We start from the raw sequence: 131,449 nt of genomic DNA, 5'->3' as shown, positions 1-131,449 counted from the left end.
TCGGCATCCGGATCACCTTTCCTGAGAAGCCCCAGGCAAAGGGGAATTAGGCAGCCAGCGAGTACCTCCTGTGGGAGGCAGAGCCTAGGACCCCCGAGCTGCCCTGAAGCTGCAGGGGGAGCATAGAGCTCCAGCCCCTGCCTGGGGTGAGGCGCCTTGGGCCCCAGGAGGCTCTGACCTGGCTGCCTGCTTTCTGAAGGGTCTCAATCCCCCCGCACCCCAGGGGTCACCAGCCAGAACCGGAACCCTCTCAGTTTCCACCCCCACCCTGCCCCCCGAGCCTGCCCAGGGCCGCCCGGCCCTGCCGCAGCACTCTGTTCTGCCCTGGTGCTCAGCCCCACCTCTGCCTCGCAGACACCCTGCTGCAAACACAGTCTCTCTAACACTGTGGCTGGTGAGCACGAAGATGCCCTTCCCGCTCAAGGTGAGAGCCGGGGCACCGTCTGCCCTGAGGAGTCCAGGGCTGTCCCAAGGGCCTGGCACTGCTCGCCTAGCTGAGGAAGGCAGCGATGGCCACCACCTCCAGGATGGCCTCCAGGCTGTGGAGCACCAGGAGTGGAGCGCCGAGGGCTGTGTCTGCTCGCAGCACCAGGGTCTGCCAGAGCAGGAAGTAGGCAGACAGCAGGGCGCCACCCATGGTGAGGACCAGGCTGGCGGCCAGCGGCACCTCAGCCTCCATCAGGTTGCCCGTGGCACCTGGAAAGCAGAACAGATGTGATAGGCGGGCAGGGCCTTCCAGACACGGGCACCCGGGAGGGCCCCGGTGGCATGGCTGTGAGACCAGCGCCAGCTTCTGACTGCCATGTGATGTCTGAAGGCGTCAGGGAGTGATCCTGAGTGACCATCAGAGGGGACGGGAGTGCCCACATGAGGCCCTCCTGAGTGACCTTCATGGGGGACGGAGTGCCCCTCTTCACTGAGGCCCTGCTCTGGGTCTCCAGGTCAGCAGTGTGGAGGGGAGAGGGAGTCTGGATCTCTGAAAGTGATCCCAACTGTTTTCTGACAGCTTTCCCTAATTCCACGTGAAATGAGAGGATTTTCTTTAAAATTTCCAAAAATGTTTTACTCTGTGTTGCCATTCTGGAAGGTGTCACACACACTTACCAGAAGACAAAGCAGCGGCACATCTCATAAACCAGCGGGCAGGCACAGAAGATGCCCTGGGGCCCCAGGAGTGAGGGGCGCCTGGGGACAGGGCAGGGGCAGAGGCCGTGTGTCACCCACCCCCTCCTGCGTGACACGCTGGGGGGCCCCCGGCTGTGCCCGCTGTTCTGTCTGCCGTTCCAACAGCAGGAGGGGAACACACAGCGTGACCTCATTTAAGAGACGTGCTTGAGTCTGTGTGCCTACAACTGGGAGTGGGGAGGCCTGGGCCTGGCGGTGAGCTGTGAAGCAGGGAGGGGGCAAAGTTCTATCAGGGCTTCTGCACCGTGGGAGCCTCAGGACGTGAACTGTGACATACAGTGACAAGTTTAAAGGTTCCATGTAAAGCTAGCAACGCTGTTATCTCAAGTACCACATGGTTTTCAGTCAACTCACCGAAGTATAACCGAATTGCTTCCAGAATCCCCATCAGAAAGAGCAGAGTCAGGTCGAGGACCAGGTAACTGTGAGGATAAGTGAAAACCTGACCTGGAGACAAACCAGCAACAGAGCGGAGCTCTCGTTACAGGTGCGAGGGCGCCCACACCTTCGCGCTGCCTTTTCCCGCATGACTTACTTTTATACACGAGAAGCAGGAGCGTAGCTAGGAAATACAGGGCATAGTACGTTCCACTCAGGCAGAGCAGCATCTGCAGCGGGAGCGACGAGAGCTGGCCAGAGGTTAAGGACTCTCAGGCCCGGCAGACAGCCCTGGCGGGGCACCCGCCCCAGGGAGGCCAACAGAGGAGGCCCTGAGGCGGGCAGGTCCAGCCCAGGCCCCTGCGGGTGGCCATGGAGACCTGACCAGCGTCTCTTCCAGGCTTCCAGTGCCAGGACTCCTGTGTCACCTCGCCTGGCAGGGCCCCTGGGGGATCGGGGGCGGGGCTGGGCTTCCCTCCCAGGACATCCTCGCCTGAGGACCCAGCACACCTCTGGTGACTGCAGGCTGGAAGCGGTAGGTCGGCTTCCAGGTGCATCACCCTGACCTGGGTCCCAGTTACAAGACTGAAAGCAGAAAGTGACTTTTCCTCATTTTGTTCAAAGAAAATGTCTTTCTTTTAGGGGAAGGGGGTGGGGGTGGGGGAAACAGTTAAATTTTTTGCCCAGAGCTTTACTCAGCTCTGAACACTTGTCATTTCTCTAAGTGTTCCAGGCGAGGGTTTTCATTTTCCTGTGCCTCCTGGGTGGGAGTCAGGCAGCTGCCCCCCAGCGCAGGGCTGAGCAGGAGGCACGGTGGAGGAGGTCTGTCAACTCTCTCCACCTGGCAGGGGACGCCCCTCCCACTCAGAACTGACCGGACAGGTGGGGGTGGGGCTTAAAGGAGCAAAAAGCAGGAGCCAGGAGCCAACTGCAGGTGCTGTGGGTGGAGGCCTGGGTCCTGGGCTGACAGAGGGCCAGAGGACCGAGCAGCAGGATACCACCATGTTGGAAGCTCTCCCTGGAAGAGAAGGAACCAGTCAGGGAGGCCCCAAGTCTTGGCCTGTTCTGTTGTCGAGGATCACTGGCCCACAGAGAGGATCCTTTCCAACACCTCTGCACCTGTCATCCCTCCAAGGAGGATCTGACCACCTGCTGTGCTGAACCTGAGGCTGGGAGACAGGGCGTCCTGACGAGGTGAAGCCCGGACCCACGCCCGAGGCTAAAGGCCAGGACGGTGGGATCTGCTCCATCGCCAGGGGAAGAGCCAGACGTGCCGCTTTCTTGTCTCCTGTGGCTTCTGCACACTGGCCACGCGAGTGCACATGAAGACCTTTTCTGATTCAGGTTACAGTCTTTGTCGTTGATAAGAAACATTTGCTTTCCTCTAGAATTTTATTCATAAAATTAAATCTCTTCCTAAATAAGAATTTCCTAAGCCAGCAATCCAGGATCTTTCCACCCTCTCCCACTACACAGCAGTTATGCATTCTTCCTGCATCGTGAGACGACAGTGGAACTCAGAATTTGCCAGCAGCAGGTGGGATGGTGCTTTCTCCCACGCCACATCCTCCTTAGTCCCAAGCAGGCAAGAGAGAAACCTTTGGTCTGAGTGAGCTCTGGGGGGAATGTCAAAGGGTTAGACCCTGCTTCCCGGGCAGATCCAAGGTCCTCCAGGGAGTCTCACTTGGGGAAGAGGTCTTAAGTGGTCGGAACAGGACATGAGTGACGGAGAGGCAGCAGGTGCTGAGTGCAGGGAGCGAAGGTGGGTGCCAGCACCATCATTAATAAAACCCACATGGCCATATGGAAAGAGCTGGCTCTATGCCAGATGAGTTCTTTTCCAAGTGGGGGTAAGCTACGCTGCCTCACTACCTGTGGCCATTTGGGTGGACTTCCCGCTAATCAGGAGTTTCCTCTCTTCTGACCCTTCTCTTGACAGTGTGCTGCAGAACTTCAGATCTGCCGGCTGCCCATTGTTACAGACTGAGATGGTGGGCCTCAGGGAAAATATGCTGTAGAAAAAAACGTCAGCGATATAGGATTTAAACAGTTAACGTCAAGGGTAGCTACAATCAAATACGGTGTTCCAAAGATTTCGGGCCTACAGAAAAAGGCTCATTCTTACCAAAGAGAGCCGGGGCTTTTAGGACTTAGCATTTTTGTCAATGATCTACTGCAATAACAATGCGGCTGTGAACAGGTGTCCATGTTAGTCACTCAGTCGTGTCCGACTCTTTGTGACCCCATGGACTGTAGCCCGCCAGGCTCCTCTGTCCACAGGCCTCTCCAGACAAGAGTAGTGGAGTGGGTTGTTATTCCCTTCTTCAGGGTATCTTCCCGACCCAGGGATCGAACCCGCGGCGAGTGCAGGCGGAGTCTTTACAGTCTGAGCCACTAGTGTGTCAGAAGTTAGATGCAGAAGCAAAGAGAACAAACGTCTTCCCTGTGGTGACACAGGAAGGGTGTGAAGGGACCCTGCCCTGGTGTGAACGCGATTTTCACCGCGTGAGAACGCGCAAACCTCAGACCGTCGGCCCGGCACCTGTCCGCGCTTTGGAACTCCGAGGCCGGGAAGCCCGGCGGGCGCTCAGAGTGCGGACAGCGCCGCCGGCAGGCTCGGCGCTCCAGACCCCCGGGGCCGGACGGCGGTGTGGAAACGGCTCTTCCCTTGGGCCGAGCGCCCCGGCCGCCCGGACTTTGCATGGGCCCCCGCGCAGGGCGCCGCCGGGCCGGGCTGAGCCGAGCCGAACCGGGGAGCCCCCGCCTCCCGGCCTCACACGAGGCCGTCCCGCTCGCTCCCGGCCAAGAAGCACAGGGGCGCCCGTCTGGGTCGAGAGGCGCCGCGCGTCGCCCGGGGGAGCCGGGACCGCACGGCCGCGGGCTTGGGAAGTGCTCTGCGGGCGGCGGTTTCACCTTGTGAACACACTAAGTCCACTGGTTAATAACATGCGCGAGGTGTCCCCGCACCAGGAAGAACCGAACCAAGCGGACCGCTCTCCCGGGGCGCCCTCCGGGACCTCCCGTCCCCTGCCCTTCAGGCGCCGCCGGCCGCTCACCTCGCCGCGGAGACGCCATCTTGTCCCCGGGCCCCGCCCCGCTCCTGCCCGCCCCGCCCGCCGAGTCCGCCGCGATCCCGGCAGCCTCTCGGCGCGGGACTCGAACGGAATCCCTTCGGCCATTTTCGCTTCTGCTCCCGAAGGGTCTCGACGGCGCCGCGTTTCGGGACTTGATTCCGAACCGTCGCCGAGGCCCGATTAGCCCGTCCGACAGCGCTCGGGCACTTTCGGCCAGGAGGAGGAGGAGAGCCGAGACGCGAGAGGATCCCGGCTCGGGAGCGTTCGGCTCCTCTCGGCTCCTCCTCGGGCGGGCTCGGCTCCCGAGGCGGGCGGAGCCGGTGGCGCAAGAGTCTCCAGGCGGGGCAGCGCCGCGTCGGAGGCCGGCGGAGTCGGCCTCACAGTAGGTGCCCTTGCCGGCTGGGGACACGCCGGCTCGGCCTCCTGAGCGCAGAGGAGGTCTGGCGTGGAGCCGCTCGGAAACCCTCGGGCGGCCTCGGACCAATTCGGCCTGACTCGGCTCCACATTTCGGCCCACTTCGGCCCACGTCGGCCCTCGTCGTTTCTGGACTGCAAGCCTCGGCTCGGCTCGACCGGGCCTCTTCGTGCCGGTTCGGCTCCTGTTCGGGTGGCGCCGGCTCGGCTCGGCAGCCGGCCTCGGGCGGCCTCGGCTCGGCTCGGTTCAGCTCGGCTCGGTTCGGGCGACCCTCCTCTGGAGGGCTCGGCTCGGCTCGGCCCGACTCGGGCGGCCTCCTCGGGCGGCGCGCTTCGGGCTCCGTCCCGGCCTTCGGGCGGCCCCGGCCGGAGCCTTCGGGCGGGCTCGGCGGAGTCCGGATGGAGGACTCGGACTCGGCCGCCAAGCAGCTGGGCCTGGCCGAGGCGGCGGCGGTGGCGGCCGCGGCCGCTGTGGCGGCGGCGGCCGCGGCCGCGGCGGGAGGCGAGGCGGAGGAGCCGGTGCTCAGCAGGGACGAGGACTCGGAGGAGGACGGGGACTCGGAGTCGGAGCGCGAGACGCGGCGGGTGACGGCCGTGGCGGTGATGGCCGCCGAGCCCGGGCACATGGACATGGGCGCCGAGGCCCTACCCGGCCCCGACGAGGCCGCCGCGGCCGCCGCCTTCGCAGGCAAGTGCCGGCCGCCCGCGGTTCGCGCCCACCTGCCCGCACCTGCCGCGCGCCCGCCCCGCGCTCTCGTCCCCCGCTCACACCTGCCCTGCCTCCGCCCAGCGCACCCGCGCACGCACGTCGTGTGCCCGGTGGTCCCTGCACACCTACCCCGGGGAGCGCCCCGGCCCTGTCCTGCCGCACACTTGCTCCCTGAACGCCTTTCCCTCCTTTCAGGATTGCGTTCCTTCTGGAACCTTCTCAGCACCTGCTTCTTGCCCTGCCCGTTCTCCCCTCCTTATGTCCTGGTTGCTGGTTACACGGGGGTCAGACCCAGGTCCTGTCCTGGAGGAGCGCGGGGATGGGCGTGTCTGGTCATCTAGAATTCTGCTGGCCGGGTCCAGATGGGACTCGAGCCCTGGGGAGTGAGGTGCGCTCAGCCAGGGCGGGCCCGCAAGCGTTGGGGGCAGTGGCTCTGGAGGCCATGACCCTGTTCCTCAGTCCCCGCTCTGGCCTGTCCCCATGGCCCCCCGCCCTGCCCCCCGTTTCCCTGATGGGTCTTCCCTTCCACGTTTTTGTTGCTGATGAACAGAACATGCTCATTCTCAAGGTTCCTGAGCCACCTCCCCAAGCGCCCTTTAGAGGTTGTGCCTCCCTGGGACACCATCCCGATGGAGATAGAGACTCCCAAGTGATGGTCCCTCCCACACGAGGCTCCCGGTTGGCCCACTGAGCCAGGCGCTGGAACCCCTGGGGAGTGTCCTGAGGCTCTCCTTCCAGAAGGAACTTCGTGGGTTTCAGAACTGGACAGCGGCCTCCGCATCCAGGTGCTCCTGCGTTTATCTGGGCTGGAGGCGCTGGTGGGGCCAGCTCCCCTGCTGCCCGCCTTGCCTCTGGTCTGTCTGTGCTGTGGTCTTTTGGGATTCTCGCAGAAGCATGGGGAGAAGGATTTGTGGCCCTTAAATAAGGGTTCCATTTTTGTTGCTAAACTGGTTTAACGTTGAGATCTTGAATAGTTAGGTTTTTCTTCAGGTTTATGTTATTTTTGCGCACATTTTTCTGAAGGCAGAAAAGAAATATGATGCTGTTTGTCCTATCATCAGAGAAATGTATTGACATCAGATTTTTTTTAAAATTTTTTATTTTTTACTTTGCTGGGTCTTTATTGCTGTTTGGGCTTTGCTGCTGCTTCACTGCCGCTGGTTGTGAGTGGAGGCTGCTGTCTAGCTGTGGTGCACAGGTTTCTCACTGCAGCAGCTTCTCTTGTTGCAGAGCTCGGCTCTAGGGTGTGAGGGCTTCAGTAGTTACACCTCCTGGGCTCTAGAGCACAGGCCCGGTAGTTGTGGTGCTTGGGCTTACTTGTCCTGCCGCATGGGGGATCTTCCCAGACCAGGGATCAAACCCATGTCTCCTGCATTGACAGGTGGATTCTTTACCACTGAGCCACCTGGGAAGCCCCAATGTCAGGTGTTTTTTTTTTTTCTTGCAAAGTTTTATAGTTGTGTTTTTTGAGTGTGTTAAAACTTGTTTTTTGTGAGTTGCTGAGGTCAGGTGACTCCTGGGTTTCGGTAGCTCAACAGGACACTCTGCTGGGCTGAGGCTGCCTCCTCTGGGCTGCAGGCCAGGTGTGTAGACCTGAGCAGGGGCTCAGGCCCCTTAGCCCCAGGCTCCCTGGGAAACGGTGGAGAAGACACACGGGGGACAGGGATTTTCAGAGCAGTTCAGTGAGTGCAGGTGGACAGGTTGTGTGGGACCCTCTGTCAATCTGAGCACCTCCGCCAGGAACAGCCCCACCTAGGCTCGGAGTGGGGCGAGCATTGATGGGGGGGCTGTCAGGGCAGCCAGCCAGGTGTGAGCGGCGGTGGGGTGCAGGGAGGTGGGGTGTGCAGGCTGCTGGGAGGGGCCAGGCTCCATGTTGGGGGCGGGGGGCACCAGCAGGTCTGATGGGTTTCAGGAAGAAGAGATCAGTGGCAGGTCGAGGTGATGGAGGAGGAGGGAGGACTAGACCTCAGCCAGAACCGTGCTGACCCTGGTCTGGGAGGGTTTCCACAACAGGGGAGGGGACTCTGGGATCTGAGAAGCTCCTTCTGGGTGTTTGGTTTGTTTTTTTTTTCCTAGGAGGAAGCAAGAGGCCACGGCAGTTTGGCAGAGCTGTGGCTGGCTCAGTGGGTCTTCACTGTGCGTGGCAGGCTCTGCGGGGGTGGAGAGGTAGCCTCATGTCCTTGGAAGGACCAGGTCGATCAGACTGTGGTCTAGAAACATTGGTCGGGCATTTCATGCCCAGGGTTAGGCCTCCCTTGGCAGTTCAGGGACCTGCCGTGGCAACTGCCCGCCACCCCGTCCCCTGGTGGCCTCTGGCTCTGGCTAGGTGCTGAGTCAGGCTCCTGTGTTGCAGAGGTGACCACCGTGACAGTAGCTAATGTGGGTGCCTCGGCGGACAACGTCTTCACCACGTCTGTGGCCAATGCCGCCTCGCTCTCGGGCCACGTGCTGGTAAGACACGGGGGCGACTCTGGCCCGAGGAGGGCAGCCCATTCCCCGGGGACCCTGAGCCTGCCCTCCACCGAGCGCCCGGGGGGAAGCGGGGAGCACACCTGGACTGTGTACACCTGAAAGCAGAGTTGTCACTGGGACAGTGACGGACAGAGAGCTCGCTCCTGAGCGTGAGGGCGGCAGGACGGTGAGGGCCACGGGGATGCAGGTTTAAGAATGCGGGTTTATATGCTCTGCTGCCTGGAGACACCAGCCGGCAGCCAGGCAGCAGCTCCGCGCCTCGGGCGTGTCCAACCCAACAGCAGGCTCTCTGGTCCAGAAGGCTGGGGAGTTAGGGCACCCCGAGTCCATGCAGAGACCCTGCAGGTCTCTGAGGACAGGAAGGCCCGGAATCTGGTGTGACCTTCCTGGACGCAGACAGTGAGAGGGCAGCTCAAGTGTCTGTGCGTCCCACCTGCCTCAATAGAAAGACCCTTTGTGGCTCTCGGACCAGCACAAAACGTTCTGCTTTTCTGCTCCAGAGTCGCACAAGTCCAGCGATTCACACTCACGCAGGGCTGACGCCCTTACTGAGGCAGAGACCCTGCAGGTCTGTGAGAGCAGGCCAGTGTGTGTGTGTGCGCCCATGGGTGAGGGCCCTCAACCCCGCAGTCGACTCCTCACCTCCTCTGCTGTGAAGGCAATGTTTTCAGAGAGGAGCGAAGGTTTCTGGGTCGCCGTTTCCGTCTCAGCGTGGTAGCAGGAGCGCATCCCAGACCTTGGTGTGCGGGGTGCGCCTGGGTCCCTAGTCCACTGCAAGGCTGTCTGGGCGAGGCTGTGAGGTGTGCCTGGGGGCAGTCGGGGTGGGCTCAGCTTCTGCATGGGCAGAATGGGGCATCTCGCTGTCCCTGGGGAGGCAGTTGAGGTCACAGCAGCATACAGGCCCCGGGGAGGCTTGTGGGCAGTGTGGGTTGGGAGGCCCCATCTCTGGGTGGGACTTGGGGCATGAGAAGGGGTCCCGTACCAAGTGGATCTTGGCTCCTGTACCAATGGAGCTGGCCTCTTGGAGACCGTCCCTTGAGACCTGTAACCTCGTGAGAGCTTCCGGGGCAGAAGGGCAGGCCTTTCCTGGGCCAGAAGCGTGTTTATCCCTCAACTTGGACACACCATGTGAGCGTCTGCTTGGGGTCACACAGACCTCGCCTCTGGTTGGTCTTGGCTCGGCGTCTGGAAGGGGTCCCCCCCGGGGGCGGTGTCAGCTGGAACCTGTCCGGGGGACCACAGCCTGGTTCAGAGGGGTGCCACGGCTGTCCCTGAGACGGTGGGTGTTCTGTCCTGCAGTCAGGCAGGACAGCCCTGCAGATCGGGGACAGCCTGAACCCCGAGAAGGCCACGCTCATCGTCGTGCACACAGATGGCAGCATCGTGGAGACCGCCGGGCTGAAGGCGCCCGCAGCCCCTCTCACCCCAGGTACTGCCTGCCCGCCCGCCCGCTCCGGGCCTCTGGGGCCAAGCGCCCCCTAGGCCGCTGGAGTTATTCCTGGGTGAGCTTCTGTGTTTTGTGGGAACTCGAATATCAAATACTGTTTAAGTAGAAAATGTTCCAGGCAGTGAGAGTTGCCCAGAGTTGTGGGGGGCAGGGTGCTGAGCTGAGGAGGACCCGTGAGCTTCCGTGAGGTCCAGGCTACGCTCAGGGTCTCTCACGCTCACGGCGCTTTCTTTGCTCAAGGTCCTCAGTCCCCTCCGACTCCGCTGGCTCCCGGCCAGGAGAAGGGGGGCACCAAGTACAACTGGGACCCGTCGGTCTACGACAGCGAGCTGCCCGTGCGCTGCCGCAACATCAGCGGGACCCTGTACAAGAGCAGGCTCGGCTCAGGTGGGCGGGGCCGGGCCCGGGGGGGGGGGGGGGGGGGGGGGGGGGGGGGGGGGGGGGGGGGGGGGGGGGGCGGGAAGAAGGGGGCGGGCCCCGGTGGGCAGGAGGCGGGCCCAGGGGGATGTGGGTGGGCCCAGGTGGGCGGGGGATGGGCCTGAGCGCGGTAGACCTAGGTGGGTGAGGGGTGGACCCAGGTAAGTGAGGGGTGGACCCAGCTGGGTTGGGCTCAGACCACTGCTTCTCCTTTGAGGGTGGCCTTCTTTCTGCAGCTGGGGTCAAGGAAGGCTGTAACGGCATAGACTAGTTAAGCAAATGGGCACTTTTAGGAGGCGGTAGGGCTGGCCCTTGTTTCCTGAGGTCTTGGGTCCACTTGGTGTCCGGTCGGCAGGAAGCTCTGCAAGTGGGCAAGGTCATCAGCTCCATGAGGGAGGTGGTCGAGCGCATGGTGCCCAGGGCAGCAGGTGGACGCTGGGCAGGTGGTCAGACACAATGCCTGCTGGTGTGGGTTCACGGCAGGGTGCCAAGGGGCAGCTGGCCTGGCGTGAGCAGGAACCACAGCAGGTGGCCTGTCTTTTCAGGAGGCCGGGGTCGCTGTATCAAGCAGGGGGAGAACTGGTACAGCCCCACCGAGTTTGAAGCCATGGCAGGAAGGGCCAGCAGCAAAGACTGGAAGAGGAGCATCCGCTATGCAGGGCGGCCCCTGCAGTGCCTCATCCAGGTACCCCAGCATGCGCCTTCCCACCACCCACCGCCTGCCACCTACCTCCCACGCTGTCGGCTATGGGGCTCTCAAGGCCCGCAGGCCAGAGTCAGACAGACAGGGTTTGAGTCCTCCACTCACTTGCTGTGTGACCTGGGGCAAGTTGCTTAACCTTTTGTTTGCTGATGTTTCAAATGGGATGTTAAGGACATTTGCATGGTACCTTGTGCAAGGATGAGGAATGGATGAGGCAACATAGCTTCTGTTTGAGTGAGTGCACATGAATTTATTTATTAACGGGAGAAAATCAAACGGAAGTTTAATAACGTATGTGGGGGAGAGACACAGTAAGACTGAGTAACTCTGTTCGTGACTTTGAAAGACACCAACCGTGTCTCTCCTCGAGCTTATCCAAAGGGATAGGCTCCCCACTCCTGTTTCCAGTTTAGCTCTTGGGGTTGGCAGAGACGTCACGCCCATACTCCCTGGATGGGAGAGGTGGATGACATGTGCAGAGAAGTTCTGGAAATGATGGGTTCCATCCTCACAGGGGGTCAGGGTGGAGCTGGTTGGAACCTGGGCCTGTCATCTCACTTATGGGCCACCCTCTCCCGTGTCGCGATGTCTGATACCCTGTCCCGTGTCGCGGTGTCTCTGGTACCCTCTCCCGTGTTGCAGTGTCTCACACCCTGTCCCGTGTCACGGTGTCTCACACCCTGCCCCGTGTCACGGTGTCTCTGATACCCTGCCCCGTGTCACGGTGTCTCACACCCTGTCCCGTGTTGCGGTGTCTCTGATACCCTGTCCCGTGTCGCGGTGTCTCACACCCTGTCCCGAGTCGCGGTGTCTCTGATACCCTGTCCCGTGTCGTGGTGTCTCTGATACCCTGCCCCGTGTCGTGGTGTCTCTGAACCCTGTCCCGTGTCGCGGTGTCTCACACCCTGTCCCGTGTCGCGGTGTCTCTGATACCCTGTCCCGTGTCGCAGTGTCTCTGATACCCTGTCCCGTGTCGTGGTGTCTCACACCCTCTCCCGTGTCGCGGTGTCTCTGATACCCTCTCCCGTGTCACGGTGTCTCTGGTACCCTCTCCCGTGTCGCGGTGTCTCTGGTACCTTCTCCGGTGTCACGATGTCTCAGATACCCTCTCCCGTGTTGCGGTGTCTCTGGTACCCTCTCCCGTGTCGTGGTGTCTCTGGTACCCTCTCCTGTGTTGCAGTGTCTCACACCCTCTCCCGTGTTGCGGTGTCTCTGATACCCTCTCCCATGTCACGGTGTCTCACACCTTCTTCCGTGTCGCGGTGTCTTCCAATCCCCAGGATGGGATCCTGAACCCTCACGCAGCCTCCTGCACCTGTGCCGCCTGCTGTGATGACATGACCCTGGTGAGTGCCCCCGGTCCCGTCAGCTCCTCTCTGGCTGCTTCCCCCTTAGTTTCCCCTCAGACTCTGTCGTTTGGATATTGCTCTGATGGCTGAGGCCTCAGTGGGCCCTAGGACTGCTCGGAGAGCCTGAAGGGAACTTTCTTAGATAAAATAAACCTCCGTGATGTCACAGTCTCGGCCCCCGTTTTCTAATGGTGATGACAACGTGCTAGTTTACGTTTTGCATTTTTGACATCATTTTGTAAAAAAGGCTACACTGAACTGATTAGTGTAGAGCACACTTAATGCCTTTAAAGTCTTCCCTCACCCTGACCCCTGACCGTTTAAAGGCGGGCCTCTTCACCGGCTCTGACCTTGCTGAGTGGCTCTCAGTGTGACGCCACTTTGTGATGTGTGAGCCACCAGCTTTGTTTCGGTCTTTCTGTTGTTGAGTGTGATTTTTAAATGTCTCAGAATTAACTGAAAACCTGCTTCATGAGGTTTCCTCTTAAGAAAACATAAAAGTTTTTTTTTTTTTTGTAGTACTTTTAAAAAATGTATTTACTTTTGGTTGCCCTGGGTCTTCGTTGCTGTGCGGGCTTTCTCCAGCTGCAGTGGGTGGTGGCTTCTCGCTGTGGAGCAGGGCTCTGGGACACGCAGTCTTCCGCAGTCGCAGTGCACGGGCTTAGGAGTTGTAGCACATGGGCTTAGTTGCTCCGCGGCTTGTGGAATCTTCCCAGACCAAGGATCAAACCCGTGTCCCCTGAATTGGCAGGCAGGTTCTCATTCACTGTCCCACCAGGGAAGTCCTCCTTTTTAAAGTTCGATTGCTCATCTGGTTAACTATTAGCAGCCGTGGAAGAAAGCACAATTGGAGAGACGTTCTTGACTGGGAAAACCAAATATTCTGAAGCTGTCTAGTTTGTACACAGATTACACGTGATTCTAATAGAATGTTGTTCAGTCACTAAGTCTTGTTCAACTCTCTGTGACCCCGTGGACTGCAGCACACCAGGCTTCCCCGTCCTTTACTGTTTCTCAGAGTTTCCTCAAACTCATGTCCAGTGAGTTGGTGATGCCATCCGACCATCTCATCCTCTGTTACCCCTTCTCCTCCCGCCCTCAATCTTTCCCAGCATCAGGGTCTTTTCCAGAGAGTCAGCTCTTGGCATCAGGTGGCCGAAGAATTACCCAGCAGGATATCTGTGTGAGAATAAAATGCTTTTAAAATTTTCTTGGGGGGACCAGCAGGTATGTTCTTGAAGGTCTTGCAGGGGTCAAAGGAGCAGAGCAGGAGGTTTGCCCCATCAGAAAGCGTGGAACACACAGCAGGGTTGTCTGTGGTCTCTGCAAATGCCGGAACCCTGAGGTGTCACCTGCGGGGTGGAACCTAGATGCTGAAAGCTAGAAGCTGCCAGAAGAGAACTCAGGGACGCTTTGGACCCGTGGGGTGGGAGCCTCTATGTGGGGAAGGTGTTCTTCTCCCCAGAGGGGTCTACAGGTTTGACATGGCTCCCTTCACAGTCCTGGCAGGATTTTAAGGATTCTAAGGTTTGTATGGAAAGGCAGAGGAAATGGGATTATGGCATGGCTTTGAGGATGAAGACTAAGGCTGGAGGGATCACAGCTCAGGACCCCCAGACTTGTCGAGTGGTGTCCTTGGGAGAGAGTGTGTGGTTTTGCGGAGGGGGGCCCATCAATCTAGAGGCAGACCAGCCACCCACACTCGGATCCACAAGGTGTGGGGACAGTTGGACACTGTAGGCATAGAAGTGACCCTTGACCTAGACATCATACTTTATATACAAATGAATTAAAAGTGGATTCTAGAGTCAGATTTGTTGAAAACAAAATTAAAGTTTTTAGAAGAAAATCTTTGTGATCTCAGGTTAGACTTGGGATTTCTTAGACATGGAACCAAAGGTGCAATCCATGAAATAAAATCTCGTATGTCTCCTTCATCAAATGGACACATTTTGGCTTCCACGTCAGGAATGGTGGTCTGCAGAGCCCCATGGACCAACTCCCCAGAGACATAATCCTCATTGGCAAAACAATGGAAAAAACCTGCTTAAGATGTCTGAAAGCTGTCCTAGGGGCATACAGTAAAAAATATTTTTATTCAGGAGAATCTTGTGAGTCTGGTGTGTGAGCCAGGGCCTGTTCCCTCCCCGTGTGCCTGTTTGGCTGAGGGGAAGCTCCGTTCCAGGCCCCTGGCCCCATCGTCCGGCCCTGCTCGCCCGTACCCAACGCAATGCAGGTCCCCGTGGCGGAGGCAGCGATAGGACCAAGGAGTTAGGCTGATGGCCGTGAGTGCTGCCCAGGCCCCGCGTGGGGCGGTGTGTGGGGCGGGTGCCAGCTAAATGACTGCCTGGGGCATTTCCTCTAGGTGTGTCCTAAAAGCCCCCAGTACAGAGCCCAGGTGCCTGGATCCCACAGCATGGCCGTTTGCAGAGGGTAGCGCAGTCGGCTGGAAACCGCAGAGCCAGCAGCTGGTGCAGCAGCTTGACTGCTGCTGGCCGGAGGGGCCGCAGGGGACGGCTTGTGCAGGCCTGCAGCCGGGGAGCCTGGGGGGGAGCAGCCATCTGCACTGTGGCTCAGTACAGCGCCCAGGAAATCAACAGAAATCACGAGACATGTAAAGGAACGGGGATGTGTGAGCCCCACAGAAGAACAGCAGCAGGCAGTAGACACTTCCCATTGCAGCAGCTGGTGGGGCTTCCAGGCAGGCTCTGTGTCTGCAGAGTGGAAGCATTCTCAGCAGGGGTCTCGGTCTCCGTCTCAGTCTGCGGGGCCGGGGCCGGGGCGGGCACCATGGCCTGGGTACCATAGCTGGGCACCACGCCCGGGGCAGCTGCAGTACACGTGGGCTTTCTCACAGCTGTGGAGGCGGCAGCCCAGGTCCGAGTGCCGGCTTGCTCCTGGCAGGGTCTCCTCTTGGCCTGCAGGCTTTCACTCATGTGGCAGTTAGGGGGTCTTTCTGGTGTCTCCTCCTGCAGGGACACTAATCCCACCAGGTTAGGGCCCCACCCTCCTTACTCCTAATGCAGCCACACTGCTGGTTGGGACCTCACAGTTCAGCCCAGAAGGTGTGACAACAACGTCTCATCACGTGGAGAAAATCACAGAAGGGAGGAGCCCAGCGGAAATCCTGGGGTTGAGAAGAAAGTCCACACTTGGGTCCACAACACATGCGAAAGGGCAGCAGAAGGGCCAGTGAGCCCATGGGGTCTCGGGCACAAGCCGGGAGGCTCCCTAACCTTCCCCTTGTCCTGCCTTCCTGCCCCACTGAGGGCCTCTGCTCCTGCGTGTCTGGGTCTGTGGGGCGCCCCCTGCTCTCGTGGGCCCCTCTCCCTTTTGCTTTGGTCCCCGTTTGTTTTCTGTCTTCTGGGAATTCCTAAAAAATCTGGTGTGGATGATGCTCACTGTTTGCAGCACTGCTACTCACTCATTCTCCCTGAAAGCACCTCTTTTGTTACTTCGAGGCACTGGGGTGAAGGGAGCTGAGCTCGGCGTGTCCCTGGGCAGGGCGTCCATCAGGACAGAGTCTGGGGCAGTTCCCTCTCTCACTCTGACCCCCACCCCCTAGAGCGGCCCTGTTAGGCTCTTCGTGCCCTACAAGAGGCGCAAGAAGGAGAGTGAGCTGCCGGCCACGCCTGTCAAGAAGGATGCGCCCAAGAACATCACCCTGCTCCCCGCCACTGCCGCCACCACCTGTGAGTGTCCGTGGGGCCGCTGCCACCGCGCATGCTCTGAGCACATCCTGCCCACGCGTGTGGCCAAGGGCTTTGGGTCTAAAACGGCACAGCTCCTGCTCCCAGAGGCCCCTTGGCCTCCTGGGTCCCTGCCTCTCCTCTGCAGCGGCTTCATGCCAAGCCCGGGGGTCTGGGTCTTGGTAGCCCCCTGCCCTCAGAGGCTACGTACACCCCAGGCGGGTAGACGAGGCTGGTAGGAGTTGAGGGAGGAGCCCCTGCTCCTGAAACCTCGAGACGGTGTCAGGGACCGGGGAGACCCAAAGGAAGGGAAGGTCTGGGGGCTGACGGGTCCTCAGAGACTGTCCACGACCCAGCTCCTGAGGCGGTGGGCAAGGTGACCCGGGTCCTCGGGGGCTGGTTGGCCCTGAGGACACGGAGCTCCGAGATGCTGGGAGGCGGGGCTGCTGTTTCTCTTCAGCTTTGATGAGACTGTTTTCCTTAGGGTACACGCGTGTGTGTGTTTAGGATCCAACAGCGGGAGCTGCCTCTGGGGGGGTGGGCCTTGCCCTCACTGGCGCCAGGCGCTGCCCTGCGGAGATGGACTGGGGGCCCCCAGGCGCTGATGCGCACCCCACGCCACCCCCGCCCCATCGCTGGGTTTCTGGCTTGGCGCAGTGACGGCTGCCCTGCCCTTGCAGTCACCGTGACCCCCTCAGGACAGATCACTACCTCGGGCGCGCTGACCTTTGACCGGGCGTCCACTGTGGAGGCCACCGCTGTCATCTCGGAGAGTCCAGCCCAGGGCGACGTCTTTGCGGGGGCCACAGGCAAGTTGTCTCAGCCCTGGAGCCTTGGCCCCGAGAGGCTCCCCCTTCACCGGCAGGAGCCACGGAGACCCTGAAGGAGGGGGTGGGGGCTGGGGGCGTGGCTGGTGGTGGCAGGACCAGGACCTGAAAATCCAAGGCCGCTTGGGGACTGTAGAGAGAGCCAGCGGGCAGAGGTGCCCTGTGCATCTGTAAACTCTGAGGCGACGTCAGGGAGTGAAAGGAGCAGCAGAAGCCCACCCAGTCCTGTGCAGTTCTGGTTCCATCTGGGTCCCCGGCATTGTCATCGGTTCTGTTCTGTCTGGGTCCCCAGCATGGTCGTCAGTTCTGGTTTGGGTTCCGTCTGGGCCCCCCGCGCGGTCGTCGGTTCTGGTTCTGGTTCCGTCTGGGCCCCCCGCGCGGTCGTCAGTTCTGGTTCCATCTGGGCCCCCGCGCGGTCATCAGTTCTGGTTCCGTCTGGGCCCCCCGCGCGGTCGTCAGTTCTGGTTCCTTCGGGGCCCCCGCGCGGTCGTCAGTTCTGGTTCCGTCGGGGCCCCCCGCGCGGTCGTCAGTTCTGGGTCTGGTTCCGTCTGGGCCCCCGCGCGGTCGTCAGTTCTGGTTCCATCTGGGCCCCCGCGCGGTCGTCAGTTCTGGTTCCGTCTGGGCCCCTGCGCGGTCGTCAGTTCTGGTTCTGGTTCCGTCGGGGCCCCTGCGCGGTCGTCAGTTCTGGTTCCGTCGGGGCCCCCGCGCGGTCGTCAGTTCTGGTTTGGGTTCCGTCTGGGCCCCTGCGCGGTCGTCAGTTCTGGTTCTGGTTCCGTCTGGGCCCCCGCGCGGTCGTCAGTTCTGGTTCCGTCGGGGCCCCCGCGCGGTCGTCAGTTCTGGTTTGGGTTCCGTCTGGGCCCCCGCGCGGTCGTCAGTTCTGGGTCTGGTTCCGTCGGGGCCCCCGCGCGGTCGTCAGTTCTGGTTTGGGTTCCGTCTGGGCCCCCCGCGCGGTCGTCGGTTCTGGTTCTGGTTCCGTCTGGGCCCCCCGCGCGGTCGTCGGTTCTGGTTCTGGTTCTGTCTGGGCCCCCCGCGCGGTCGTCGGTTCTGGTTCTGGTTCCATCTGGGCCCCCCGCGCAGTCGTCCCGACAGTCCACTTCCTCCACGTGTGGGCTCGAGGGCTGCCTGGCTGGACGCGCAGCAGCGGGGTCACAGGTGTGGTGCCCCTCTCCGCACAGTGCAGGAAGCGGGCGTGCAGCCCCCGTGCAGGGTCAGCCACCCGGAGCCCCACTACCCCGGTTATCAGGACAGCTGCCAGATCGCACCGTTCCCCGAGGCCGCACTGCCAACATCTCATCCCAAAATAGGTGAGTGAAGGAAGCCCGCTCCCGAGGTCGGGGGAGGCAGTCCTGTGTTTGTAGACTGGAAGCTGCTGCCCGATTCCGGGTGGGGCAAGGCTGCTCACCTGGTGCCCTGTGCCCTGCAGAGCCTAGAATCCGGGCAGCCTCTACCTGCGATCCTGCTTTGGGTCAGTGTCTGAGGACACTTGTCCCACCAGCTTCAGGTGTGAGAGTGTGCGTGTTTGTGACTCGCTGGCCTGAAGCTTGACAGGACATCCCTGTGTGTGTGTGTCTCTGATTGTCAGTACTTGCCTCCCCCAACACATCTCCTAAAGCCCAGCCCCAGCCCCAGGAGAGCCCCAGCGGGCTGCGGCCAGCCTCGGGGGTGTCCACCCATGTCTCTGCACTCCTGCCTACTTGCTCCTTACTGGTTCCAGTGTGGACTCATGGCTTCCTGTTTTCTTCAGGGCGGTGCAGCCTGTTCCTGGGGTGATTGTGTTGGGGTGTGTCCTGCTCTAGCCTGCGGGGCCCCTGAGAGCAGCTGCTGCCCCCTCTGTCTGCCCTGTCACACTGCCTGTCCCCTCATGTCCAGCGCAGCGAGGGCTGGAGGCTCGTCTCAGGGTCCTGTCTTTCTAGGCCCCTGCCCTCCCGGGGGGCGGGGTTCACAGCTGAGGTCTGGCCACTCTGTGGGTCTGGCTCCTGACTGCTGACCGTGCATCTCATGTAGCTCTTGTCTAGTGGTTACACCTGGGGTCTGGAAACGGGCCTTGGTGGGGCATTTGCACCAAGGACTCAGCCGGTGCTCCCGTCAGGGCGTTTCCTTGGAGGAGGCAGACATGCACAGCACAGCCTGGGTGCGCACATCTCCCCCGGGGCATCTCTGCCCAGGCCTCTCAGGACAGAGGTGGGCAGGCCTCTTGCATCCAAAGTGTGAGTCTCCACATCGTGTCCAGAGTCAGCGTTGCCCCAGGTTCCCTTTCCATCCCTGTGATTTCTTCTGTAGCTGAGAGGAACCTGCCCCCTGCCAGCCTTGATCTGTGCCCCAACACCCCCGTGCCCACAGAAGGCCCTGAAGGTTTCTGTGTGAGCAGAAACGAAACCAGGAGGCTTCAGCTCCTGCTTGCAGTTGGCACGCCGTCCGTGGTCGGGTAGCTGTAGCCACAGTAGGGCTTGGAGGGGGAGCCGGGGTGTGACGGCATCTCTGCACCTGCCGCATCTCAGGTCCCCTCGAGGCCTGCGCTCTGCACCAGACTCGATGAGAACACTGAGGTCCCTCGGAGCCAGGCGACCTGTTGACTCCTTGCTCTGTTTTGCTTCCCTCGGGCTAGTGCTGACGTCCCTGCCAGCCCTGGCGGCGCCGCCCTCCACCCCCACCAAAGCCGTCTCCCCCGCGGTGGTCAGCGGACTGGAAGTGTCGGAGCAGCGGAGCTGGCTGTACCTGGAAGAGATGGTCAACTCCCTGCTCAGCACCGCGCAGCAACTGAAGACGCTGTTTGAACAGGCCAAGCAGGCCAGCTCCTACCGGGAGGCCGCCGCGGCCCAGGCCAGAGCCCAGGCGGACGCCGAAAGGAAGGAGGTACTGTCCGCGCCGTGGGTCTGCGCCTGCCTGCAGCGCCCGCCCGCCTTCCCGGGCAGGGGCGCTGGCATTGCACACACAAGTGAAGCTTCTCTGCTGGCGAGGGCAGGCGTCCCCCTCAGGCGTTCGGTTCTCACACACGTTCCACCTGTGGCAGACGGCGCACGTCCAGTTAGGCAGCCTCCCCGGGGAAGCGTCTCCTGTGACACAGTCACGGGATGGAGCAGCATCCTTGCTGTGCTCTCGGGGCAGCGGGCGGGCCGGCTGTGCGTCGTCCGGCATCTGCTCCTCCAGGAGGCCAGCTCTGCACCTGCGTCTTGCCCCAGAGGTGCTGTCGTGGGTACTTCACGTCCCACATTCAGGGTCTGGAAGCTTTGGGCCCAGAGCGCTTCCTGCAGCACAAGGGCCCTAAGCCCCCAGCAACCCTGCAGCCCTCATGGGGGCGGCTGCTTGGTGCCCGGAGCCCTCTCGAGGGGCTGGGGCCGGCTGAGAGCGGGCAGCAGGGGGTGTTCCTGGTTGCAGTAGCTGTGGACGGTTATTTGTAAACGAGCCATGTTGTTTTTTTCTCACCAAATCTATATAAAAAAATTTTTCATTTTAGCACTACTTTTTGTAGACAAGAGGAAAGAAGGTTTTATCGGAGTATTAATTATGTTTTTGTTTTGCCGAGACTTGCAGAATCTGGAGGGGGGGTTGTGGGGACTGTCATAGCCAGGAGGCAGTGGACTGAAAACCCGCCTGCGTCTTTTGGAGGCTCCTCTGTTCCGATTAGTCCCGAGGGCCACTTAGCGCGGTCGCCTCTTCCCCTGCTTCACGGACCATCTTCACCGTTGCCTCTCTGAGGTCTCAGCTGATTCTGACCTTCCGGTTGTCTCAGGATCTGCTGTGTTCACTCTTCCCCTTGCACCTGGGGATGCCCTGCTCCTGCTAGTTCCAGGCACTTTGATTCCAGGCAGGAGCTCTGAGATCTGCTGGGTTCTGTCTGCTCACCTGGGAAGTGCTGGACTTGGTCCTCCAAAGCAGTTGAGCTGGCTGCTCTCCCAGCCGTCGTGCAGGGGTCTGTCTCGGTTTCTGTTGCTGGACGTGTCTGTAGGCCTGGTCTGGAGGACAGGGGTGGCCTTGCTGCTGCTCTCACGTGGGGGTTGCAGGCTCTCCTGGAGGGCGTGGGGGCACCGTGGGCCCAGCTGTCTCGCCCATTGTTTCTGCTGGCTCAGCCCCGTGCTGGCTCCCTGGGGACGGCCAGAGCCTGTGGCCACCGTGCACCGGCCCGTCTGCTTTCCTCTTTTCCGGCCATCTGCAGCTCCAGCCTCAGCCTGCTGCCCACACCCTTCCCTCCCCCAACCCCAGGTTCAGCATCCTCCCCCCACCCCCCGCCAATTCCTGCCCCACCTGCCAGGGCCTCCCCCAACCAGGCCCCCTCCATTCCTGCCTGCTCTCCTCGCTTTCCAGACCTCAGATCGTTGCCTCCTGGCTCCGTGGTGACTGTTTGGAGGGTCAGCCTGCAGGCTGCTCTGGTGACCTGAATGACAGCTGCTCCTTTTTCTCTTTGGTTTGGGAGGCTGTGTGCCTGAGCCACGATGGTCTCGTGCTGCTCAGAGACCAACTTTTTAATCATTTAATATTTGCATATTTCACATTTATAAGCATTTTACTACTTTTCTTTTTTAAATATTTATTTGTATCTGGTTTTGCATTATAACCAGTCTTACTCTTTTTTTTTTCAGTCTTAGTTATTTTCGTGTGTTCATATGTTCACATATTTATGATCTTATACTTTAGAAAAATCCCTAACATGCATAATGAAAGCGTCTTCTTTTTCTTGCTGAGATGCGGTGCACAGGCTGCAGGATTCACCCTTTAAGGCACACAGTCCAGCAGCTTGTTCACACTCATTCAGCCGTCCCCATCGATTCCAGGCCTCTTCACCTCCAGGGAAACCCTGGACCTGTGAGCACCACCACCACCCACCCCCAGGTCCCCACTGCACTTGCCTGCTTTCTCTCTCTGACTGCCTGTTCCCACCCACCCAGACCCCACTGCACTCACCCGCTTTCTCTCTCTGACTCTGCCTGTTCCCACCTACCCAGACCCCACTGCACTCACCCGCTTTCTCTGACTTTGCCTCTTCCCACCCACCCAGATCCCACTACACTCACCCGCTTTCTCTGACTTTGCCTCTTCCCACCCACCCCAGACCCCACTACACTCACCCGCTTCCTGTCTGGCTTTGCCTGTTCTGCGCGTTTCTTGGAAACGGGAATCACACAGGATGTGGTCTTTTGTGTCTGACTTCTTTGCCTGAGCAGAGTGTTTCCACGATGCATCCACACTGTAACCTGGATCAGTATTTCACTCCTTTTTATGACTAAATACCAGTCGCCACATCACTTTTTCGCTCTGCCATCAGTGGACGTTCTCAGCGTTTCTACTTCTGGCCATGGTGAACGTGCTCTGACATTCGTGCACAGCTGTCTGTATGGATGTGTGTTGTCACTTCTCTAGGGTGTGAAGCTGGGAGCCAAGCCACTGGGTCCCATGGTGGCTCCAGATTCACTCTCTAAGGAGCTGCCAGCCTGTGTGCCCCTGTGGTTGCCTGTCCAGTGCCCACCATCGTGTCTGCCATCCCCCTGCTGAGCCTGGAGGGTGTGGGGGAGACCCTGGTCCTTGCTTAGAGCCCAGGGCCGGGAGTGCGGGTGTGGGGAGGCCGCCCTGAGCCCCCACCCCAGCAGCCAGACCAGCTGGGCAGTGGGCAGGCGGCTCGGGCTGCTGACTGCACAGAACCCGGAACCTCATCCCAGGAGGGAAGTGCAAAAGGAAGCGGTTTAACTTTCGGTTTTACATTTTTCATAGATTTTCGTGGACTTTCTTTCACAGAATAAAACTACAAGTAAATTCTGTGAAAATTCTCTGAGGACAGATGGACGGAAAGAGAAAGTCTAGGTTAGGATGCAACACGGGGCCCCACCTGCTTGGGTCGTGCGGGTACTTTCAGGGCCCTGTGCTGGCTCAGCTGCCTGGGTTTTGTTTCTCAGATAGGACCAGCCCACAGTCACAGCCGGGCTCATCCACACGAAGGGTCCAGAAGCTGAATTCCTGCTGTGCAGACCTCCTGACATGTGTGTCTGGCGGGTCAGCCAGGAGCGTCTGGCACGGCAGGGTTGCTCAGGTCCCCACCCGTGAAAGGCTGGGCTGTGCATTTTGTTTGTAATTTCATGTATTTCTAAGAAAGAAATGCGATATGAAATGCCCTTATACTTGACAGTGCTGTTTGGTGGAAGACGCTCAGCCTTTAGTGAGAGGCTTGAGCCTTCTCCACCGGGACATCATCACATGTCCATATCCTGAGCCCTGACACCGGCGGGGGCTCACAGGCAGGCCCGTCCTCTCTCGGGAGCCGGTGGTGTGACGTGTCCTCACATGGCTGTCCTGTAAGCTGGACACACGGCCAGGGGAAACAGGCGTCCTGGGTTCCGGCATCACATAGGTGGAGCTGGTGTCCTCGTGTGTGTGAGTGTTGGTGGCTCCAGGCTCCTCAGCTGACCTGGTTCCATTTCCTGCAGATGTCAGTTGACCACCCTCCACACCTAGTGTGTTCACCTTTGTAACTGCTGATGCATCTGAGCCATGGCCCCTGCTGACCATGATGCCTGGGCACTGGGTCTTGGGAACCAGACTCCTTGGGGAGCCTTCGCCAGGATCATCTGGGGACTGAGGGGTCATGACTTGACTCATGCAAGTGAGGCACCCAAAACGTGTCCCTGAAGCATGTGGCAGCAGTGAGGAGTGACCTTCAGGGTCTGGGTGGCAAGGAGCCGGAAGGCTGGGGGTGGAGGGGGCACGGGTCTGTCGTGGAGGGGCTTCTGGACAACTGACGGTCCCCCCACTCTGGATCACATGCACAAGGCAGGCATCCCCACCCCCGATCACACAGAGAGAGGACCCCCCACAGATCACATGGAGAGAGACCCCCCACCCTGGATCACACGGAGAGAGCCCCTGCCCTGGATTACACAGAGAGAGGAACCCCCCCACACAGATCACACAGAGAGAGACCCCCTGCCCCAGATCACATGGAGAGAGACCCCCGAACCGGATTACACAGAGAGAGGGACCCCCCCACAGATCACACGGAGAGAGCCCCCCCACCCCCGATCACACAGAGAGAGGACCCCCCCCCCACAGATCACATGGAGAGAGACCCCCCCCCCAGGATCACACGGAGAGAGCCCCCGCCCTGGATTACACAGAGAGAGGAACCCCCCTACACAGATCACATGGAAAGAGACCCCCTGCCCTGGATCACATGGAGAGAGAACCCCCTGCCCCGGATCACATGGAGAGAGACCCCCCCGCCCTGGATTACACAGAGAGAGGGACCCCCCCCACAGATCACATGGAGAGAGACCCCCTGCCCCGGATTACACAGAGAGAGGAACCTCCCGCCCCATGGATCACATGGAGAGAGGTGGCCCCAGAGGAACTGTTGCTGTAGACCTTGTTGGGAGGCATCCACAGCGTGCTCCTCAGCTCTGAGGGTCGTGTGTGGTGGGGAGCAGAGAGTCCATGGAGGGGCCCCACGTGAAGACCCAGGCGCTTGCCTCCCAGGGAGGGAACCAGGGCTACCTTCTTGGATGTTTTATGTGGAATTTCTTAGAAAATCAAATTTTAGCCCAACTGAACTATCAGAGATGTTTAGTCAGTTTTAACCATGGGGCATTTGTGTTGTGTGTGTATAATTAGCTCAGCAGAGATTAAACAGGGCAGAAGACCAGACGCCCTTCCCATCAAGGGCGCCATGTCCAGCAGAAGCCAGCCATGTGGCTGCAGGGCGCTGGGCCTGTGCTGTGGTCCGTGTCCATGTCCCTGGCTCCTTCTCAGGCCTTCGCTGGTCACCCGCCTTCCCGTCAAGAGGCAAGTGTGGTCAGAAGAGCCGCTGTGCTGAGGGCTCCGGCCAGCGCCACGGGCACACAGCAGACGCTGTTCTCAGTGCTGGCGGAAGCCCGGTGCCCGTGGGTCAGCAGCGCTGTCTCTTGTGGCTGCCCGGGGGGAGGCTCCCGCGTTTCTCTCTTCTCAGGGCCTTATCTCACCCCAGGGTCCAGCTGTGAAGTGCAGCAGTCCCCCTTTTCCTCACTGGGCACGCTGGGGGCGGGGGCTCCTCCTGGACAGGGCTGGTGTGGGGGTGTTTCCAGAACCCTCCCCTGCAGATTGTCTCTGGTCCCTTTATTTGTGTCTGGGTGGACTCAGGGGGCCCGTGTTATGTGCTTTGCTCAGGTTGTTGCATCTTCGGCGGCTGGAACTCTCTCAGTGTCTCCCAAGTCCCTTACCTGCCCCTCTGAACTCCTTCCTCCTCTCTAGGACTAGAAGACCCCCCAGGCCCACACTGGGGGCTCCCTGCCCCAGCCCTGTTGTTGTTTAGTCACTCAGTCATGTCCAACTCTTTGCGACCCCATGGACTGCAGCGCACCAGGCTCTTCTGTCTACTGTCTCCGGGAGTTTGCTCACACTCCTGTTGGTTGAATCAGTGATGCCATCCAGCCCCAGGCCTGGAATCAGCTGTGGAGAATGAATGGTCTTAGGAACCAAGATCTGGGCCTTGCTGGCTGGCAGCGTGGAGCCGTGTGGGTCCTGGCAGGCGTGCGCAGACCCTGCCCCGGGCGCTCTCTGCCCTCCGCCTCCACCTGCATGTGTGCTAATGTGCCTGACTCGGATTCCGAGCTTCTGCTTATTTCAGGTTAAGAAATCGTTTTCCCAAAGGGATGTGTTGGGAAGGCCCAAGGGGTTGGAAATACTTTCTGTACAAAAGTGGCACGTGCACCACAAGGTTCATCACGACGCAGGCCTTTGTGGTGAGAGGCGTTTACTCAGTGCCTGCTCTTGTCCAAGGACAGCCCTGGTGCTGGGAGCACAGCCAGGGTGGGCCCAGGTGCTGGTGGGGGTCGTGGTGCGGCATGAAGGCCGCTTCCCTGAGATGAGAGACAGGAGGGTCCTTGGGGTCCCAGACCTTGCAGGCGGCTGCTGGGGGCTCTGCAGGACCTCTGCTCCCCCCCAAATCTCTGTGTGGCCACAGACTTCATGCTGCTTCTTTTGTCCTGGAAAGGAGAGGCAGGGACGAGCCAGCTTACTGCCTCTCTGATGCAGGAGTTTCCTGAAGGAGTGGGGGTGGCAGGTTATAGGTGGAAAGGTCAGCATTGTGGTCAGCAGACAAGGAAGTTGAATCCAGAACAGGAACCAAGACACAGGATGCTGTTTTTGCCAACACAGTCCCCCACCGGTCGGAGCAGGGGCCTGGCCTGCAGCGTGCTGGGGTCCTGGCTGCCTGCCACCATGGGTCACAGCTGCACACACTGGCCCGGCCCCGTCACCCCCTTGCACCGACCCCTACCGCCCCTCCCCGCTTTAGAAGGAGCAGTGTCACGCTTTGTGGGGAAAGCACACAGAAGGCCCACTTCACGGAGCCCAGCTGGTGGGCTGGGGACGCCTGGGATGCAGGACGAGGGGCACCCAGGCTGTTAGTGGGGGCCCAGCCGGGGGCCTTCCAGGGCCTGGCACTCGGGCTGGCCCTGAACACCTGAGAATGTTGGCCCTCCCAGTTTGCTTTCTGCATGCTGGGTGGAAATGAAATCCCTGCAGTTTGGAGCGAGGTTGGCCTGTATGTGATCCAGCCCCCTGCCTCCTGCTCAGAGTCTGTAAGGTGAGGGCAGGAGATGCGGGTCGGTCTGGTCCCGGTCACCTGCCCCCCTTCTGTCTCTCTGGGCGGTGTGCCCACCACTGATACCCTGTCCTCTTGCAGCAGTCCTGTGTGAACTGTGGCCGCGAGGCCCTGAGCGAGTGCACCGGCTGCCACAAGGTCAACTACTGCTCCACCTTCTGCCAGCGCAAGGTAGGCCCCGCCCCGCCCCACCATCTGCCAGTGTGAGATAGGTCCCGCCCCGCCCCACCCTGCCCCGCCTGCCAGTGCTGAGGTAGGCCCCGCCCCACCCCCTCATCTGCCAGTGCGAGGTTGGCCCCGCCCCCGTCCCCCCATCTGCCAGCACAAGGTAGGCCCCGCCCCGCCCCGCCTGCCAGTGCTGAGGTAGGCCCCGCCCCCACCCCCTCTCATCTACCAGTGCGAGGTAGGCCCCGCCCCGCCCCCCCATCTGCCAGTGTGAGATAGGTCCCGCCCCGCCCCACCCTGCCCCGCCTGCCAGTGCTGAGGTAGGCCCCGCCCCACCCCCTCATCTGCCAGTGCTGAGGTAGGCCCCGCCCCCACCCCTCCCATCTGCCAGTGCGAGGTTGGCCCCGCCCCCGTCCCCCCATCTGCCAGCACTAGGTAGGCCCCGCCCCGCCTGCCAGTGCTAGGTAGGCCCCGCCCCCGCCCTGTCTGCTAGTGCGAGGAAGGCCCGCGACCCTCCTGTGTCCCCAGGCCCCAGCAGGGCCCCCAGGCAGCCTCCTGTGCCATGGGCTGTGGCAGTGGAAGCCGCTGCTCACCCGCGGCCCAGACCTCACCGCGGTCAGCATCCCCAGCCTGGCCGCCTGGGCACAGAGCCCGGCTGTTGGTGCGGTTGCACTTCTGCTTCCACCCCCTGGCCTTTGACCCTGAGGAGGCTGGAGGGAGTAGCACTTGCCGGTTTTCTGGCCCTCACTCAAGAGTGCGAGGCCGAGCAGAGGGCTGGGGGCCTGTGGGGTTCACCTCTCCTGGAAATTTTTCACAATGAGAGAAGGTAACGTGATGGGTGGACAAGTGGTGGCATATGCTGTCCTTTGCGTTGCCTGGGCTGCCTGGGACCTGGAGCTGCGTGGGTGGACACAGCCTCTGCGGTGCCCACAGATCCCGTCCTTAGACGCCCTCCAGCGAGAGGTGGGCAGGGATGACCCCACGACCAGGGTGTGTGGGACCTTCCTCCTCTGCATCTCAGGGCTGCAGGGGGTGCTGAGGAGGTCAGCACAGCGTGGAAAGCATGTCCATGGCTCCCAGCTTGCGCCTGGGCCCTGCCTGTGTGTCGGGCTGGACACTTGGGGAAGAGACCCACGTGTTTGCTTCTCCCTGGTCTCACCAGTGGGCTGGGCACTGAGGACAGGGTGCCTGCTTGACTGCTGTGCTTGGGTCACTGTGGGGAGCTTGGACTGCCAGGAGGAGCCAGCTTGTGATCCCAGAGGGCAGCTGACTGCTGGCGTCCCTGACTTTGAACCATCCCAGAAAGATTCGTGGGTTTATTTCTTGATGCAGTCATTTTAGCCAGTTACCATCTTGACTAAAAGCATCTGCACTCTTATTGAATTGGGCACTTAAGTTTTGGGTACAACCTTGTAGACGAAGACGCCATTGCTTCCATTGACTGTGTTAGATTTGTCCTCTTTCAACATGCTGTCCTGATAAAGGCATAGGCTTTGGCTTTATTTGCAAAAATCAATGTACAGTGAATTTCAAAAACCCTGATTCTCACGTGCAGTCAAAAATGAACACTCGCCAAGACCCGCAGGTCCCTGTGATAAACGGTGGTGCCGGCAGTGAGGCTCCAGCCCGCCCTCTGCAGTGAGGCTTCCAGCCGGCCCTCTGCAGTAAGGCTCCATCCACCCTTTGTGCTCCCCAGAGACCTGGGGGTGCTTGCTGTTGCTTCCCTTCCTAGAGTGGGACCGGCAATGACCTGTTCCACTTTTAGGTGCAGACTATTTTTTTCCAAATCCCGTTTGAGTGTGTGTGTGTGTGTGTGTGTGTGTTATACCTTCACTGAAGGAGGTAGAATTTACATACCATAAAATCCACTAATTTTAAGTGCACAATTCAACGATTTATAGTAAGTTTGCAGTTGTGAAAACATCACAACTCAGTTTTAGGACCTCCCATCACCCCCAAAAGCTCCCTCAGGCCGATGCCCCCGGGCACTGGAGACCAGGAGCCTCTTCCTCGTCGCTTCCCCCTCTGCACGCTTGCTGTGACAGGAGTCGTGCCGCCTGTGGTCTCCTGTATCCGGCTCCCCCGACCAGCGTACTTTCAGGTCCACCCCGTGGGGCCCAGGCATTGTGCCTGGTGTGGCTGGACCTCGCCTGTTCTCCAGCCGTCAGCCGACGGACGTCTGGACGGACCCCCTGTGTGAGTGTTGGTGGACACTCACGAGGGGCTCCCCGGAGGGCAGCTGCTTGTCTGGGCTACATTCACATGTACACTTGGGCAGACCTGTGTGTGACTGTTGGGAAACTCAGCTTGGCCAGCAGTGCAAGTCCGCCCCATCCACAGCGCTCGCTCCTGCCCTCTGGTTGTAGCCCTGCTGCCACTGGGCGTGCAGCACCGTCAGTGGGTTTAGTTTGCGTCTCCCTGATGACCGATGATGTGGAGCAACTTTTTGTGTGCTTTTTGGGTAGTTGAATATCCTTTGGGCAGCAATGTCTATTCAAATCTTTTGCCCATTTTTAAATGGGATTGTTCTCCTTATCAAGTGTGGAGACGTCTCTGTGCAGTCTGGATACAAATTTGAAGCCCAGCTTTTAAAAATTTTTTATTTTCATTCTTTTTTATTTTTGGCCATGCCATGCAGCTTATGGGATCTTAGTTCCCCAACCAGGGATTGAACCCATGTCCCCTGCAGTGGAAGTGTGGAGTCCTAATCACTAAATGGCCAGGGAAGTCCCAAGAAGCCCAGTTTATTAAAAATGTTTTTAATGGAGATCACACTGTTGGTGTAGCATCTCAGAAATTTTGCCTGACTCAAGGTCAGGGAAATCTATTTTTTCCTGAAACATTTATAATTTTAAGTCTTTTGAATTTTTATTTTAATTTATTATTATTTTGGGGGCTGCACCACATGCACAGCTTACTGCATCTCAGTCCCCCAACCAGGGTCGAACCCTGGGCATGGCAGCGAAGGTGCCAGATCCTAACCTCTGCGCCATTGGGAACTCCCTGTAGTTCTTGTGTTAAGATTTATGATCCATCTTGAGCTAATTTTTATGTATAGTGTGAAACATTGTGGACTTGAGCCCAACACACATTGTTTTACGTACTATATAGATTTACATAGTCAGGTAATTTTCAAATTAAAAATTTATTTCAGTCTGAAAACAGCAAATGCTGAAGATGTGGAGAAAATGGAACCCTCCCGCACTGTTGGTGGGAATGTAAATTGGTGTAGCACAATGCAAAACAGTATGAGGTTTCCTTAATTTGATAAAATTAGAGTTACTGTATGATCCAGCAATCCTGGACATATATCCAGACAAAATTCTAATTTGAAAAGATAGATGTACCCCAGTGATCACAGCAGCAGTATCTATAATAGCCAAGACATGGAAGCAAGCTAAGTGTCCATCTGCAGAGGAATGGATAAAGAAGTCGTGGTGCATGTACACAATGGAATATTACTCAGCCATAAACAAGAGTGGGATCATGCCATTTGCAGCAACATGGACAAACGCAGAGCTTATCAGGCTAAGTGAAGTAAATCAGACAGAGGAAGACAAGTATCATATCACTCATGAGGGATCCAGAAAGTGATACAAGTGAACTTGTTTACGAAACAGAAACAGACTCACAGGCACAGAGAACAGACATGTGGTTGCCAAGGAGGGTGGGGCAAGGGGGGGGCGCAGTGAAAACCAGGATGGAGAAGAAACAAGCTCCTGTCGCGTATCACAGGGACTATATTCAATACCCTGTGGTAGATAATAATGGAAAAGAACATGTAAAAGAAAAGACACGTGTTTAACAATCACTTTGCCATACAGCAGAAATTAACATTGTAAATCAACTATACTTCACAAAATTTCGTTTATTCTTTCGATACACAGGCAGACCTTGGTTTTTTTTTTTTCTTTTAAGACCTTGCTTTTTTACACCTCTCAGATAACTGTGTTTTTACAAATGAGAGGTCTGTGGCCTCCATGCACTGTCAGGCGATGGTCAGCATTTTCAGGAGTAGAGTGTTTTTTGAGTTCGGTCCATGGACACTGAACAGACCACAGTGCAGCGTAAACGTAGCCCAAACAAGCCGGGACGGCTGAGCCCGTGCAGCTGGCTCTGCTGTGACATTCGCTTTATTCTGGAGGTGAACCTGTGCTATCTCCCAGGTATGCCTGTAATGATTTGAAATTTCACCTTTTTATTGTAAAAATAAGGCACACTTATTGTAGAAAATACGGAAGCAGAGGACAGCGCAGAGACAGGCAGCTAGAGCCCGCTCCCGGGGTCGCCCCAGCCTCTGCTCCTCCGCGTGTGTGATGCTCTTTCGTGTCTTATGCTTCACTGAACCCTAACCTCTCGTGTGTTCGGGGTCTACGTCTCCACTAACCACACCCTGTCAGGCCTCCAGAGCCTGTGACCGGGGGCGGCATCTCCTACTCTGACGGCAGGTGTGGGCCGTCTTCCCCGACCTCCTGGGGGCCACGGTCACCCAGCCCCTCTGTGGACACGCTGAGTGGTCTCACTTGGGCAATTATAAATAACACGGCGGGAAGCAATATCAGATACAAGTATTTCTTTGCAGGTGTGATTATGTTTCCTTGATCCCAGGGAGGAAGCCGCCAGATCAGAGTGTGGACGTGTTTCCAGGGTCATCCAGGCTGTCTCTGAGCGGGTTCCTTAAATAGGGGGGTCGAGGCTGGGCGCCCCCTGCCCGGGAATGCTGGCTCTCAGCACATGAAGGACTGCGGCCTCGGGTGGGCAATCACTCTCGGAACCGTGACTCAGTCTGTCCTTCCTTGCAGGACTGGAAGGACCACCAGCACATGTGTGGTCAGTCTGCAACTGTCACTGTCCAGGGGGACGACGTCCACGTCGGCGAGGGCGTGATCGAGAAGGTCACCGTGTGAGGGCTCGTGGGGCCTCTGTGGCCAGGAAGGACCCTGGAGGACAGGGGACTCTGAGGACAAGGAGGAACTTGCTGGCCAAGTTAGGAGTGGACGTTGGGCGACCGGTGCCCTTGGCAGCATGCTCCTGCTGCCAAGCTCCGGGTGGCGGGCACTGGCCTCTCCGTGGCTGCTGGTGGACACGGCCTGAGCCCCCGATGCTCGTGGTGCTTTTTTTAATCCCTTGGATCATGAGCGTCCAGTCTTCCCTACGGGTGTGTCGTGTTCTGTAACACACGTGTACATATATGTGTCTTGTCAATAAAGTTGACACCCCTGTCCCACCTGGACAGGCGACTCCAGCCCTGACCTCCCGTGGAGCTGTTCTTCCTGCAGCTCAGAAGCTTGAATGAATGGAAGGGCCCTGCCCGGCAGAGGTCCCAGAGCCGCCAGCCGGGAAGACCACACCCCACTGTCCAGGCTCAGGGGTGATGAGGTGCCCTGGCCTGTCGCCCTCCTCTGCAAGAGTGCGCTGGGCCGCTGGGGACCTGCCCAGCACGGCTCCTGCCCCAGCCCAGCTGTCCCACCCAGCAAGGCGGCAGCCTGGGCCTGGTGGGTTCCCAAGCCTGGCCCATCTGTGCCCAGCGCCAGTTCCGGGGGAGCCCTGGGTCTGCGGTGCCCCGCCTTCTCTTCACTGAGGAGGTGGAGGCTCTGCCCCAGTCACAGACTCTGACCCCGACGCTTGCCCCCTGCACGGTTCTGCCACGTTCATCTCCCGGCTCCTGCTTCCAGAAGGTTCTCAGTCCATCGCACATGGCCTCTGGGGATGCCGCTGGCTCCGAGTGAGCCCAGGGGCTGGCTGGAGGCCCAAGGGAGGAGGCTGTGCGCCCAGGAGCCCCAGGGCCTGTCCCCACGCCCAGCCTGGCTGCAGGGGAGGGCCCTGCCCCCAGAAGTTTCTGCCAGCGCTCTGCTCGGCCTGTACAGACTAAGTGGGCTTATTCGGGTTTTATTCAGCTGGTCTTCACACCTCCACCGCCTCAGGGAAGGCCAGGCCCGGCCTCCTGGGGTTTGCAGAGCTTAAGAGGGCTGGGGAGGCATGTCAGTCTCGGCAGAACGGGCTGGAGATGGCTGTACCCCTGGAAGGAGTCACCCCAAACATGAAAAGGCTAAAGCGGTGACTGAAGCAGGCATGAAGCCCACAGGCAAAGGGTGCCGGGTCCTTTCCTGGTGTCCGGCTCCGGCCAGGGGCCCCCTGCAAGCAGTGCAGAGATCTCTGGACCAGACCCTGCAGGGAGGCCATCCTGGGCAAGGGTCTCCTGGGATAGGGGCAGCTTCTCCTCAGGACGGAAGCCTGGGGACCATGTGTTTTGGGGGCACTTTCCAAAATGTATGCTTTCTAAGCCTGTGAAGCTGGCTCTGGGTCACGCTGGACGTCAGGAGGTTTCCAGAAGTTGTCCGGGCGCCAAGCATGGGTTACACCCTCAGTTCTGTGTCAGCGCTTCCAACGGCATCGCCTTCTGACCGCATCTCCTGCCAGACGCAGCCCCCAGGGACAGGGCAGGGTCGGCTTCTGTCAGCGCAGCACAGTGGCCTCAGGGTGCTGGTCCTCTGCTGAGGTGCGGAGACGCGTGGCATCAGTGGGCCTGCCCAGTGCTGGGACCCTCGAGGCACCTGGTGGGCCCCCGGGTCGGCCAGACTCCGGCATCTGCACCTGTCCCCGCCGGCCCACCTGTCCGCCGTTTCCTCCATGCCCCTCCCCTGCCCAGCTTGCCCTCCATTTCCAGCTTGTCCCTCCCTGGCCCACCATGTCCCTTCCCCCTGCCTTGTCCCCCTCTTCCAGCCTGTCCCCTTCTTGGAGTCTGCACACAGGACCAGTGGGGACAGCCCAGGGATAGCAGCAGGCTCTAGCGCATCCACGTCCCCACCCCCACGAGAGGGGCACTTACTGGCCTGGCCTGTCAGGGCCACGGTCACCCCGTCCCCAGCACAGGAGAGGAGATGGGGCGTGGCCTCTCTCCACGCAGACCCTGGGGGGTGGGCAGAGCAGCTGGTGTCCACACTGAGTGTGGCTGCTGTCGGCGGAGATCCTCTTGGCAGCAGCAGAAACTAGCTCCGACCACCGGAAGTGACCACAGAAGGCCCAACAGGTACACGGCAGAGATGGGCTTCAGGGCACAGGTGTGGCATGTGGACCTGCGGGACGTGGAGCCACGGCAGGGCCGGCGGCCACAATCAGGGCCCCTGCTCCAGTCCTGACCCTGACTCTGACCCTGACCTTGCCCTCAGCCCAATGGGTCCCTCCCTGGTCTTCACTTCAAGTCTGAGGTTCTCAGAGGGATCACCAGCCCAGCTCTGGAGCAGGTATCCTGCCCAGGCTCGGTTGTACCATCTGGGGCCCTTTCTGGGTATTTGGGCTCCTCCCTGGGTTTGGAGGACTCTCCCTGGGCATTGGGGCTCCCCCTGGGTTTGGGAGACCCTCCCTGGGCACTGGGGCTCCTCCCTGGAAGAGATCCAGGGTACGTGCTGTGGCCGTCCTCTTGCTTCAAAGGGGAGGAGCTGCTGGAGGCTGGAGCAGCCACCAGGGCCAGAGTCCCGCCCAGGGCCCCTCTCCCTCCGTGACTGCCCATGTGGTGCAGGCACACAGCATCCTGTATAGGCTCCCCATCCCTCAGTGCTCAGCTCCCTGAGAGCAAGTCTCTCCCAGGGTGATATGGACAGGCTGGTCCTGCAGGTGGTCAGGGGAGGCTACTTGGAGGAGGTGGCAGCTGAGCCCTTGAGAAGGAAAGGGTGCTCACCCACAGAGGGAACGGGTGGCCCCTCTTTCCATGGAACAGCTTAACATCCTGAGGTTGGGCCTGATGCTGTCACCTCACAGCCCACAGGAGCTCCTTCCAGAGAAGGACTTGGCACCCAATTGTGGCCAGCTCAGTGGTCAGGGTCCCTGACCAGAGCGCTCAGCCACAGCACTGGGGAGCGGCGCGGCATCCACGGCCAGGGACTGAGAGGGCCCAGGTGAAGTCCAGGAGGGGCTGCCTCAGGTTACGGGGGGTCATGCCGTGGCGGGGGGTGGGTAGCTAGCTGCTCTCGCCCTGGGCCTGGCCACCTGGGCAGAGGATGGCTGAGCGCCTTGCAGGTGCGTGCTTGGCCCTCCCTGAGCCCACCCAGACCCCTGGCCCCTCTCCTGGGCTTCAGGCCTCGGTGGGCAGGCCCGGAGCTGCATTCTGATTTTGAGGGGGCTGCCAAAGTGGGGGCAGGGCCGCTGGACGGGCCACCAGGACAGGGGAGGAGGCCGCTGGCCCGGGAGCAGAGTCGGGTGGGGGTGCGTGGGGGAGGGCAGCTCTCAGAGGAGGGTGTGAACCCAGGCAGCCTTCCCAGGTCACGGGCACCCCTGTTCCCAGGCATGCACCTCCGTGTCGTCCCACTGCCCAGCCCAGGGCTCAACCAGGACCTTCCTCGAAGGAAGGAAAGGGTTAACTGACCAGATGGGGGCCAGTGGGGGTGCCTCCTCCTGGCCCCCCCAAAGCCTTCCCAGCAGGTGACCCGGGATCTGTTTAATTACTCCTACAAAGCCCCAGGCCAGGCGGTCGCGGCCAGGGGAGGCCGCGCGGGCGCTCTGTCAGCAGCAGAGGCGCAGAGCCTTGCGAAAGACGGTGCGGAACTCGGCGTTGAAGATGGTATAGATGACGGGGTTGAGGGCGCTGTTGACGTATCCCAGCCAGGTGACCGCGCTGACCAGCTGCGGGGACACGGCGCACGCGGGACACAGCGCCCGCGTGATGTGCACCACGAAGAAGGGCGTCCAGCAGAGCAGGAAGGCCCCTGGGGGCGGGGCGGGGCGGGGCGGGGCGGGGTCACTGCCACGCCCCCCGGCCTGCGCACCGCCCGCTCCCCTCCGCCGCGCCCCCCGGGGACGGTACTCACCGACCACCACCGGCAGGACCCTCATAGCTTTGCGCTCCCGGCCTGTGATCTTGGCACGTCTCCTCCGGCGGGCCTGAGGCGGCGGTTCGGCCGCAATGGGGTCCGGGGGCGCGACGGCGTCCGGGGCGGGGGTGGCGTCGGGGGTCGGGCAGACATCGGGGGCGGGGGCGGCGTCGGCGGCCGGGCTGGCGTCCGGGGCGGGCGGGCCGGGGCCGCTGGGTCGGCGGGGCGCACGGCCGTGCAGCTTGGCGCGGCGGGCTGCCTCCCAGCGCCGCAGGCCGCGGAACGTGGCCCAGTACAGCAGCAGCATGAGCGGGCAGGGCAGGAAGAAGGAGCACACGGACGAGTAGACCACGTAGTCGCGGTCTTCCAGGCGGCACACGGAGGGGTCGCGGCCGCGCGCGTCGTTGAGGCCGAACAGCACGGGCGCCGCCACCGCCGCCGACAGCAGCCACGTGGCGCCGATGAGCAGCAGCTGCCGGCCGCCGCGGCTCTGGCGGTTGTAGCGCAGGGGCACGGCCACGGCCACGAACCTGCGGGGAGCGCGGTGAGGGCGGCGGGGCGGGGCGGCCCGACGGGGCGCGGCCACGGCCACGAACCCGCGCGGAGGGCGGCGGGGCGGGGCGGGGCGGGGCGGCCACGGCCACGAACCTGCGGGGAGCGCGGTGAGGGCAGCGGGACGGGGCGGCCCGACGGGGCGCGGCCACGGCCACGAACCCGCGCGGAGGGCGGCGGGGCGGGGCGGGGCGGGGCGGCCACGGCCACGAACCTGCGGGGAGCGCGGTGAGGGCGGCGGGACGGGGCGGCCTACCTGTCCACGCTGATGGCGCACAGGTTGAATATGGAGGCCGTGCACAGCATGACGTCCATGGCCATGAGCGCGTCGCAGAGGCCGGGGCTCAGCAGCCACACGCCGCCCTGCACCTGAGCGTGGGGAGGGGCCGCAGCAACATTAGTCGCGGGAAGTTGACCTTCCCCCGCCCCGCCCCCCAGATGTCTTCCTGACCCCCGCTATTGCGGGCAGCGAGGGAGCTGAATATCAGCGGAGCCAATGCAGGAAAGCCCCGGGGAAGCTGGGCGGTCCTCCCCTCCCCTCAGGCCAGAGCCCAGAGACCTCCCATCCTTCCCGTTAGAACTGGGAAACGCCTGCGGGTTGGAGGGAGGTCTTGGGGGCGTAGGCAAGGGCGGGCTGTGACCCCTGATGCTGTGGGGCTCAGCGTGCGCGGGGCCACTCCCTGCAGGTGGGGACCTTGATGCCCTAGAGTGTGAGCCCAGCACCCATCCCCCTCTCCAGCAGACGCGCAGTTGGCCTGTCTGCTGAAACTCTGTCTCTGGGACGCTGGAAAGGTCATCCCACTCTCGTCCCCGCACGCTTGAAGTGAGGGCGAAGGTAGCACCCACATCGTTGTTAGGAAGTACCAGCCTCGGCCCTGTGCCCAGCGCCCCCATCAAGGGCAAAGGAGCAGACAGCCGCCCCTTCTAAATCCCCTCCTGCTGATTTGGGACGATTAGGAGCTTAAGAGCCGTCACTGTGACGTCTGTCTACAGCTCTGGTGGGGGGGCAGTAGGTCATGCCCGTCCCTGTCCTGCTGGCCTCTGCCCAGCGCTGCCTGGACTCACCGTCCACCTTAGAAAACCATGCCTCCCCTCCCCCCACAGCCCGGGACACCGCGTCCCCAACTCAGCCTAAGCAGCTTTTCTCTGCCCAAACTACAGAGTGGACATGGCTGGCACCAAGGGGGACCCACCCGAGGGCCAGACCTGACCTGGGTGTGGCGGTTCTGGGACCCAGGTTGTGGCAAAGGCCCTTCCCCGGCCCGGGTGGGGGGCGGCGTCCCCTTCCTCCAGCCAGGCTCACTGTCCTGCACCTCCCGGAAGCTAAGGGTCCCTCCTGTTGTGAGCCGCTCGGCGCAGGAGTGAGGGTGTCCTGCCCGGGTCGTGCTCATGTGTGAGCACGTGTGGTTCTGTGTGGCTGTGGCCTCGTGGGGTGACCTCTGTGTCTCTGCCCCAGGGGAGCCGGTGTGGGGTAAGCCTGCCTCTGCCAGTCTATCCAGCTGGCTCCCCCTGGGGGACTGGAACCCAGCGGAGGGGGCTGGGTGGGGGGCTGGACTGCCAAAGCCGCCTGTTATTGGGGTCTGTGCTTGAAGGACAGAAGCATCTCTTGGGTAACAGAGAAGGCGAAGCGGAGAGAGGGACAGAGTGGGAGGGCGGACGGACCGCAGAGCGGACAGACGGACAGCGGGATGGAGAAAGGGAGAGAGGTTCAGCGGGGACCCGGCTGCGGTCGTCCTGGGAACCGCACAGCGCCCAGCTCCAGGATCCTGAGAAGCCAAGCGGCGGGATCGGGCTCGGTCCTCCGTGTGGCCGGGACAGGGGACCCGGAGCGGGTGAGGGTGCGCATGCGGGGGCGACGCGGGCTCACCTCGGAGTAGACGAAGAGAGGCAGCACCAGCAGCGCGAGGAGCAGGTCGGCGGCCGCCAGACTCACGATGAAGTAGTTGGTGGGCGTCTGCAGAGCCCGCTCGGCCGCCACGCTCATGCACACGAGCGAGTTCCCCGCGAGCACCGCCCCGATGAGCAGCACGCCCCCCACCAGCGCCGCCGTCGCCCCGGGGCCCCCGGCGCCGATGCCCGTGCCGGGCGCGCGCCCAGCCAGCAGCCCGTCAGCGTCTGCGGCGCTGCGGTTCCCCATGGCGCCCGGCCCGCGCGCCCCGCCGGGCGCTCAGCACCGCGGACAGTCCCGGCCGCGCGCTGGAGCCCCGCCCCTGGGCCCGCCCAGCCCTGCCTTAGTCCCGCCCCGGTCGCCCGGCTCCGCGGACCCCAGGGCAGTCCAAGCTGCACCCAGTTTTGGCCCATTTTGGACTTCGCCCCTAGAGCCGGGCAGATGGACAAACGCCACGGCCCAGCGCCGGCCCAGTGAAGGGATGTGACTGGCATGGGCGGGCCCAGCATCGCTCTCTGCCACGCAGGGCTGCGGGACGACGCGCGGGTCTGAGCCCAGAGAAACCCACGGGAAGAAAGGGCGGCCCGACCATCCCTCGAGAGTTGCGGGCACCCACGCCAGCGCCACCAAGTCCGGCCTCAGAGACCCCCGCGACCCTGCATGGGTCCAGGCTGGGCGTCCCCCTCCGGAGATGCTTCTTCAGACCCCCAAGGCGGAAGTGGAGCCACTCCTCACTCCATCCGGGTGGAGCCGCGTGGGGGGCATCCTTTCCAGGCTGCTTCCACCAGACGCTGGCACACCCCAGCCCAGGCCCCCCCCCCCCCCCCCCGTCCCTCCATGCGCACTCCTCTCTCTACACCCCAACCCGACCTGGCCTCTCTGGCCCCTTCATGTCCCCCTGCAATGATTGCAGACCCCAGCCTGGGTCCCTGCACCCAACTCCCCAGAGCAGCCTCTCCACCAGCCTGGACCACACTCAGTCACTCTCCAATCCACAGTCACTGCCTGACCCTTCCTCCTCCCCGAGGTGGGCAACCCTGATCCTGGCTCCATCACCCTGAGCAAGCTGTGTGCCCCTTTGAGCCTGGAAAATGAGCTCACCCCACAAAGCCTGGAGGTGGTAACAGGAGCCAAGGCCACGAGAAGGCCACCCAGAGCTTAGCTGTCTCCAGAGTTCTACGTGCTCATTAGACACATCTTACCTGAGTCACGTCCTTCTCACAGAGAAAAGAAGCCCGAAAGGAGAACCCTCTCAACCTGCATGCCCCACACACGAGCTCCCTGTGTGTGTGAAACAGAAGACAAAGGCCCTGAAGAGACGTACCTTGATGATACTCACAAGGGGCAGAGTCACAGGAGACCTGATGAAGGAAATGCGTGTGCAGGACGTGGTGTAGATGGGCACCTGGGTCCACATCGCATTCAACACCTCAGTCCCGTTCATGTGGATCAGGGACAGGCAGACTCCTGTCCCTCCTGAAGCCTTCAGCAAGAGAACTCACAATACTAGTGACTTTTCTCACAAGACGAAAGTACAAGGCAGGTCTGGCTCTGTGATCTCGGGTTGGGTGCCAAGCAGTGAGGCCAGCCCAGCCTCTGCGTTGAGTCTCCCTCCTTGTCCTCAGACATCTGCCACCGTTAAGGGTGAAAAGGCAGCCCAGGGACTTCCCTTGGTGGTCCAGTGGTTAAGCATCTGGCTTCCAGTGCAGGGAGGCAGGTTTGATCCCTGGTCGGGGAACTAGATCCCATGTGCCTCATGGAAACTAAGCCCACGAGCCGCAATGAGAGATCCCGCAAGCCCCAACTAAGATCTGTCACAGCCAAATAAAGAAAGAAATAAAACAGGCATGTGATGCTAAAAAACTGGAAATCTGCATACAAAGAAAATATATTTTTTTAAAAAAGAGTGAAAAGGTAGCCCAGACTGGGGAAAGAATGTAATATAGAAGCAATATGTGGTGTGTATGTGTGCTTAGTCACTCAGTCACGTCTGACTCTTTGTGACCCCAGGGACTGTAGCCCACCAGGCTCCTCTGTCCATGGGATTCTCCAGGCTAGAATACTGGAGTGGGTTGCCATACCCTCCTCCAGGGGGTCTTCCCAACCTAGGGATTGAACCCAGGTCTCCCACATTGCAGGTGGATTCTTTACCGTCTGAGCCACCTGGGAAGCCCAAGAATACTGGAGTGGGTAGCCTATCCCTTCAAAGGGTGCAGATCTGCAATGTGTAAGGATACCTGTCAAATCAACAAGAAAAGAAAGACAACCCATTTTAACAAAGGCAGATGTCTTGAACAGGCACTTTACACGAGAGGGTATCCTAACCCTAACCATGTTCAGTAGGCAAATAAGCACCTGAGAAAGTGCTCAGAGTCCTTAACCTTCGGGACATGACAATCAAAACCACAATGTGGGGCTTCCCTGGGGGCCCAGTGGTTAAGACTCCATGCTCCCACTGCAGGGGGCACAGGTTCAATCACTGGTTGAGGAGCTAAGACCCTACATGCTGTGTGTGTGTGTGTGTGTGTGTGTGTGTGTGTGTGTGTGTGTGTGTGTGTGTGTGTGAGTTGCTCAGTCATGTCCGACTCTTGGTGACCCCATGCAACCCCATAGACTGTAGCCCCCCAAGCTGCTCTGTTCATGGGATTTCCTAGGCAAGAATACTGGAGTGCAGCACAGCAAAAAAAAAAAAAAAAAAAAAATCACGACATGTCTTGCAGACAAAAATGGGGGGAAATGTCAGATGTGTAATTTGAAAATATTTCCTCCCAGACTGTAGAGGAATACTGTCTCTTCATTCTCCTAACAGTGTATTTTAGTTATTTTTTTATGTGTAAAGTATGAACTGATGTGATTAATTGATTAATTTTTCTTGCCTGTGGATGTCTAGTTATCCCAGCACGACTTGTTGAAAAGACTTTCTCTCCATGGAATTGCCTTTGAACTTTTGTCCATAAGCACTTGACCATATTTCTGTGGGGCTGTTTCTTAACTCTCTACTCAGTTTCATTGTCCACATATCTTTCAACAATAGTATAGTCTTGATTACTGTGATTTTATAGTAAGTCATGAAATCGTGCAGTGTGGGTCCTCTAAATTTTTTCCTTCACATAATTGTCTTGACTATTTTAGTTCCTTTGTCTGTATGTATAAATTTTATTTTTAAAATATTTATTTATTTACTTGGCTGTACCTGGTCTTAGTTGTGGCATATGGGATCTAGTTCCCTAACCAAGGATGGAACCCGACCCCCTGCGTGGGAGTTCGGAGTCTCAGCCAGTAGACCACCAGGGATGTCCTTGTGTGTATGCATTTTAGAATCAGCTTGTCCATATCTACAAAAAAGCCCTGCTGGGAATTTGATTGGGGGAAATTGACATCTGAATAATATTGTCTTCGAATTCATGAATATAGTACATCTCTCCATTTATTTAGATAGTCTTTGATTTCTTTCATCAGTAATTCTATGAAATTGTGCCTTTGAAGAGCATCTCCCTGAAGTCATAAGGCATCTTTCATGTGCTTCTTGGTCATTTGTACAACTTCTTTGGAAACCATTGCAAATCCAAGGCCATGAAGATTTGTCGCTGTATTTCCTTCTAAGAGTTTTATTTTATTTTTTTGTAAGACTTTTTTTTTCCTTCCCTTTTCTGTTATGCGTGTGGCTTGTGGGATCTTATTTCCTCGATTAAGACTGGACTTGGGACCTTGGCAACGAGAGCACAGAGTCCTAATTACTGGACCACCAGGGAATTTCCAGTTTTATAGTTTTAGATTAAATAATTTAGATCTTGACTCATTTTGAGTTAATTTTTGTATATGGTGTGAGGTAAGGGTTCAGCTTCATAGGTTTGCATGTGGATGTTCAGTTATTCCAATGCCATTGAAGAAACTCTTCTTCGCCCATTAAATAGTCCTGACGTCTTCACTGAAAACCAATTGATGGGACTTCTCCAGTCACACAGTGGATAAGACTCCATACGCGCAAGGCAGCAGGCCTGGGTTTGATCCCCATTTCGGGAACTAGACCCCACGAGCTCCAACTAAGAGCTCAAGTGTTGCAGCTAAAGATTCTGTGTGCCACAACTGAGGCCTGGCACAGTCAATACTTTTTTTATTTAAAATAAATTGATAGCAGATGTGTGGGTTTATATCTGAGCTGTCAACTCCGTCCCACTGATCTTTATGTCTGTCTATAACACCAGTAGCATACTGTTTTGATTTCTGTAGCTTTGTAGCAAGTTTTTGAATCAGCCACTGTGCCAACTTTGTCTTTCTTTTTCAAGAACGTTTTGGTTACTTGGATTTCCTTGCAATTCCATACAAATTTTAGAGTTGGATTTTCCATTTATTAAAAAAAAAGTCATTGGGGTTTCAGTAGGGAGCATATTGAATCTGAAGATCATTGCTGAGCAAAGGCATCTTAACAATATTAGGTCTTCCAACCCATGAACATTAGATTGACTTATTATGCCTTCTTTAATCTCTTCCAGGAATGGTTTTTGCTTTTCAGTGTACAAGTCTTTTACCTTCTTAGTTAAAATTTATTACTAAGAATTTTATTCTTTTTGATGCTATTGCAAATGAATTACTTACAATTTTTTTACTTATTTATTTATGGCTGCACTGGGTCGTTGTTGCTGCATGAGGGTCTCCAGTCGCCACGAGCAGGGGCTACTCTCTAGCTGTGGTGCGTGGGCTTCTCATTGCAGTGGCTGCTCTTTGTTGCAGAGCATGGGCTCCCGGTTGTGCATGAGCTTCAGTAGTTGCAGCACTTGGGCTTAGCTGCCCTGAGGCATGTGGAATCCTTCTGGACCAGGAGATTGAACCCATGTCCCCCGCATTGACAGGCAGACTCTTAACCACTGGACCATCAGGGACATCCCGTGAATTACTCCCTTAATTTCATTTTTGAATTGCCCATTGATACTGTGTCGAGGTATAACTCATTCTTATATTTCAAGCTTATATACTTAAACTTTGCTGAATTTGTTTATTAGTTCTAACAGGTTTGGGGGTTTGTGTTTTTTCCCGTGTTCTCTGTGTATAAGATCATGCTATCTGCAAATAGAAAGAGTTTTACTTTTTTCTTTAATCTGGCTGTGCCAGGTCTTAGCCGTGGCATGTGGGACCTAGTTCCCCGGCCAGACCTGAACCTGGGCCCCCTGCACTGGGGCTTGGTTGTCCTTGCACCACAAGGGATGTCCTCCTTTCCAATTTTGGAAGTCTTTTAATTTCTTTTTCTTGCCTAATTGCTCTTGCTAGAACTTCCAGGAAATGTGGAATAGAAGCAACAAAGGTGGGTACCCTTGTCCTTTTCCTGAGCTCAAGGGAAAGTTTTCAGTCCCTCCTCATTGAATATGATGTCAGTTCTGTGTTTCTCATATAAGGCCTTAATCATGTTAAGGAAATATCTTTCTGTCCCTAGTTTATTATCTAGTCTTTTTATCATGAAAGTGTGTTGATTTAATCAAATGCATTTTTCTGCATCCATTGAGATGATTAAATGTATTTCTCCATTCTATTAATGTGATGTATTACACTGATTGAGTTTTCTCTGTTGAATCACCCTTGCATTCCTGGGATAAATCTCCATTTGGTCCTAGTGTATAATCCTTTAAAAAGTGCTGCTAGATTTGGTTTGATCATATTTTGTGGAAGAGTTTTGTAATTCTAAAATTGATCCAACAATTTGATGCAGTTTTCATTAATCTCCTAATAGTCTTTTTGTAAACCTTGACAAGTAGATCCTAGAATTTATATGGAAATTCAGAAGATCAAAGCACCAAAGAATTGTTGGTTTTGAACTGTGGTATTGGAGAAGACTCTTGAGAGTTCCTTGGACTGAAAGGAGATCAAACCAGTCAAACCTGAAGGAAATCAGTTCTGAATAGTCATTGGAAGGACTGATGCTGAAGCTCCAATACTTTGGCCACCTGACTCGAAGAACTGACTCATTGGAAAAGACCCTGATGCTGGGAAAGATTGAAGGCAGGAGGAGAAGGGGACGACAGAGGATGAGATGGTTGGATGGCATCACCGACTCGATGAACCTGAGTTTGAGCAAGCTCCAGGAGTTGGTGATAGACAGGGAGGCTTGGTGTGCTGCAATTCATGCAGTCTCCCATCCAAGTACTAACCAGGCCCGACCCTGCTTAGCTTCCAAGATCAGACAAGATCAGGCACGTTCAGGATGGCATGGCCCAAGACAGTTCCTTCAGTCTCAAAGAGTCGGACGTGACTGAGTGATTGAACTGATCTCAGAAGGCCAAAAATAGCTAAGACACTCTTGAAGAAAAGCAAGGTCAATGAATTTGATCAGTCAGATATGAAGACTTATAAAACTACTGTAATTATGATAGTAAATTAACGGGGGTACTGTAGCTAAGATAGTAGGCAGGGTGACAGTCGGGCGGGTGGCATGCATGGAGAGTGTGGACACAGATCTAAGTGCATAGAGACGGTTGGTCCACAGCAGCAACAACACTGGAAGCAACAACCTAGTAGAAAAAACAAAACTTCAGTACTTCACACCACGCACAGCATAAATCTCAGATCTGCATCTGAAATGTAAAATAATGATGCTTTGGGAGGTAATATATGGGGGCATCTCCCATATAGTATGTTAATTACTCAGGAGACAAGACATAGGAAAACATTGTAAGTTTCCTCATGTTAACGTGCAGAACGTTGTCCCCTGTGCTCACCAGTCCTAAACTATTCACAACCTTTTCTCAGTCCCTATCAGTTTCCTGCTTTAAAAGACCCTTCTTACAGCAACTGCACCCTGTAACAACCTCTCCCTGACACCCCTTGGACTGTTCCCAGGCCCTGCCCTTCCTGGCTCAGGTTTAATAATTCAGATAACTCAGCTTGGTTGATCAGCCAGACTCCCTGACGATCTCTGTCGGGTAGCTGACAATTCAGAGTTGTTACCTTTTTGAGATACATACTGAAATCCTCATAGGTGAGCTGATCCAAGCTCTGAGATCTGCTCCAAAATTAAGTTGAAAAAATGGAGAAAGTCAGTAGGGGTAGGTAAGAGTGGTTGTAAATTGTTGAAGCTGAGTAATGGTACCTGGGAGTTTGTCTACTTTTTTATGTCTTTAATTCTCTATAAGGAGCAAAGTGATTTCTCTTTTTCTGCTCTGTAAAAGGGGACGTTCATTAAAGCCACAGAAAGGTTACACCCTATTACACGACTTAGCGACTAAACAGAACAAGTTCGGGCCCCAAGTTCATATCCTGAAGCACTCAGCCAAAGGTAGTCTAAGGCACACTGGCTTCTGCAGTTCTGTGAGAGAAGAGGTCACAGATCTGGAAGGATGAATTCTTTCCAGTGCCCCCCCTGTAACACTCTGAATGTAGAGCGAAGAGTAGACACAATTAAACTTGACATTTAAATCTTAGTAGTAGTAGTGTTAGTCGCTCAGTTGTGTCTTGACTCTTCACAACCCCATGGACTGAAGCCTGCCAGGCTCCTCAGTCTATGGAATTCTCCAGGCAAGAATACTGGAGTGAGTTGCCATTTCCTTCTCCAGAGGATCTTCTCAACCCAGGGATTGAACCTGGATCTCCCACACTGTAGGCAGATTCTGTCCTGTCTGAGTCACCACGGAAGCCCATTTAAATCTAAGTTAAAACCCCCCAAAAAAGAATATTTTTGGTGATTTAGTATTCAGAGAATACAACTGTGTCACAGTGAGATACATTCTTAGGCCTTGAATACGTTCTCTCCTATGTTCTACTGTGAAAAAATAAAGCTGCTTTTTCTTCCTCACAATCTTGGACCCTGGGGATTCCCTGGTGGACCAGTATGCAGGACTCTGCGTTCTCACTGCCGAGGGCCTGGGTTTGATCCCTGGTCAGGGAACTAAGATCCAACCCTGCCAAAAAAAAAAAGAATCCTGGACCCTGAAACTGGCCATTATTAGGATCCCCCACACAGAATGATGTCTGATCTGAGGCTTTGAATAAGCTATTCACACAACCTGACTGTTTTATGTGTGCCAAGGACCCAGCCGGGCTTGACATCCCGGGAAACCTTGGGGCTCTCCCTGGAATCTGTGGGTCCCACGTGATGTTTTGTCATGTAGCTTGTGTTGCAAAGTAGGGTCCAAACCAGGCCAGGCCTGAGCCGCGCATTGCTTGCATCTCCAGTTCCCATCAGAGGCTGGCCCACATTATCTGCTGCATTTCAGCATGAAATGCTGAGCCGGCCACACGTGGGTGTGGAGGACACCGGCCAGCAGCAGGCACAGCGGGAATGGCTGTGCAGACGCGATGGGGGCATCTGGTTACAAATTCCTCTACGACTGGCACCCGCAGGCCTGCCTGCCCCTCCTTGCCTCAGCCCTGCCCGGCTCTGCCATTTGGGCCTCACCTCACCCTGTCTGTCCTTCTGTACTAGTGACCGCTTGGGACCTGGAGCCGCTGTGATCAGAGTAGAGTAGGACAGCAGACTTGCCCTAAGCTACTGCCCACTAAGCTACTGTTGTTCAGTTGCTAAGTCATATAACAGAGTGGACCCTTTCTGTGGGCAGCAGGAGGCAAGCGATGGGCTTGTTCTGTATCCCCGATTATGGTGGTAGTCACTCGATCCAGACCTAAGTCATAATTCATCTTTTACTGTATGTTAATTTTTTAGAAGTCAATATGCCTGCATGCTGATTTTTTTCTTTTTTTAAGATAGGAAGATCCTGCCTATGAAGATCTGCCTGGTCACTTAAGTGTTTGAGGTGCTAAAAAATCTGAATGAGTACTCAGGGTTTTGAGTATTCTCATGAATGTAATTAATTGGTCAATGCTGCTAAAGTTTAGGGGTTGTAATCTGCCAAATTTGTGCAAGAAGAGGCCACAGCAATTGTTCAAAAATACAAATACAGAAAACAATGAGATACCACGACCCATGCCCCGGTGGAAATGCAAAACTGGTGCAGCCACTTTGTAAGACTATTTGGTGGCTTTCTGCAAAGCCAAACATACTCTTAACATGCAATCCAGCAATCACGGTCCTTGATGTTCACCTAAAGGAGTTGAAAACTTACATCCACACAAAAACCTGCACGTGGATGTTTACAGCAGCTTTCCTCATAATTGCCAAAATCAGAAAGCAACCAAAGCAACTCAAGATGTCCTTTAGTAGGTGAGTGTATCAGACAATGGAATATTATTCAGCACTAAAAAGAAATGAGCTGTCAGCCCATGAAAAGACATGGAGGAAACTTAAATTTGTATAAGTGAAAGAAGCCAATGAGAAAAGGCCACACACTGTATGACTCCAACCATATGACATTCCTGAAAAGGTAAAACTACAGACAGTAAAAAGGTGAGGTGCTGGGGACAGAGGGATGAACAGGCAGGTGGCATGAAGGGGATTTTTAGGGCAGGAAAGCTCTGTGAGGTAGAATCCACACTAGCGGATTCGTGTTATTACACATTTGTCAAAGCCCATAGAATATGTAACACCAAAATGATTAGTAACAGAAAATCCCAGATGTAGTTAACAATAATGTACAATATTGGTTCATCATTTGTAACAAATGTCGCAAATGAATGCCTGGTGCTGGGGAGCCTGTGTGTGTGTGTGTGTGTGTGTGTGTGTGTGTGAACTCATACTTTCAGCTCGATTTTTCTGTAAACCTAAAACTGTTCTAAAAAACAGTCTGCAAGCTACTATAAATGCACATGAAGTTTAACACAAGAGCTGCTGGTTTACAACTCCACTGATTCGATTTGCAGTTTCTGTGTACGGATTTCAGAAGTGCTGGTTGTAGAAGGGCCGAGGCAGGCTCTGGTCTCCCGCCTGGAGAAACGCACAGGAAGGCCCAGGCGCCCCAGGCCCTAGTCTCTCGCGGCCGCAGTGCCCACCCCCAACCGGCCTGCCGCTCCCCGCGCCCTGCCGCGTCCCAAGACTGGGGAAAGGTTACTCGGTCCGCGGCTTCGGGTGGCCTCGGCATGGGTCCCCTCCAGGCCCTCTGGACAGCCTCATCGGCCCTCCGCTGGCGCCTCTAAACTTCGCACAGGCCGTTCTCCCGCAGGTTCCGCCCCTCGCCCCCACAGGGGTCCCCCGGTCCCTGGGCGCCCGATCCCCGCCGGCCTGCCGAGGGGCGCCAAAGCGGCGCTAGGGGCGGGCGGGCTGCCGGGGCGACAGCTGGGGGGGCGGCCCTGACCTTCCCGCGCGATCGATGGGGCGCGGCTCTGGCGGCGCGGAGCCGGGGCGGCGCTGACCCCCGCCCGCCCGCCCGCCTCGCTCCCGCTCCGGGCGCCGCTATAAAGGGGCCTGGGCCTCGCGGCAGCTCATCCCTGCCCGGCGCACACCATGGCCACACTGGTCCTGCTGCTGCTGCTGCCGCCGCTGCTGCTCGGGGGCTGCGCCGCGCGCCCCGCGCCGCCCAGGTGAGCCTGCGGCCCCGGGGCCTGCTCCCACCCCCACACCCCATCCTGCCCCTGCCCGGCCCTGACCACCCGCGGCCGCCCTCCCGTCCCCTCCGCAGGGCCCCGCGACACTCGGACGGGACGTTCACGAGCGAGCTCAGCCGCCTAAGGGACAGCGCGCGACTGCAGCGGCTGCTGCAGGGCCTGGTGGGGAAGCGCAGGTGAGGGGCGGGGCCTGGTGGAGAAAACACAGGTGAGGGGCGGGGCCTGGTGGAGAAAACACAGGTGAGGGGCGGGGCCTGGTGGAGAAAACACAGGTGAGGGGCGGGGCCTGGAGGGGAAAGGCGGGCGCGGGGCTGGGCCTGGAGGAAAAACGCGGGTGAGGGGCGGGGCCTGGAGGGGGAAGGCGGGTGAGGAGCGGGGCCTGGTGGGGAGCGCCGGTGAGGGACTGGCGGGGGACAAGCAACGCGGTGGGGGAGCGCCCCGACTCCAGACTAACCCTGACTTGTGGGGGGCAGCGAGCAGGACGCAGAGAACGGCACAGCCTGGACCAAGTCTGCGGAGGGCCCGCTCTGCCTGCTGTGGTCGGACGCGCCCACCCTGCAGGCTTGGTGAGCAGTAGCGCTCCCCCCATCCCTCCTCCAGCGACTCCCTCCCTGAGGCGCCCTGGGTCTCGGGCACAACCGCGGTCCAGGAGCCTGGGAAGGGGATGCTGCGGCGCTGGTGACCAGAGAGGCCTGCTGTCCCCAGGCGGGCGTGGGCTCCCGCGCCAAGCCCCCAACCCTTAACCCGGCTGTCTCTGCAGGGCGCCCCTGAGGCCCCCCGAGGATCAAGCCTGGTCTTTCCAGCTGCCTCTTGCACTGAAGGCAGGCGTCATGGTGTCCAAGCCAGCCGTCCCGACTGCTGAGGGGACCCGATGAGGCCCTGAGGAAGAAGGACCCTCCAGCGGGGCCTGGACAGAGGAGGGGGTGGGAGGAGGGGGAGGGGTTGCATTTGGCACCAATAAAGGAGGAATTCAGACCCTAGCCCCGTGAACTCTCTCTGTGCACTGCGGTCTGGTAACCTCAAAGCTCCTGTGGGGCGCGGCTGTCCAGGGAAGGAGGATCCTGTCTCTGGAGTCTAGGGCCGTGGCCACGCCCAGCTGTCCTTTAAACCTGGGAAGCCAGCGAGGAGCTTCATCTGCCCACTTCCTGATCTGCTGCCCATCCCCTGGGCTCCCTGGAAGCTGGCTGCACCACTGTCATCCACACAGTAAACATTCAGAGACCGTGGGGGACTCACATGTCCCCCAGCTCCTTTCCCAGGGAGGGGGGCAGTGGTGAGGGGGCAAGGGTGTTGTTCTTCAGTCGCTCAGTCGTGTCTGACTCTCTGAGACCCCATGGACTGCAGCACACCAACCAGGCTCCCTTGTCCATCACCAACTCCTGGAGCTTGCTCAAACTCATGTCCATTGAGTCGGTGATGCCATTCAACCATCTCATCCTCTGTCTTCCCCTTCCCCTCCCGCCTTCAATCTTTCCCAGCATCAGGGTCTTTTCCAATGAGTCAGCTCTTCGCATTAGGTGGCCAAAGGATTGGAGTTTCAGCTTCAGCATCAGTCCTTCCAATTAATATTCAGGGTTGATTTCCTTTAGGATTAACTGGTTTGACCTTCTTGCAGTCCAAGCGACTCTCAAGAGACTTCAATACCACAGTTCAAAGGCACCAATTCTTCGGCACTCAGCCTTTTTTATTGTCCAACTCTCAGCTGGACATGAAAAACCATAGCTTTGACTATATGGACCTTTGTAGGCAAAGTAACATCTCTGTTTTTTAATATGCTGTCTAGGTTTGTCATAGCTTTTCTTCCAAGGAGCAAGCGTCTTAATTTCATGGCTGCAGTCATTGTCCAGAGTGATTTTCGAGCCCAGGAAAATAAAGTCTCTCTTTTTTCCCATTGTTTCCCCATCTATTTGCCAGGAAGTGATGGGACCAAATAAGGAGGGTAACAATATATAATCTTGATGTACTCCTTTCCCAATTTTGAACCAGTCCATTGTTCCATGTCTGGTTCTAACTTGCTTTTTGACCTGCATACAGGTTTGGCAGGAGGCAGGTAAGGTGGTCTGGTATTCCCATCTCTTTAAGAATTTTTCCACAGTCTACTGTGATCTGCACAGTCAAAGGCTTTGGTGTAGTCAATAAAGCAGAAGTAGATATTTTTCTGGAATTCTCTTGCTTTTCCTATGATCCAATGGATGTTGGCAATTTGATCTCTGGTTCTTCCGCCTTTTCTAAATCCAGCTTGGACATCTGGATGTTCTCAGTTCACGTATTCTTGAAGCCTAGCAAGGGGCAAGGACGGGGCAGGGAGGCTTAGCTGAGCAGGAAGAAGTGACAGGCAGGAGCCATTGCCCAGGAGGCCACTCCCCAGTAGGAGGACCTGAGCATGATCTCAGCCCCGCAGCCCAGCCTGCTGTCTGGCCGAGCGCCTTGACCACCCAGGGCCTGTGGGGCAGGGCCGGTGATGACACCCCAAGAAGTGCTGGGGTTGCAGGAGGCCTTGGAGGACCAGGGGTGCAGGCAGGGCTGTTTCGGGAAGGTGTTTTAGGCCAGGAGGTGGGGAAGACTCCACCCCACACTGTATCACAGCAGGCCCTTCTCCCCTTCTGGACCCCACCCTTTGGTGTCTCCCACCTACCAAGCTTAGGTGGCCAAGGAAATGGAGGCAGAATGCTTGGGGACCTGGGCTAAGGTTCCTCACCAGGATGCCCCTCTTTTGGCACCCAGGGTGTACCCCCAGAGCTGCCAGCTGCCCCTGGAACACTGCCATCTCTGTCACTGTGGGCTCACCCAGCCTTGCCTGGAGGAAGCCAGCTTGTTTCTGGGACTGGCAGGGGAGTCCCTGGGACATGAATAACCTTCCCCTTCCAGACCTAGAGGGTTGAGTAGGGGAGAGGAGGTGGGCCTGGACCTCACGGGGCTGACTACTGGCTCTGTCCTGTGATGGTTCTGGCAGAGGAGCCCAGCAGAGGGACATCCCACATGCGGGGGACACAGTGAGCACAGAAGCCAGTCCCCCCCGGCCCCCCAGTCCAGGCCCCGGTTCCCACTCCCCCTGCCCAGCTGTGAGCTCCTCTGTCTCAGGGTCTGTGGGGCGAGAGCCGTCAGCCCCTGCACATGGCCTGGATCTGGTCTCCCCCTCTTGGCGGTCAGAGGGGCCTGGCTGGCGGCCTACGGGGGCCCCCTTGGTGGAGGCCAGGCCTGTGGCCTGGCGGTTGTAAAGGACCATAAAGTGGGGCGGCGCCTGGCGGGGGCGAAGGTCACCCGGGAGGAGACTGCGCCAGGCAGCACCGGGCGGCTCAGTGGGTCCTGGACAGCAGACAGGCTCGGACCCTCCACGGCCGCCCGCCGCCACCGCCCAGATGGGGACGTGGGTCCTGCTGCTCCCGCTGCTGTTTGCAGCTGCGGCCCAGGCCCAGGGTACAGGTGTGGAGGGGACAGGGGGCGCTGGGCGGGGCGCGGGGCCCTGGGCGGGGCGCCGGGGGGCTGGCCAGTGGGCGGGGGGCGGGCCAGCGGGCAGGGGGCTAGGCGGGGCGCGGGGGTCTGACCAGCAGGCAGGGGCCTGGGCGGGGCACGGGGGGCTGACCAGCGGGCAGGGGGCTGGGCGGGGCGCCAGGGGCTGGCTAGAGGGCAGGGGGCTGGGCGGGGCGCAGGGGGCTGGCAGCACCGACCCTTCCTCCCCAACGTCCAGTCTGCTCCGTGAACAAGACGTCCCTCACAGTCAAGGAGAACACGAACCCCGGGGAGCCCCTCCTGGACATCTACGTCCCCGAGGGCCAGCAGGTGACCCTTGGACCCTCGTCCACCCTTTTTGCGTTTCGGATCCAGGGGAATCAGCTGTTTCTCAACGTGACCCCGGACTATGAGGTGCGGACAGCGGACCCAGGTTGGCCGTGCCCGTGGGGGCGGCAGGGACGCCCTGTGGGACCCACCTGGGCACTGACACTCCTCCCCAGAGAGGGGCTCTCTGGGCATCTCTGGGTCTCAGTTTGCCCAGGGGCCTTCGGGCCCCCAGGCTTTGCTGAAGGCCTGGTCTCTGGGGCGGGCCCCTCAGGGAGTGAAGCTGCTGGGCCCTGATGCCCACTGGACGAAGGGCAGGGGACAGGACCCCGAGCCAGCACCTGCCGTGCTCCGTCTCCTCAGCTGGGAGATGGGGACAGTCAGCGGGGCCAGCCGGTCAGGTGAGTCCCATGCCCACCCCCTCACAGGCGAACACAATGCTGCTGGCTCACCTGGAGTGCAGGAGCGGGGACGCCGTGGTGAGTGCACCCCCAGACCCCTCCCACCACCCCTGACGTCAGAGAGCCCTGGCCTGAACCTCTGTGCTCCACCCTGCCTGGCCTCGGTCACTCCCTGCTGACCCCGCCCGGTGGCGTGTGTTCAGATGTCACCTCTGTGCCAGCAAGGCCACACTGCCTCCAACGGACTGTGCCTCGAGCTCCCAACCCTAGCCCAGTGGGTCCCCCAAGCCCACCGGAGAGGCACCCCGCCCGCCAGCTCCATCCTCCCCTCCCCCGTCCCTCCCCAGCAAATCTGCTGCCTCTGCCTCAGGCCAGGTCCTGCGCACCCCGGGCGTCCACCTGGGGCCCTGTCAGCAGCATCTTCCAGCCGGTCCTTGACTCCCCCCGTGGCCCCACCGAGCCCAGGGTGCCGCAGGAGAAGGAGTCTTTCCTGTAAAGGGATCCCGAGCGGGGTCCCCGCCTCCCGAATGAAGCGAATCAAGGCAGAACGGTGCCCGCCCCCAGCCGGCTCCCTGGATAGACACGTCCTCGGAGAGGCGCCCACCCTTGCGCTCCCTCCCCCGAAGCAGCTGGCTCTTCGGTTTTCCCTGAGTCCCGTGGGTGCCCGCAGCCGACATCACAGCGCACCACGGAGACCTCAGGATGAGCCTCTAAAAGATAAGGCTGCTTCTTAACGGCTCCGCTCCCACGGTGATGCTGTCACCCCAGGGAAGGCAGGGACCCCTCAGCAGTATGACACCCCGCGTCCCCACTCCCCTGGGGCCAGAGGCGTCTGTGACAGTTTCTTGCCTGAATCGAGTCACCAGCAAGGCCCACCTAGAGCAGCTGCTGAGGTTGCTCCCGCGTCCCTTTCACTCTTCGGGTTTCCTGATTTCCCCTGTTTCATGTTTGAAGAAATTTGATTGTTTTGCCATTTTCCTCCTTTTGGGGCTTTGCTGGTCGCACCCCACAAGGCCTGTGTTATTTTTCTCCAGGTCATCCACACCTCTGTCTGTACTTTTTATTTATTTTTAATCTTTATTTTTATTTATTTACCTGCACCTGGTCTTAGTTGTGGCACACGGGGTCTTTAGCTGCCGCATGTGGGATCTATTAACAGTTCCCTGAAAGAAAAGAAAGTGAAAGTCGCATCTGACTCTCTGTGACCCCGTGGACTATATAGTCCATGGAATTCTCCAGGCCAGAATACTGGAGTGGGCAGCCTTTCCCTTCTCCAGGGGATCTGCCCAACCCAGGGATCGAACGCAGGTCTCCCGCATTGTGGGCGGATTCTTTACCAGCTGAGCCACAAGGGACTGGGGATCAAACCCGGGCCCCCTGTGTTGGGAGCTCGGAGTCTCAGTCACTGGACTACTGGGGAAGTCCCACACTTCTGTGCTTTTAAAATCACTTTCTGTTCCCTGTCTGTAGCACCTGGAGCAGGAGCCCCAGGTGGAGAGCTGTCTGGGGTGCACCCCAGCATCCGGAATGAGCTCACCCGGCCTGGCCGGGGACCTTCTCCCTCCCCCAGGTGACTCAGCTGAAGGTGTTTGTGTCCGTGCTGGATGTCAATGACAACCCGCCCAGGTTCCCCTATGAGACCAAGGTCTGGGAAGTGCCTGAGGTGAGCGGGAGGGGGCGGTGGCCGGTACCATCTGGGGCATCTGGAGGCCAGGGTCTCAGCCTGGGGGTCAGGGTGATGGGGCATCTGGAGGCCGGGGTCTGAGCCTGGGGGTCAGGGTCACGGCCAGACCAGCCCATCCGTCCCCCAGGACACTCGGGTGAACACCACCGTCATCTCAGAGACAGAATTGGAGGCCCAGGACCAGGACAAAGACTATGTCCTTTTCTACACCCTCCAAGAGGTCACCCTGGTCAGTGCTCCCAGCTCCCTGCTCTGGGCACCGCTCCCCCCCCACCCCGGTGCATCCTCCCCGGCTGAGTCCCCTACCTCCCTAGGGTGCCAGCAGCTTCTTCTCCCTGGTGGGTGTGAACCGACCAGCACTGCGGCTGGACCGGTCACTGGACTTGGAGAGGTGGCCGAACATGACCTTCCGGCTGCTGGCCCGGGTGAGCAGGCCACTCCCGCCCACGGCCCTGCTCGCGGCCTCAGCCCCCAGCGCCGGGGCCTGACCGCAGGGCGGGGCTGTTGCAGGACACACAGAATGAGACCACGGAGCCCAGCCACACAGCCACAGCCACCTTGGTCCTGGAGGTGCAGCCCGTCGACCTGCGGCCCCCCTGGTTCCTGCCCTGCAGCTACTCGGATGCTTTTGTCTGCATCCATGCCCAGTACCGTGGGGCTGTGCCCACCGGCCATAGACTGGTACCGGGGGACCCCAAGGAGCAGGGTGGCAGGGGCGCGGGGCCTGGCTGCCGGGGGCCGGAGTGCTTGTCATTTTCAAGGAAGAGTGAACATTCTTTCATAAACCAATCTTGCCCCAGGCCATGGTGGCCAGGGCCTCTGAAATGCCAGTGAGGGAACTGGGTCCAGTTGTCCTCAGGGCACAGCCAGATAGCCCCCTGGGACCCCGCGAGTGGCAGTGGGCTGGGGGAGGATGCTGGGGAGGCTTGGGGGCCATTGAGGCGCCGGAGGGCAGCGGGGCCTGGCACGGCCACCAGGTGCACCCTCCCGTCCATGAGTGCTGCCTCTTGAGACAGACATGCATGTTCAGATTGATCCAGTGTCTCTGGGCAAACTGACTCATTAGCACCAGATCCAAGGAGCTGCGGTGGAGGGTCGTGCCGGACGCCTGGGCTGTGTCCCTGGCTGCCCACGGGTAGCGACCCCCGGCCGCCTGGAGGGGCGTAGGGATGCCAAGCAGAGGCCACAGCACCAGCCCCAAGGGGTCCTCGCCCCTCCCTATTCCCACAGCCAGGCCCCCTCATCCTGCATCCTGGGCCCGTCTATGCTGTGGACGGGGACCGGGGCATCGACCAGCCCATCAAGTACAGCATCATCAGTGGTGAGTGGGCAGCAGCCCCCAACTTCCCTCTCCAGGGAACATCTTGAGCCCATCCCTACGTGGGCAGACCTCAGGCCTCCAGAGGGGACCCAGGCCAAACACTCCCTCCGTCCTCTCAGGAAACGAGGACAGCACGTTCTCCATCAGTGCCGACTCGGGCAACCTCACCATGACCAAGAGCATCCCCAACGCCAAGACCTTCCTTCTGGTGGTCAAGGTTTGTGCCCGCACGAGGCCCTGCTCGGGCCCACAGCTATAGGACACGCTGTTCAAGGACTAGCTGGTCACTGTTGTCTCCCAAACCCCCAGGGCGAGCAGGCTGATAACACCCGATACTCCGTGACCCAGGTCACGGTGGAGGCCCGGAACGCCAACGGGAGCGTGCCCCACTTCACCCAGAGCCTGTATCGTGGCACTGTGGGGCTTGGCTCCGGGGTGGGCGTGGTCATCAAGGATGCAGCTGACCCCTCCCAGCCGCTGAGGATCCGGGCCCAGGACCCTGAATTCCCAGTAGGCACCGCCTGTTCCTTTGGTCTGCCTGGCCTCCTGCTGGCGGCGGGGGGCGGGGGGTGGGCGCGGATGGAGCAGTTTGCGGAGCAGCCTGGGCCCAGGACTAACTGGGGCCACATCTAGGACCTCAACTCAGCCATCACGTATCAAATCACCAACAACTCCAACTTCCGAATGGAAGGAGAAGTGGTCCTGACTGCTGCCTCACTGGAGCAAGCCGGGGTCTTCTATGCCGAGGTGAGAGGTGGGCAGCGGTCTCCGAGGGCCAGGGGTTCAATTGGAGCCCAGGAGGGACAAACCCCGTTCCTGTCCAGGTCAAGGCCAATAACACAGTGACTTCAGGCACAGCTGCCACAGTCGTGGAGATTCAGGTCTCAGAACAGGAGCCCTCTCCCACAGGTGAGCCTCCCAAGGACCCCAGGTTGGCAGGGGGAGGGCTCCTTTTTGGGGGCAGTGGCGAGTCCGAGCCCTGTCCCTGGCCCCAGGCCCCCCAGGCCCCCCCACGTCCCCAGAGACGGCAGGAACTACCAGACCCTCGAGCAGCACCACTTCGGAAGTCCCCCGGCCCCCTGAGCCCTCTCAGGGGTCCTCCACGACCAGCTCTGGAGGAGACGCGGGCCCGCAGCCCTCCCCAGGCACCACTCTGGGGCCACCGGCCGCCTCCACGCCTGCGGGGCCCCCCAGTGGGGGAGCCAGCCCCACCCCCCCCGCAGCCTCACCCAGCGGGGGCTCAGCAACCAGACCCTCAAGCGGCCCCACTTCAGAAGCCCCCCAGCCCCCTGAGCCCTCTCAGGGGTCCTCCACGACCAGCTCTGGGGGGGACACTGGCCCACACCCCTCTTCAGGCACTACTCTGGGGCCACCGGCCTCCTCCACGCCTGGGGGGCCCCCCAGTGGGGGAACCAGCTCCCCCCCCACCTCAGCCTCACCCAGCGGGGGCTCAGCACAGACCTCAAAACCAGGAACCTCTCCACCGACGTCCCCTGGGTCCAGCAGGAGCACCTGGACTCCAGGTAGCACCCCCATTACCCTTGAGTCACCCTTATGCTCCCTGACTCATGACTGGGTCATCACCGTGGGGCACAGTTGACCCCAGGTCAGCCCAGCATGACTATGAAACCCCAAGGGAGGTCTGTTCCGGTCTGGGGGAGAGACAGGTCCTAAGGGTGCCAGGAGTTAAACTGGAGAAGGTGTGGGGGTTGGGGCAGAGCCCAGATTCGGGGTTCAGTGACCCCCAGTTCCCAGGGTCATTCAGTCCACGGGCCCCGTGCCGCCCACATCTCCTTGCTGGAATAGTGGCTCCCTTAGCCTCCCACTTGGAACTGGCGGGCACTGACGCCCCCCTCCCCACCCTCTCCAGCAGCTGGGCCTATTGGGCTCCCTGTGGGGGATCAGTGTACCCACCCCTGGGAACCTCAGCCCTTGGTGCCAGGCCTGGCCTGCCCTCAGGGTGTCCTGAGCTTCCCGCAGTTCAGCCTGGGACTGCTTGGGGTGTGAGAGTAAGTGGGAAGCAGTCACATTGCCCGCAGGGACATCTGAAACAACCCGAACAGAAGGCAGGCCAGATGGAGGCCAGGCTGGGGACCGACGCTTCTCGGAGGGAGAGATGGCGGTACTGGGTGGAGTGCTGGGTGCAGCGCTCCTCTTGGCTCTGATCGCCCTCACGGTCCTCGTCTACAAGCACTACGGCCACCGACTCATATGCAGCTCTGGCCGAGTGCTGGTGAGGCTCTGGGCATAGGGGCAGGAGCTGGAGGGCCAGGAGAGGGGGGTGCAGAGTCGCAACTGGAGACGCGACAGAGAGCAGCTGGAGACGGCGGGGTGGTGGAGAGGGGCAGGATGGAGAGCTGGGCAGCGTGAGGCAGGGGTCAGCGTGGGAGACGGAGGGAGGCCGGTGGTCAGCGTGGGAGATGGGGCGCAGAGGCGAGGAGAGCGGGGTGGGGACGCCACAAAGACTGGGGAGCAGGGTGGAGGGGCAGAGCGCCCGTCCCCCAGTGTCGGGGGGCAAGGTGGCCAAGCCCAGCTGGCAGCTGGCTGACTGCCGGCTCCTGCCCACCCCTAGGAGCCGCAGCCTCAAGGCTTTGACAACCAGGCTTTCCTCAACGACTCCGACGACGCCAACTGGGCGCCGGCGCCTAGCCCTTCACCCAGCCACGCCCAGCCGGCGCCCCCGGAGCCCAAGCCGCCCAGCCCTGAGACCCCGCGTCGGGTCCCAGAGGCCCCTGCGACGGCCGCGGACGGGGGCAGCCCGGCGGCCGTGAGGTCCATCCTGACAAAGGAGCGGCGGCCTGAGGGCGGCTACAAGGCCGTGTGGTTCGGAGAGGACATCGGCGCGGAGGCTGACGTGGTGGTTCTCAACACGCCCGCCTCGGAAGCCGGCGGCGCTGGCGACTCTGGCAGCGAGGGCAGCGGCGACGAGGCTGCGGATGCCCAAGACGCGCCTGGTACCGACTCCATTCACTTCTAACGCCGCCTCCCCCCAGAGTCTGGACCCCGAGAGTCGACTTGGTGGCTGTCCCCACACTCCACCGCGCAGAATAAAACATTTTCGGCTCTGCGGGGACGCGTGGCGTCTGCTGGCCGCCAGGGGCGCTGTGGGAGCCGCGAGGGGCGGGCGGGTCCCGGCACTGCTCTGAGCGCCAGGCGCCGGTTCCCGGAAACCACATGCTGCGCGAGGGGCTTCCCAGGCTTGGTGCCAGCTGGTGGCCAGGAAGTTCCTCTCCTGGTCTGACCACGGCCGACTCGACATGGAGATTCTTCGTCTGGGGGAGGCTGAGAAGCCACCTGACCAGAAGCCCCCTCAAGGACTCGTGTGGGAGGGCGTGGGCTCCAGGACCATCCGGAGGGTCACACTGCGGCACCTGTGGCCACAGTGAGGGCAGTAAACGCTCTGGGGCGCCCGCGGAGGCACCTGGTCCAGGTGGCTGGACCGATTGGCGGTGGGGGGTGTGGCTCAGAACGACGGTGGCCACGAGCCTAGGGTGGCACGTGGAGCTGGTGCGTGCACAGAACAGAGGCTATGGACGGACGGAACCCAGAGTCACGGAGTTGGGGCCCGAATCCCCTGACTGGTTTCCTCGGGGCGGCCCTCAGGCAAGACTTCCGCCCCCCGACCACTACCGTTCCTTCCGGGTCGCCGGTGTTTTTCCATCCCTTTCCAAGTATTTTAATCTCGGCAGTATTTGAGTATTCTTTGTGTGTGTGTGTGTGTATTCTTGCCTGAGTGTCACCGGATAAGAATCCAAAGAGCGCGGCCGCAGCCCCTCCCACGCGCCCATCACCCGCTCTTCCGCTCTGCGATGCGACAGGTTTTGTTTCTGGAACCCCCGCCTTATCCCACGGCCTCTCCCGGGACGCTGGTTGCTGGCCCCAGCCCCCGCTGCGCTGGGTGAGCGAGGGGAGCAGCTGGGCCGCACCGGGGCTGAGTCCAGGGTCGCCGGGACCCCCCGTGCCGCCTCCCGCCGCAGCGGAAGAGCACGACCTGCGCACCTGCGCTCGGCCCGGCCCCCGGCGCACGTGACTCCCTCCACGGTCCCTGGAGCCCCGCCCCTTCCCGGCCCCGCCCCGGCCCGCCACTATAAAGGTGCTCGCTCGCGAGCCCCAGGGGAGCAATCTCCCCACGGGTGACTCCTGAGCCAGGTACTGGGAGACCCAACTCGGGAAGAACCCGAGTGAAGGCCTCGTCGGACTCCGGGGTCTATTCCCGGAGCAGTGACCGGAGGTAGGCCGGAGGCACAGGTCCGGGACGCGCTTCGCGGAGCAGTGACCAGGAGGGGGCGGGCTGCACGGATGACGGCGCGGGGCCCGGGTCCGGGACTCGGGGACCTGGACGGGGAGGTGGCGGTGACGCGCGGGGCGTGGCGGGTTAGGTTTCGTTTTTCCGCAACGCCGGGTTTCGTTTTCCTGCGGCCGTTCCCGTCACGCCCCCGTAGGGTCCAGCTCGGACGCCGGCTCAAAACCTGTGACGCCTCGTGCGCGCGCCGGCCACATCCAGCGCGGTCTTGGCCAGGACTCACCTCCGCAACCCTGTGACGCGAAGCCCGCTTCTGCGACCTCTAACACCCGGGACTACCTGTGGAGACTCACAGACAACCCTCCTCTCTCCTGCGCCAACCCTCAACCGCCCCGCGACCCCAGCCCTCTGCGCGGAGGGCGTGCCGCTCTCTCCAGGCCTAGCCTTTGCGGAGGGACCAATGGCCGAGGCTCCAGACCGGTGAGCCCGCCTGCCTGCCCCGTGCCGGCCCCACGCCCCCGGCGGCCCCCGTGCGCCCTGACACCTGGCTGCTCCGCCCGCAGGGGAACCCCGCGCGTGCTCTTTGGAGACTGGCTTCTGCGCGAGGTCAGCAGCGGCCGCTATGAGGGGCTACGGTGGCTGGACGCAGCCCGAACGCGCTTCCGCGTACCCTGGAAGCATTTCGCGCGGAAGGACCTGGGTGAGGCCGATTCGCGCATCTTTAAGGTGAGACCCCAGCTCGGCCCGGGAAGGGGAGGGCCGGCCCCGGTCCGCATGTCCAGGCCACGTGCTCCACACTCTGTCTTTCTCAGGCCTGGGCCGTGGCCCGTGGCCGGTGGCCGCCCCGCAGCGGTGGAAGCGCCCTGCCGATCCCTGAGAGTGCTCTGCGGGCCTCCTGGAAAACCAACTTCCGCTGCGCGCTGCGTAGCACGCAGCGCTTTGTGATGTTGGAAGACAACTCGGGGGACCCTACCGACCCTCATAAGGTGTACAAGATCAGCTCCGAGCCGGGGGACCGAGGTGAGGAAGGCCAGGGGGTGCTGCCGGCAGGGGGACTGTGCTGTGTCCTAGGAGTAGCTGCTAAGTCAGATTTTAGGTTTTAGAAACTGGCGCTGGAGAAGCTGGTGCCAGATTATTAGGGGGGTGGCAGGACTGGAGTGAAGGGGTCTGTGTGAGAGGAAGCGGATGGGCCCGCTGGGGCTTGTGAAGGGGAAGCGCAGCCCAACTTCCGGAAGCAAGGGGGGATTGACATCCAGGCGCCTCACTTCAGTGTTTCCCCAACCCTAATTCTCCCTCAAAAGGCCTAGGCTTTGACCAGGGGGATGACAAGGCCCTAGAAGATGCCCCATCTGCAAGGGTAAGGCCCCTTTGCACTCCTGCATCTTGGGTTGGGGCTGCTCCCTTCCTGGGCCTGGGGGCAGCTCATTTATGATGTCGCTGTCCTCTAATGCAGGGTGGGCTCCCTGGGCCATGCCTGGCAGCAGATACTGGTGAGAGCCTGGGGCACCAGCTGAACCCTGAACCCTGCCCCCCAAGCCTAGCTGGAGATGCCGGGGACCTCTTGATCCAGGCGCTGCAGCAGAGCTGCTTGGAGGACCATCTGCTGGATCTGATCCCCTCAGAGGCTCCTGGTGAGGGCCTGTTGCAGGGGGTGGGCGGTGCTCTACCCTGCAGGGACAGGCAAGGCAGCAGAGTGCCTGGAGAGAGAGGGTGGGCCCAGGGGAGGGGCTGCCTGGCAGGGATGGTGCTGGTCACAGCTGGGCCAGTATAGCTGGGCCTCTGCAGGCCCAGAGCCCTCTGCTTGGGAGCTGTACCTGCCACAGAGAAGGTGGGGCCTCCAGCCTCAGGCCACAGCCCCAGGAGCCAGGGAACGTGTGGGAAAGGGAGGAGCTGGGGGCCCAGGTGTCAGCTCAGACTTCTCTTCCTTTCCAGATGCAGGCCCACCGCCAGAGCCCTGGCAGCCCCCAGAGGCGGAGCCCCACATGGAAGCCTCTGCCAGTGCCTGCACCCCGATGGCAGGGGAGCCGCCCCTGGCTGGCCCTGGCTGCTCACAGCTTGGTCTGCAGCCAGAACCCAGCCTAGGGGCCCTGGACTTGACCATCCTGTATAAAGGCCGCACGGTGCTGCAGGAGGTGGTGGGGCGTCCGAGCTGTGTGCTCCTGTACGGCCCCCCTGGTGTAGCTGGAGAGGCTTCAGGGCCCCAGCGGGTCGCCTTCCCCAGCCCTGCCGAGCTGCCCGACCAGAAACAGCTCCACTACACAGAGACGCTGCTGCAGCACGTGGCCCCGGGCCTACAGCTGGAGCTCCGGGGGCTGTGGCTGTGGGCCCGGCGCCTGGGCAAGTGCAAAGTCTACTGGGAGGTGGGGGGGCCCCTGGGCTCAGCAAGCGCCTCCACCCCCGCTCGCCTGCTGCCCAGGGATTGTGACACACCCATCTTTGACTTTGGCACCTTCTTCCAAGGTTAGTGAAGCACCTGCTCTGGGGCTGTGGGCCCTCTGTGCCCCACCCCCTCACCAGAGCCCTGTTCCACAGAACTAGTGGAGTTCCGGGCCCGGCAGCGCCTCGGCTCCCCGCACTACACCATCTACCTGGGCTTCGGGCAGGACCTATCGGTGGGGAGGCCCAAGGAGAAGAGCCTGGTCCTGGTGAAGGTGAGGGGCCGGGTCCCTGGGAGCGGGAGGCTGCACACAGCCCCCACCTGGCCTGACAGCACCCTACCCGCAGCTGGAGCCATGGCTGTGCCGGACGTACCTGGAGGCTGTGCAACGCGAAGGTGTGTCCTCCCTGGACAGTGGCAGCCTCAGCCTCTGCCTCTCCAGCTCCAACAGTCTCTACGAGGACCTGGAGCACTTCCTGGAGCATTTCATGATGGAAGTGGAGCAAGCTGCCTAGGCCAGACCCCCAACCCCTCCCAATCCAATAAAAAGATCCTAAGGGGACTTCGCTGGCAGTCCAGTGGTTGACTCCACACTTCCAATGCAGGGGACACAGGTTCAATCCCTGGTTGGGGAACTAAGATCCTACATGCCACACAGCTCAGCCAAGAAAAAAAAAAGCTTCTAAGAACCACACCAGTGTCCACTAGGGGTAGGCTTGAAGCTCGGACTCTGGAGGGGCATCGTGGATTCAGCGGACCACACTGTGGGCCCCGCCCCCCACAGGCCCCTGGGCACAGCCCTTCCTTCTTCTACTTCAGTGAAAGCTCTGGCCACGCTTTAGAGCCAACAAACTGCTCGGCGTGCACAGATGGCCCCCCGTGCCGCTGTGCCCAGGGCTCCACCTGCTGTGCCCAAGGCCTGTTTCGGGCTGGTGGGAACTGCCAACAGGGAGGGTGCCCCCCGGGAGTGGGGGAGCCAAGTATAAACTCGAGCAAGTATCTGTGAAACACAAGGGAGCAAAAGGCTGACTAGGGAAGTGCCCCGCCCCAGGCCCCCCCCCTTTCTCACCACCGTTCAAGTACTGAGCCAATCAAACGTTTCTAAAGAGAATCCATTTTTGATAAATTAGAACACAATGGGAACAGTGTGTATCTATAATGTACATATAAAAAAGTCCAGTTTTAAACTACGAGCAAGACAGGTGCACAGACCACGTGTGATCACAGGAACCCTGAAGACGGGAGGGCGGGGCGTGTCCCGTTTTCTGCTCCTCAGCCCTCCGCGCCCTGGGTGGGCGGCTCCTCGCCAGCCTCGGCCCGCCGGTGTCTGCGCATGTGCCTGTACTTGTCCACGTAGGCCTTCACCAGGTTGCCCACCTTCACGGGGTTGATCTCCCCGCTCTTGCTGTGGCAAATCTGGAGAAGGGGGGGCGGGGGGACAGTGACCCAGACATCCCTTCGCACCCAAAACGGTCATGGATCATGGGGACCAGGCCCTGGGGACCCTGTGAGGGGCGGCGGGCAGGCTGACATGCGTCTGTCTGCTCTGTCCACAGGGTGGCTGACGGCCCTCCTGAGGCGATCTGGCATGTCCGCCTCTCGGGGCGGGGGGCTCATTTTCCTAGCCGTTAAGTGGGGTTAAACATGATGTTGCTCACTCTTTAACAACCGCTCACAAACAGCCGCCTTTACACCCCAAGCACCTAAGCGGCTGGCTACAGCGAGGGGCTATGGGGTGTGGCCACGAAGCCCAGGGCTCACAGGCCCCTCCCACCTCCCCAGCCCAGGGCTCACAGGCCCCTCCCACCTTCTGCACCGCCTTGCGCAGGATGTCCTTATACTCGTCCTTGGTCACCTCCCTCTTCTGGTAGAAGGGCTTGATGGCCAGCTTCACCTCCTCCACGGCCCGCTCCTGCACATGCAGCTTCTTCATGTACTGGGGGCGAGGACACCGGTGAGGGCTCGAAGCTGGGCTACTGGCCCGCGCCTGCCCCTGGAGGAGGAGCAGGGGGTCTCACCTCCTCATTCTTGGCCTTCTCTGGGGCTGGCCTGGGGGGAGCCGTCCTCTCCTCAGAGTTGTTGGCAGCAGTGGTGGTGCAAGCGTGGCCAGCTGGCTCTGAGGCTGCAGTCGGGATGGTGGACACTGGGGCCAGGCTCTGGGCCACCCCGCAGCCCGGGAGGGGCAGGCTCCCCTGGAGCAGGAACTGGACCGCGGGCTGGCTGATGGGTGCATATGGCGGGACGCCCGACGGCAGGGCTGGGCCGGGGGGCAGGCTGGGGCTCTGTACCTGGGCGAGAGTGCAGCCTGCTCAGCCTCGGCACTCAGTACCCCGTGCCCCCAACCCCCCACTTCTGAACCCAAAGAGCCCAGGCAGCAAAGGGCTGGTGCATGTGGACCTCAGTCCCAACCCAGCCCAGCCTGCGTGGCCTGGGTACAAGGCCACATCCCTCCAGCCCAGGGGCCCACCTGAGAGGGGTCAGTTGGGGGGAAGCCAGGCTCTGGAAGCACATAAGCAGGGGCAGGCGGCTCAGAGAAAGGTGCCTGCTGGAGCCCAGCCACGGGGCCCACGTCGTCAGATTCCCAGACTCCTTCCAGGGGCTTCTGTGGCCTGTGAAGTGGTGTCCCTGGGGGCCAACATACGGGGGTAGGTGTTCTGGGGCCCTCCAGGCCACAAGGCTGCCTCCTGGCTGGAAAATTTCAGAAAAGCGTCCTGGAGCAAGGACCCCAAGAAAGGTGCCGCCATCCCACCCCCATGACCAAGGCGGCCTGGGAGTCACCCAAGGATCACTCTCCGCCCCCACCAAAGCGCCTACTCACACAGGCCTCTGTCGTTGGCCGGGGCCCCACAGTCTGCCTCCTGGAGGTTCCAGGTGACCCTCTTCACCAGCGCCTTGGCCCGCAGCAGAGGGTTCTGAGAGGGGCCTTCCTCCTTCCCCACAGGTGTCCCACCTGGGGCCTCGGCACCCAGGGCGCAGGGCACTGTGGCGGCCTCATCTGCGTCCTGCTGGAGCGAGTGCTTCTCCTGGGGGACCTCAGTCCCGGGCGAGGGCTGTGCCACATCTTCACCATGGATCCGAGACACCTCCCTCCGGATGACAGCCATGGCCAGGCTGGTGTCGTGCTGGGGGCCCGCTGGCGGCATGGTGGGCTTGGGCAGGAGGTCGCGCTCCGGGGAAGAGTCCGTGCTCTCCGGGGAGGGCGGGGAACTCATGTCATCAAGCTGCATGAAGATGGTGTCACTGGAAAAGTCCTCAAAGAGGTGCCCCGCCTCCACAGAGTCGCCGTAGTCCACATCCTCCGCTGAACACTCAGCGAGCACCTCCGGGACTGGGACGGTCTTGTCGACTTCTGGCCCTTCTGGTAAGTCGCCTGCTCCCACTGAGGGTGGGGGCCCAGCCGGGGACCTGGCTGGGGGCTCCCTGTCTGGCCTGGGCTCCTCCTGGGGAGGGGGTGCTGGAGAAGCCTCTCTTGGGGCCAACTTCCGCTCAGGGGAGTGGGGGTGGGGCCGCGGGCGCTTCTCCCTGGACCGAGGGCGTCGGTGTGCCCGGGGCCGGTGTTCCGGGCTAGGGGACCTGGACCTTCGCCGCCGCCTCTCGCGAGAGCTGTGCCGGTCCCGGGGCCGCCCCCTCCTCTCCCTGGGGTGCCTGGGGGGAGAGCACTCCCTCCCCCGAGACCTGGACCCTGACCGCCGCCTCTTCTTCCTGCGGCCCTCGCGATGCTCGTGGGACGAGCTCCCAGGGCTCCCAGAGCGGGAGCGGGACCTCCGGTGGCCGCGACCCCAGGAGCCTCTGCCCCGCTCCCTGCTCTTGTCCTTCGCCTTCTTGCGCTTGGTGCGCTCGTGGCTGCTGGAGCGCTCGCTGGAGGACCTGCGGCCCCGGGCCTTGGGCCGGTGTCTCTTGGGCTGGTCCTCGCCCGCTGCCGGCGAGGCAGACCTGGAACTCCGGTCTCCTGAGCGGGACGAGCGGGAGCCCGAGCGGCCGGCGCAGTGCTCCCTGGTGGCTGCCCTCGGCTGTGGGCCTCTCTTCCGGCCGCGGGAGCTGGACCGGGAGCGGGAGCGGGTGGGGGAGCGCAGCTCCACGACCCTGTGGGTGGCCGCAGGCGGGGTGTCCGGGCTGGGTGGCGTGTCAGGCTCCACCACAGTCACGCAGGTCACCGTCCGGCCCTCGGAGCCGAAGAAGGAGCTGCGGGCTGGCAGGGCCTCCTCGCCCCAGGGCTCCGGGGGTGACGGCTGCTGTGCCTGCACGCGGGGCTCCTCGTCCTGGAGCTCGGACAGACTGGAGGGCCCCTGGGGGGGCTCCGGCTCCTTTCCCGCACCGGTCTGCACCGTGTAGGAGGTGACACAGCGTGCAGGGGGCAGTGCTGGGGCCTTGGGACTGTCCACAGAGATGGTTCGCGTGATCTCCGAGGGCAGAAGGCCCAGACGCTCAGGGCTGCTGTTGGCGGAGCTGGAGTCGGAGCCCGTGGGGTTGAAGGGGTCATAGATCTCACTTTTGAGCTGCTTTGTCTTTCTGACAGAGAAGAGGGGTGAGGGGCTCGCCCTCCTCTGCACCTTGCTGTCCACCGGCCGGAACGTGTTACAGAAGCCAGGGCTGAGCAGTCTGCCGGAATGGGCTGTGTTCCCAGGAATGTTGATCCTGAAACTCTCAAAGGTGGAGCCAACACCCTTTCCCCGGGTGGGCCCCAGCGGGCTGGGGGGCTGGGGGGTCCCCCCAGAGCGCGTGCTGGGCTCCTGCGCGCCCCGGTTGCTGGGCTCACCCTCCACCCGGGCCCCGCAGCCAGGCTGTCCAGGGCCCTCCCTGCCCGTCAGCCGGCTGATGCAGGAGCTGGGGAGCTCGACGCCCTGCCTGCTGGTGGGAACCTCGTCCCCCCGGCTGCCATCTCTCCTGATCTTTGGTATTCTGGGGAGCTCGGAGATGTCTGTCCGTCTGGGAGCTGGTCTTGGGGCCTGGCCCGGCACTGTGCTCTTGGAGGGCGAGTCCGAGCTGCTGTGTGAGACCTTCAACGCCGCAGACCCGAGAGGCAGAGAGTGCTTGCTGTCGCCGTTAAACCGGTGATCCTCACTCTGTTTTATACCAGGTCTGCTCTCACTAGACAAGGTCTGAGACTGGCCCAACCTAGGTGTCACCAAGGAGTCAGGCTTTGCCGCTGCTCCCGACAGGAGTGCAGGGACATGGGTGGGGGTGGGGGCGGCCCTGCCCGGGCAGCTGGGCCCCGAGCTCTGCGGCCCACTTCCTGACTGACGCCCACCGGCGCCTTCTGGCACTCTGGATGGACCAGGTGAGTTCCGCTGAAAAGAAACTGGCACTGAAAGACAAAAGGCCAAGCGCCGCCGGTCCCAGCGGCCCCTGTGAGGAGCGCACCTCCCCCAGCATGCCCTCCCTACGCGCGCAGTTTCCATTCCTGCTCGCTCAGCACTGCGCGTGGAGGGTGCGTCCCCTCCTGCTCACTGCACTGTCTTTATGCTATCTGTGGATCAAAAAGGGCCTGGGCCCTGACAGACCCTTGAAAACGGGGCAGCACCCCAGGTTACTACTGACTGCAGCTGTCCTCCTGCAGCTAACCTGTCCTCCACGGCCAGACCCACTCCACCCTGAAACCCACTGGGGCCCAGGTCTGTGGAGAGGGCCCTGCACTGGTTCCTGGGGCTGTGAGAACAGAGAAGCAGCTGTACTGCGGCGAGGAGGGCCAGTGGGCTACCTGGAAACCCCACCACCAACTGCGTTATCAGCAAGTGACGGAAAGGCACCTTCAGCGCCCTCACCCACTGCTCGGAAGTAAACCCTAGGGCCGCTGGGTCGGCCACATGCAGACCGCCTCTGGGACGCGTGGCCCCAAGCCCGGGCGTGTGGAGGGCAGCAAGGGGCCGCAGGCACAGCTGCTCACCTGCCTTCTTGGCGCTCAGGGAGCCATCCCGGTGGATGACGATGTCGGCACCATTCATCATCAGAAGGCTCTGGCCAGACAGGATGCTCCCCAGCAGGTCAGGGCTGGGCTCTGCGTCCACTTCCAGCTGGGGGGCCGCGGTGGGAGCACTCCTCCTGCAAGCAGACCAGGCAGGCCCTGCTGTCACAGCCCCTCCAGCCCTGGTGCCCCCCGTGCAGGCAGGGACCCCGAGGGCAGGAACGAGACCCGCCCCCCAGCAGCTCCCACTGAAGGACGGCGGGGGGGAGGGACAGCCGTGTGCGAGGCCCTTGGCCCCAGCTCCACCGGCAGGCGGGCGCGCACGGGCAGTCTGACTGTCAGCCGGGGGAGAAGGCTGGATCCGTGCCCAGCCCCCTCCTTGTCCCTGCGTCCCAGGCCCCTGGCTTGGGACTGGCCGCAGCTCTTCCTCACCCACGAGCTGGGGAGAGGCCACAAGAGGTCTCAGGGTGCCGGGTGGCAGAGTGCCCACCCGCCATGGAGTCTACTGTCCTCGGAGGCCTGCGCCCCACCTGCACCCCATCCTGTCCTGTCCCCCGGGACACACCTGGAGAGCCCCATGGAGACGGGTCTGGCTACAGGCTGGTGGGAGCGTAGGGCTGACCGGGACAGAACCCTCCTCTTGGCGCTCAGAGGGGAAGCAGGGCTTGCAGACGCCTCTTCACCGCTGGAGAAGAACACAGGCCAAAGGGCAGGTGACCCTGCACGTCCAGGCCCAGGGAGCCTCCCACCCACCCTCCAGAGCGAGCGGCCCCTCAGCAGGCCCTGTGACTCAGCACCGAACTGGGGCCCTGCGCAGTGACCTTGTGTCAGCAGCTGCCCCAGCCTCTGAGTCGGGAGGGACGGGGGCAGACACGCCGAGGGAGCCCAGAGCTCTTTTCACTCACCACCTAATGGGGTCTGAGAGCCACTCAGAGCAAGGAACTTCACAAACGCAAACCCCGAGAGTGAGCCAGGCCCCACCGGAGGTGGCATGTCCACCGGCCTGAGGGAGAGAGCCCAGCCCCTCTGCACCCACCTGTCGAAGGGGTCCAGCTCATAGGGGTCTCCAAACAGAGAGAGAGAGGCTGCCCCGATGTCGGCACGCATCAGTCCCAGAGACGGGTCTGCAGGCTTGTACACGGAGGGGGTGCAGGCTCCGCGGGCCGGCCCGCAGAGGCCCAGCGTCCGTGCGATGCGCGAACGAGCCGTGGCTTCATTCTGAACTCAGGTCAGCGGGAGAAACGACAGGGCTGAGATCCACGGCCTCAGGAAATGCCAGTTCAACTAGGAACCCACAGCACCAAACGGGGGGCAGAGGGCTGGCCGCCCCGGAGTCTGAGGGGCACAGGTACTCATCACACAAGGACCCCGCCCAGGCCTCACTCCACCCGCCTCACACCAGGAGCCTGCTACCCTGGGCACAAGCGCCCGACAGGTGGCGGCCTGGCCCCACAGGCCCCTGCGGTTCCAGGAGCCACTCTGCAGTGCTCTGAACACACCTCGCTTCAACCCCGTCTTCAGTCCACGCTGCAGAAATGTGCGTCTTTATCGGTGAATCTCCAAGTAATTACAGAGACGTTCCTTCTGTACCTCCCACTGCCCCCCCCCAGCACACAGGCCTGAGAGCTTGCCTAGTGAGACCCCGTCCAAGACTACCTTTATCTTCTGTGCTTTCCTCTTCTTCACACGACCCGGGCGTTTCTTCAACCTTGGCCCTGAGCCCCTGCTCTTTGCAGACGATCTGGATGGGGCTTTCTTTCTTCCTGATGCTTTCTTCCGTCTTCCTGCCAAGAGCACGTTGACAGCACTCACTTCGCTGTGTGCCCCAGCCCGCTGTCCCCGCGAGACTCGGCTGACTGACTGTCCACCCCACCTGGGGGCACTGCTCCCTCACTTCTGGTTACGGGGTTTCTACACGCCTCCCCACGGGGGGGGGGGAGGGGGCGGGGTGGCCAGCACACAGCGAGGACAGGGCAAGTCTGAGCCTACTCTGACCTCCAGACCTGACCACTAGAACCAGCAGGGAGATGGTCTATACCACTATGGAACAACACTTAGTCAGAAGACACAAGTCCAACAATCAAGAGTAAAGGAACCCAGGCCTCCAGCTCTGGATCTGCTCAGTGGTCTCACCCTGAGGAGTGCTCCCAGAGGCTGGGAAACGGGGGACTTCACGGTTCGTTTCCAGCAAACACACCGAGGACGACCCTGCACAGCCAGCAGCCACCTGGTGCTCTGGGCGATGGCAGGAGCCCAGGCAGCCGGGGGCCCTGAGGCCGCACTGCTCCTATAGCCCTGGAGCAATCAGGAATCTCAACCCAGAAGTGGGTTCCAAGGAAGACAGAGATCCACCCTCGTGACTGTGCGGTGGAAGCGTGTACACCGAGTCTGGGTCCCTGAGTCCATGATGAAGCTGAGAGCCCTACGCATTCTCCACTGGAGGACGCTGCCCAGCTCAGGGATAAGAACTAGTCAACACAGGAGCAGGCCCGGTGCCAGTGAACCCGTGCCGGCCTCAGAAACCACGCTCTGCAACGCGGCCCGTCAGGAGGGAGCCGCTCCGCTGTCTCCTCAGTAACTCGCAGACAAGAGACCAACAGAACTCCACCCACACCTGAACCAGCCTCGGGCCTCCAGCCACTCAGGAGGCGAGATCTGCCCACCAGGAGACCCCCTTGCTCCACCCCATCAAGAGGACAGAGACACGTGACACGCAGCCCCAGCACAGCACAACGCTTTGGCTCCAGCTCCACGTAAACTACTTTAAAATTCCATCACATTTGTGACACAATTAGAACTTCCGATGCTGACAGGCTGTGTCATGAGGCTGTGGAATTACTACTCATCTCCTCAGGTATAACAACGGCCTCGGGGTTAAGTCAGAGGAAACACTCCCTCTCTTCCAGAAACATGCTGCAAAACACTTACAGGTAAAATGAGGATGTGCTTCAAAGTAACGCAAGAGGAGAGGGGGACACGGCCGGGCCCTGGGGAGAAGGTGACGGGGCCTGTGCCCGTGTCCCTCAGCCTCCACAGCTGTGACCACACCTGCAGAGACGTGACAGCCGAAGTACAGGGGGCTCAGGACACGGCAGAGGCGAGCCCGCCTCTCCAGGTGCTGCAGACGAAGGGTGAGCTGCTGGGACTGAGATGTGAGGTCATGGATGTGAGAGTCAGGGGAAGACAGGTGAAGCGGAACCTCTCACCTGAGCCTGCAGTTCAGGGATCAGCGTGACCTCTGGGTACAGAGAACCATGACCGCCCACCAGTAGCCCTCAGGTCTCATCTCTACACCCAGCCTGTCCTCTAAGGAGGCCTGGGAGCGCAGGAAGACGGGCCTGCGAGCTCCAGGACACGCCCAAGATGCAGGACGTGAGGACCAGCCGGGCAAGAATGCGGTGCTGCTGCAGGCACAAACTGCAGCTGGGAGCGGGGTGGCCGCCTCTGACACGGCCCCTCCCACGCCAGCCGGTCTCCTCCTCTCTACCGAGCCAGAGCGGCAGACACACCCACCCACGGGAAGGGATCCACACAGCAGCTTCACCGCAGAACAAGCCAGACACGCAGCACAGGCAGAGGGACAAGCCGCAGCACGTCCCTCATCAGGGAACAGAAGTGAACCTACACACCCGCCACATGGAACCCCAGGTCACTGCTGGTGACAAACCAGAACACACACTCAGCACCTCCCGAGCGAGAGCCACGGACGCAGAGAGAGCACCGACAGCAGGGCCCGGCTGGAAGGCTCGCTGGCCTCACTGGGAACCACGTGCCCAGAGTGGATGCACTTGTCACGGCAAATATGTCTCAATAACACTGGTTTTCAAAAGGCCACAGATTGTAACCCACTCAATGAAACAGGAATCCATGTCTTCTGATTCACACAAGTAGTCAAGCAGGAGGGCCAGCTCCTCTACGGAGCAGAATTCTGACCAGCAAATACAGACAGAGCACAGAGCAGGAACCGCCAAGGATGCTGACCTTCTGTGAAAGCTTCTGCCTGGGAGAGAGAAACCGAACTTCCTGGGACAAAGTTACCAAGACTAACACAGAAAAGGCCCAGAAAATGTGAACAGCACTGCAGCTGCACAGATGCTGAATTACTTCAACGGTCCCCACCCAGGGAAGCCAGGCACAGGGCTGCCCGGCCCAAAGGAAACAGCACCAACCTTCACATGGACCCTGCGGGCTCTTCCTGACCCACTCGGGGAGGCTGTGTCATCTGATGCACACTCGGGGTGCTGCCACACCAACAGCCCCCCAACAGGGCATTCAGAGGGACTAACCAAACCCAAACCCCAGGCCTGCAGGGCCTCGGGCGCAACAGCAGGGACCTCGGGCAGCCGGAGCTGGGAACGCCTACCTCCCTTCCTCCTGCGGCGGGCAGGGGCGCGCGGCCCGGGGCGCTGGTACACGGCTGTGCTGAGCCCGGCAGCCACGGCTTCAATGGTCTCGTCCAGCAGAGAGGACACGAGGTACCTGGGGACGCGCTGCACGGCACAGGATGGCGGTCGGGGGTGGAACCACCTCAGACCTCTCGGGGGAGCCTGGGGACCCCGAGCCCCCGGAGCTGCAGCGACAGACATCAGGCTGCGGGGGCTCCCGAGTGCCCACGGGGAGCGGGGTCTGGGGAGGCCTCCTGACGGGCAGGTCGGGCATGAAGGCAGGAGGAGCGCTCCTGGGCCTTGAGGAGAGTGGACCATGGGCCTTGGCAGTGGGGTCCTGGGCCCAAGTCAGCCACGAAGTCCCTCAGCCCTCCGGGTTCAGCACTACAGCCCCCGCGGGTAACGGCGCTGCCCAGCACCCCTGGGGCCAGCTCTCGGCTACTGCTGCCGCCTCAGGCCCCCTCAACGTTGCTCCTTGCACACAGCCAGCATGGAAGGCCACAGGCACCCACCTGGAACCTCCTGGCCGTGGAGATCCGGTTCCGGTTCACTGTCGCTCGCACCCTCTCGCTCTGCCGCGTCCTGGCGATGGCCCGGGTCCTCCCCGTGCGGGGCCGAAGCCGGCTGGTGGTGGGCACCACGTCAGCCAAGAGCAGGGAGACCTCCTCCTCACTCACGAGACCCGTGTCTTGGAAAAAAACACCCTGGGCTGATGCGCACTCCGCCGTGCCCTGGCCCTGGCAGGGGGAGTCGGAAACGGAAGGCAGGGGGCACTGGCCTGGCACCTGGGCCCTCAGAAGCCCCCCCGCCCCCACACCGGAGTCCAACTGGAAGCCACTCCTGCCAGACAGCCCGACGCCATCTCCCTGGGCCAAGGTGCCCGCCCCCATGGGAAGGGTCTGGGCTGCCTGAGAGCAGGCAGCACGTTACCAGCGGCAGAAGCGGCCCCGGGGGCAGCACATTCCGGACAGAACCACTCATCCACAGGCACCTCCTGGAGAGGGGGGTCCAAGCACTCCATGTGGTACCTGGGGGACAAGAGGGTGTCTGAGCCTCACGACGGCGCCCCGCACGTGGTGCTGTGCCCTTGTACCCCCCATCCAACCCTAACCCTGCAATGCGACTGCATCTGGAGATGGACCTGCAGGGGTGGTGAAGTTAAGTGAGGTCACCAGGGTGCAGTCCAGGCCCCGGGACGGGTGTCCGAGAGCAGAGCGGGGACACAGAGCCTCCCTCACCCCGACAGCAGCACTGGGGCTCCGCCTGGGCTGACTGGGATGCCCCTCACGAGGACACGGAGCAGGCGACTGTGCCTGGAGCTTGGGACCAGTCCGCTCCCTTCCCTCTCAGGCATTCTGGACGGCCGGACCTCCACCACAGGCCTCGGGGCATCTCTGCCCTATGGAAGGACCCCAACAGCTGCTCAACTCTTCATGGGTCATGTACTATCTGAAACCACCAAACTGGCAGCTGGATGGGTGGTACCCACCATTCCTGGGAAGTGGTCTCCAAGGACGCGGTCATTAGGAGGTCCTTTCCCGCCCACCACCATGGAGGTGGCCCCGCGCCCCCCAGCGCTGAGGAGCTACACCCGCACCAGTTCTGCACAGTGACATCTGCCCCGCGGGGGTTCCTGACTTGTCCTGAGGCGAGCAGCCGGGGAGGAGCCGCCAGCGCCAGCACCCTGAGGACTCCAGACAGCGCCGACCACACGCTGCACACCCGAGCCCGGGCTGGCCGCTGCTGCAGAGTCTCCTGCTGCTCCCAGCTCTGCCCTGTGTGAGGCCGCAGGGAGGCAGAGCCTGCCCCGACCCCCAGGCTGGCCCTCACCCAAGCACCCAGTGGGCGGACGCACAGGCCGACCCCCAGCACCAAGGAGCACCCAGAACCCAAACTAGATTTCAGCCTGAGAAATCCCTCTGACGCAGTCAGGCTCAAGGACACCACCCAACACTGAGTGGCAGTGTCTCACAAAAACGTCTCCAAAACTGAGCGCGGTTCAACTGTGTTCTCACCACCGCACCCCAGGATCTTGGCGCAGAGGCTGGCGGGGGTGGTGGGGGCTCCACCTAGCCAGTCTGCACCCACAAATTCCTCCAGGGAGAAGACAGCTGCAGGCTCAAGCCCAGGAGATGCCCATGGCCACTCCTCAAGGAGGCCTGCAGCACTCACACATCTACAGGAACAACCCCCTCCCACAGTGACGGCATAGCCCTGGCGTGGAGAGGTCCCCACCCACGAATAAATCCCATTAAGTCAAACACAAACAGGGGGAATCCCTGGTGGTTCGGTGGCCATTTCACTGCCAGGGCCTGGGTTCAATCCCTGATTAGGTAACTAAGATTCCACATACCCCGTGGTGCAGTCCCTATACCCCCAAAGAGGTAAAAAGCTTAAAGAAAAACTAAGGCTTGGCAAACGAACAGCCCCACCTGGGACTCCCCAGTGCCCCAACATCCATGAGACCGCCAAAAGACACACAGGCTGGTTTCAGGCTCACGGAAGCCAGAGGCAAGGCTGGTAACCATGCCTACGCCAGGACCAGCCTCTCCTTCCCCTGCGTGTGGCCTCCCAGACAGCGTCCCGCAGTTCCAGCCCCTTCCTGCTCAGCCACCTGCACTTGGGAAGAGAATGCGGTCTGCCCCACGTCCCACGCTCACGGTACATGATGGCAAAATCTGTGGGCTGGACACCAGGGCCCCAGTTCTGCCCTCCAGATCCAGAATGACAACAGGCTCAACTTGACGCCCCCAGACACAGCTGAGCTCTGGGGCTGCCGCGGCAAGCACGCTGCGGTCAGACCTCCGGGGCTGTCACAGGACAGGATGCAGCCGACAGCCGTGAGGAAGGAGGGAGGTCCGTGTTCTTAGTCGTGTAAGCCCTGAGGAGGGCCCTGCTGCCTCGGGGCAGGGAGACGGCAGGAAGCGGGCCCCAGCGGGCGGCCCAGGCAGCGTCTGCTCCACCCCACAGGCACCAGCCTTCCAGGACCCACGCTGCTCCAGAGCGAGGAGCGCGCCTGACAGGAAGCAGGAGCCCCTACCACGTGGAGGGACGACAACCACAGGCTGCCGCGGACACAGGGCACAGCTCAGGTGGAAGCCCATCCTGCCTACCCGCCCGGCTAGGGGGGCTCCCCACGGCCTAGCCTTGCACGCTGGGCGGATCCCGCTCAGCCCACAGCCCGCGTTTCCTGCGTCTGCCCTCCATCCTGAGGTGTAGGGTGCACCTCTGCAAGCAGTCTCAGATGATGGCTGGGAATGGGGAGGGTGTAAACGGCAGTGAGAAGCAGCCGCAGGGAGGGGTAGAGGGGATGGAGCACGTGAGCTGAGGCCAGGCCAGTGGGTGCAGCGGCAGACGCTGGGGTTCAGATGACCTGTGGGGGCTCCCGGCGCCGAGCACAGCCAGGGAGGCCTGTGGGTGTGATGCGCAGAGCAGCGGCCCACAGACTCCCCTCTAGCACATCAGGGGGTTCCACCTCGGAGCCAGGCCAGAAAGACGGGGAGGGGCTCACCCAGCATCGCATCCGTCACAGAGCAACAGGCGGTCCTCCCGGTCGCTCCGGCCACACACCTCACAGAAGGTCGGGTCTTCATCCTCGTCCTCCCCAAGCTGGGCACTCTCCACTGGAATCTGGGGACAAGAGCACGCTGAGCAAACAGCAAGCAGGATCCAAGCCCCAGAGCCATTCGTATCATCGTAAATCGACCCAAAGCAGATTCACTTGCACGGCTTCTGTGGGCCCAGGGGCTCTGAAGTAACACGCACGTGGTGGTTTTAGCATTTTCTAACCATTTCAGGACAGCGAGCCCTGAGAAAGAAACTACTCAATGGAGAACAAGGTGTGCGCTGCCGAAGGACCCCAGGGCAGAGTGACAACGAGCCAGCCAGGCCTGTGGGCGGTGCTGCAGAGCGGGGAGGCGGCGGGCAGACGCGGACCCGGGCCTCTAGTGGGTGCGGCCCGACAGTCACTGCTGCTGCCCACAGTGCCGCCAGCACGCACCATCTGTGGGGGCGAGCCGCCTCGGTCTCCTGCCCCAAACCCCACCCCGAGGAGCGGCGTCTGCTCCTCCCTCCCCGCCGTGCTCCCCACTTTGTTCCCGCGCCAGGCGGGCACTCAGGGCCTCCCCGCGCCTCCCGGCTCTCTGCCGGATCCAGACCTGCTGGTGTGAGGGGCCCTGCACCACCTCTCCCTTCCCGCAGAGGACGGCTCAGGGCCCGCCCTCACTCACAGGTACTTAAGCAGAGCCGGCCTGCAGGGAAAGTGCCTGCACTCCCGCGGCCTCTGGGCAGGACAGCAGAGTGCGGGCGGGCACAGGAGGCCGTCCCTGGAAGGATGGGGGCTGCGGTCACCCACACAGACTTGGGAAATCTGCATGTCCAGAGCGGAGTCCCCACCGCCTCTGGCTCCACAGTAAAAACAAAAAACACATCTCCAGCTGCAACCAACCCACTGAGAAGACGTGCGGCAAGTCTGTATCAGCGATCGTCTCTGACAGCACCCTGAGGCTTGCAGGGACCTCCCCGACCAGGGACGGAGCCAGGGCCACGACAGTGAGAGAAGGGAGTCTTAACCACCAGGACACCAGGGAACTCCTTCTCTTCAGACTTTCTAACTCTGCTCCTCAACAAAAGGAGACTGTGGAGGCCCCAGACAGCAAGGAAGACACCTGTGCTCAAGCTCTCCTGGTCCTGCCCTGTGCCTTCAGAAGTCCGGTCCCGAGAGCTGGCCGCCTCTCCCAAGTCGGGGTCCACCCTGACCTCCCCCCACTGTGGCTGCCATGGCTCAGGAAGGAAGAAGCTCAGAGATACACAAGAGGCGCGTGGAGGGAGGGGAGGGAGCCCGCACTGGCCAGGCACACGGCACCACCTCCAGCCCAGGCTTCAGGTCCACAGCTGCAAGTGGCATTGCAGCAGATTTCTCACATGTACACAACCAATACTTCAGGAGAGCAAAGTGCCTTTTGAAGGCAGCTTTTCCCATGAGATGCGGACCAATGTAATACACATGAGGGGGCACCTACACTTACCTTCTTCAAGATTTTACCGCCAAATTGAGCTCGAATACAAATACATTTAAATATAATTCGATCAACTGGACAGGAATGGGCATTCTGTAAGAAAAATAAAAACTGTATCATAACCTTGAATCACTGTCACTGTTAACACCACCTCAACACAATTTCTCTTAGGAGTCAAGAGTTACTTTCACAAAAAAGAGCTGCGGCCACTCGTCCTTGGACTCACCCTTCTTTGAGTTCTTTCACAAAGTTCAGAAGAGGGGTGGGCAGTGCTTCCAGAGCTCACCCTGCAGCACCCATGACCCCCGTGTGCACTACTGCTGCGCTCACGAGTCAGGCCCCGTGTCTGTGAGCTGACCCCTCAGCACACACCTACCAGCCAGCTCAGCCATGCAGGCTGCCCTGGTTCTCCCGGGATTTCTGGCCACAAACCCCCTCTTCTCGTTCTGTGCTCCCCAGAGTGAGCTTCACCAGCCACCCAAGGGCCCAAAGCGCGGACAAAACAGAGACCAGGCTCGGACAACACCTGGGGCCCCCCAGCCCCGCCATCGAGCAGAGACCCAGACCACCGAGAGGCCGGCCAGGGGCTGGTCACCCACACAGAGCCCAGCCCGAAGAAACACTGTGCACCTTGGACCACTCCACGATGCAATCGAGGCAGAAGTAGTGGGCGCAGTTCTCGGGTGTCCCCACAGCCTGCTCCCTGAAAGCATTGAGACAGATCGGGCAGCTCTCAGAGTCGTCATCAGAATTAAATGCACCACTGGCTTCCAGCGTTCCCTGAGTATCTGCCGCTGCTGCTAACGTGTCCATGTCGTCACCATCTTCCTCAGAGTCCTCGGAACCTTAAGAGGCAAGGTTACAAGTCTGTGAACTGGAGCCCAGGAGGCACGAGGCCCCAGCTGCACTTGGAGCCGAATCAGAACCCCCACAGGAGGCAGGCAGCCCCCAGGGGTCAGCGGGCCTCTGGGTGCAGCTTGGCGGCCTCTGGAGGACACCTCACTCCACCAGCACCTTCTTAAAGCTGTCAGGGAGCTGCCACCTACAGGGAAGGCGTCTCCTCCAGGGCTTTCATTTTTCTTTCCTCTGGGACCAGAGACCACAAATTCCTAACCAGGCAAGCTGCACACCACAGCCCTTATCAACCTCCAAAAGGTTCCGAGGCCATTCAGCTTCAACACAGCAGTCAGTATGTGCTTCCGTTTTCTCTCCCCACTAAACTCCAGTAAATAAAGATACAAGTCAGAGTGACACGGGACAAGGACTAGAGGCGTGGTGGGCGGGGTCCTCACACACCCGAGACCCTGCTGTTATGTGAGGTGACCACACATGCTGGAAGAGCAGTTTTCTCTGGCTGCTTGTACTACCCAAAAGAACAAGGGGTTGATGCACCCTGTCCACTGAGGCGTGGCCTCCAGGACCTGAGCGAGGAGGAGAGGGGGTCCCACCCAGGCAGAGACAGGACAAGAGCCCCACACTGTGGGGCCTGAAACCCAGCAACAAGCCGGACCTTGGGGGAGGACCCTGAGCCTAGATGAGAACGGTGCCTCTGCGACCCCTTTATGTCAACTGGGCAAGACCTGAGCAGAGGACTAGCCACTGGTATCCGGACTACTAACTACACTGAGACACCAAGTGTGCTATTCTCAGCCGCTGTGTTTGTGACAATCTGTTACAAAGTAAGACAACTAAGCTGGGGTCCACAAAATTCTGGAGAGTGGTTTGGCGCAAATCCGTGACTGGCTAAGGCCGAGAGGGCAGCAGCAGGTGGAGCACGAGAACCAGGTGCTCTGGTTCTTCCTCCAGAATTCCAGAAGATCAGGAGCTGAGGGGAAGGCAGAGAACTGGCATCTGAGGCCACCAGACCCTGTGGTGCCCCTGAGGGCAGCGGCCACCAGCAGTGAGGCACTGAGGCCCTGAGCCAGCCGCCCACCCACCTTGTCCCGGAGCTGCGGGATCAGGTCCCAGACAGACAAGGGCCCAGGAGGAGGAAGGTGCAGACACGGGTGCCAGCCCAGAGTGGCAGCTGGTGGCACGTCTGCAAACCCGGGTAAGGTGAGGGCAAGGGTCCCATGAGCAGGGCAGGACCACCGGGGAAGAGCTGAGAGTGACCTGCGGCGAAGGGCCGCTTCGCGAGGGGCATGCTGAGCAGACCAGGAGGGCGCGTGCGCACCACCTGGACAGCTGGTGAGGCGGCAGGTCAGAGTCCTAAGTTCTCCTCTTTCATCATAAGACTTGAACAGACAGTATGTTTCTACAGCTGAAAACTGAGCAAACAGTGACACAAGCAAGTGACTTTCAGGAATCAACACTATGGCAAGAAAAACAACAAGATGGGTAGAAAGAGCTACGTGCAAGGGGGCTCGGCCGACATGAGACTGTGAGGGTGCAGGTCACGTCTCTGAAGGCAGGCCCTGCAAGCCACCTAGGTTCTCACCAGCTGGAGATCCCCTCCTGGCCCGCTTGTTTCACAGACTGGCGCTAGAGAATGCGGGGTGTCGTGGTGGGTCGGTGCCCCTCAGCTGCAGCCGTGGCCTCCAGGTGCCTGCCCTCCACTGGCACCTCCTCACCCACAGGACTCCTGGGACTCGGCTCTGTGCCAGCTGTCCCCCCAGCACTCTCCTCGCCCCACGTCCACCACCACCCCGCTGACCCTCCTGCCCTCCAGATCACAGCTGAGACCTGTCCTTCTGGAAGCTTCTCACCAACCCAGGACCAAAGAGCCCGAGCCCATTCCCTTCTCATGATGTCCCCTAAACACACCCTTGGCATCTATCACCCTGACCTAACTGCTTCTTTACACGCTGTCTCTGCCCCAGACGGTGAGCCCCTGCCCGTCTTCCAGCCCCCTGCACCGAGCCCCTGTCCACTGGCATCCAACAGGCCCTCTGATCTCTGCTCCAGGGCTGAACTGACAAGGACCTCATGTCCTCGGTGCCAAGCCCCAACTCCATCTGCAAAAACAAGTGGAACAGCCCCACTGTGACCTGCAGATTCAACCCAGAACCGCCTGTTTCTGCAGAGAAGTAAAAAATCTAACCCTGGGATAACGTGTCACCAAGGCACCCAGGGTTGCAAACTCACGCTGCTCCTTCATAAGCACTGTCCCAAACATGAGGGGTTACCTCTCTGTAACATTCTAATGCTCATATCCACAGAGATCCAAGGACTGTGATAGACCAGGCGGATGCCTCAACATCCATGCAGGTCCCAGCAGCAGTGTTGGAAGGGAAGCAGTGGTGAGCCAAGCTCCCGAAGCCCAGCGCCACATGGGGAGGGGCTGGGCGGGACAGTCTGGGGAGCCCACAGGCCACGCGCCAGCGAGGGCGGCCAGGAAGGCAGTGCAGTGGGTGCATGGCACTCGGGGCAGGACATGCGTACAGCAAAGCTCCCTGCACCAAAGTTTGGAGGTGCAGACTGAGAGCCTCATAAGTCATCCCATGCCTCTGCCGGCTCTCTCAGGAGTCTGTCAAAGAGCACGGGACCCAGGGCTTGGCCTACCCTTGCTCTGTAACGGGCTCCGGGCCCACTCTGCCCGCAGGTCTGTCCAGCTGCACGCTCCCTGCAAACGCCCTTCACGCTACTCCCTATTCTCAGGCACTTTACCCTCCTGCTGTCACCAGACAAGAAAGAGACCTATCCACTGTGTAGTCAGCCCACATCAACACGAGCCAGCTGCCCAGCTGAAGACAAAACCCACCGCAGGGGACTGCCAGAGAAGGTCACTGTGTTAGGCAATGTCACCCTGACAGCTCACAGCCTCAGCTGGCAGGTGTGGTGAAGTCAGCAAGCTCACCAAGGCTGTTTTGTAAACAGCAACCCCTGTCACGGCGCGAGGAGACTCGGGGGCCCCAAGGACGTCCGTGCTCTCACCAGATCCATCCTCCAGGTCCCCGTCTGCATCCTCCTCATCGCTGTGCTCGCTGCCCGAGTCGTCCTCAGAGGCGCCACTGTGGGCATCACTGCTTCCTTCTAGAGCAGCAGGGAGAAGCACAGGCCCGAGGGGCAGTGTCACAGCGGAAGCAGCAAAGAGCAGGGCTGGGGAGAGGATGTACATCTGCCAATAGGGCTCCCGGCAGCACCCTGCCCCCGGGTCAGGGCAGTGAGGGTGAGGTGGGCAGGGTGGAAGCTTTTGCTGGATTTAAGAACATATTTGTATTGACTACGTCAAAAATAAAGCCCAAACAATGTGCTACTTGTGCACTTAAAGGGCAAAGCGTGAATGCTCACTCCCCACTCTGGGCGGAGGGGCGGGGGGCGGCTCACCAGCATCGCTGGCCAGGGCAGCAGGACAGAGTCTTGGGTGGCCATCAGGCCCCGGGCTTCGGTCCACAAGCTCGTCCAGGCTGTCGTCATCCATCGCTGGACATGGGCGTTCAGCTCTGGAAGAAACCAGGGTCAAGTAAGTCCCTTCTGTCCCAGGCTTTGCATTAAGCTCCCCCGCAAGAGCGAGCGACAATCACTACACATCACCCTCCTGATGACACGTGTCCCCGCCACACCATATGAGACAGAATTGGCTCAGAATTGTGCAGGCACACACAAGAGACTGGCTCCTGTCTACAGAGCCACATTCACAGTCAGATGCCAACTTATAACAAACCCAATGTAGCCTCAGATCGGCCGTGTTCTTGTTCAGGCACCTGCCACACCTCAACACTCCCCAGGTACCTGAGGCCAGGCTTGAGGGAAACGGCTTATCACAAGCTGAGGCAAAGCGGGGCTTTCAGCAGAGGATGGGCGCCAGAAGGTCCAGGTGCCAAGCTGGCCCTCTGCCCACACTCCCGTGGGATGCCCCCCTCAGCAACGGCTGGCCAGCCCAGCTCCGCACACCTATCTCCCACGAGAGGCCATGGGCACCAGCTGGGGCTCCTCTGACCTGGCCCCGGCCCCTCCACGGAACACGGCCAAGTCACCTGCCTACCCAGGAGCAGCATAGGGCCGTGGGGAGCAGGGGTCAGGCTGCCATGTCCACCTGCTCCTGGGCTCCTGATCACCAACTGGGGGTGCCGAGCCTGCCTGTTCTGCAAGGCCACTGCCAGGGTAACGGCGAAGACCGAGCCCAGTGACCTCACAGACGTAAAGGGACACAAGCACCCTCCTGCACCAGGGCCTCTGACTCTGGTCTCCAAACAAGGGCTCCTTGTCCATCAGGGCTACTCACTTCCCCAGCGCCCCCGAGAAGAGACCCCTCCCTGTGGCACAGTGCATTTCTGAGTCCAGTCTGCACATCTAAGGAGCAAGACTGGAGGGATGGAAGCAAAGCAAGAACCGGGGCAGGAGGGGAGGCAGACAGCAGCGAGCCCAGAAGCCAGGAAAGCTTCTCCTCCCAGATTCCGTGCAGGCTTCTCTCCCGTGGGTCACACACCGCACACTTCACGTACATCAACTAGCACCCAGGGCAGGAGCTATCGCCACCACCACCGCTGTACAGATGCTCCCAAAGAATGGTCCCTGATGGGGCTGAGGCCAGGGCCACAGCCAGGGTGCCTCACGTCCCAGACAAAGCATCAGGCTCTGGAACGATGTCTTTTAAAACAGTGAGGGCATGTTAATTTCACTAAATCACCACCTGCCAAATGATGCGTCTATCTGGAAGTAGTCAACTGAAATTATGAACCCCCCTAAAGTCACCACCTTTTTTCTACCTAGTACCATAATGGTGAGAAAATCAGTCAGTCCTGCTAAACTAAGGGTCTGCACTCCCCTGCTTGGTGAGTCAGCAACACGGCAGGGACCTTCGCTATCTTGCACCTGAGCGCCGACCACAACCCCTTCTGGAGACGCACCGCCCACAGGATTGGACGGTGCCAGTGCCCATCTAGGAGCACGGCACCCTCCTGTGCGCAAGGAGGTGGCAGGGCCACTGCAGGTAGAGGACCTACAAGCCTCAGGCTGGACCTGTGCCCAGACTCCACAGCGCCACCCTAGGACACCTGCTCCTGTACCTACCTACCCTGCCTGACTGCGTGCGGCGTGGGTCCTGCGTCGGGGACGCTCAGCCTATGAGGGGGGTCAGTGTTCACACCCAGGCAAGTACCAGGGCAAACTTCAGAAAATGCAACCCTCCAAGGAGACCACAGAGCATGCTCAGGGACGGTTCACTCGCACAAGGTCAAAAGCACAAGGAACCTCTGGCTTCTTCCTCAGTAACTGAGACTGAGGCCTGCCTCAGAGCACTGTCAGAAGAGATCAGTGTGGCCACGATGGGGTCTGGTCCACGGGGACTTGCCAGAGACACCAGCTCTGGAGTGAGGCTGACTCCCCATGTCCCTGCACATGTGGGATTTAATCCCTCAAGCCCTGTGTTCTCCCATCACAGCCAGGGAGGACACTTTCCAAAGGCCGCCCAACACCCCTCTCCCTTCCCTGCATGGTCACACATAGTACCTTCTGGCAGCACCCAGGAGAAGAGCCCGGGAGTCTCTGAAGGTACTTCCCAGACCAAGCAGCTGTGCAAACAGAGATCAACATTAGGGACCCCTGGGAGCCTGTTTCTCCATGAGGAGAAACACTCAAAACACTGTGGGAATGTGACCCTGGCTCAGGACCTACTGGCCCCAGTGGCAGTCCCAGCTCAGATGTGCCTGCCCAGATCCACTATCCCCACCTCCGCTCGCACGTTCCAGACCAACGTCCAGGAAGCCTTTTCTGCAGGAGACACCACGGCCCCTCCCAGCTGCTGGCCACCTCGGGCAGTGCCAGCAGTGCTCTATGGCTTTCCTGCTCAGTCTCCAGACTTGGGGGAACCAGGGGAAAATTTAAACAAAAAGTAGTATTTCCCTCTATCTTCAAATCCAGGGACTGAAAGCACCTTTTATCCCAACTAAGGACCCCAAAGGCTTTCTGGTGTGGTCATTGGCAGCTGTGCCATGACAAGAACCTGGGTGCCTGTCCCCAGGCCTTGAGCAAGGGTGTTAAGTCCAATGGCTCAGGTCCAATGGGCTCGAATCTCATTTTTCATTCATCATCTGCCAGAGCGGCTACAAGACCTTGAAACTGTAAGCTGCAATACAAGTCAAAAAGCGAGAGCCCACCACCACCCCCTCCCCCCCCCCCAAAAAAAATTAAGAGTCCAGTAAGGTCTTGGCAGGGTTGAGAGAGACACCAAGAGTCCATTACAGTGGGCTGCTGGGAGAACCAAAGTCAGGCTGGCTCTGTCAGGGCCGTGCCACCAGCCTGGTGCAAAAGGAGAACCAGCTATTGTCATTCTGACTCAACATTCTTTCCCTAAGGAAAAACACCAATGGTTCAGGGAGAGGGAAGGAGTGTTAAAGCCCCAGTCAAACCTCACTTCAGCCTCAGGTTCTGTCCAAGTGACCAATGGCCAAACCGTGGTTCACCAGGTGACTACTATTCTGTTGTTGCAGAAGCAAGAAGAGCATATATAAACGCCAAAAAGTTGACAACGATGTAACACAATCCTTGTTACAAAGAAAAAAGAAAAAAAAAAAACCATGGGCCGGAATCAGGGCTTAGGTTAACAACCGGCCCTGGCTCAGCATACAGCAGCTGTGTGACGTTGGCAAATTACTTAACATCTCCAGACTCTAATCTACTTATCTGTAAAAACAGGAAGGCCAATACCTACTCCTGACAGACTGCTATGAAGACTACGTGAGTTAAGGAGCGGGAGACCATCCCAACAACCACACGGGCCTGTCGACACACAGACAAAACAATAAAAGCAAAGAGGACGAGGAACTGGAGACGAGTTAGCAAAGGGTCACACTCCGCTCTCTGAGCGGGGAGAGCGACAGCAGAGGGGGCGGGTGCCACAGGACGAGGCGGAGGTCTCCTCGCCGCCCGGGAACCCGCCTGCAGGCCCCGGGTCGCCCGGCCTCTGCGCGAGGCCTCCAGCGCCTGCAGGAGACTGCCGCCACCCGTCAGCCCGGGGCCTAAACAGCGCAGGCCTCGCACCGCCGGGCAGGCCTCAGACAAAGCGCGCGGCGCCCGGAGCGGCCCTCCGGCTGCGGCGCTCTGAAACCCGGGATACCGCGGCCCGCACGTACCCGGAACCGTGCGCCTCGCCGGCCGCTCCCCGACACTCGCCGCCGCTGCCGCAGCTGCCGCCACAGCAAGAGGCACAACTAGGCCCGGCCGCCACCGCCACTGCCGCCGCCGCGCGCGCTCCTTAACCCGGAAGTACATGGAGCCGGCTTCCGGGGCTCTCCCGCCCCTCCTGTTGGTGGGTACCATTGGGACGAGGGAGGGGAGGAAACGTCTTAGGTAGAGGAGGGCGCCACTACCTGAGCTCAGGTATCTCGAGACCTTGGGAACACTGTTTAATGCGTTGTTGTAGTCCAGACAGGCCAGTCTGTTGGAAGAACTTGAAGAGTCTAAACCCTCGCCTGTGGGCTATCCGAGAGGTACTCCCCCGTCTGGAATGTGGTACAGTCCAATCCTTGCTGGACGCCCGGCACACCTAGCGCCCCGCCCCGCGCGGTGGCTCCGCCCACACAACTCCCCCCGCCCCCCACCCCCATCTCTCAGACCCCGAGAGCGCGAGCCGAAGAGAGCTTGCCCGGGTCTGCCTGGCGGCGCCCCCGGCCGAGCAGCTTTGGGCCGTCCGTTCACGCCACCGAACACTTGCGGACCCTGTGCGCGGGCTCCGCCAGGTGCTGGGCAAGGACGAGTCCCCAGCCCAGAGTCCCGCCGGGGCCGCACGCAGTAAACAGTGAAGCATGTGGATGGTGCGCCGCTCGGTGTGTGAGAAACGGATTCGTGCTCTGACAGAAGAGCCGAGTCCCGGACTCGGGAGCCAGGAGGACTCGCCGGTGGTAGTTAGTGGGTGAGGAGGGACCTGGCCGATAGGTGCTGGCGGAAGGGGCAGCTGTGGGGAGCGCGCGGGCAGCTGCCGGGACCCCAGAAGGGCGGAGCCCCACGGGCTGGGTGGGGGACAGACGCTGGCTTCTAAGAGCCCCGGGCGGCGGCGGCTGCGGGTGAACTGGGTGGGGCGGGCCGCGGACCAGTAAGAAGGCAACTTCAGTAACCCTGCAGCCCTCAGGGCCCACAGAGATGTAGGCTCCGTTGGGGGAAGCGAAGGTGCAGGAAGCGATCCCCTTCTGGTAGGTTATGAAGGCAGAACCTAAGGGATAAAAGATGCTCAACATCACTCCTTGTTAGAAAAATGCACGTCAAAACTACAAAGGGGGAAAAAAAAACTACAAAGGAGTATCACCTCACACTGGTCAGAATGGCTATCATCAGAAAATCTACAAACAATAAATGCTGGTAAGGGTGTGGAAAAAAGGGAACCCTCTTGCACTGCTGGTGGGAAGGTAAATTGACACTGCCACTATGGAGAATAGTGTGGCGATTCCTTTAAAAACTGGGAATAAAACTACCATATGACACAACAACCCCACTACTGGGCATATACCCTGAAGAAACCATAACTGAAAAAGACACATGTACCCCAATGTTCATTCCAATGCTATTTAGGAGGCTAGGACATGGAAGCAGCCTAGATATCCCTTGACAGATGAATGGATAAAAAAAAGTGGTCCATACGTATACAGTGGAATATTACTCAGCCTTAATGCATCTGAGTCAGTACTAATGAGGTGGATGAACCTAGAGCCTATTATGCAGAATTGAAGTAAGTCAGAAAGAGAAAGATAAATATCATCTATTAATGCATATACATGGACTATAGAAGGATGGTACTGATGAACCTATTTGCAGGGCAGCAAAGGAGACGCAGACCTAACGGACACGGGTAGGGGGAGGACAGGGTGGGACTAACTGAGAGAGTAGCTTTGAAACATATACATTATCGTAGGTGAAATAGATAGCCTGTGGGTATTTGCTGTGTGTACACAGAGCTCAGATCCAATGCTCTGTGGCAACCTAGAGAGGTGGGGTGGGATGGGATGGGGTGGGAGGAGAGAGGTTCAAGAGAGAAGGGGCATATGTATATATATGGCTGATTCATGTTGATGTATGGCAGAAACCAACACAATATTGTAAAGTAATTACTTTCCAACTAAAAATTAATTTTTTTAATTAAAAAAAAAAAAAACTGAGGTTGGGTTAGCTGAGGGGTTGGATGTGAGATGCCAGGTAAAAAGGGAAACCAAGGAGGGTTCCTGGAAGCGTGGGGGGTGGGGGAGCAGCACATCAAGTGGGATGCCTGGGTGGAGCAAGGTGGAAGTCACCAGTGACCCAGAGGATACCAGTGCTGGGGGGCAGCTGGAGGGGTTCAAGGAGAAGCCAAGCCGACCGATCATCGCCAGGGAGCACCAAGCAGGTAAACGAAAGTGGAGCAGTGGAGAAGGAGCCCGCTGAGAGGGTTGTTTTGTTTTTCTGTTTATGGGAAAAATAACCCATGTGTTTACAGGCTCTGGAAAGGTCTTTGCAGAGAGGAAGAATGAATGGTGCCAGAAAGGTGAGGGCCTCTGGAGCGAATCTTCTCTGTGGAGTGTGTGTGTGTGTGTGTGTGTCTGTGTGTGGGAGTGTGCGTGTGTGTGTGGGAGTGTGTATGTGTCTGTGTGTATGAGTGTGTGTGGGAGTGCGTGTTTGTGTCTGTGTGTGTGGTTGTGCGTGTGTGTGTGTGGGAGTGTGTGTGTGTATATGTGTGTGTGTGGGGGGGGAATGTGTGTGTGTGTGTGTATGTGGGGGGGGAGTGTGTATGTGTGTATATGTGTGTGGGGGGGGGAATGTGTGTGTGTCTGGGAGTGTGTGAGTGTGTATGTAGGGGGAGTGTGTGTGTATATATGTGTGTGTGTATGTGGGGGGGAGTGTGTGTGTGTGTATGTGTGTGTGTGTGGGAGTGTGTGTGGGGGGGAATGTGTGTGTGTATATGTGTGTGTGTGTGAGTATGTATGTGTGTGTGTATATGTGTTTGTGTGTGTAGGGGGGAGTGTGTGTGTGTGTGTGTAGGGGGAGTGTGTGTGTGTGTGTGTGTGTGTAGGGGGAGTGTGTGTATGTGGGGGGAGTGTGTGTGTGTATGTGTGTGGGGGAGTGTGTGTGTGGGGGGGGAGTGTGTGTGTGGGAGGGTGTATGTGTATGTCTGTGTGTGTGTGTGTGCCTGGCATAGCATAGTACCTCTTGGGTGTCACCCCAGCCATGTACCCAAACACAGGACACTTTTTGAAAGTTAGTTCTTTATTTATGGTCGTGTGGGGTCTTTGTTGCTGCACGTGGGCATTCTCTAGCTGTGGCAAGTGGGGCTGCTCTTGGTTGTGGTAGGCAAGCTTTTCATTAGAGTGGCTTCTCTTGGAAAGCACAGACTCTAGAGCATTCCGGCTTCAGTAGTTGTGGCTCCTGGACTCTAGAGCACAGACTTAGTACTGTGGTGCATGAACTTAGTTGGTCCTCAGCACATGGGATCTTCCCAGACTAGGAATTGAACCCATGACCCCTGCATTGGCAGGTGGATTCTTTACCACTGAGCCACCAGGGAAGCCCCAGGATACTTTGGCTCTCTGCTTAAGTATGGATGGCATGACTTTGGGAGCGTTTCTCAACCCCTCTGTGCCTCTTTACCTATACAATAGAGATGTTGAGGGCCGGATGGGTGAGTACAGGAACAGAACTTTGGACGGGGGCCAGCAAAGTAAATGCCCTGCATCAGACACCTCCCCCTCCTCCTTAGCTTACTCTTGGCAAGTGTGGGCCCTTCTACACACACTTAGCTGCCAAAGACCACCACCCACAAGAGGGTCCCAAATGGGGGTGGGAGCATGCCACTAAAGCTCCAGGGAAGGAGTTGGACAAGCAGCTGTGGCCAACTTAGAGCCCCCTTGGAGTGGGACCAGCCCCTCCCACCTTCATCTGCAGCTGTTGGAAGCTGCTGGAAAATTGTCATCCATAATAAACATGCACCCGTGATGAGATGTGACAGGTCCTCAGCAGGCATCTCTGGGTGGCGTACAGCCCACCCAGCCATGCCAGGCTTTGCTCACACTTGAACTGTGTCCCCATGAAACTGCCCAGAACCACCAGTCTGGTCCCAAACTGGGCCAAGGTGAGAACATAGGCACATGTTTGTCCTTCCACCTACTGATGTACCTTCTTCCATGCTGATACGCATAACTCACACTCCTACATGCAGGTGGACCCCTTCCCACCATCAGCATTGTCCCTGTGTCCTTTGAGAAAACTATACCCTGCAGCCCTCATTGGTTCCCTGGTGTTCACTGGCACACCGTGCTCCTGCTCCTCAAGGCCCAGGCAGGCCCAAACACGGGATACACCCTGCTCTCCTCATGCATGCAGGAGGGCAGAGCTGGACGAGGAGTTGCCTTGGTTCTGTCCAGCCTGGGCCAGCCCTTTCGCCTGCCATCAAACCTGCATGAACACATAGGGCCAGAGCGGGGGGAGGAGACAGGCAGGGCTACAATCCCTGACATAGGAAGGCAAGGGTATCAGTGTCCCAGAGCACAGATTTTTTCTCTCTCAGTCCCGAGCACCAGAAGTCCAAAATCTAGGTTGACACCTGTGCTTTCTCTGAAATCTGTTGAGAGAATCCTTTCTTGCCACTTCTGGGTTTTGGTGCTTCAGGCCTCCTCGGCTAATGGCAACCTCTGCCTCAGCACTATGTGTTGCCTTCCTCCCTGGGTGTGTGCACCTTTCTATCTCTTCAGAGCACACTTGGCATTGGATTTAGGGCCCACTCAGATAACCTGGGATGACCTCATCAAGCCGCGAAGTCCCTTTTTCCAAGCAGGGTAACAATCCCCTGAATATAACGTGTTTTTTTTTTTTTTTTTGAGGGAGCACCATTCAACCTACTGTAGAGGGTAGTAAGGGAGCCAGCAGGACTGGAGGGGACACGGCTGGGGGGTCAGACCAGCAGGGTGAGGCAGGAACTCGGAGTCACCCTGACTTCCGGCCTGTCCCTGTCCCAGAACCCCAGGCTTCTCCCCTCCAAGCCTCTGCCTGTCTGCCTGTCCCCAGTCACGCCCTGTCCCAAAGCCGTGAGCCTCCTCAGGGATCCCACAGGTTCCTAAGGGTTCCTTCCAGATCCACACAGTCCAGGCCTTGCTGACCTCCAACAGAACCAATCAGGCTCCTCGCTCCTTCCCCACCCACAGGGGGCCACCCCCCACTATACCCTGCACTTGAATTCCAGTACTCAGGTTTCATACTCCTGAGGTCCCAGGCAGGGTCAGACACCTCGCCGGAGCCCTGCACTTATCCACCTGGGCAACGGATTTGAAGGAAGAAGTGAAATGGCCCGGACGGTGGGAAGGGGGAGGAGGGACCCTGACGGTTTGTGGCTGCTGGTGGGTCCACCCCAGGCCTCTGTGAATCCGAGAGGGCGAGGGGTAGGGCGGTGAGCTGGGGGCAGGAGGGCTGCAGGAGAAAGCCAGGTGGCTGAGGCTGCGGAGATACCGGGGAGCTCTTGCTTTGGAGGGGAACCCCAGCCCTAACTCTCCAGACTGGACAGTGGAGAACAAAAGGGGACCGGGCACCTTTCTGCCTGACTAGGGATTCCAATGACCCATGATTCTGCCTCCGAGTGGCTGAGAAGGGAGTGTGAAGAGCCCGGCCCAGGACCACGCTTCCCCCGGCTGCCTCCTTCGGGCTCCACCAGGAAGGATTGACTCCAGGGCTGAAACGGTCCGTTCCCTTGGTTTCTACCTTTCTAATGCCCAGACAGAACGGGGCAGAGGACGGGGCCAAGCCGCCCAGGGCCCTGCGCCCCGTACAGTGGGCCCTCACGACGAGGGACCGGGAGTTCACAAACCAGGCAGAGCCGGAGCCCCCTCCCCCACAGGCAGAGTGCCCCGGAGTGGGTGCAGGAGGCGCGTGCACTAGGTGGTCGCCAGCGCACCGCCTGTGCTACGTGTGCTGGAGCCCGGCGATCCAAGGAGGTGCCCAGCTCGCTGGGGACTCGGGGCGGGGTGTGCCTAGGCGCCCGGGCCGTTCCACCCTGGGCCGGCGGGGGAGCGCCTCGGGTCGTACCACCCGCCGGCGGGGGAGCCGTCCCGCGCCTGGCAGCCTCCCGGCGTCGCAAGCCCCGCCCGGCAGGTGGCGGCCCCGCCCCGAGGCCGACGTGCGGAAAGGAACGCGCCGGCCTCGCCCGCGAGGGGCCGCTCGGCGGTGGGCGAGGCGTCCCGTCCCCGGCTCGCGTCCACTGGCTGCGGCGCGGCAGGGCGGGCCCGGCTCGGGCGACCATTGGCCGCGAGACCTGGGCATTTGCATACGGGCCGGGCGCGGGGTTCCGGACTGGCGGGGGCGCGAGGGGGCCGCTGCCGCCGCCGAAGTTGGGCAGAGAGCGGGCGACGGCCCCGCGCAGGGTCGCAGGTGACGCGCGAAGGGTCCTAGGCTCGTGGGCGGGAACTTGGGTCGGGCAGGGGCTGCGGGCTCGGACCGCCAAGTTGGACGGGAGCGGAGGCGGGGTTCCTGGGTGGGGGACGACTCTTCCGCCTGCACGGCGGTCCCTCCAGGCGCAGGGCAGCCACTGCCCACCGCACACTGCGCTGCTCCGGACCCACTGTGCGTGTGACAGCGGCTGATCTGTCCCTGGGCAGCGCGACCGCCCCGCCCCCTCTGTGACCCTGTGGGGCAGGGGACGGCCACGTCGGGTCAGAGGGAGCGTGCCATGGCCGGTGGTAGGCGAGGGCGCTGCACGGACTAGGTCCGCCAGTCTGTGGCCAGGTGGGGAAAACGGGGGACATTCAGAGGCCTTTGCTGCCCTTTGCATGCGGGGGCCACAGGCCGGACCAGATGCCCTCTTGGAGGGAACTCTCTTCTCCTTGTGTGTCTCAGGGTGCCAAGGTGTGCAGGGCTCCTGCGACCGTCTTCCTGATGTTGCCAAGCCGAAGGCAGCCCTGAGCAGACACCAGTGTCATTGTTCGACCCTTGGACTTCAGGACAGGACCTCCTGAACTAGCCTCTTGAGGGCCACCTCCGGGAACTTTCTTGAGGAAGATAGTGGCAGATTTGGCTTTCCTGTGCCCTCTGCCATGTCAGCGAGGCCACTAAGGGAGTCACGACTGTGAAGACGCATTCGCGGTGCCCACAGACACGCCCTCCCAAGGGGTGTGGGTTCCTGGAGGCCTGTCTTCCCTGTTGGGTGTTCCTAAGTTCACCGTGAAAGTCTTGTGGTTGTGGAGCAGGCCCAGAGCAGCCTCTGGGCCTGCAGATGCCGCAGCGGCAGGCTTGTCCCCTCTCCCAGGCAGTCTGGAGGGGAGGCCTGCTTAGTTGGGCCCTCGTGTGGACATGGACGCCCCTCAGGAGGGACCCTACCCTAGTTAGCGGTTGATATGGTGTGCTGAGTGTCATACCCAGCAGGCTTGGCAGGCCAGGCTCTGCAGGTGGCAGGGAGGCTGTCAGCAGCTTTGGGGTTGAGAACCAACGGTGCGGATTTGCTGCCACTGGCCCGCGACCCTCTGTGAACCAGCCCCTGGAGGGTCAAGCAGGAATCTGAGGCCAGGCAGGGCACCGGTGCCTTTCCCCACAACACAGTCTGCCCTCAGAGCAACCCCAAGGAGGGCGGCCCTGTACTCACACCATGCAGCGTCCTGCCCTGCCTTCCCCCGGCTTGAGGGGAGCTAAAGAAGAGGGAGACAGAGGATGAGATGGTTGGATGGCATCAGCGACTCAATGGACATAAATTTGAGCAAGCTCCAGGAGGCGGTGAAGGACAGGGAAGCCTGGCGTGCTGTGGTTCATGGGGGTCACAGAGATTTGGACATGACTGAGCAACTGAACGACCACTGGCCTTTCCTCCCCTCAGCACACCTCACATTGTAGTTTTCAAAGTACAGTTTAAAACTCAAAAGTAAACCTTTCAGCAACTCAAAAATTTGCTTAGTGATCTGAAGCACTTCAGGCAACTTGGGGGGATGTGGGGTTTTGTTCACTTGGAGAAGGTTCTGCCCCTTTCCCACCCAGGAATGTGTGGGTTGCCTAAGGACCCCCTTTAAGCTGGAGAAGACAGCTCTCAGCATCCCCAGAGGCAACCTTGTACCAGGGACAGGTCCCTGGCAGTGACTTCAGAAGGAATGGGTGTTCCCTGAAAACAGACAGGAGACCAGGGGCACAAGCCCACCCAGGTCTGTGCCTGCTGTCCTCTGAGGAGTGGGGATGCGCAGGACACGGGCAGGGCATAGGCTGGTCCTCCCCTGACCCCTGGGTGTATAGGGGAGTGCCTGGATGGCATCTGGCCTTGTGCCCTGCTGGCCTGTGTGCTCAGCTTGGGAGGTGAAAGGGCACTAAGGCTCAGGGCTTGTGCCTGGAGGCCCACCCAACCCTGTGGACACAGGTCGGGGATCCAGGTGAAGGGAGCAGGCCCCTTGACAGTGCCCAGTCCTCCCACCTAGCATGAGGCCTGACCAGCCCATGTGGTCAGGGCTGCACCTCGTATGGCCTGTGCTTGACCCTAAGGAGAGTCACAGGTCAGGCAGGAGTGTGGACAGGCATGGGAATGGGCTGGGGGCTCCAAAGAGGAAACGGGCCAGATCCTTTTCACCACCAGGCCTGTACAGCCACTCCCGACCCTGCTCCAGCTCAAGTAGGAAGGGCCTGCTCCTGGTTCCCCCCACAAGCCAGGCGCTTGGTGGTTTCCTTGCACTCAGGACTTCACGTCCCCTACAGTCTGCCCCCAAGGAGGCAGGGAACGCCAGGCCCAGCTCATGGGCCACGCCAGGAGAAGGGTGAGTCTTCCCCAAAGTTGCCCACCCCCACACTAAGCGGGAAGACCCCTGTGATCTAGGCTGTCCTGTCCTCTGTTCCTCAACGTGCGTGGTTGCACCCAGGTCTTGGAGCCCCCCAGGTTCTGGCTGGCACAGAGCTCGCCTCTCCCGACTGCAACTCAAGAGCTGGGAGCCTGTGGCCCACCCCAGACCAGGGCTGTGGTTCAGACCTCACCCTGCCCCAATTTCAAGGCTGCAGGCATGTGGCTGAAGCTCCATGCCCAGCTGGGGTGAGGAGGTGGGGTGTTGGAAGGCAGCGCGGCACACCCTCCAGGGGTCAGCAAAGCTCCTGGGGCCTGGCAGACCCAGGAGTCCTGCCCCCGCAAGCTCTCAGGCTCAGGAAACCTGATGGACGGGTCTGGTGTGTCCTTGAATCCTCATATCCAGGAGCCACCCCAGAGGGCGCAGTGCTTCTTGCTGCTGGTGGGGAGCAGACCAGACAGGGAAGTCAGGCGAGGGAGGGATCTAGACAGAAACTTCAGTGCCCAGGCTACTTCAGGCCCCCAGACCATCCAACCCCAGGCTGCCAAGGAGAGAAGCTACCCTGCCCCCAACAAGGAGAGGCCACTCCCCAGGGGTGGGTGGATACAGCTCCAACTTTGGATTAAATAACCACGGGTCCCTGGGAGAGCTCCATTTCAGGACCCTTAACTATGGCTAGCCCCAGGCAGCTCAGGGGACTACTCAGAGACCCTGCAGACCTTGCCCAGTGCAGCCTCAAGACACGCTCAAGCCATGGGAGGCAGTTTATTGAGGTTTTAATGGTGGGGTAGGGAGCCAGTGTACACATGGATGTGGGCAAGGATACCTCCCACATGTAAGCACATACCCATAGGTTGAACACAGGGTCTGTGCACCTCCTGTCCCCAACAAAGAGCTGTGGCCTTTGGAGGCTATGATCTCAGGGCTGGCCATGCCCCTAGCTTCTCCAGGGTCTTGGCAGATTTAATAAAGACTAGGACAAGAGTTTTCAGCCTTTCTGTGCACCCTGCGGCAAGAATCCTAGGGCTCCAAGGTGTCCCATCTCAGGCTCCAGGTTCCAGGGCTTCCCACTGCACGGTGGAAGGAGTCCTCTGTGACCACGGGCTCGCCTCTGTCATCCAGGCTGGGCAGGCCTTGGCTGTGGACGTCCACTCTGGGGTGAGAGCTGCTACCTCAAGGAGTTCTGCCTCATGGGGGCAACTGTGGGGAGGACACAGACTTGAGAGGCCTGAGGGGGTCACTGGAGGACCTTATCCCATCCAGACGGGGGAGACAGACATACTCTCTGGGCTCAGGCTGGACACAAGGGCCGGACTCCGGGGGCCTCCCATGAGGGGCTCTTCTCTGGCTGGAGGCAGAAGATCCTGTGGGAAAAGCAGGTCAGCTTGGGGCTGGGCGGGCCCCCCACTGACCTGGCCTCCCTCCAGAACTGCTCTGACCTGAGTGCCAGCGGGGTCCCCGTCGGGCCGTGGGGGCGGGGGCAGCGCTGCGCCCGTCTGCTGGATGAACTGTTGCAGGTTGCACTGACGCAGCTCCCGGTTCAGCTCCTCCAGCTCCTGGGCCTGGGCCTAGGGCACACAGGACCCTCAGGCTCTGATTCTGATTCTGAAACCAACACCCATGCCCCCCCTCCCCACCCCCCTGCACCAGGGTGCAGGTCCTGTGGGCTCACCTGCAGGGCATGCTCGGCAGCCTCCAGAGCCCGGCCCACCAGGGCGAGACTGCCCTGCACCTCCATGCTTTGCCGCTCCTGGGCAGCCAGGTCCTGGCGCAGGCGTTCAGCCACAGACGCTGTGGGCGAGGGGGACCTAGGGGCCTCTGCAGCCAGGTGTAACTCGGCCTCCAGGGCGCGGGCCTGGGCGTCCAGGGCCTGCAGTCTCGCCGCGTGCTCAGCCGTAGCTGCGCTCAGTGCGTGCAGGCGGGCCTGTGCCTCACGCTCCCGGGCCTGCTCCCGCCGCAGCTCCTGCTCCCAGAAGGCCTCCTGGCCCAGCTCTGCTGCGTTCCTGCGCACCCTTCGCTCCAGGCCCTGCAGGTCTGCACAGCAGCCTGGCACCGGCGCTACAGGAGCTAGAGGCTCGGGTGGCACAGGGCCGGGGGCCTGCCCAGGGCACCCCAGGCTGAAGGTCAGTGCTTTGCAGGGCTCACAGTCCAGTGCTGGTCGAGGCTTTGGGGGAAGGCTGGCTCGGATGGGGCAGCGCTCAGGGGGAGGGCAGCTGTCCGAGGAGGGCCTCCCAGCAAGGCTGGGTCCTGTCCGCCTCAGGACAAACTGGACATCACTGGCAAACTGTCCGCAGGTTGCTTGGGCGCCCACAGGGCATTCCTGGGGTAGCAGCTGCCGTTCCTTCTCTCTGAGGCGCTGCACAAGCACAAAGCGGCCTGTCTGGCCTGGAGTCGGGGAGAGGGGTCAGTCAGCCCACGTCTCTTACCTTCAGTCTATCTGGCTTGAGCAGCTGGGGAAAGGCAAGAGGGACCAGCAACAGCCCCACCCTCCTGGGGGCCAGATGGGGCCCAGAGGCCAGGTCCCACTGCAGGCACACCTGCTGGGCCCATCCGTGCTTCAGGGAACTCACCTATGGCTTGGGCTAGTGCAATGACCACTTCTTGACAGGTGGTCTGCTCTGAAACCCCACAAACCACGCGCTGGATGCCGTCCACCCACACCTTCAGCTCCATGGCCGCCAGTCCTGAGAGCATGCCTGTCCTGCAGCGAGGGCAAGGGCCACGGGGTCAGGTCCCGCCTGGCCCCAACACACAGCTTGGCCAGCTTTTCCTCCTCAGGCCTGCCCCGCACCCCGGAACTGGCTCGGGACTGCTGCCCCTCGGCATCTGGTGCGCAGCCCCACACGGAGGCCGCACATTCCTGGGGGTGGGGAAGCAAAGGCCAGTGCCCCCCTAGAGAGGGAACCAGAGGGCCCTCCCTCAGCGCTCGGAGGCTGCCCCACTTCCCAGCCTGCTCTCGGCCGGCCCCACTCCCGGAACCAAGCAAATCATTAACCAGACGCGGCCACCCGGCTTGAAGGGCACAGCCCCTCCCGCGGGGCGTCCGCGCGCAGCCCTCGGCACCGCAGACCCGCCGCACCCGGCGCTGGCGGCCCCGCCCTGCTACCGCGCGGCTCCGCGCTCGCGGCGAGGCCGCGGTCCCCGCTCGCAGCGGGTGCAGGTGCGGCGTGGCCCCCTCGCCGGCCCGGCTCGCGCCCCTCCGTCTGAGTCGCAACCCAGGGCCGCGCCCTGCGCCGCGAAGTCCCCGGAACTCGGCGCGGCTCACCTGGACGCTCACCGGCCTTCGGAATGCGGACGCGGACTGGCTGCTGCCAAGCTCCGGGCGCCGCCGCAACCTGCCGCCTCCAGCGCCGCGGGAGCGCCCCGGCCCGCCGCCCCATTGGCTCGCCGCCCGCGCGCCCCGCCCCACGCGCTCCCATTGGCTGCGCCGCGCGCCCCGCCCACCCCGCGCCTACGCCCATTAGCCACCTACGCAGAGCCTCTCCCCTGGACCTCCCCATTGGCTCCTCGCCCGCCCCGCCCACGGCGGCGCCCAGGTGTGGGCGGGGCTCGGCCGCGCCGGGGGCCGAGAGCGTCTCGGTCCACGCGCGCCCCGAACCCGCTCACCGCGCGGAAGAGCGCTGCCTTCCGCGGCGCAGGCGGCGCGTGGGCCAGGTGCCTGGCCGCGCTTCCTGGCTGACTTTCGCAGAAGCCGCAGCGTCTGATGAGTCTCCCGCCTAAGGGAGGGGGCGCCTGCCCGGGACCCCGCGAGCCCGGCCTGCACCCAGGAGGGCAGCGGGGCTGACACCTCCCCTCCCCTCGCCTGGGACGCGATGGGACTCACGGGGTCGGGGGCTGAAGGCGGGAGGGAGTGGAGCTGGTTGGCCACTGGTCCTCTCCGGCTGCTGCCAGGCTGACAATCCTGATGGGGGAGGGGGCCGCCGAGAGGTTGCCTGGGACAAAGGCCCTGGGCTCTTTGTCTGAGGCTCAGTGGGGCCCAAGGCTGGCCCGAGCTGTAAACACACTCCTCCGCCAGGCGAGTCCTGCTATTCTGCCCGGAGACCCCAGGCCGGCGCGGCAGCCGGAGCCCCTCATAGTCTCAGCGCTGTCTGTGTGGATCAGCAGCAAGGACGTCTAGAACCTGCACTGCCCAAGTCTGACTGACCCAGAGCGGGGTTTCTTCTTCCTGCCCACCACAAGCCCTGCAGGAGCAAAAGCCGAAAGTCTGAATGAATGCATGGTGAGGGAATGAAGGTGGGTGGGGGTGGGGCAAAAAGTAGAGGGCGTGGTCTTATGGGTCAGGTCTGGGGCTCACTTTTGTCCAGGTCCAGGGACAAGGGAACTATTTGTTATTGTTCAGCCCCTAAGTCGTATCTGACTCTTTGTGATCCCCATAGACTGTAGTATGTCGGGCTCCTCTGTCCTCCACTATTCCCCCAACTTTGTTCAAATTCATGTCCATAGAGTCGGCGATGCCATCCAACCACCTCATCCTCTGTCACCCCCTTGTCCTTTTGCTTTCAATTTGTCCCAGAACCAGGGCCTTTTCCAATGAGTTGGCTCTTCACATCAGGTGGCCAAAGTATTGGAACTTCAGCTTGAGCATCAGTCTTTCCAGGGAATATTCAGGATTAATATACTTTCTAAGCATCTGCCAGCAATGTGGGAGACCTGGGTTCAATCCCTGGGTTGGGAAGATCCCCTGGAGAAGGACATGGCAACCCACTCCAGTACTCTTGACTGGAAAATTCCATGGAGAGAGGAACCTGGTGGGCTACAGTCTATGGGTCGCAAAGAGTCAGAAAGGACTGAGCGATTTCACTTTCACTTTCTTCTCTAGCACAAACATTTGAAAGCATCAATTCTGCTCAGCTGAAGGCTCTCAGCATTCTTCTTGGTCCAACTCTCATATCCACACATAACTACTGGAAAAACCATCAGTTCAGTTCAGTTCAGTTGCTCTGAACCGACTCTTTGCGACCCCATGGACTGCAGCATACCAGGCTTCCCTGTCCCTCACCAACTCCCAGAGCTTGCTCAAACTCATGTCCATTGAGTCGGTGATGCCATCCTACCATCTCCTCCTCTGCCATCCCCTTCTCCTGCCTTCAATCTTTCCCAGCATCAGGTTCTTTCCAATGAGTCAGTTCTTCACATCAGGTGGCCAAAGTATTGGAGCTTCAGCTTCAGCATCAGTCCTTCCAATGAACATTCAGGACTGATTTCCTTTAGGATTGACTGGTTGGATCTCCTTGCAGTCCAAGGAACTCTCAAGAGTCTTCTCCAACACCGCAGTTCAAAAGCATCAATTCTCTGGCGCTCAGCTTTCTTTATAGTCCAACTCTAACATCCATACATGACTACTGGAAAAACCATGACTTTGACTAGATGGACGTTTGTTGGCAAAGTAATGTCTCTGCTTTTTAATATACTATCTAGGTTGGTCATAGCTTTTCTTCCAAGGAGCAGGTGTCTTTTACTTTCATGGCTGCAGTCACCATCTGCAGTGATTTTGGACCCTAAGAAAATAAAGTCTCTCATTGTTTCCATTGTTTTCCCATCTATTTGCCATGAAGTGATGGGACTGGATGCCATGGTCTTAGTTTTTGTAATGTTGAGTTTTAAGCCAGCTTTTTCACTCTCCTCTTATACTTCATCAAGAGGCTCTTTAGTTCTTCTTCGATTTCTACCATAAGAGTAGTGTTATCTGCATATCTGAGGTTATTGATATTTCTCCCGGCAATCTTGATTCCAGCTTGTGCTTCAGCCAGCCTGGAATTTTGAACAATGTTCTCTGCATATAAGTTAAATAAGCAGGGTGACAATATACAGCCTCGAAGTACTGTCTTGCCAATTTGGAACCAATATGTTGTTCCATGTCTGGTTCTTACTGTTGCTTATTGACCTGCACACAGATTTCTCAGGAGGAAGTAAGGTGGACTGGTATTCCCATCTCTTGAAGAATTTTCCACAGTTTGTTGTGATCCACACAACCATATGGTTGTATATGGAAAACCATATGAAAAAAACATAGCTCCAACTATATGGACTTCTGTGAGCAATGTGATGTCTCTGTTTAATATGCTGGATGCCATGATCTTAATTTTTTTGAATGTTGAGTTTCAAAGCAGCATTTTCACTCTCCTCTTTCACCCTATCAAGAGGCTCTTTAGTTTGTCTTTGCTTTCTGCCATTAGAGCGGTATCATCTGTATATCTGCTGCTGCTGCTGCTAAGTCACTTCGGTCGTGTGCAACTCTGTGTGACCCCATAGACGGCAACGTACCAGGCTCCTCCGTCCCTGGGATTCTCCAGGCAAGAACACTGGAGTGGGTTGCCATTTCCTTCTCCAACACATGAAAGTGAAAAGTGAAAGTGAAGTCACTCAGTCGTATCCAACTCTTTGAGACCGCATGGACTGCAGCCTACCAGACTCCTCCGTCCATGGGGTTTACCAGGCAAGAGTACTAGAGTGGGTCACCATTGCCTTCTCCTTCTGTATATCTGAGGTTGTTGAAATTTCTCCCAGCAATTTTGATTTCAGCTTGTGATTTCTCCAGCCCAGCATTTCACATGATGTACTCTGCACAGAAGTTAAACAAACAGGGTGCCAAAATACAGCCTTGACGTATTCCTTTCCCAATTTGGAACCAGCCCATTATTCCATGTCTGGTTCTAACTGTTGCTTCTTGACCTGCATACAGATTTCTCAGGAGACAGGTGAGGTGGTCTGGTATTCCCATCTCTTGAAGAATTTTCCACAGTTTTTTGTGATCCACACAGTCAAATGCTTTAGCATAGTCAATGAAGCAGAAGTAAATGTTTTTCTGGAATTCTCTTGCTTTTTCTATGATCCAATGAGTATTGGTAATTTGATCTCTGGTTCCTCTGCCTTTTCTAAATCCAGCTTGAACATCAGTTCTCCATTCACATACTATTGAAGCCTAGCTTGAAGAATTTTGAATATAACCTTGATAGCATGTGAAATGAATGCAATTGTGTGGTAGTTTGAACATTTTTTGGCATTGCCCTTCTTTGGGATTGGAATGAAAACTGACCTTTTCTAGTCCTGTGGCCTACAACTGAGTTTTCCAAATTTGCTGGCATGTTGAATACACCACTTTAAGAGCATCATCTTTTAAGATTTTTAAATAGCTCAGCTGGAATCCCATCAACTCTACTAGCTTTGTTCATAGTGATGCTTCCTAAGGCCCACTTGATTTCACACTCCAGGATGTCTGGCTCTAGGTGAGTGATCACACCATCGTGGGTATCCAGGTCATTAAGATCTCTTTTTGTATAGTACTTCTGTGTTTTCTTGCCACCTGTTCTTAATCTCTTCAGCTTCTGTTAGGTCCTTACTGTTTCTGTCATTTAGCATGACCATCTTCACATGAAATATTCCCCTGGTATCTCCAATTTTCTTGAAGAGATATGTAGTCTTCCCCATTCTATTATTTTCCACTATTTCTTTGCAGTATTTCTTTAAGAAAGCCTTCTTACCTCTCCTTGCTATTCTCTGGAACTCTGTGTTCAGTGAGAACTATTGTTGTCATTATTCATGCCCCGAGGCTCCTTACAGGGCTCTCGAGCTGTGGGTGGATGCCAGGAGGGAGGCTTCTGTACTAGGGGTTAGGTAAAAGGGCAGCAGTCAGTTCAGCAAAGGAGATGGGGAAGGCACGGAAGGGGGCCCGCTGCTGGTCAGAGCTCAGAAAGCCGCTCTCCCAGGTTCTCAGGGCTGTCCCCTCCCTCTCTTCCCTTTCCCCAGATAGCCGGGCCCCAGTGAGGTCACATGCTTAGCACAGCCATCCTTCTGGCCTGTGGATACACTTACAGCGCAGCAGTGCCCCCAACACCCAGTGACCGCCATAGTCAGCCAGGGAGTGCCCACAGGAGCCTCCCCAGGGTTGGTCGGGGCTGTTGAGCTGAGCAGGTGATGGTGGCAGGCCCTGTGGGTCACTCTGTGTCCCCTGGGTCTACTGAGGTTAGCTGAGCCACAGGTCAGCCCCTCACAACTTCTCCTTCAGGCTGGACAAGGACGGGGCCAGGGTTCACCTGGGCCCTGGTCTAGGTCTCCCTGGAAGCTCCTGGTAACAAACAGCCCCTCCCCTCTGGCTGCTAGTATCCATGGCAACCCTGTAGAGCCTTTCTCTCCATAGGCCTGCCTGTACTTCAGGCCTCAGGTGAGTGTTGGGGAGGACCCTGGCTCTGAGGGGACAGAGATCGCACCAGTGAAGGACCAGCACCTTTGGGGACCCATTCTCTAGGCTGGGGGACAGGTGTTCAGGTCCTGGAGGCAAAGGTGACAGGGAGGAGACGACAGGGGATGGCTGAGCACCCAAAGATGTGCCGGGGTGGGGGTGCCCTGCTGCCCCGCCCTGCTCAGAAACGCGTGGGTGTAGACACTCGGGTGACTGGTAGTGTGCCATTCAGTGGGGCAGACACACACGCACATTCACACACACACACACACACACACACACACACCCCTTCTTGGAGAGTGACACCCCATGAACCAGCAGTACCATCTGGGGCTGTCATACACAAGCTTGGCCATGTAAGGAGAGCCCTGCAGACTGCACACACACCAGACCTAGCGTAGCCCCACCACCCCTCCTCCCAGCACCCCCAGCAACATCAAGAATGGCCCCCAAGTCTTGTCAAGAGGCTGAAGACGCTGAGGAAGAGGCTCTCGCGTCCCTGGTGGACCGAGAACCAGTGAGTGGCCATGTGGGGCCTCCAGCGGGTGCCGCTGCAGACCTGGTGGCTCCCACACGCCCTCAGAACGCCAAGCCCAGCTCCACCAGGATAGTCTCCTCCATCAACCTGCAGTAAGGAGGAGAGGGGTGAGGTCAGCTACTTGGGCCAGGCCAGCCAGACAGCAGGGCCTGACCAAGCAGCGTGGGGGGCTGGTGTTTCAGGTCGGCCTTGGAGTCCCTGGACCCCCGCACCCTACAGCTGCTCTGGGGGCAGAGGGAGTTGGAGATCCAGGCCCTGCGGTGGGCCATCCAGAATCAGCATGAAGCCCGGCACTGCCGCATCCTGCAGGAGGTGGCTGGGCTTCCGGCCGAGAGGTCAGTGGTGTGCACTGGTCCCCACCACTCAGTCCCCGGCTGGCCCTAACCCTAAAGAAGTTAATACACTGTAAACCACCCAGACCCTAGCCCCCGAGCATGTTGATGGGTGTTGAACCCAGCCTAGACCCCGCCTCCAACCCAGACCTCTTCAGGGCCTGACCCGCCTGCCTGACCCTGGCACCCTAATGAGTGAAGAGGCTGCGGACCCAGAGGTGGGGCTGCTGAGATTATCCCTCCCCCAGGAGCTTGAGAAGTCAGGATAAGTTCCTGCAAAACCAGGTCCAAAAGCTGACTTTGGAGTTGAAAGCGCAGAAGGAAAAGGCCCAACTGGTGAGGGGCAAAAGGGATCGGGGCGGGGATGGGGTGGAGGTGGGTGGGGGGTGAGGCCCAAGCCAGGGTGGGGTGGGCCGGGGGCGGGGTCTGTGGAATGCCCCGCCCACTGCCGACCCGCCGGTGCAGGAGAAGGAGCGCCTGGAGGAGCGGCTGCAGCAGACAGGGGATGCGCTGCAGCAGCTGGAGGCCGAGCTGCAGGCCTTCCAGAAGTCCTGCCTCCTGCAGCTGGCCCGCTCCTCCTGGGTGGGCCGCATGCTGCGGTCTTCCACGGGCAGCGTGGAGGTGAGCCTGGCTACGGGTGGCCCCCCAGCCCACCCTCCTTGGTCAGCTGGCTGTCCCCTTCAGACTGGTGCTTCCACTCAGGGGCCTTGGCCTCCCTGGAGGCCTGCCCCCTGGACCAGGGATGAGCAACCAAGCCTGTGGCCCCTCCCACCTGGCTCTTAGCAAGTGTGTGCCTCAGGTGCTGGGGGGGCTAGAGGGCAGCGTGGCCTTGGGCAGAGGGGTGTGCTCCCCCCGCAGCCCCTGCCTGCTGGCCTCCTGTCCCCTTTGCAGGTGGTGACGGCAGAGACCCTGATGGACCTCAGTGACTTCTCTGAGAACGATCAGGCCACTGCTGGGGAGGTAAATGAGGCCCTCCAGGTATGTTCTTGGATCTGCAGTCCTGCAGGAGGGTCAGGTCACCTGCCTGTTGCTCCCTGGCCAGGGTTTCCGGCTGGAGGATGTGGACTGGAACAGCATTGCCCACCGGTACCCTAACCTCTTCACCAACCTCGAGTCCAACTCAGATCAAAAGTAAATGCACTGGATGGGGACTCTGCAGGGGAGAGGGAGAGGAGGGGAGGGCCTGCCTTGGCTGGGGTGAACCAAAGTCCAGGTTCCACCCTTTAGTGTCCATGGACAGGTCATTTAAACCTTCTGAGCATCAGTTCTCTGACCTGCAGCTTGTAGTCAGGGATGAAGGGAAATCGTTCTGGGGCCATCTCTGTCTACCCATGAGCCCTTTGCCCAGGTGGGGTCCTAGGGACTGGGGCCACAACTCGGTGTGCCCTGCTCCCATCTGATGGAGGTCAGATGGGGGCAGGGCTGGGGTCCAGGAGCCAGAGCCCTGGGCAGCAAGTTGGTCATGACCTGCAGGCACCCCCGGACCCCGCAGCTCCCAACAGCCTCACCGCCTGACCAGTGGAGCTCAGAGCTGTGCTGTAGGCACCAGGAGTACAATCTCAAGAGTGTCGAGTGGAGCTCCCTGCCCTTGGTGGGCACCAGCAGCTCCGGGGGCGCTGACTCCGAGTCCAGCAACAGCCAGCTGGTGGCGCATAATCGTGTGCATAAAGTGACAGGGGCCCGTCCCCCAGTGCCTGGCCGCACTGCCAAGCAGGTGGAGGCACGGGCACAGAGCCTCTGCAGGGACAGTCAGGCAACATTCGAAGGTGGAGCGGGGCGGGTCTCCCCTGGTTTCTTCCCCCTCCCACACCTGCAGGACTATGATCTCTGCCCCAAGCCCCGAAGGACATCCCCCTAACCTCCCCATTTTCACAGTTTCCCAGGTTGAGGCAGCAGGGGCCTCTCCAACCCTGTCCCTAGGGGTTAGGGTGGGCTTGGAGGACTCCTGCTGCTGCCTTTGTGCTCTGGCTTGAATTCACTTGCCGCCCCACCCCCCACCAAGTACTGTGCAGCACTCCTCTGCTTCCCCAGGTACTGGGGCCCACTGTCCCTCCTGCTCGAATCTGACCTTTGCTGCTGCTCCTCCCCCACATGGACCTCCAGGGTACTGCGGGCCGGATCCGGCCTCACAGGAGATGTCCTCGGTGGACCCTGGACCCTCCAAATTGGGGTCCCCCTCCCAGGCAGTCTGCCTCTCCCTGCATCTCCAGAAAACCCGCTCAGACAAGCAGGGCAAGAATGGCCAGAAGCCTGAGTCTGGGGTGGATTCCCATCTCTGGCCTTCCGGGCGCTGTCCAAGGTGAGGCGGAGACCCAGCTGGGACTGCAGGGTCAGGTCTCCTAGTGGGACCGTGGCGGGAGGGACCCCACTGACTTGGCACAGCGTCCCTGCCTGCGCTCCAGCCCCAGTCCCTCGAGCGCCTGCCTGAAGATCGTGGCGGTTAGCCGCCGCCAGAGGTTCGTGCGCATCCTCAACCAGTCGCTGGAGGAGACGGTGGACCTGGGCGGCTTCGTGCTGCAGCAGCTGGTGCTCGACTTCCCTGTGTGCATGTACCGCTTCCCACCCAGCACCCTGCTGGCTCCGCGGCACCACATCACGGTGCGCCCCGCTGCCCGCGCCCCTCGAAGCCCAGCCCTCCGGCGGCCCCCCTTAACCCGGTGCCCCGCCCCCCGCTCTTCCCAGGTGTGGGGCGAGGGGCCCTGCAGCACCAGGCGGCAGCAGCCCTCTTCCTCGGGCCAGGAGCCCGTCCACTTCCACTCCAGCCGAGGCTGTGCCACCCTCCTCCTGAATCCCCAAGGCGAGGTCAGAGCGGGTCCCAGCGAGGGTGGGGGGACGGGCCGGCTTTGTGGAGTAGGGGTGACTTCTGTGTTTCCCACGGCCTCTTAGGTCCTCAGCGAGCACCAGTCCCCACACTGCGTGACCCCAGTGTCCAGGATCTTCGCAGACAACACCGACTTGTCCATCGACAGTTTCCCGCTCTCAGAGGCCCGGCCCGGAGCTGACCTTGCGGAGCATCAGCCCCAGCCTCGACCCCCGCGCAAGGGTCGGGTGCGGGAGGCCCGGGCTGGGCGCCGGAGGCCGGGGTGGGGACCGCGAGTCCCTCAGTGCCTGCTTTCTCCCCAGGCCCGGACTTGGCAAAGACCCCAGACTCCCTGCTAGGACTGCACTCCCCCTCCCCAGGTCCCACCCTTTCGTCTGTTCTGGACTCCTCTCAGGTCTTCCACCTCCCCAGGCCGCGTCTGCCCCAGGACCACCCCTTCCCGCTGGCAGGCTGTCTCTCACGATCCCTCCCCACCTCCCCAGGCCGCGGGTCCGGTTGCCCCCCCTGAGTACCACCAAGCTCCTCCGCCAGCGGGAGGCGCCAGTATGGCCCAAGGACGCGGCCCAGACCCACCCAGAGCTCTTGCCCGCCATCCCCATCCCCGGTGAGTGAGCAGCTGGGAGAAACGTGGAGCCGGCAAAGAGGGGGCGCCCGGCTGACCCCACCCATTCTCTTCCCGAGCAGAGGTCGGGGTGGGCCTCCAGGACTGCCAGGGTAGGAAGGAGCACAAAGTCCGGGTGAGTGCTGTGCCGTGCCCCGCCCCGCCCCGCCCCGCCCCGCCCCGCCCCGCCCCGCCCCGCCATCAGACCACGCCCACAGACCTGCCCCCTCTACCGGGCCCCGCCCTTCAACAGGCCCCGCCCCATCCTCAGGCCACGCCCCTCCACCAGACCCCCGCCCCACCCTCAGGACCCGACCCGCCCTCAGGCCCTGCCCTGCCCTCAGGCCCCGCCCTCAGACCCCGCCTCTCGGGCTCCGCCCCCCCCAGGTGTGCCGGAAGAGGGTGGACCACGGCTGTCCCATGGTGACGCTGTCGGTGCAGAGCACGGCTGAGAGCAGGTTCGGCTTCCGCTTCCTCAGCTGCCCGCCCATCACCGCGGACAGTAGCTGGCCGCTGTAGGGCCGGGCCGGGCGGCGGTACCGACGGCTGCGCCCCTGCGTATCCACGACTGTTGCGGTGGGGCAGGGAGAAAGCACGGGAGGCAGACGGCGCTGGCTGCATAATTTATTGAACTAACGCCGCCTACCAAGTAAACCGCATTTCTATACACCTGAGAGTCGAAAATGATTCGTTTGGTTTCTGGGTATCCAGCCCCAAGAGGAGGGAGCTGGTCCTCCCATCCCCAGGCGGGGAACCCCACCGGTCCACCAGGGTTGGCCGACGGCAAGTGCTTCTACTTGGGACCGCAGCAGCCCAAGGGTGGCTCAGAGCCCTGGGTGGCTGGAGGGCTGGCCAAGGGCTGGCCAGGGCCCAGTTCCACCCACCTTGGCCAGGGCCCAACCTGCTCTTTCCCAAGCCTGCTCCTCAGGGAAGGCCAGGCCTCACGGAAGAGGTGGGTGGCTGGGCCAGTGGTGGGGACTTGTGCATTCTATCCTGGGCTCTACCTCTCCACCGTTGGTGGTCCCAGCTCCTGACTTCCCTCCACCAAGAGGGTCCTCTCCTGTGCCACTTCTCCCCCCCTAGCACGCTGGCCCAGGTGCTCTGGATTCTATGAGGCCGGAGTGCACGCTGGGCCTCCAACAATTGCCCTGCCTTGGCCACCCGCCAGGCCGGCCTGGCAGTGGGTAGGGGTGTATACGAGGGTGGGGTCGGGCTGGGGTGGTGAGTGTCAGGTGCGGCATGCACCAGAGGCTGCGGGTCTGGCTGCTGAGTCTGGGGCTGGCTTTGGGCCTGGACATCCCTCTGCTCGAGGGCTGGGGCCCGAGGTCACTTCTCGGGCTCTCAGAGCAGTCACTGGAGCCAGCCCCTGACCCAGGCCAGGCCCCAAACTACCCAGGGTTCTGAGCCTACGCCCCCGGAACTGCAGATCTGCAGACCCCCAGGAGCTTCGGCCCCGGTCTGGCATGAAGGACTTGGGGGGACAGGGAATCAGGTTGTACCCCGAGGTCCTGGAAGACTCTGGGAAAGGAGGAAAGAGAGCAGGTCAGACAGGGCCACCGGCGTCACCAGGGCCGGGCCGCATGGCAGGGCCACAGTGTCCGCTCACAGGCAGGTGGCCCTGGGGTCGTTCCCAAACCTCCCCCATGCAGCGAAGCCCTGGCACCCCCCTGAGGGCAGGCTGGGTGGGTGTGTTCATGGTCACCCAGTGCCCACCTGGACCCTGACTGAAGTAGGAGGTCCTAGCACCTCTCTGTCCCTCACTGGCTGTCGCTCCTCCAGCCACTCCTGCTGGCTGCCTGCCCGCGCTCCCTCCTCTCCTCCGCCCTCATCTCGGTGGCCTCAGCCAGGTGGTGAGGTCCCTGGCTGAGTCACGCCCCCCTTCCCCAGCCCCTCCCTCAGGCACAGGCAGCAGCACAGCGAATGCAGAGCTTCGCCCCTGTCCCTGCTCCATCCTGGCCTCTTTGGTACTCCCCCCACCAACCCGCAGGGTCCTTGCAGCCCCTGCTTACAAATGCCCGCTCCCCAGGTTTGCCCGCCCAGCTGTTCTGCAATTCGGTTCAAACCTTTCCTCCAGGAAGCCCCCCTCGCCCCTTCTCTCTGCCTCACAGCCCCTGTGTTGGCTCTGCTCAGCCATGGTCACTCTCAAGCCAGTGTCCCTGAGGGAGGGTCTTGCCTGGCTTAGTTCTGTCCCAGCCCAGGACAGGCCTTGTCTGCAGAGGAAAGGCAGTAGCTGCCACCCACTACCCCCCACCGTGGTCTCTTGCCCACCACCTTGGGGGAGGGGGGGCCTGCTCCCTTCGCTGGTCTTGTGCCATGTACCTCCCTTGTTGGGAGGGCCTCCCGTCTCCCTCTCCCAGCTGACCCGGCTGCCTGGCCCCGGGGCTCAGGGGAGGGGAACTGGAGCCTCCAATCCCAGGAGAGGCCCTCCCTGCCCCTCCCGCCTCAGCCCGGTGCTGCTCTGCTGCGCTGGTTCTGTCGGGCAGGCTACCTGGGGCCAGGCTTGGGGGGTTGCAGTGAGGCTTGGGCCCAGCCTTGTCCTCTTGCTCTTCAGGGCCCCTCTGTGGGCCCCAGGGGGCTGCAGCCCTCTCTTCCCAGGACTCTGGGCACCTACTGGGAAGGGGGCTGGGGTGTGGGTGGGGGAGGCTGCAGCCAGCTCCTCCTTTGGAGCAGATCCCAGAGGAGTGTAACTTGGGGCTGGTCCCCCAGCCTTGGGGTCCTGTGACCCGACTCTCCAGCCACCCGGGGACCAGCGACCACTCAGCCAAGGCAGGTCTCAGCCACAAGCCCCCCCCGATCAGAGCACACAGGGTGGCAGGGCTGGGGTGGGGGGTAGGGGGCACCCACCGCAGGTGCAGCTCCCTCAAAGCCTGAAGCCCGGCCCAGGCCAGGAGGTCACGATCGTTGGCAGGGTCAGGCCCTGGGGCGGAGGCCCTGGGGGCCAGCTCTTCCAGCCTGGGAGGCGGCAGCTTCTCTGGGTGCACCCCAGCCTAGGAAGGGAGAGGGCTGGTTCAGGGCACGGCCTGCCGGGGCTGGGGGGACGGGTGCCGCCTGGCCAGAGTGCCGCCCACCTTGGGGGCAGGCTGTACCTGGCACTGGTGCCGACGCTCCTGCAGGCCTTTGGTGGGGTTCCCACAGAGGACCCGGACGGCGCCTGGAGAAGAGGGTGCGGCTGGGCCTGGTTTGGGGCTGAGGGGCTTCAGGGCCAACTTCACACTGAGGCGGGTCACCTACCATGGGTGAGGTTGCTGGCGTCATCCTCTGGGGCCGGGCCCTTGGGAAGGAGGCCTTCAGGCAGGGGGACCCCGGGGACCAGCAGGGAGAGAGGCCAGCGCCTGGGGGCCCGCGGCTGGGTCTCAGGCAGGCACAGCTCAGGGCTCAGGCTCCACATGGGGGATCCGTGGGTTCGATCTGCCCAAGAGTCAAAATCAGAGGTCACCAAGGCCCACGCCAGTTGGTCAGCCAGGAGTCCCCCCAGCTGAACCCCGTCCACGGAGCCCACTGCCCAGTGTCAGTGTGCCTGAGGCCCCGAGTCACGGGGTGGCAGGTTTCTCCCTTCCCTCTGCAGATAGTGGGGGAGGCCTGCACCAAGGCTGCTCCCAGGGAGGGTGTCCTGGCCTAGGGGTGTGTGTGCAGGGCTCTGGGGACAAGGGGTCAGGTCTGAGAAGGGACACAGGAGGCAGCCTGCGAGCGGGACCGGGGTGCAGCCCCTCCTGGGGCTTGCAGGTGAGGTCCGCAGGCCGGGCTGGGTGGCCCCAGCCCGAGGCCCTTGGACGTGGCTGCCTGTACCTGGCCTGGGAAGCAGGCTGTCTAGGATACAGCCCTCCTTGATGGCCTCCTTCACCAGGAGCCAGTCCTGGTCCAGCTTCCGAGAGGCCGGCAGGCCTGTGTGCGCAGCGGGCAGCTCGTCCAGGACCTGCAGCTGGGGGATGAGCTTCCTGACCTCTGCCCTGTAGTTGTAGCCTCGGGGCACCTGCAGGTGGGGGGCGGGCCTGAGTCCAGCGGACCCATCAGGCCAGCCTGGGCCTGAGCTGCTCCCCTAGCCCCACTGGGGAGCTGGGGGTTGCTGGGGCCAGGCCCACCTGGGTCACTTTGGAACCTCGGGGACTGCTGGGACCCTAGGCTGTTGCCCACATATGATTGCGCTCTGTGGGCTCACTGCCAGGGTCCAGGGCTACCCTCTGGCCTGCAGGACTGCCCTGAGTTCAGAGCTTGGCCCTGTGGGTGGTGGAAGCAGCCGGGCAGGCGGAGGGAGCTCTGGCTGAGGGGGTGCGACCCCCAGCACAGGGGCACCTCTGAATGGAGCTTGCGGGGTATGCATACACGACTCCACGTGGAGACTGCGCTCTGCATGGCGTGTGCACAGACCTCTCCCGGGAGCACACATGAGCTAGGGCCTGGCCGGGGTATGTGTGACCCTTCGGAGTCCAGTCGTGCATGGCCCAGGGCGGTGTGGGGGTGGCCGCCGGGCCCCCAGCAATATGAGGAGGAGCTCCCAGTGAGGAGGCCCCGATGTGCCCTGGGCGGGTCCCCCGGGGTCTGCTGTGACCTGGCCCGTTCAGGCGGGCAAAGCGGTCCCCCGGCTGGCTGAGGGGCTGGCACCACAGATGGCCTCCCTCCTGGTGGTGCCCACCTGGTGGGCTGGGCCGGGGCCTGGCCACAGGCAGAGTGGGTTGCCCTCCAGGATGAGCGTGGCCAGCCGCGGGCACAGCTGCAAGTAACGCAGCTGCCCCAGGTCCTCCACACAGTTGCCTTCTAGGTCCAGCACCTCCAGCTGCTCTAGCAGGCACAGCGGGCTCAGGTCCCAGATGTCGTTGTAGGAGAGGTAGAGTTCCTGGGGGGCACAGCGGGGGAGGGGGTACTCAGCCAGGGCCGCCCCCCACCTCCTGCCCCCTGTGCGCCCTGCCCCTCTCCTCCCCCACCCAGGGCAGGGCAGACCCACCTTCAGGGCAGGAAAGGAGCTGATGCCGTCCAGGTCAGCCAGGCCGCAGCGAGCCAGCCAGAGCACCTGCAGGTGGCCCAGGGAGGTGCCCAGGTCCCTGCAGAGGGCAGGGGGGCTGGTCAGTGCTGTCCTCAGGTGGAGGGCTGTGTCGGTGACCACTCAGGCCCTGTGCCATGCTTCGTGCGCGCCACCACCCACATCTGCTGTCTCCAGATGCAGGGGCCGTTGGGACTGGCTTGTGCAGCCTCCAGGCCAAGGAGGAGCTCCAGAGCGCCCAGCTGCCTGTCTTCGCTCCTGGCTGCAGCCGCTGGAGGTCCCAGGCCTGGCTGCAGGTCGCCCTTGTGCTTGACGGCTGCTGCCCACTGTGGTGGACCTGGCCTCCCCAGCGGGGCCGGCAGGGGCCCTCCCTCCCACTCTCCCCAGGCCTTTCTTGCAGGTGATTCTCCCCCTGCAGCTCCTCCCCAGCCCAGCTTTGCCTGCAGGAAAACCCCTCCCCACCGGGACTGGTCTGTGCCGCCTCCCGCGTGGTGGCTGCTCCCCCGAGGGTGGGTGGACTGGGGCTCTCCGTCGGCTCCTGGGATGCATTTGTCTGTGCTTTCTCTCCTAATGTCCTCTGCTATCACGTATGGAGCACGGCCTCGCCCGTGTGGTCTCGTTGTCGGCCCTTCTCGCTCCCGTTTCCAAACCTGCACCTTTCCTCTGCTTTCCGGGAGGCCCCCTTGTCTCCCACGTTGCTGTCAACATCACACATTTAATTGCTCGGCGCCTGTAGCTGTTCTCGCCTCTTTTCCCGTAGATGCTCTTTTTGTTTTGAGGGTGCAAAGAGGCCACGTGTCCTTCTATGCCTCTCAGAATGTTCCGTGAAGGTGCCTGAACATCTTACTCCCCCTTGGCACTGTCCGCAACTGCTGAGCCTGCGGCCTGCGTGCCACACCTCCTGAAGCCCATGTACCCAGGAGCCCGTGCTGGGCATCAAGAAGCCACTGTGGCGAGAAGGCCTGCGCACCTAGAGAGTAGCTCCTGCTCGTGCCAACTAGAGAAAGTCTGCACACTGTTAGGAAGACCCAGGGCAGTCATAAATAAGTTAATCAATTAAAAAAAATTGTTAAAGCTATCAATAAAACTAGTAATAACTAGAAAAATCAGAGAAGATGAACAGAGCCCAATGCTGACTCTTTAAAAACTTAGAGAAAATCCTTTGGCAAGACTGGTCAAGGATAAACAGAGGGACCATGCAAATTTTTTAAGTCCCCAGGGACTTAAAAAAAAGAGGAATAATTATGGTCTGGCAGCAATTTAAAATAGCAAGAGACCATTAAGAACCACCTGTACACCAATATTCTTGAAAACCCAGAGAGCTGGCATTGAAAGACAGAAAACTAGGGCATTCCCTGGCAGTCCAGTGGTTAAGAATCCGCCTTGCGATACAGGAGACATGGGTTCAACCCCTGCTCAGGAGACTCAGGTCCCACCTGCTTCACAGCAACTAAGGCCACGCAGCACAAGTACTGAATCCATACGCCCCGCCTTGAGAACCGACGCGTGGCAACGAAGACTCCATGTGCCGCCCGAGGCAGCCAAATAGACAAATGTTTTTTTAAAAAGGAAAGAAAAGTATATTAATAGCTACTAAAGAAATTAAATGGTCACTAACACCCCTCCCTCCTCTTTGCCCCTGCCAAGTCCCCAGGTTTGTATCAGTTTTAAAGTACATTCTATTATGGAATAGTCAATATCTTCCAGAATAATTTCTTATACAGAAGTTTTTTTAAAGAAAAATTAGGCAATTGAAAAGAACAGTAAAAGCATGGGTCTGAGTCAATCTTCGATTCCGGGACCAGAGAAGTACAAATTGGACCATCAATGGACTATTACTGACAAAGACAGATGTGAAAATTGCGAAGTAAACATTTTAATGTTACAGTGACTTAAAAATAGCTCATCAAGTAGTGTTACTGCAGGAATGTAAGGATGAATTACAAAATCTGTCAATGGAATCTAGTACACAAGCAGACTAAAGGAGAAATATCACTTTATGATCATGTCAACAGATGCAGAAGAACCCAGACACATATCCGTTAAGATGAGGAACAAACCCAGGACCCCTGCTACTATTATTGCCACTGTTTGACATCATGTTGGCTAGTAGGTCCTGGCCAAAGCCATAGACAAGAAAGAGAAGGAGATTAGAGTGAAAGACAGTGCTCATAACTTGCTGATAATATGACCATCCATATAGAAGCCCAACTGAATTAACAAATTATTTGAACTAACAGGAGAGTTTGGCAATAATGTTTAAATACAAAACAAAGGTACAGTATTGCCAGAGGTAATAGACCCATTTATGAAAATCAATTGTTTTATAGATTAAAAAAATCTATCCCAAATCAGCATAAGCATAGTGTTTTTCTAAATTTTCAAAGACCAAACAGAATACAACAGAAACAGGACCTCATCCACGAATTATCAAAACACCATAAATATGAGGGGAGCAATTCAGTTCTGGTTTCAGGGAGCCCAGTCTTCAGAGGAGGCTGGTGTCCTGCCCTGTACCAAGTGGCAGGGTGCACAGGCGGGGGTCCTGGTTAGCCCACTGCAATCACAGTTCCATCCCCTGGAGAGTGGTTAGTGTAAGAGAGTGTACACATCGCACAATTCTGGCCAAAGAAACGCAGGAAGAGCGCTGGGAACCTTGTTCTTACCAACTGACGGACACAGAAGGGCACATTTCCTGTTGTGGATGAACTGCGTCCCTGCAAATTCGTATGTTGAATCCTGACCCGCAGGACCTCAGACTGTGCCTTGATGTTGAAACTGGGTCTCTGCAGATATCACTAGTAGAGATATGAGCATATGTGCTAAGTTGCTTCAGTGGTGTCCAACTCTTTGCAACCCTATGGACTGTAGCCAGGGGGCTCCTCTGTCAATGGGATTCTCCAGGCAAGAATACTGGATTGGGGTGCCAGGCCCTCCTCCAGAGGACTTTCCTGACCACGGGATCAAACCTGCATCTCTAACGTCTCCTGCCTTGGCAGGCGGGTTCTTTACTACTAGCGCCACCGGGAAGCCCTAGTGGAGAGGAGGTGGGCCCTAATCCAATATGACTGGTGTCCTTTTAAAAAGGGGAAATTTGGATCCTGACACCAGGAGAATTAGGCTAAACAAGGTGAAGGCAGGGACTGGGGTGAGGAACGCCAAAGATAGCCAGCAAGCCCCCAGGAGCAAGGAGCATGCCAGGTTCTCCTTCTGCCTCAGGAGACACACCTTGACCTTGACTCATGACACCCACACCTGAGTCAGTTTCTGCTGTTCAAGTTGCCTATTTTGTGATGGTCTGACAAGGCAGAAATAGCCTTTAAACATCTTCTTCAAAGTTTATCAGTTAGAATGCTTTCAGCTGCAAGTTACAGAAACCTTTGTCCAACTGGCCTAAGCAGTGAGAAACTGTTTATCCCTTCAATGGGTAACTCTAAAGGGAGAAGGTATGTGTATACAGGGGCTGCCCTGGGGGCTCAGTGGTAAAGAATCTGCCTGCAACGCAGGAGCGGCACGCAGGAGACACAGGTTCGATCCCTCCGTCAGGAAGTTTCCCCTGGAGGCAGGCATGGCAACCCGCTCCAGTGTTCTTGCCTGGAGAATCTCATGGACAGAGGAGCCTGGTGGGCTATGGTCCATGGGAACACAAAGAGCTGGACATGGCTGAGGCGACTTAGCATGCACACGCGTGTGTGGTTGTGCAGCAGAAACTACGTAGCACTGTAAAGCAATTATACTCCAATTAAAAAAACAAAGTCTATTAAAAACATAAAAGCACACATGAATGGAGAGCTATGCCACCGATGTATGTAACTTAAAAATTAAATGAACATGTGACTTTTAAAAATTCCCCCCTCCCCCCCAAAATCCAGAAGGATTAGGACGTGTGAAACTCAACAAACTGATTGTAAAACTCAAAGGCAAGAATAAGTGTCCAGGAACAGCTAGGTCATCTTGGAAAAAGGAAAACTCAGATGAGGGTCACGTGTCGCACAGAAGCACAGAGCCACACCATGAGGACAGAGCTCTCAGCTCCCGGCGTGTCCACGTGGCCTGGGGAGCTGACCCACCGCGTGCGCGCTGAAGGATAAAACTGCATCCCCATCTCACACCAGGAGTGGGGGCAAGCTGGCAGATAAGAACGATTAAAGACCCAAAAGTAAAAAGTGAGACCACAAATGAATAGAAGAGAATAGAAGACTATCTCCAAGACCTTGGAGGGGAAGAGGTGGACGAATCTCCTAAAAAACTCCCCTAGCACCAGCTAGCACTAATGGGCTAGAACAAGTCAGAATGAGGGGTTTCTGCTTGAGTTAGTAGGGGAGGCAGGGTGGAGAGTCACAAAGTCTCCAGTGCACCCAGACTACACAAACAGCCCACAGAAATAGACAAGGAGAGGGCAGAACTCACCTGAAAAGTCAGCACAAGGGGTAGTGAAGACTGTCCCTTTGGTCACTGTATTAGTCCCCAAGTTAGTTGTGTTACTGGGATTTCCCCACCCAGCAGTCCTGGCAAAGGATGCACGTGTCGGATGCTGGCTGGCCCAGAAGTCAGCCCCACCAGTCCTCATGTCAGGACACTTTCAGGGGCTGAATTCTCCCTTAGCTTTGGATGAAGTGACAGTCATCACACCAAAGTCATTTCCCAGCCTTGTAACACCACTGAGGTTCTAAAGTCTTGACCATCCCTGTATCAGCTAAGCTGTAATACCACTCTGTTTGACTGTCGTGTTGAATTAGTTTCCTTTTAAAAATATTAGTTCAGTGTCACACCATGGAGATTTGCAAATATCGTTTGGCCAAGTTTTGGGATTTGATAACAAGTTAAAGATTTCTTCCATTTTGCACTATTGTTATTAAGGAACAGAACACATTTTTGCATAAAATTTATGATGCAGTTTTTCCTGGAGTTGATTTTTCTTGTTTTTTTACTCGAAATCAAATATTTTGTTACAAATGGTACATCATATTTAATTTTATATCTTCCACTTCTCTTTATAGTTTCCATTCTTCATATATTTTCTATATATTTTTATTGTTCTTTGAGCTAATGTGTAAGCCTTAATGATGGAGAAAGTACGATTTTTTTGTTTCTGTTAAGTTACAGGATTGATGTCTTTGTCACAATATGGCTGAAGATGAAGTGAAAGTCTCTCAGTTGTGTCCAACTCTTTGCATGGACTCAATACAGTCCATGGAACTCTCCAGGCCAGAATACTGGAGTGGGTAGCCGTTCCCTTCTCCAGGGGATCTTCCCAACCCAGGAATTGAACTGGGGTCTCCTGCATTGCAGGCAGATTCTTTACGAGCTGAGCTACCAGGGAAGTCCTACAACGTGGCTGAACCATGCACTAAAGGCATTTCCGAGAGTCTGGTTTCCAGACCCTTCCTTGCAGGCGCAGGGGCCACGCAGGAGCCCTGGGAGCCTGGCTCCCTGCTCGCCCCTGCCCACAATGGGCACATGGCCCCTGACCTTCTTTGCTTTCACTTTCAGGCTTTCAATTATTTTATCAAACTCTTTTTGATGTTTATACAAATGAAGTAACGTGAAGTGAAAGTCGCTCAGCTGTGTCCCCATGAGACCCCATGGACTATATATAGTCCATGGAATTCTCCAGGCCAGAATCCTGGAGTTGGTAGCCTTTCCCTTCTCCAGGGCATCATCCCAACCCAGGGATGGAACCCAGGTCTCCCGCATTGCAGGTGGATTACCAGCTGAGCCACGGGGGAGCCTTACATGAATAACCAGCAGTATAGATAGGTGGTTGCTCATGAGTTACTTCATCTTCTCCCCTGAAAATAACTGGACACTCACAGCCCATTTAAAACATTGGGAGAACTTTCTAGATTTGTGGTTGGCCTCCTGCTGCCTTAGGACAGCTGTCTAGCTGCATAAAACACTCCGTTTGCTCAAACACGCAAATAAACTCTGATATTACTTCAGCTTCATCCTTTCCAGCCTGACGAAGTAAGTAAAAATCTTCCTCTGTCCTTCATTCTGCACGTCATCTTTTAAACTAATTATCAAGATGTTCTTGTGCTTCACGTGGGGCCCGAGGCCCGGCTGGTCAGCAGCGGCTGTGCCCCTCTGCTCGTCTTGCTGAGCACAAGGGGTGATGGGGGTCAACTCATGCCCCAGCGCAGGGACATGGCCCGAGGGGTGGTGAGGGGCGTGGGAGTGCTCCAAACCCCAAGGCCAGTTGGTGATGCACCATCCAGCCTCACGGGTGGGGTTTTTTTTGCCGAAGGTCAGTGGGCACTTCTGAGGACTACGCAACCTGCGGTGACCAGGCCAAGCCAGCCTGCAGTCTCCAGGCAGAGCGCGTCAGCCTCAGCGGGACCAGGGGTGGGCGTTAGAGCCAGAGACAGCTGGATGCCCGGCCCCACCCCGCCCCCCCAGGCCGAGACCACTGGGGCACTCACCTCAGGGAGCCCAGGCAGCTGCCATTCAGCTTCAGCTGGCTGAGGTTGGGCAGGTGCAGCCCTGCGGGGCACAGGGGGAGAGCTCAGCACCGGCCCTGCCACCCTGGCACCCTTTGGCGACACCAGTGCCCCTGGTCCCTGCTGCCTGTAGCTGCTGAGGCCCAGGGTAGCCTTGGGGCCACATGCTGACGCCTGAGGCCCTGCTCGAACGAGGCAGGCCAGGGTGTACAGAGTGCCTTGAGTGGGCAGGGCCACACAGGAGGCCATGGAAGCACTGGACTCTGGTGGGAGGGGTCCTGGCTGGCATCCTCGCACCGAGCGTGGGTCTTGCCCCCAGGCCACTCCTGCGACTGGCCCCTGGGTCCCACAGGCATAGCCAGGCCAGAACCTCCATCGGCTCACATTCTGGGCTCTAGAGCAGGGGACCCTGGGGCCCTGGGATGGGGCTCTGAGTCAGGACTGCCTCGAAGAACAGGACACTGACAGAGTCTCTGTCCTCAGTCCCTGGAGAGAGGTGTGCGGGGTGGGCCATGAGGAGGAGGGGGTCCAATGACCAGGGCTGTCGGGCAGGGTCCGAGTAGGCAGACCCTCCAAGTGCAGCCTGGCTGGGATGGTGGTGGGTGTGTGTGGGGAGGGGCTCTCACCGAAGCTCCCCAGGCTGTTCTCACGGGTGTTGACACACATCTCCAACACGCTCACCAGTTGGAGGTCATCCTCCTGGGCCAGGGCCTGCTGCAGGGGTCAGGGGCATCAGCCCTGGAACCTAGACAGTAGTCACAACCCCTCCACCCCACCCTCCCAGTGAAACTCCTGCTTTTGGCTACAAGGCTGGAGCAGGTGTGGGGTTTCCCTGCCTCACCCACGTCAACTCCAGCCACGATCAGCTCTGGCTGGACCATAAGTGTGATGTAACAAGAGTGGAGATCGTGACCCTGTGTGGCTGGTGGGGCCATTGCTAGAGAAGCGCCTGCCCTGGGTGGGGCGGGGAGGGCTCATCCTAATGAGACCCACGGAACAGCCCCAGTGCAGCTCTGGGCCTGAAGCTCAGCCCCACTGAGCACCGCCAAGCCCTAGCTTCCCTCACACCTGTGGACAGTACGCTTATACTGTAAGCTGCTGAGTTTGGGGACTGTTTGTTACGCAGCATCACTACAGCAATAGCTGACTCATACAAAACTTGAGACCTAGATGCAGCTCCAATAGCTGCCATAACAAAAACAATGAAGCAACGTGGATTGGGCACTGGTGGCAGGGTTGGGGCTGAGGGATTACTAACATGAGTGTTACTAAAACTGGAAAGATGGAGACACAGATCATGTGATGATGCAATTTTTTGGTAAAAAGGGTTTCCAGTAGAAACCTGGCTGGCAGAATATGCACACAGTGAACTTGTGACAGTGGGTAGACAGGTGCCCAGCAAGATGTGGGCAGAGTGAACTGGCCACGATTCACTGTATTTGATGAGTCCCTGCAGGAGGCAAAGTTCAGCTGGAATGGGGAGAGCCCAGGAGTTCTGAGACCTGTGGCTCGAAAAATACAATGGCTTCTCAACACAAATCAGTGAAAAGGAAAATGAAGAAAGGCTTGGAGTTAGAAAGACCCCGTGAGATTCGGCCTCAGGGAGAAACCGGTTGCCAGGCACTTGCTGCCCATGGGTGGCTCTAGGAGGACCAAGGCCTGAGATCCCTGGCTCCAGTGATCGAGTCTGCAGAGACAGAAATGCTCCAGCTGCCACCAGTGGGATGGCCTGGGCGTGGTGGGCAGTGATACAAGTGCTAGGAAGCATGCCTGCTGAGGGCCACGGCCTGGATCGAGGTTGCCCATGGCTGTCAGAGACCAGGAGTCCAGGCTTCTCTCACACAGGCAGTGAGTCTCCCCAGCCAGAAGCCGGGTGGAGGACGGGCAGGTTCCAGGGTGGGTGGGGTGGCCCTGGCCCAGGCACCCGCCCAGCGCAGGGGCTGGTACGGCAGCCGGCCTGACATGACGGGTCCATGCTGGACCCAGACCTCGGGCGCTGCTGTGCTGCAGGCCCGGCTGGAGGGCAGACACACAGGGGCCACGGGGGGTGGGGGGCCCGCAGGAGTGTCCTGTCTAGACAGTGTGAGCCCTTCGAGTTGGTTGGAAAGGTGGTGGGGTCCTGGGGCACCCAGGCTTCCTTCTGCGGAGTTTTGGTGGTTGTGTCACCCCAGGGTCGCCAAGGGTCCCCTCCCGTTTGCCTCTCACATGGGTGCAGGTGTGTGTGGGGGTGGAGGGGCACTGGACCCCAGGAGCCCTCAGCATGGCCAACCGTGGGCAGGTGAAGGGTGTGGCCAGGAAGGGGAGGGGCCCGATTACCAGGAGGGCAGGGCTGCGCTGGGGTCGCCAGGGGAGAGCCCGAAGTCAGAGGATCTGCAGAGCCTGTGGGGCCTCAGGGTGGGGGGGGGGGGGGGGGCGGGCGGACTTCCATAAGCACCCCGGGTTTGGGAGAACAGCTTCCACAGCTGGATCAGCGGGGCACCGAGACACCCCGTTGAAGCAGCCCCCCGGCTGCCTGCTGCCTCCTCTGCTCACAGCTCGTGAAGTCTGCGTGCTGTGCGCTCCGGGGGCCTGTCACCCTGTCTTCCACAAGGACGGGGGCCCTTCTATCTGGTTCAGGGTCCCTGGAGCCCCATGCACAGCAAATCCTTGGAAGGGCCTGGCTTGGGCCCTTCTGGCCTGAACACCGAGGGACTTCTGGGTAGGCCCCGGCGGGGAGCAGGGGTCCAGGGGGCCGAGGGCATCTGGCAGCCAGCCGAGCCCAGCCCCGCACTCACCAGCCTGGCGGGTGACAGGCACTCCTCTGCCAGCTGCCCACTGTGGCCGTGCCCACGGTGGCCTGGGGCCTTGCTCCGAGGCTGGGGGTTGTGCAGGCCCTGCGAGCTCAGCTCCCGCACTTGGACGCTGGCTGTGCTTGGCCGAGGCCCGCAGGCTCCATCCCAGGCCTGGTCCATTCACACCCAACCTGCTGGGGCAGGCAGAGGGCAAAGCCGGTCAGCCTCTGCTCCTCCTCTGATCCACAGCCCAGCCGAGGCCCTGCAGAGCCGCTGACAGGTCTGCACACACAGCAAGCCCCCCGAGCCCCGCTCTGGCCCAGAGAAGGCCCGACAATGAAGTCAGAGTCTGCCTGGGCCCTTATGGTCTGTCCCTCAGCCTGGGCTCACACCCCGGCCTGGGCAGGCCATCCTCCTGGTGCCTCTGCCCATCCTTCAGTGTCCTGGGGGCTGCCGGCACCAGCCTCCCCCTCTGGAGCCCCATGGAGGCCGCGAGCCTGGGCCGCTGCCTCCAGGCCCTGTTTGCTCCTCTGCCACTGGGAGCAGCAGCCAGCTCTGCCTCGGGCCTCGTGTTGTCCTCCACCAATGGTCTCTGAGCCTGGGCCTTCAGGACCTGGGTCTCGGGCACTGCCCCCCACCCCTGTGCCCACCAAACCCCCTCACCAGGAGGCTGCTGCCTTTTCCCACCATGGGCCAAACATCTGGGCAAGAGGGTGGCATGTGGCCCCAGGCGGCACCTGTGAGAGAGTCCAGTTGGCTTCCTGGTCAGGTCACCGTGCTCGAGGGACCTGGGACAGGCTGGGCCAAGGTCACAGGGCTCAGAGTGAGCAAGCACAGAAGCAGTGGGGCTGTCAGCCTGGGCCCTGGCCCTTAGGTCCTTTCAACCATCCTGGCCTGGCTGATGGGGGAAGACAGCCATGTAGATGACCGACACTGGGGTCCCTCTGGGTCCCTCCAACGCAGATACTTAGTCTTCATTCAAATCCCCAGTTCCCTCCATCCTCAACTCCACTCTCTCCAAAAGGGGTGCCCAGCCTGTTGCTCTGGCCCATCCCCTGTGGACTGGTCTCCCAAGGACCCTGCTCATGTCGGTGTTACCCCCCAGGCTGCAGAGGAGGGGGCCCACCTGCAGCAGCCTCAGCTGGCATTGCCCCTTAAAGACCCAGCTGCCTGTACCCGGCCCCAGACCCTGGAATCATCTCTGTGAATAGAGCCAGAAGGCTGCGTGGACCATCTCGGCTACTTCCGTCCACAGGCTCAGGGCATCACTGGCCCCCACGCCTGTGCTCCCTTCCCCCTTCCTGGACTTACTCCCATAAGACTGAGTCCCTCCTGCAGCCCTAGGTGTTTTATGACTCACTCAGTAGAGTGAGTGCCTTGTCCGAGACAGTGTGGGTTCTGTGCAGGCAGAACCTGGCTCACCTGCCATGTCCAGTGTGCAGAGCAAGGGCTCTGAAACATTCCCCCCACAACTGCTTTTGTCTATCAGCCCCTGTGGGCGGTCACGATTCATCCTCCACATTGTGTCTAGAACCACCCACCCTGGCCGGGGCAGTGGGGGGTGTCAGCTGAGCTTTGCCAGAGAGGGTGGCAGGGAGTGGTGGGCCTTGGAAGAAGTTGCCTGGGCTACCAGGTGCCCTTGTGTGAAAAGTGACCACACAACAAAGACCCAAAGAGGTGAAGCCATGCAGAGGAGCCTCAGGGAAGAGATTCACGAAATTTCTGGCCAGGATTTCTTTCCAAAAGTTCCTCTGCTGCCCCCTTTTCTCCAGCTGGTGAAAGGCCCCGAGTCTCAAAGGACGACCCCAGCACCAGGCCCCCTGGGAAGATGCTGCCCCTCCCGCCGGGATGCCAGCCTGGGGCTCTGGGAAAGGTCTGGGCTGGCCAGGTTGCAGCTTGGGAAGCCAGTGGGCCACCCTCTTCCCTCTGTGCCTGACAGCAGCTGACCTGAGGTCCTGCCCATGACCTGGCCCAGGGTATGGTCTTGTTTAGCCAGAGGTCCTGCGGTCCAATGAGCAGGGCCTGGGTAGGAGGCTGAGGCTCTCGAGACACTGTCCCCTCACTGGCCTCGACCTGTCCACTCTGTTCACAGCCTTGATCCCCTCCTGCCCTGCCACTCCCTGAGGCCCCAAGCTGGAAACCTGGGGGACTTTCTCCCTCTATGGCGCAGGCAAATGCCAGCTTCTGGCTGGACTCACGGCCTCTCTCGGTCCCCTCCACCTGCCACCCCTTCTGAGGTCAGGGTTTGTGGTTCCTCCTGTCCTGGTGACCTCAAGACCCTCAGCAGAGCCAGGGATTGTGGGATGGGACCCAGGGAAGCAGATTTGACATCTGGGGCATCACAGGGACCCCCTGTCGTGGCCGCTCCATCCTCGGCCTCCGTTCTCCCCTTGGCACGGGGAAAACTGTGGCCCTGCGGCCCCAGACCCAAAGGCGCTCTCGGCTCTCACCTGAGGGGGTCAGCCCCCGTGCCCCGGCCTAGGCCCCGGGGGCCCTCCTCCGCCGGGCGCTCCCTTCGACTCGGTAGTTATTGCGGCCGCGGGGTTGAGGGGCCTGGGCGCCAAGGCAACGGGGGCGGAGCCTCAGCTGAATTGCAAATATTCATGAGCCACGGGAATCCTTAGGCTCCGCGCGGTCGAGCCACGCCCCTTAGCGACGGTTGCTGGGGCGCGGGGGGGCGGGGGGCAACCCGGTTGCGGGGTTTGCGCTGGTCTCGCCCCGCGCGCGCAGGAGGGCCCCTCCCACAAGGAGGGACTCTGGGGAAGGGAGACGCGGTCTAGCCCGCGAGGCGCAGACGAGCCCGGGGTCTGCACCCACAAAGGTGGTGTGGGGTGCAGACTCGCGCCCACCTTTCTCAGGTGGGGGGCGCCCCTGTCGGGCTGTCCCTGAGACCAGGGCCCTGCAGGGCTTACCTCCGCCTGCTTGTGTGGCCCACGCCACGACAAAAGGACCCTCTGAAGATGAGGGAACTGCAGACCTGGACACCTGGAGGGGAGTCGAGAGTGCCCGCGACGGCGAGGGGCGCGGCCACCGCTGTCCTTTATACGCCTTTACTGCGCGTCTACGCGCGTCAACTGGACACGTGGGGTTGGCGCCGTGCTGGAGGCGGGAGCGGCCCCCAGGGGCCCGCCGGGGTCGAGGCCAGCAGCGGGATGAGCTCCCGGGAACTGCGCAGAGCAGGGGCGGGAGGGGGCCGAGAGGCGCGGAGGGTGGGGTTGCCAGCTAGTGCCGGAGGGGCAAAGGTCTGGGCTCACGTGAGACGCACCGTTCTTTCCGGTAAATACGGAGGATGTTTTTATGAGTTACTATAAAGATTTTTTTCAATGTTAAAAACATGCATTTCTGAGCGTCTGTAAAGGAGATACAATGTGCACATTTACACTTGGGGTGCGGTAGACTTCAGTTTAGCCCCCCATAGCTACTTCGGGGGTGGATTTGCTGGGTACGGGTTATTAGCTGAGATTCCGCAGGGCTGGGACCTGGGGCTTCGGGGAAGCTCGGTGGGCAGGTAGTCTGCAGGGGCTGCCCAAGTTTTGGGAGGCTGGCGGTGATGCTCGGCCGAGCCCGCGGCGGGGCTGCGCGCTACGTAAGCGAAAAGCAAGACCCTGGGCACTGGCTGGAAACACTGGGCCGGACTCGCCGTTCTGCGGGCTCAGACGTCCCCGCCCAGGCGAGGCGCCTATGCGCCGCCTGGCCTAGGGCGCAAGGCCGAGCCGCTCCCAGGACCCCGCGGAAGCTGCCAGGCGCCCCTCCCGGAGCCACCTGAGCCTAACCCTTGTCTGGGCAGCCCCTCCGCCCTTCTGCGGCCTCAGGTCCGGGGCATCCGCGGGGCTGACGACGCGAGCTCCTGCGTCCCTGAGACTCAGCCCTCGGGCTGTCGCCTCCTTTCCGGGCCCTGCGGGGGGCGGCGCGGACCCGGGCCGGGGGCGGGGTAGGCGCAGCGGTGCCCGGCGGAGGTGCCCGGGGTCCAGCGCGGGGCTCCGGGAGCAGGGCCCCGCCCCAGTCCACACCCGGCCGCAGACTCGCCTAGCCACGGGGTCTCTATCTCCCCACGAGGCCCGCCTGCTCCCGGGAAAGCCCGGGCCTCCCTCGGGGACGCCACCCCCCCAGGGCCCCATGCTCCGAGCAGCCAGCCCCGCAGGCCGCGGCCCGCGCCTGCCGCCGGAGCCGGCACCGCCCTCGAAGCGACTCCCGGAAGCCCCGCCCGGCCGGGGCTCTGACGGGCGGGCCTCTCGGCCAACTGGGGCGGGGCGAGGCGGCGCCCGGCGCGCTCGGCCAATCGCAGGCCGCGCCGGGCTGACGGACGGGCGTGGGGCGGGGCGCGCGCGGCCGGGTCGAGTGTCCGCCGCCCGCCGCCGGAGCCGCACCCGCCGCGGACGGAGCCCATGCGCCGGGCGAGCCCCGAGCCCCGGCCCCGGCCCCTGCCGCCGCCCCCGCCCCGGCCCCGGCCCCGGGGGCAGTCGCGCCAGTGAGCGGTGAGTGCGGCGGGAGCGGCGGGCCGGGCGGGGGGCCTGCTGTCCGCGCCCGGCGCGCGGGGGCGCAGGTGAGCCGCGGGCGGCGACGGGCGGGGCGCTGCGGCGGGGGCTGCGGGAGGCGGCGGGAGGCGGCGGGTTCGCTCCGCCTCGCCCCGGCCAGCACCTCCGGCTCCGTGTCCCGGGCCCGGCCTTACGGGCTCCGCAAGTGACTTGGGTGTCCGCGAGCAGAGGCGCTAGACGCGGTCTTCCACCCGCTGGAGCCCCACGGGCCCCACCGGAGAGCTCGGGCATCCGGCGGCCATCACACACGCCCGGCGAACCAGGGGTTTAGAAAGTCACTGCCTGAGTTCCCCGCAAGGGCGCCCCTTCTTTAAGCATCACAAACCGGTGACCCCCCCCCAGCTGGGGGCCTAGGGCCCAGGCCCTCACCCTTTCTCACCTGTCCCCTCGAGCCCACACCTCTTTTGGGTCTTTTACTGTGATCTGCTTCCTGGAGTCCCGGCCCCCCCCCCCCCCCATACCTGCTTTATATTCTCCAAAGTTCTGGCAGTGGGACCTGTGGGTTTATGCGGACTTTTCCCTTGGCGTGTAGCCCAAACCTGCCACGGCAGGGGTTCTTTCTGTCACCGTGGGCCCGGAGCTGCACCCGGCATGCAGTAGGTGCTCACTGAGTACTTGTCAAATGCACCAGCATGCCCTGGGGGGAGGGCTGGAGCGGATTGTCGGTTGCCACCAACCTGTCTGGGCACGCTGCTGTGCCCGCCACTGTGGCAAGACCTGTTCTCGTGGGGGTGCTGGTAACCTCAGCCCACAGCGCCTCCAGTTCAGGCTTTTTGCCTACCCAGCAGCTTCTAATTCGGGTATGTGCTTGGGAGACGCTCCCAGCTGCCAGCCTTGCCTCCAAGGGGTCGGCTTCTCGCTTTTCTCATGCAGTCATTATTAAGTGCAGCTGGAGGCAAGACTCTCTCCCATCTCTGGGCTGGAGGTGCCACAGGTGAGCCAATGGACCACCACTCTGGCTGCTGCCCCTGTCCCCTGGATGTGTAGGCCCAGAGGGCAGGCCGGACCTGGGCAGGCTGGTCCAGGGAGCTCCCTGCACCTGCCCTGCATGGTCCGGCCATGCTGAGTGCGGCTCCCTCGGCAGGTGGGACCGGAGGTCACTGCAGTGCCTCGTGCTGCGGTCGCTTGAGGAGCGATGACGGAGTATAAGCTCGTGGTGGTGGGCGCCGGCGGCGTGGGGAAGAGCGCCCTGACCATCCAGCTCATCCAGAACCACTTCGTGGATGAGTACGACCCCACCATCGAGGTGAGCCCGCCTGGCTCTTGTCCGCTGCTTGGCTCCTGATGCGGGCTTGACTCGCACCTCCTCTGAGGAGGGGTCCCCACATCACAGGTCCCCGGAGGTGGGGGGCAAGAGAGGAGCAAGGGAGGTCCCCCCTCCCCGGGAGGGCCAGTTGTCTCTGAACAGTGTTGTCCCCAGGACTCCTATCGGAAACAAGTGGTCATTGACGGGGAGACATGCCTGCTGGACATCCTGGACACGGCGGGCCAGGAGGAGTACAGTGCCATGCGGGACCAGTACATGCGCACTGGGGAGGGCTTCCTCTGCGTGTTTGCCATCAACCACGCCAAGTCCTTCGAGGACATCCACCAGTACCGGTGAGCTGCCCACCGGCCCTCGGGGCCTGGCCCTCTCTGCGCCCTGGGTGCAGCCAAGCCCACGGGCCGCCTGCCGGCTCAGCCCTTCCTCCTTGCAGGGAGCAGATCAAGCGGGTGAAGGACTCGGACGACGTGCCCATGGTGCTGGTGGGGAACAAGTGCGACCTGGCCGCGCGCACCGTGGAGTCTCGGCAGGCCCAGGACCTCGCCCGCAGCTATGGCATCCCGTACATCGAGACCTCCGCCAAGACCCGCCAGGTGAGCCCGGCCCCTGCCCTGCAGCCAGCCAGGGCCCCGCCCCGCCCGTCCGCCCGGGACAGGGCTCACTGCCCCCTCTCCCTCGACGCAGGGCAGCCGCTCTGGCTCTGGCTCCAGCTCCGGGACCCTCTGGGACCCTCCGGGACCCCCGTGACCCAGCCGCCCCTCTCGCTGTAAGTCTCCCCGGATGGCAGGGCAGCGAGGGAGGCCAGGGCCCGGGTCTGGGCTGAAACAGCTCCCAGGGGAGGTGGAGGTCCCTGGAGAGAGCTGCCCTGAGCCAGACCGGAGCGGTGACCCTGGGGTCCCAGCCCCTGTGCCCCCAGAGCGCCCTGCGGGTCCCAAAGGGCCCCAAAGACTCAGTGGGCTGTTGGGGAGCGGCTGAGGACAGGCCTCCCAACGAGGCGGCCCTAGGGCCCAAGGCAGGCATGGCCCGGCTCCCCGTCTGGGGTGGGGAAAGGGCTGGGGTTCTGCTCCCGGCTGAGGCAGTGGTCCCGCCTTGAACTGGGCCCTCTTCCTAGGGCGTGGAGGATGCTTTCTACACCCTGGTGCGTGAGATCCGGCAGCACAAAGCGCGTAAGCTGAGCCCGCCGGACGAGGGCGGCCCCGGCTGCCTGAGCTGCAGGTGCCTGCTGTCCTGACGGTGGCGCGGGCGCGGAGCGCTGGGCGCCACGCAGGAGGCGGCGCGGCGGGGACGGAGGGAGATGCCGCCGGAGCCCGGCCCCGCAGGTTGGCGGACAGAGTGCCCATGGGCCTCCCGGGACGCTTCGCACAGACTCTGATGAACTGATGCACTGGCCCCCAGCCTCGCTCTCCTCAGCCCCATCCTGGCCCAGCGGGCGCAGGCCCAGTCGCAGTAAATTATTTCATGGTCTTGACCTGGCGTTTGCCTGAGGCCAGGAGGCGGCGGCGCGTGTGGCCTCCCAGGAGGCAGGCGGGAACCACAGCTTCGTCTGGGCGGTGGCTGCCCCGCCTCTAGGGGCCCCTGGCGCGTCTGGCGGAGCTCTCGGTGCAGCCAGAACCAGCCACCTGACACACGGGAGTTTGTCTACCTTTAATCAGCACAGGGGGAGGGGGTCTGAGACCAGAGACTGTCCATGGAGGTCCGGAGGGAGTGGGCCCCTGGGGCGGCTCTCAGGGCACTGCCTGGCTCTGCTGTGGTGTCCCGGCCCTGCGAGGGGCGCTGGCTGCAGGCGCCACAGGGCAGGGGGCATTCTGAGCCCAGCGCTGTATCTCCAGCAGGCTGGACGGAGCTGGTGGCTGGGGGTGGCCCAGGCAGGAGCTAAAGGGGAAGGGACCCACGTTCTGCCTCAAAGCAGGCGGCCATTTGCCTGTGGCCTCTTGGTTCACCGGGAGGTCTGGGGGGTGGGGGGGAATTACATCACTGGGGCCGCTGTGCTGAGGGTGGCCCTGGGCTGGGGACAGACAGGCCAGACACGGAGCCCCCGGGGCCAGAGGGAGGCCTGTGGCTGTGGCCCCCTTCATGCTGCCTCTGCTCGGTCGTTGGGCCTGGCGGGGCAGGGTCCAGGCTGCTTGTGCTGGGCAGGTGGGCCAGGGAGGGCCAGCCTGTCTTCTCCAGGGAGTGTCTTGATACTGGGAGGCGTAGGGGGGGCTTGGGGGCCAGATCCAGCCGCTCACTGGAAATGGACAGACCGGGTCGGCTTCCCGACCAGGCCAGGTGACCTGTACAGGGTGGGCCTGTGAGGCCTGCATGGCTGCCCTGGCCTGACACAGGGAACTGCCCTCCAGCCCGCTGGCCTCTGGCCTCTGGCCTCTGCAGGGGCTGACGCTGCCCAGCCCTGGCCAGGTTGGCTGAGTCTTAGAGCAGAGGAGCAGACTGATGGGGTGAGGAGGAAGCCCCGGGACCCCCACCCATCACCGCCCCCAGGGTGACGGGACCTCTGCTGAGCCTGCTTGGGCGGGGGGAGGTCACCTTTCATCCTGTGCAGCTCAGCCATTGAGAGGCTTGCAGGGCCCGGCCTGGGGACAGCGTGTCCTGCAGGAACTCCTGCAGGTCTTCCAGGGGTGGCTTCCGGAGGGGTTCTGGGGGGGAGGGTGCCGTCAGGCCAGCAGGAGCCCCCCCGGAAGGCCCGGCCCCCCACCCTGGAGCACCGCCTGTGGGCAGCGGCGTGTTCTGCTGTGCGCCACTCCTGGGGGTCCAGCCGTGCCCAGGGCGGGGCGGGGTCGGAGGGCGCGCTCCGGGTCGGTGGGCTGGGTGGCTCTCCATGGCCTGCTCACTGCATACGGGCCACTGGCTTTGTGTACCTGAGGACCTGTGGCCGTGAGCATGTGCTTGCTCTCCAGGATGTAGGTGTCTCCAGGTTTCATAGTGACGACAAGGGGGTCTATGCGGACAGCAGGCCCAGCAGGGTCAGCTTGAGCAGGGCATGGTGGGGGTCACAGCACAGGGTATGAACCCCCCAGTGACCTCTGGCCCCTGCAGTCCCCCCGAGCTGCAGCAGACCAGCTCCTGCAGCTCCTCATCCTGGGGGCTTGTCCTGGTGGTCTTGGCTCCTGGACTTGGGCTCCCGAGTGAGTGGCCAGCACTCAGGACTGCGGGACAGTTCTGCAGATCATCCCCCCCAGCAGGGCAGCACACTGGCTCGCCTGCTCCCAGCTGACCCAGCCTTCCTGATGGGAGCCCCACGCCTGCAGGGGGGCTCTGGACTGCCCTTGGACACCCCCTGGTGGGGGAGGGGCCCCCTCTCTGGGCTTCCCGAGGGGGCAGGAGCCCTGGCGGAACCACTTCCTGACAGCCTCGCCCAGTCGATGAAGCCCCATAGGAACCACTCGGTGGTGTGGGTCCCTGTGGACGGCTGCTCCTCGTGACGGGTGGCGTAGGGGTCAGGCCTGCCTCAGGGCCCAGGGCCCCCAAGGCTGGGGGGATGTGCTGCTGCGGGTCTGCCCCAGCTCCCTGCACCACGGGAAGAATGAAGCCACAGTAGGCCCAGCGGCCAGGGTGGTGGGGGGACGACCTCTGGGGGATGCATCTGCGCGCTGCTTCAGCGTGGGGGTCCCTGCCGAGAGTGAGCTGGTGGTGGGCCTGGGATCGTGGCAGTTTTGGGAACCCTGTATGAAGAAGCCTGAGAAGCCCCCAGACCCCACAGGTAAGGGCTACCCCCATCGAGGGTCAAGTGCCGCCCTGACCCCGGCCCTCGGGGCCTCTCGGTCCTGCCTGGACATGCTCTTCCCAAGGAAGACACCCTTCCTGTGGGGCCGGGGCTGGGGCAACACCCGTTGGCCCAACTCTGCTGCCATCCTGGGCTGAGGGTGGACTGGGGTCCCCCCCATAGCGTGTCCCCCTCACAGCGACCACAGCAGGGGTTCCGGAACCAAGGGGCGGGGAGTGTGCCCCACGGGGTGGCTGATGGGTGTGTGCTTGGTCGTCTGCTGGGCTTGGGAGTCAGGCTAGGCACTGGGGCCACCTGGGCTCCATCTGGCTGTGGCCTCGGAGGGCACTGGGCACCTGGCAGGCGTGAGGCAGGGATGGGGGAGCTGTCTGGGTGAGGCCAGGCTGGGGACCCAGAGCGCAGCATAGGGAGCCAGTGCCCTTCACTGATAGGAAGATGGGCTTGGCTGGGTCCCACCAGCCCTGCTGCTGGGGGAGCTCTCCGGGGAGGCCCCTGGCCTCTGGGGCGCGCCCAGCAGTCCAGGGAAGTCACCTACCATGCATGGCCTGCTTCTCGTCAGTCACAAGCTGGACCAGCACCAGAAGCTGTTCTCCTGGCCCAAGAGCATCAGCAGGATGGCCACAACCTGGTTCACGCCAGGCTCTTGGAAGAGCCAGACACACGGAGAGGGCCACCCAGAGGCCTCCCTGGCTCCTGGACAGGCTCCCGGCCAGCGGAGCTCACCCTGGAGGGGCCACCTGAGGGGCCACCTGAGACGCCCTCCAGACTGGTGCAGGGGCCAGCCCGCTGCCTGGGTCCCCGGGCCCTGTCCTGGGTCCCCTCTGAGATGAGGTGAGTGGGGCAATGGGAACCTCCTGCTGTGAGGGCAGGCTGGGGGCTTCACCTGGGAGGGCACATGGCCAGGGGCTGGCCCAAGACCCCACGGTGGGCAGTCCCTGGGGTCCACTCAGCTGGTGTTCCTTGAGGGAGTGTTCTGGAAAGAGCCAGGCAGAGGGAGAGCTGCCTCCTTGGGGGCCCTACACGCGTCTGGGTTCCTGGGAACCTTCGTTCCTGATGCGCTTCTGGTGAATGATGTGGCATTTTCAGGATCAAAAGTCATGTTTCACAACAGTGATGCTTATTTGGCCCTGAACTCACTTGTAATGGAACATTTCCCCTAGCAGCCCTGCCAAGCATGGGGTTGTTCCAGCCAGGAGTTGGGTACCTTTCTGTCCTGAAAGGCGGAGTCTGCACCTAGTGTTTCTGCCTCAATCTGAGATCGGAGAGCCCCTGCACCACCTCTGTGACCATGTGCACCTGAGTCCTGACCAGCTTGGAGATGCCCCTGGGCTGGGCAGGGCCAGGGGGCAGGGGTACTCCCGGGTCATGCATGGAGCAGGCCTCCAGTGTGCAGACCAGGGCTTGCTGTCTGGGGAAGGGACACGGAGTGCGTGTTTCCCGCTGATCTTCATTTCAGACTGTCTGACAAACCCT

At 60.3% G+C, this 131,449-nt stretch overlaps 11 protein-coding genes and 1 long non-coding RNA gene across 44 annotated transcripts in view; 7 read left to right on the top strand and 5 right to left on the bottom strand.

Moving 5' to 3' along the window:
• The window catches only part of TMEM80 (transmembrane protein 80), a 4,882-nt gene extending 215 nt beyond the window's left edge, over window positions 1-4,667 (bottom strand). The window contains exons 1-6 of one of the 5 annotated variants that reach the window (XM_061160668.1): window positions 3,689-4,227; window positions 3,436-3,575; window positions 2,562-2,581; window positions 1,721-1,814; window positions 1,540-1,632; window positions 1-696 (exon numbers count right to left, since the gene is read on the bottom strand). The exon at window positions 1-696 is cut by the window's left edge and continues 215 nt beyond it. In XM_061160668.1, coding sequence (XP_061016651.1) covers window positions 491-696; window positions 1,540-1,632; window positions 1,721-1,814; window positions 2,562-2,581; window positions 3,436-3,575; window positions 3,689-3,771 — 636 coding nt within the window. In that variant the 5' untranslated portion in view covers window positions 3,772-4,227 and the 3' untranslated portion in view covers window positions 1-490. Of the gene's footprint in view, window positions 697-1,539; window positions 1,633-1,720; window positions 2,582-2,682; window positions 4,273-4,619 lie in introns of those variants that run through there. The other 4 variants (XM_061160701.1, XM_061160675.1, XM_061160684.1 and 1 more) reach the window with 4 other exon arrangements.
• A 768-nt stretch (window positions 4,668-5,435) lies between these two features.
• DEAF1 (DEAF1 transcription factor) lies at window positions 5,436-31,636 on the top strand. 5 transcript variants are annotated; one of them, XM_061160636.1, is made up of 12 exons: window positions 5,436-5,739; window positions 8,114-8,211; window positions 9,532-9,661; window positions 9,920-10,066; window positions 10,642-10,781; window positions 12,080-12,145; window positions 15,714-15,840; window positions 16,518-16,646; window positions 17,840-17,968; window positions 19,270-19,517; window positions 26,311-26,397; window positions 31,194-31,636. In XM_061160636.1, the coding sequence occupies exons 1-12, from the start codon at window positions 5,451-5,453 to the stop codon at window positions 31,296-31,298; spliced, it is 1,695 nt and encodes a 564-aa protein (XP_061016619.1). In that variant the 5' UTR covers window positions 5,436-5,450; the 3' UTR covers window positions 31,299-31,636. The 5 variants fall into 5 exon arrangements, 3 of the variants coding, with proteins under 3 accessions (XP_061016619.1, XP_061016610.1, XP_061016629.1); XM_061160627.1 differs by having other exon boundaries at window positions 26,308-26,397; XR_009695833.1 differs by lacking the exon at window positions 31,194-31,636 and having other exon boundaries at window positions 17,845-17,968; window positions 26,308-26,397.
• A 3,254-nt stretch (window positions 31,637-34,890) lies between these two features.
• On the bottom strand, window positions 34,891-37,887 carry DRD4 (dopamine receptor D4). Its single transcript, XM_061156274.1, has 4 exons — window positions 37,618-37,887; window positions 36,007-36,119; window positions 35,196-35,728; window positions 34,891-35,093 (listed from the first exon to the last, which is right to left on the bottom strand). Exons 1-4 carry the CDS (start codon window positions 37,885-37,887, stop codon window positions 34,891-34,893), a joined length of 1,119 nt encoding a protein of 372 aa, XP_061012257.1.
• Window positions 37,888-47,956: 10,069 nt separating this feature from the next.
• SCT (secretin) lies at window positions 47,957-48,962 on the top strand. Its single transcript, XM_061156264.1, has 4 exons — window positions 47,957-48,036; window positions 48,135-48,236; window positions 48,534-48,626; window positions 48,821-48,962. The coding sequence occupies exons 1-4, from the start codon at window positions 47,960-47,962 to the stop codon at window positions 48,933-48,935; spliced, it is 387 nt and encodes a 128-aa protein (XP_061012247.1). The 5' UTR covers window positions 47,957-47,959; the 3' UTR covers window positions 48,936-48,962.
• A 2,356-nt stretch (window positions 48,963-51,318) lies between these two features.
• On the top strand, window positions 51,319-58,311 carry CDHR5 (cadherin related family member 5). 11 transcript variants are annotated; one of them, XM_061160516.1, is made up of 15 exons: window positions 51,319-51,477; window positions 51,749-51,924; window positions 52,266-52,316; window positions 53,809-53,901; window positions 54,050-54,151; window positions 54,237-54,347; window positions 54,433-54,603; window positions 55,153-55,243; window positions 55,363-55,460; window positions 55,553-55,753; window positions 55,877-55,990; window positions 56,068-56,152; window positions 56,239-56,766; window positions 57,268-57,476; window positions 57,816-58,311. In XM_061160516.1, exons 1-15 carry the CDS (start codon window positions 51,420-51,422, stop codon window positions 58,218-58,220), a joined length of 2,493 nt encoding a protein of 830 aa, XP_061016499.1. In that variant the 5' UTR covers window positions 51,319-51,419; the 3' UTR covers window positions 58,221-58,311. The 11 variants fall into 11 exon arrangements, with proteins under 11 accessions (XP_061016499.1, XP_061016516.1, XP_061016490.1 ...); XM_061160533.1 differs by having other exon boundaries at window positions 51,320-51,483; window positions 57,307-57,476; XM_061160507.1 differs by having other exon boundaries at window positions 51,320-51,483.
• A 1,005-nt stretch (window positions 58,312-59,316) lies between these two features.
• IRF7 (interferon regulatory factor 7) lies at window positions 59,317-62,446 on the top strand. 2 transcript variants are annotated; one of them, XM_061160606.1, is made up of 9 exons: window positions 59,317-59,474; window positions 59,686-59,966; window positions 60,050-60,212; window positions 60,299-60,506; window positions 60,788-60,843; window positions 60,940-61,117; window positions 61,419-61,946; window positions 62,019-62,137; window positions 62,211-62,443. In XM_061160606.1, exons 2-9 carry the CDS (start codon window positions 59,947-59,949, stop codon window positions 62,376-62,378), a joined length of 1,440 nt encoding a protein of 479 aa, XP_061016589.1. In that variant the 5' UTR covers window positions 59,317-59,474; window positions 59,686-59,946; the 3' UTR covers window positions 62,379-62,443. The 2 variants fall into 2 exon arrangements, with proteins under 2 accessions (XP_061016589.1, XP_061016598.1); XM_061160615.1 differs by lacking the exons at window positions 60,788-60,843; window positions 60,940-61,117 and having other exon boundaries at window positions 62,211-62,446.
• A 511-nt stretch (window positions 62,447-62,957) lies between these two features.
• PHRF1 (PHD and ring finger domains 1) lies at window positions 62,958-85,309 on the bottom strand. Of its 2 annotated transcripts, none has more exons than XM_061160489.1 (18): window positions 85,181-85,309; window positions 81,435-81,550; window positions 81,042-81,140; window positions 77,799-78,013; window positions 77,178-77,261; window positions 75,662-75,780; window positions 73,081-73,178; window positions 72,663-72,838; window positions 72,129-72,255; window positions 69,422-69,549; window positions 68,802-68,983; window positions 68,331-68,450; window positions 67,748-67,902; window positions 64,682-67,168; window positions 64,331-64,551; window positions 63,882-64,151; window positions 63,671-63,799; window positions 62,958-63,279 (listed from the first exon to the last, which is right to left on the bottom strand). In XM_061160489.1, the coding sequence occupies exons 2-18, from the start codon at window positions 81,526-81,528 to the stop codon at window positions 63,136-63,138; spliced, it is 4,848 nt and encodes a 1,615-aa protein (XP_061016472.1). In that variant the 5' UTR covers window positions 81,529-81,550; window positions 85,181-85,309; the 3' UTR covers window positions 62,958-63,135. The 2 variants fall into 2 exon arrangements, with proteins under 2 accessions (XP_061016472.1, XP_061016478.1); XM_061160495.1 differs by having other exon boundaries at window positions 64,331-64,488.
• Window positions 85,310-91,326: 6,017 nt separating this feature from the next.
• On the top strand, window positions 91,327-92,928 carry LOC133065521 (uncharacterized). The gene is made up of 2 exons (XR_009694905.1): window positions 91,327-91,424; window positions 91,890-92,928. It is a non-coding gene; the product is annotated as an uncharacterized LOC133065521 (long non-coding RNA).
• A 1,617-nt stretch (window positions 92,929-94,545) lies between these two features.
• Window positions 94,546-97,176, bottom strand: RASSF7 (Ras association domain family member 7). The gene is made up of 6 exons (XM_061156251.1): window positions 97,065-97,176; window positions 96,370-96,500; window positions 95,472-96,184; window positions 95,239-95,367; window positions 95,082-95,163; window positions 94,546-94,999 (listed from the first exon to the last, which is right to left on the bottom strand). The coding sequence occupies exons 2-6, from the start codon at window positions 96,491-96,493 to the stop codon at window positions 94,968-94,970; spliced, it is 1,080 nt and encodes a 359-aa protein (XP_061012234.1). The 5' UTR covers window positions 96,494-96,500; window positions 97,065-97,176; the 3' UTR covers window positions 94,546-94,967.
• Window positions 97,177-97,398: 222 nt separating this feature from the next.
• LMNTD2 (lamin tail domain containing 2) lies at window positions 97,399-106,885 on the top strand. Its single transcript, XM_061160416.1, has 15 exons — window positions 97,399-98,018; window positions 101,805-102,608; window positions 102,699-102,851; window positions 103,097-103,184; window positions 103,314-103,469; window positions 103,740-103,808; window positions 103,891-103,979; window positions 104,322-104,614; window positions 104,952-105,147; window positions 105,251-105,446; window positions 105,531-105,650; window positions 105,735-105,931; window positions 106,152-106,273; window positions 106,354-106,406; window positions 106,658-106,885. The coding sequence occupies exons 2-15, from the start codon at window positions 102,421-102,423 to the stop codon at window positions 106,787-106,789; spliced, it is 2,052 nt and encodes a 683-aa protein (XP_061016399.1). The 5' UTR covers window positions 97,399-98,018; window positions 101,805-102,420; the 3' UTR covers window positions 106,790-106,885.
• On the bottom strand, window positions 106,881-123,631 carry LRRC56 (leucine rich repeat containing 56). 7 transcript variants are annotated; one of them, XM_061160437.1, is made up of 13 exons: window positions 123,369-123,631; window positions 120,460-120,650; window positions 118,312-118,399; window positions 117,668-117,728; window positions 113,912-114,043; window positions 111,210-111,306; window positions 110,901-111,101; window positions 110,057-110,240; window positions 109,502-109,678; window positions 109,357-109,421; window positions 109,115-109,257; window positions 108,759-108,892; window positions 106,881-107,788 (listed from the first exon to the last, which is right to left on the bottom strand). In XM_061160437.1, the coding sequence occupies exons 2-13, from the start codon at window positions 120,634-120,636 to the stop codon at window positions 107,499-107,501; spliced, it is 1,749 nt and encodes a 582-aa protein (XP_061016420.1). In that variant the 5' UTR covers window positions 120,637-120,650; window positions 123,369-123,631; the 3' UTR covers window positions 106,881-107,498. The 7 variants fall into 7 exon arrangements, with proteins under 7 accessions (XP_061016420.1, XP_061016412.1, XP_061016430.1 ...); XM_061160429.1 differs by having other exon boundaries at window positions 120,460-120,647; XM_061160447.1 differs by having other exon boundaries at window positions 118,312-118,396; window positions 120,460-120,647.
• A 1,181-nt stretch (window positions 123,632-124,812) lies between these two features.
• Window positions 124,813-127,723, top strand: HRAS (HRas proto-oncogene, GTPase). 7 transcript variants are annotated; one of them, XM_061160358.1, is made up of 6 exons: window positions 124,813-124,931; window positions 126,076-126,237; window positions 126,412-126,590; window positions 126,673-126,848; window positions 126,940-127,021; window positions 127,367-127,723. In XM_061160358.1, exons 2-6 carry the CDS (start codon window positions 126,127-126,129, stop codon window positions 127,428-127,430), a joined length of 612 nt encoding a protein of 203 aa, XP_061016341.1. In that variant the 5' UTR covers window positions 124,813-124,931; window positions 126,076-126,126; the 3' UTR covers window positions 127,431-127,723. The 7 variants fall into 7 exon arrangements, with proteins under 7 accessions (XP_061016341.1, XP_061016350.1, XP_061016332.1 ...); XM_061160367.1 differs by having other exon boundaries at window positions 124,915-124,999; XM_061160349.1 differs by lacking the exon at window positions 124,813-124,931 and adding an exon at window positions 125,865-125,925.
• The last annotated feature ends 3,726 nt before the right edge of the window (window positions 127,724-131,449 follow it).

Source organism: Dama dama, chromosome 2, assembly GCF_033118175.1.
Source record: "Dama dama isolate Ldn47 chromosome 2, ASM3311817v1, whole genome shotgun sequence".
Lineage (NCBI taxonomy): Eukaryota > Metazoa > Chordata > Mammalia > Artiodactyla > Cervidae > Dama > Dama dama.
This window is presented reverse-complemented; position numbering and strand designations above follow the sequence as displayed.

Bases quoted from the DNA above. Each gene is read 5' to 3' on its own strand.
- DEAF1 (XM_061160627.1), top strand. From the start codon at position 5,451: ATGGAGGACTCGGACTCGGCCGCCAAGCAGCTGGGCCTGGCCGAGGCG. The intron at 10,782-12,079 runs GTACCCCAGCAT...TCCAATCCCCAG, and splicing joins CCCTGCAGTGCCTCATCCAG to GATGGGATCCTGAACCCTCA. The intron at 12,146-15,713 runs GTGAGTGCCCCC...CCCACCCCCTAG, and splicing joins GCTGTGATGACATGACCCTG to AGCGGCCCTGTTAGGCTCTT.
- DRD4 (XM_061156274.1), bottom strand. From the start codon at position 37,887: ATGGGGAACCGCAGCGCCGCAGACGCTGACGGGCTGCTGGCTGGGCGC. The intron at 35,729-36,006 runs GTAGGCCGCCCC...CGCTCCCCGCAG, and splicing joins TGCGCCATCAGCGTGGACAG to GTTCGTGGCCGTGGCCGTGC. The intron at 35,094-35,195 runs GTGAGTACCGTC...CCCCGCCCCCAG, and splicing joins GGTCCTGCCGGTGGTGGTCG to GGGCCTTCCTGCTCTGCTGG.
- SCT (XM_061156264.1), top strand. From the start codon at position 47,960: ATGGCCACACTGGTCCTGCTGCTGCTGCTGCCGCCGCTGCTGCTCGGG. The intron at 48,037-48,134 runs GTGAGCCTGCGG...TCCCCTCCGCAG, and splicing joins GCGCGCCCCGCGCCGCCCAG to GGCCCCGCGACACTCGGACG. The intron at 48,237-48,533 runs GTGAGGGGCGGG...TGTGGGGGGCAG, and splicing joins GGCCTGGTGGGGAAGCGCAG to CGAGCAGGACGCAGAGAACG.
- CDHR5 (XM_061160507.1), top strand. From the start codon at position 51,420: ATGGGGACGTGGGTCCTGCTGCTCCCGCTGCTGTTTGCAGCTGCGGCC. The intron at 51,925-52,265 runs GTGCGGACAGCG...ACCCCCTCACAG, and splicing joins ACGTGACCCCGGACTATGAG to GCGAACACAATGCTGCTGGC. The intron at 55,461-55,552 runs GTTTGTGCCCGC...CCAAACCCCCAG, and splicing joins CCTTCCTTCTGGTGGTCAAG to GGCGAGCAGGCTGATAACAC.
- IRF7 (XM_061160606.1), top strand. From the start codon at position 59,947: ATGGCCGAGGCTCCAGACCG. The intron at 61,118-61,418 runs GTGAGGGCCTGT...CTTCCTTTCCAG, and splicing joins GATCCCCTCAGAGGCTCCTG to ATGCAGGCCCACCGCCAGAG. The intron at 62,138-62,210 runs GTGAGGGGCCGG...CCCTACCCGCAG, and splicing joins AGAGCCTGGTCCTGGTGAAG to CTGGAGCCATGGCTGTGCCG.
- PHRF1 (XM_061160489.1), bottom strand. From the start codon at position 81,528: ATGGATGACGACAGCCTGGACGAGCTTGTGGACCGAAGCCCGGGGCCT. The intron at 73,179-75,661 runs GTGAGCCCCTCC...CTTGTCCCCCAG, and splicing joins TGTGACGGATGCGATGCTGG to GTACCACATGGAGTGCTTGG. The intron at 68,984-69,421 runs GTAGTCTTGGAC...ACCTGAGTTCAG, and splicing joins GGAAAGCACAGAAGATAAAG to AATGAAGCCACGGCTCGTTC.
- RASSF7 (XM_061156251.1), bottom strand. From the start codon at position 96,493: ATGCTCTCAGGACTGGCGGCCATGGAGCTGAAGGTGTGGGTGGACGGC. The intron at 96,185-96,369 runs GTGAGTTCCCTG...CCCCGACTCCAG, and splicing joins TGCACTAGCCCAAGCCATAG to GCCAGACAGGCCGCTTTGTG. The intron at 95,000-95,081 runs GTATGTCTGTCT...TCCTCCCCACAG, and splicing joins GTCCAGCCTGAGCCCAGAGA to TTGCCCCCATGAGGCAGAAC.
- LMNTD2 (XM_061160416.1), top strand. From the start codon at position 102,421: ATGGCCCCCAAGTCTTGTCAAGAGGCTGAAGACGCTGAGGAAGAGGCT. The intron at 105,447-105,530 runs GTGCGCCCCGCT...CGCTCTTCCCAG, and splicing joins CTCCGCGGCACCACATCACG to GTGTGGGGCGAGGGGCCCTG. The intron at 106,407-106,657 runs GTGAGTGCTGTG...CGCCCCCCCCAG, and splicing joins GGAAGGAGCACAAAGTCCGG to GTGTGCCGGAAGAGGGTGGA.
- LRRC56 (XM_061160437.1), bottom strand. From the start codon at position 120,636: ATGGACCAGGCCTGGGATGGAGCCTGCGGGCCTCGGCCAAGCACAGCC. The intron at 110,241-110,900 runs GTGGGCACCACC...CCCCACCTGCAG, and splicing joins GCCCCGGCCCAGCCCACCAG to GTGCCCCGAGGCTACAACTA. The intron at 108,893-109,114 runs GTGGGTGCCCCC...CCCACACCCCAG, and splicing joins TTGAGGGAGCTGCACCTGCG to CCCCCTTCCCAGTAGGTGCC.
- HRAS (XM_061160358.1), top strand. From the start codon at position 126,127: ATGACGGAGTATAAGCTCGTGGTGGTGGGCGCCGGCGGCGTGGGGAAG. The intron at 126,591-126,672 runs GTGAGCTGCCCA...CTGCCGGCTCAG, and splicing joins GAGGACATCCACCAGTACCG to CCCTTCCTCCTTGCAGGGAG. The intron at 127,022-127,366 runs GTAAGTCTCCCC...CCCTCTTCCTAG, and splicing joins ACCCAGCCGCCCCTCTCGCT to GGCGTGGAGGATGCTTTCTA.